The sequence below is a fragment of the Delphinapterus leucas genome, chromosome X (genome assembly GCF_059928025.1).
Source record: "Delphinapterus leucas isolate spDelLeu-1000000601 "Yukka" chromosome X, BTC_Dleu_Yukka2, whole genome shotgun sequence".
In the NCBI taxonomy this organism is placed as follows: Eukaryota; Metazoa; Chordata; class Mammalia; order Artiodactyla; family Monodontidae; genus Delphinapterus; species Delphinapterus leucas.
Genome location: NC_143150.1, coordinates 33,435,838 through 33,580,016, shown reverse-complemented (window position 1 = coordinate 33,580,016; position 144,179 = coordinate 33,435,838). Strand labels below are relative to the sequence as shown.

Sequence of the window (144,179 nt, the reverse complement as noted above, 5' to 3'; positions counted from 1 at the left end):
TGATACAAATAGATGGAGAGATATATCATGTTCTTATATTGGAAGAATCAACATTGTGAAAATGACTCTACTACCCAAAGCAATCTACAGATTCAATGCAATCCATATCAAAGTACCACTGGCATTTTTCACAGAACTAGAACAAAAAATTTCACAATTTGTATGGAAACACAAAAGACCCCGAATAGCCAAAGCAATCTTGAGAACGAAAAACGGAGCTGGAGGAATCAGACTCCCTGACTTCAGACTATACTACAAAGCTACAGTAATCAAGACAGTATGGTACTGGCACAAAAACAGAAAGATAGATCAATGGAACAGGATGGAAAGCCCAGAGATAAACCCATGCACATATGGTCACCTTATCTTTGATAAAGGAGGCAGGAATGTACAGTGGAGAAAGGACAGCCTCTTCAATAAGTGGTGCTGGGAAAACTGGACAGGCACATGTCAAAGTATGAGATTAGATCACTCCCTAACACCATACACAAAAGTAAGCTCAAAATGGATTAAAGACCTAAATGTAAGGCCAGAAACTATCAAACTCTTAGAGGAAAACGTAGGCAGAACACTCTATGTCATAAATCACAGCAAGATCCTTTTTGACCCACCTCCTAGAGAAATGGAAATAAAAACAAAAGTAAACAAATGGGAGCTAATGAAACTTCAAAGCTTTTGCATAGCAAAGGAAACCATAAACAAGACGAAAAGACAACTCTCAGAATGGGAGAAAATATTTGCAAATGAAGCAACTGACAAAGCATTAATCTCCTAAATTTATAAGCAGCTCATGCAGCTCAATAACAAAAAACCAAACAACCCAATCCAAAAATGGGCAGAAGACCTAAATAGACATTTCTCCGAAGAAGATATACAGACTACCAACAAACACATGAAAGAATGCTCAACATCATTAATCATTAGAGAAATGCAAATCAAAACTACAATGAGATATCATCTCACACCAGTCAGAATGGCCATCATCAAAAAATCTACAAACAATAAATGCTGGAGAGGGTGTGGAGAAAAGGGAACCCTCTTGCACTGCTGGTGGGAATGTAAATTGATACAGCCACTGTGGAGAACAGTATGGAGCTTCCTTAAAAAAGTACAAATAGAACTACCATATGACCCAGCAATCCCACTACTGGGCATATACCCTGAGAAAACCATAATTCAAAAAGAGTCATGTGCCAAAATGTTCATTGCAGCTCTATTTACAATAGCCAGCATATGGAAACAACCTAAGTGTCCATCATCGGATGAATGGATAAAGATGATGTGGCACATATATACAATGGAATATTACTCAGCCAAAAAAAGAAACGAAATTGAGCTATTTGTAATGAGGTGGATAGACCTAGAGTCTGTCATACAGAGTGAAGTAAGTCAGAAAGAGAAAGACAAATACCGTATGCTAACACATATATATGGAATTTAAGAAAAAAAATGTCATGAAGAACCTAAGGGTGAGACAGGAATAAAGACACAGACCTACTAGAGAATGGACTTGAGGATATGGGGAGGGGGAAGGGTAAGGTGTGACAAAGCGAGAGAGAGGCATGGACATATATACACTACCAAACGTAAGGTAGATAGCTAGTGGGAAGCAGCCGCATAGCACAGGGAGATCAGCTACGTGCTTTGTGACCGCCTGGAGGGGTGGGATAGGGAGGGTGGGAGGGAGGGAGATGCAAGAGGGAAGAGATATGGGAACATATGTATATGTATAACTGATTCACTTTGTTATAAAGCAGAAACCAACACACCATTGTAAAGCAATTATACTCCAATAAAGATGTAAAAAAAACCCCAAAAAACCCTGTAACATTTATCGTATGTTCATTGAAATAATTTGTTTGAACAACTGGAGGAAACTGTCAGCATTCCAAAGGCAAAACACACTAAAAGGCATTTATTTTAATTTTCAGGACATAGTTAATATTTTTCTCCTCTTTTTCTTTTTTTCGTTTTTCATGATACTAAGCTTCCAAAGTAGTTTATATTTGAAAAATAGTATAGACACATCAGAGCTGTACATGACTTTAAATTTTATATTTATTTTTACATGTAAGTTTCATAAGAAACCATTGAGATAGGAAGAACAGGAAGTATTCACCCCATTTTCTAGATGAGGAAAATAGTGCATTTTCCAAAATCACATAACAAAAAATTGTCTATCCGTTAACAGAGATCAGGCTGCCTTTTAATGTTGTCTTATTCCTATATTCTTCTATTTCCATTTAGCAGATATTAATTGAGCACCTAGCACCTAGCACTAAAAAACCAAGAGCTGCGTACTCTAGATACAAACATAAGACAATTTCTCTCCCCTCAAGGAAATTAGTATTTAGTATAGAAAACAGACATGTAAATAAATATTGTTAATACAGTAAGAGGTCTCCAAACTTTGTAGATAATAAAATTCACTGTTTTATTTTGAACACATCCTCTCAGTAGATGTATGTTCATTTATAAATTATACACCTACAGTGTCTTAATTAGCTAATATCTTAAGGCAAAAAGCATTTTCAAGGTGAAGTTCACTATTACTATACAGGATATAAATTCATATATCAAAGTCTTGTTAACTTTGAACACTCTAGGCCAACATTTTAGCAGGTCTTATTAGATCATGTTTTTAGGATTTCTTTTGTATTTAAACTAATAATGTAGTTTGCAAAGAATGCTGTCAGTTTCTTATTCAGTCATTCTTACATTATTAGTAATATCATCAATATTCTTTGCAGGAATCTTTTAGAGTCATTTTGTGAGGGTTAGTTTAAAATTTGATGATGTGATTCAGAAATTTAACTGGGAACATGTAAACTGCAATATCTTACACTATGGTGAAATTTAATAAGTGAGTGTTTTGGTCCATTCCTCTACACTTTTGCTCTGGGATACCTCAGAGATATTATATGACATCACATGTGACCCTCTGTTATCAAACAGACTAAGTGATGACAACATTGTTTATATATATATATGCAATTATATATAATATTTTGTTATTATATATAATAAAAGATTCATTATTTATTAAAATAAATATAAATAGACATTCTTACATGTATACTCAACAACAATATCCACCTAAAACAACCCCTAGAGTATATTTCTCTAGCTTGACATACCACTGCACCAGTCCATGTGATGGTCAGAAAATGAATTTATAAATTTTGAAGTATTTTCCAACAAGGACTAAAAATGTTTTCTGTTGCTTTCTAATCCCTAACCAGAAAATTGTCTAGCCATGGTGTCTCAAATTCAATCCCCATGCCTTCTAGCTGAGCTTTTACTATATTTACTCTATAATTTTAAAGAACACTTAGGAAGAAAGAGTGTAAGAGATGGTCGTAAACTGGTTACCAGACTAATTAAATGGTTCTATTAATAGGCTAAGATTATCTCATGTGTTATTACTTTATTTAGAGACTACGTTCCAAGTGATTGTACTTTGCTTTGAATCATATTATATTCTCAAGATTATAAATCTAAACAACAAACATGGTGTATTAAGCCAAACGTATTTAAGGCAGCATGATGTAATGGAAAGAGTTCTGAAGTCAGAGAGGCTTGAATTTAAATTCCAGCTCAGGGGCTTCCCTGGTGGCACAGTGGTTGAGAGTCTGCCTGCTGATGCAGGGGACACGGGTTCGTGCCCCGGTCTGGGAAGATCCCACATGCCGCGGAGCGGCTGGGCCCGTGAGCCATGGCCGCTGAGCCTGCGCGTCCGGAGCCTGTGCTCCGCAACGGGAGAGGCCACAACAGTGAGAGGCCCGCGTACGGCAAAAAAAAAAAAAAAAAAAAAAAATCCAGCTCAGCCATTTAGGAGTTATGTGGCCTTGGGAAAGCAGCTTAATTCTCTGAACCTGTTTCCTCAGGTGTCAAATGGAAGTAGTATCATCTCCCTCATCAGGTTTTTTTGTGAGTAAAACATGTCATTCAGTTAAGTGCTCAATAACTGAATATCAATTATCACTTAAAATAAATGAAATTATGTGCAAATGGTGCAAAATTTTCAGCTTACTGTTGCATGGTAATTATACCTTCTGGGAAAGTTTTCATGAATGGGCTAGTGTAGTGGCTCATTCATTCAACTAATATTTATTGAGTACCAACTCTATGCTCAGCACTGTGCCACACTTTGTGGGGAATACAGCGCTCTCCTACTACAACATAGTAGGGTAGGTTAGACTCCTGTTAACAAATAAACACAAATATGCAATTGCTCAAATGCAACAAAGGCTTAATTCTTGTTCACTTAACAATCCAGAGTGGGTATTCAAGTCACCAGGTAATCTTTCTACTTTCAACATATGGTTTCCAATGTTGCTTTGGTTGCCATCATTCCTTTCCATGGAAAGGCAAATAAAACTTGGAAGTGCACATATGGAGGTTCTATGGGCACGTCCTGGAATTGACATATGTAACCTCTGCTCCCATTCCATTGGAGAGAACTTAGTCAGATGGCCTAACCTAACTGCAAGGGAAGCTGGGAAATGTAGTCTAGCTGGGTGCACAGGAAGTAGGGCAGAACAGACTTTGGTAGACAGTTATCAGTCTGTAGTTGATTTCTGAACAGACATAAGAAAGACAACAATGTCTGTATGTATAGGAAATCAGAGTTTATAGAAAGGATGGGGAAACACACCACTGCTGTTGGAGAAAAGATTCACAACCAAATCACTGTGTTTACATACCTTCCAATTTATTATACAAGCATACCTTGGAGATATTGCAGGTTTGGTTCCAGACCACCACAGTAAAGCAAATATTGCTTTAAAGCAAGTCACACAAATCTTTTAAATTTCCCAGTGCATACAGAAGTTACATTTACACTGTAGTTTATCAAGTGTGAGATAGCATTATGTCTAAAAAAACAATATACATACCTTAATTTAAAAAATACTTTATTTGCTAAAATGCTAGCCATCAACTCAGCTTTCAGCAAGTCACAATCTTTTTGCTGGTGGAGGGTCTTGCCTTGATGTTGATGGCTGCTGATTGATCAGGGTGGCGACTGCTGAAGGCTGGGGTGGCTGTGGCAGCTTCTTAAAATAAGACAACAATGAAGTTTGCCGCGTTGACTAACTCTTCCTTTCACGAACAATTTCTCTGTAGCATGCAATGCTGTTTGATAGCATCTTACCACAGTAGAACTGCTTTCAAAATTGGAGTCAATCCTCTCAAACCCTGACACTGCTTTATCAACTAAGTTCATGTAATATTCTAAATCCTTTGCTGTCATTTCAACAATCTTCACAGCATCTTCACCAGGAGTAGACTCCATCTCAAGAAACAACTTTCTTGCTCATCCATAAGAAGGAACTCCTCATCTATTAAAGTTTTATCATGAAATTGCTGCAATTCACTCACCTGGCACGTCTAATGCTAAGTCTCTTGCTATTTTCACCACATCTGCAGTTACTTCCCCCACTGAAGTCTTGAACCTCTAAAAGTCATCCATGAGGGTTGGAATCAACTTTACCCAAACTCCTGTTTATGTTGATATTTTGACCTCTTCCCATGACAAGAATGTTCCTATTTTTTTTTTTTTTTTTTTTTTTTGCGGTACGTGGGCCTCTCACTGTTGTGGTCTCTCCCGTTGCGAAGCACAGGCCCAGCAGCCATGGCTCACAGGCCCAGCCGCTCCGCGGCATGTGGGATCCTCCCGGACTGGGGCACAAACCCACGTCCCCTGCATCAGCAGGCAGACTCTCAACCACTGCGCCACCAGGGAAGCCCAGGAATGTTCTTAATGGCATCTAGAATGGTGAATCTTGTCCAGAAGGCTTTCAGTTGACTTTGCCCATATCCAACAGAGGGATCATTATGGTAACTATAGATTTACAAAATGTATTTCTTAAATCAGAAGACTTGAAAGTGAAAATGACTCCTTGTTCCATGGGTTGCAGAATGGTTGTTATGTTAACAGGCATGAAAACAACATTAATCTTACTGTACATCTCCATCAGAGCTTCTGGGTGACCAGGTGTATTTTCAATGAGCTGGAATATTTTGAAAGCAATCTTTTTTCTTAGCAGTAGGTCTCAACAGTGGGCTTAAAATATTCAGTAAACCATGTTGTAAACATGATGTGCTGTCATGCAGGCTTTGCCATTCCATTTATAGAGCACAGACAGACTAGATTTAGCATAATTCTTAAGGGCCCTAGGATTTTCAGAATGGTAAATGAGCACTAGCTTCAATTTAAAGTCACCAGCTGCACTGGCTCCTAACAAGACAGTCAGCCCGTCCTTTGAAGGCAAGCATTGACTTCTCTCTGGCTATGAAAGTCCAAGATGGCATCATCTTCCAATAGAAGGCTGCTTCCTCTACATTGAAAATCTATTGTTTAGTTGAGCCACCTTCATTAATTATTTTAGCTAGATGGTCTGGATAACTTGCTTCAGCTTCTACATCAGTATTTGCTGCTTCACCTTGCACTTTAATGTTATAGAGATGGCTTCTTTCCTTAAGCCTCATGAACCAATCTCTGCTAACTTCAAACTTTTCTTCTGGAGCTTCCTCATCTCTCTCAGCCTTCAGAGAATTGAAGGGAGTTAGACCCTTGCTCTGGATTAGGTTTTGGCTTAACAGAATGTTGTGACTGGTTTGATCATCTATCCAGCCACTAAAACTTTCTCCATATCAGCAATAAAGCTGTTTTGCTTTCTTATCACTCATGTGCTCACTGGAGTAGCACTTTCAATTTCCTTCAAGACCTTTTCATTTGCATTCACAACTTGACTGGTGCAGGAGGCCTAGCATTTGGCCTATCTTGGCTTTCAACACACACCTTCCTCACTAAGCTTAATCATTTCTAGCTTTTGATTTAAAGTAAGAGAAATGTGGTGGTCCAGTGGCTAGGACTCTGCACTTTCATTGCCGAGGGCCCAAGTTCGATCCCTGGTCAGGGAACTAAGATCCCACAAACCACGGAGCCAGCAATCAATCAATCAATCAAGTGAGAGAAATGTGACTTCCTTTCACTTGAACACTTAGAGGCCACTGTAGGGTTTTCAATTAGCCTAATTTCAATATTGTTATAGAGAGGAATAGGGAGGCCTGAGGAGAGGCAGAGTAATGGGGGGAATGGCTGGCCAGTGGAGCGGTCAGAACACACACAATGATTATCAAATAAGTTCACCATCTTATATGGGTAAGGTTCATGGCGTCCCCAAACAACTGCAATAGTAACATTAAAGATTACTGATCACAAACCACCATAACAAATGTAATAATAATAAAAAAGTTTGAAATATTGTAAGGATTACCAAAATGTGACACAGAGACACAAAGCGAGCAAATGCTGCTTGAAAAATGGTGCTGATAGACTTGCTTGAAGCAGAGTTGCCACCAAGAAAGAAATGTATGAAAAACACAGTATCAGCAAAATATAGTAAAACGAGTATGTCTGTAGTCCCATCTGTACCTTTATTCATTCAAACTGTCTCTTCCTCTTTTCCACAGGGATCGTAGAAGAACATCATACTAAAACAGATAATTTTCTCATGGTCTGGCAAGGTTTACAATTTTTCTTTTCTTCCCTATTCCATCTTTATGATCAAAGTGGCCTTCAAAAGAATTAAGCCTCTTTTCCCTCCCACATTCCCCAAGGCCATCTTGGCTATGTCCTATGTTCCCTAGAGCAACAGGGAGTAGTTTCTATCCCTGCAAATACATACTGTTCCCATGGAAAAGGAGAGAAAAGCTAATGCAAAGGGAATACAGAAAGCGAGAGAGAGAAAAGGAGAGAGAGAGACACTTGCTAAATAATTTCAGAGTAACTAAAAAAAGCTTATTTTCAAGTCTGTATCACAGATCTGATAGTCATAGTTCACTGGAAAATAATCCAAAAATAATAATAGATACAAGAAGAGTTTCCTGAAATAGATAAAATCCTCTTTCCCTGAATGCAGTTGTCAAGCAGATGTCCCTTGTGAAAGAGGTTCTTATGTTGATTGGAAGAGTCTTCATTCCGCAGACACTGTAATTATAGCTTTCAGTAAAGCTTGCAAACCTGTCCCTCCTGTGTGTGTGTGTGTGTGTGTGTGTGTGTGTACATTTAGGTATTGTCCACTCTCCTCATACACACAACCACCACACTTCACTTTGACTCTCCTGGTGAAAGTAGCAATATCTTCTGGGAATTGAACATGTACAAAACCTAGTGAGACTGGGGTTGCTGGAAGAATGAAGTTCAGGAGGGAAGCAGACATGAAAGTGAGAAGTATGAAAGTTAGGAGCACAAAGTACACCCATATACAATGGTGAAGCAAATTCCATTAAGTCATTAGGAACTCATTATTGGGCCTAGAGAGAATTCTACTCTGTAATAGACTTTTAGTAAAATGCAAATATTTGTGCGAAGGATACTTTTAGATGGGTCCATTATTATCTTAGAGGAAACAGCTGACAAGCTAGCAAAGGGCAAGGCGGTATAGGAAGGAAAATCAAGCTAAGCGGGAAGGGGATGAAAGAGCAAAAGTAGGATGGTGGAAGTGGGGAGAGAGGCTGAACAAGGAGAACAGAAGGTACCAAAGATATGTGCTTGTCTGCTTCATAAATTTGATTAGGTCCATCTCCAGATCTTCTGGTTCCCCCTTTATTTTTCTTTTTCTGCAGATTCCTCATTCTATACTTCATTTCCTAATCACTGTTCTTTAATTCCTAATCCAGAAAGGGTCGATCTAGCAGATTGGAAGATAAAAAATCAGTGTGAAACTTCTGGGCACAAATAGAGGAGGTATACAAGAAGAAAGCCAAGTTATAAACAGGAAAGTATGAAGTACAGGCAAACATGTATTATGGCTTTTTTCCCCATTAGAGTGCTTCAATCTCAGTTTGTTTTCTCACCCCAAGTAACATTCACAATCAAAATTATATTAGACAATCTTTAGACTAGAAAAAACTGGGAGACAGTCCAGAGAAAGATTAAATTAAAATACATCTGGGAAGACTGAGTTATAAACCCTGCACATTACCCAACATAACCTAAATTAAACAAAAAGGAAATTGGCAGTGGAACTTCCAAAAGAAGGAACTTGCTTTGAATTAGAGGGGGAAAAACACCCACGCCTTGAAACTCCTGAGCATCCTAGAAATCTTGAGGTTTTATTTAAAGTTTCATAAATTTATCATTTCCATTTTAAAATGTTTTCAAAATTATCAACCTTTTACAGCTTAAAGATTTCTTATCCTACCTTCCTAGGAATATATGATAAACATTTTTATATACATGTCATGACCTGAAAAATTCCAATAAAAATAGAGATCTTGTTACTAATGTCTTTTCTACCCTTGTTAAAATACTGCACATACTATATTATTCTTGGAAGGCACAGGTCATGACCATAATTAAGGAAATGTTCTTCAGAACCCAGTCTTCTTGGACATTGTTTATTAGTGTGCAGTCAGCTGTGTATGCAGCTCCATGTCATAATGTTGGCTTATTTTCTCTCTTTGTTCATTATTTTTTTCTCCTCTAGGGAATTTATTCTTAGCATCTATTGAAATTAGAGAGTTTAGTGGAATTAAATAATAAATAAAAACAGCTTTGTCAGAAAAACAAAGAAATTCGAGAAAAAAAAAACACTTGATTTATCTTGGTTGGGACTAATATAACAAACCCTTGGCTTCTAAGGAAAAAGGAACATTTTATCTAATTAACCCTTGCAAATCTTTCAAAGTTAAGGGTCAATCTGTGGGTTGATTTTCTCATTCGACTGAGAAATTAAATGGCTCAAGTCACTTCATAAAGCATATCAATGAGTAGGTACACAAATCCTTTGAGAACAGGTCTTCCCTAGAGCTTTAATCCAAGTTTGTTCAGATATAATGACTGCCAATGTATAGCCCAGGAAACAGTTGATTGATTCCTTCCTAGTTATCTTTAGGTCAAAGGACATATTTTGCTTTCTGCATGCCTACTTGGAACTTGTATACATCACTCCAGTTTACTCCCTGTGATCCAAATAGGAATATGGAATAAAATAGAGGAAAAAAGCTTTATAAAAAAGAAGAAAAAATCAACTGAAATTACAACAGAAAATTGTACACTTTAGGTAACTCAAATTCAATATATCTAGAACTTAACTGCCCTATTCCAAATCTGCTTCTCCTACTACCTTCTTTATATTGGTAATGGCATCACCATTAATATGATTCAAGTCAGAAAGCCTAGAATATTCTTGACTTCCCCTCCAATGCCAACATGTAGCCACTCATCAATTTCAGTTGATTTTGCCCCTAAAATATCTCTCATATCAATTCCTTCCTCTCCTACCCACTGCCACTGACCTAGTCTGTGCCTTCATCATTTCTCACAAAAACCTGTCTGTCAGACTTCTGGCCAATCTTCCCTCTTATTCTGCCACACTGCCATCCACACGTCTCTCTAAAAGCCCGATATGAATATTCCTTTTCTTAGAAACCTTCCTTAGCATCATTACTTACAGAATCATGGCTAAATTCCTTAACATGGAGTTCAGGGTTTTTCATAACCTATCCTAGTCTACCTTTCTAACCTTATCTCCCAGTCACTTGTTTCTATGCATCATATATGCTAGCACTCAGGATTTTTTTCTCTTATATGGTTAGTTGAACCATATAATTTCAGGTCTCTATTTTTGTTTTTGTTTTTTCCCCTCATGATTTTTCTCTCAGCCTGGGATGTCCTCACCACTTTCAACCACTAATAAGCCCTAACTCGTCTTGAAAGATCCAACTCTCAAATATCACCTTTGCTCCACAGCTTTCCTTTATTTCCTCCACAACCACCATCCCCACTCTAGGCACACAGAAAAGACTGCTCCCTCGTGTATGTTTCTATAAGCAATTTTCTTACAGTTCTTACCAATTTATACCATATGTGGATTATTTGTGTATACCAGTCATGGCTTATTGCCTGTTTCTCACAACCCTGCTAGGTATATGTCACCATGGTCTATACCAAATGACCCTGTTCACCCTCAAGCTATGGCTGATTAGACCAAAGAGGAAATAGTGCTTTACAATGGACAGATCTGGTGGTCACATTAACCTAGTGGTCAAGCTTGACCTCAACAATAACGGAATGGCTTGACATGATATGTATCCTAATGTGATGCTGTGGGAATTATACACACTCTCATGTTATCTTCTTGCTAGATATGTTTCACCTGAAACTCATCATAAGGAAAACTTCAAATAAATCCAGAATGTGTGACATTCTGCAGAACATCTAGCCTGGACTCTTCAAAAGACTTAATGAAATGAAAAAGAGGTAATGGGAGCCTCACATCTACTCTGAATCTTTAGGGCTATGAGCCAGACCCCTTAGAATTCAAGCCAGATAATAACTCCCTCCCTTGAATCCATCAAAGACTCAAATCCTCTCAGAAGTGCAATGGACCTACACCTGCTTGTCACCATCCACTAAGGGAAAGCTAGGATTACTTATAACTATCAACCAGCTTAATCCACACATCTGTCATCTTTGTATGAATATAAGTTCATTCAGCTGTCCATTCTCCTTCTAACAATTATTTTCCCCTGACTGAATCTACCACTGGTCTCTTTAATCTCTTACCTCTCCTTTTAAACCTCCAAAATATTTTAACAAACTGTGATACAATTTAAGCTCCTTCACTGACTGCAATTTCCTTCTCTAACCTTAATTTAAACAGGTTTATCTCTGGATAATACTTCTCTTGCTATACAGCCAGGTAGAGGCTGCTATTTCTCCCACATTCAATTTAGCTCTGGGTAAGTGATGGGACCAGTGTTCTCTTCATTTCATATTACTTTTAGAGCCTCACACATCTAGTTGCCTGTGAAAACCCTGGTTTATGCCATCTAGCTCTAACCACACCTTCTTTGGTTGTGGAACTACCAATTCCTGCTAATATTCCTCCATTCAATGAAGATTTGACTTATGGTTAGTTCAGAACACTTTTCCGCTTCAAGTCCTGACATTTAGGGTATTTCAAACCTATGTTAATGACATATCCATCATTCTGAACTTTCAGTACCTTAATCTCTACCTCCCATGACTTCTACCCCATTTCAGCCATATACTTCCATGGCAACACTCTGGACCTTGTAGTCACCCAGAACTAATTACTTCTGAAATAAATTTGGTCACCATACCATTTGAGAATATTTTCAGATTCTCACCCTACCAATATCTTTGCTTTTCTTCCCTATCAAATTTAGATTTCATGTTCTATCACTTCAACCTTCTGTTGTCAGTATCCTCAACTCCCATGTTTTGTGGCCTTACACTTGCTTGGTGCACCATTCTATATAAAAGTGATTTTAATCAGATATGTTAATTGTGCTGTCAAAATTTTCTCTATTCTTTAGTCATTTTTGAGGGGTCTTCTTAATGAATCAAACACTAAGAAATATATTAAAATATCTACGATGGTAGATTTATTAATTTTAAAATTTTCTATCTAGAGATTTTGCTTTATATATATTAAGGCTAAGATACTGGGTACACACAAATTTGTACTTACTATACCTTCATGATAAGTTGAGACTTTTTTTTTTTTTTTGCCGTATGCGGGCCTCTCACTGTTGTGGCCTTTCCCGCAGCGGAGCGCAGGCTCAGCGGCCATGGCTCACGGGCCTGGCCGCTCCGCGGCACGTGGGATCCTCCCGGACTGGGGCACGAACCCGTGTCCCCTGCATTGGCAGGCGAACTCTCAACCACTGCGCCACCAGGGAAGCCCCAAGTTGAGACTTTTATAATGTGTTAACTGTTGCTAGGATTGTGTCATACTTATTGTCTATTTTGCCTCAGTATAATACATAAGCTCTATATTGTTAAAATTTGCCTGCTAACTTTACCATGATTTTATGACCTCAGTGTTCAACATCAGTGTATCTTTCTTTTTTGGGGGGGGGTGGCGTGCCGTGCAGCCTGTGGGATCTTAGTTCCCCGATGAACCCGGGCCCTCAGCAGTGAAAGCTCAGAGTCCTAACCACTGGACCACTGGGGATTTCCCTCTCAGTGTATCTTACAGACAGCACATAATTGTCTATCTTTTTTCTTTTATATATTGATTCAATCTGACAATCTGTGCCTTTAACTGGAAATATAGCTTCGTTTACATTTATTGTCTAAAATTATTTTCTACTTTTTGTCTTGCTTTTCTCCATATTTTATCTTTTAAAATAACAGCATTATTGAGATATAATCACACATGATAAAATCCACCCTTTTAAAGTGTACAGTTTAATAGATTTTAATATAGATACAGAGTTGTGCAGCCATCAATACCATGAATTTTAGAATATATTCATCGCCACAAAAAGAAACCCCCATATGCATTAGTATGTACACCCAACCCCCTTTTTCACCCTGTCAGTCCTACGAAACCACTAACCTATGTTCCATAGGTTTGTCTATCCTGGACATTTCATGTAATTGGAATCATATAATGTATGGTCTTTAGTGACTGCCTTCCTGGCATTTTTTCAAGGTTTATCCATGCTGTGGCCTGAATCAGTTCATCATTCCTTTTCACTGCCTAATAACATTACATTGTATGAATATACAACATTTTGCTTATTCATTCATTATTTAATAGGCATCTGGGTTGTTTCTGCTTTTTGGTTATTATAAATAACGCTACTATAAACATCCATGTACAAGGTTTTGTTGTGGACATGTTTTCATTTCTCTTGGGCATATACTTAGAAATAGAATTGCTGGGTAATATAGTAATTCTATGTTTAGCCATTTGAGAAACTGTCAGACTATTTTCCAAAGTATCTGCAATATTTTATGTTCCTGTCAGCAATATACGATGGTTCCAATTTCTCCACACCTGCACCAACACGTGTTATTATCTGTCCTCTTGATTATAGCTATCCTAGTGGGTGTGAAGTGGTACCTTATTATGGTTTTGTATTTATAAATGTAAATGTAAATGCAATGTTTTCTATATATCTTACGTCTTTTTGGTTCCTCTATTCCTCAATTACTGTCTTCTTTTCTCTTAAATAGATATTTTGTAGTATACCATTTCATTCCCTTGTTTCTTTTAATCTCTTTTTAGTTATTTTCTTAGTGATGGTCATGAGAGTTACAATTAATATCTAACATTAAACCAATATAGTTCAGATGAGTACCAACTTAACTTCAGTAGTATTCAAACACTTTGCTCCAATATTTCTCTGCCCCTCCCCCATCTTTTCTTCTATCATTGTCATACAAATTACATCTTTATACATTATAAGCACACGAGTGCAGTTTTCTAATTACTGTTTTACACAGAAGTCTTTTATGTCAGATAGAAGAAAAGAGTTACAAACAAAATTGCATTTACACTGACTTCTATATTTATCTATGTACTTACCTTTAGGGTGCTCTTTATCTCATGTGGATTCAAGCTCCTATCTAGTGTCCTTTCACTTCAGGTTTTAGTATTTCTTGTAGGGCAGGTCAGCTAGTGATAAATTCTGTGTTTTTAATCTCAGATTATCTTAATTTCTCCTTCACTTTGGAAGAATAATTTTGCTAGTTATAGAATTTTTAATTGAATCTTTCTTTTAGCACTTCATCATCTCACTGCCTTCTGGCTTCCACTCTTTCTGATGAGAAATCAGCTGTGAATCTTATTAAGCATCCCTTGTACATAATCAGTCACTTTTTTCTTGCTGTGTTCTTTTTTCTTTTTTATGGTCAGACCAATTGGTCTGACTTTATATAAACTATTTAATAAAATGAACAATTAAAAAATGAAGCATATGATTCATTCCTTTATAGTTGTTCTTTAGTAAAACAGGCATGTGATATGCTCCCTGGACCTAGAGCCATACAGATACTCCTTGGGACCACAAAAGAAGAAATCCTAAAATGCGACTGTGGTCCTTGCTCATAGAATTGCCTGTGTCACTAATAGAAGGCTGGAGAACCAGGATTCCCTTCAGGTCTCCAGGGCAACAGTCCAGGTGACCAATCAACTCCTAGGCCTAGGCTCATTGTTGGAGGTGTAAATGTTGCTATGACTACTGAAACCTTGGTGACTGAACTAAACAAAAAGTAGAGCCTGCTCAGTCTCCTAAGACTACAACAAGCAAGTTTGTAGACATGTCTGTGGGTTAAAGATGGTAAAAGTAGAAGAGGTATGCGGAGTTGGAAAGGGGCTGGGTTGGGTGTGCTTCCCTGGATGAGATTTCCAGATCAATTTACCAGAAATGGACAGTTTCCTGAGAGAGGCCCTTGAAGTAACAGAAGGGTAGTAGCAGGAGTGGGAGATTATGTCTGGCACATAGTAGGTATTCAAATTTTGTTGCATACTAACCCCTGAATGTTTCCTTTGATCCATTCTGAAAGGAGTAGGACCTTCTCCCCACCTCGCCTAGGAAACTGGCCACTCCCTGTGTCTAAAGAGAAAGGTCTATGTGTCTCCCACTGTGTTAGGTACTGAGTGAGGTACTGGAGATCAAGGCAGATTAACAGAACTCCCGTTTCTTGCAGAGTTTTCAAAGGGCCCTGGGACTTAAGAAGATGGTGTACAGGTTATCTCTGTTTCTATCCCTTCCCTTAGCCTTCCGCTTGACCTTTTCACCCTCCTGTTCTCCTGAAGTCACCTCTGAGATCTGCTCCATCTTGTTAGGGGCTCCACAAGAATGCAAACAGGCATGGAGGGAGCAAGAAGCAGCCCTTGTTCTCACAAGCAGAGATCAGCCTCCTAGTGCCCCTCTTGCTATTTTCAAGTTTCCCTCATTGTCTTTTGACAGTTTGACCATGATTTGTCTTGGAGTAGATCTCTTTGAGTTTATCCTACTTAGACTTTGTTAAGCTTCTTGGGTGTGTAGATCAAAGTTTTTGTCAAATTTGGGAAGTTTTATGTGTAAGTAAGTGTGTTTGACGGTGTCCCACAGGTTTCTATTCATTTTTTTCATCTTTTTTTTTTTCCTGTTCCTCACACTGGATAATCCCAATTGTCCAATCTTCAAGAATTCTGATTATTTTTTCTGCTAGCTCAAGTCTGCTTTTGAGCCTGACCCTAATGAAATGCACTTTCCAACTGTGAAATTTCTATTTGGTTCTGCCTTATAAATTCTATCTCTTTATTGATATTCTCTATTTGGTGAACACCATTCTCATACTTCAACTCTTGAGACATGGTTTCCTTTAATTCTTTGAACATATTTATAATTGCTTATTTATATTCATTGAGTAGTATATCAAAATTCAGGGCTTCCTCAGGGATAATTTCTATTGACTACAGTTTTTATGTATATGCACCATACTTTCCTGTTTGTGTGTCTTCTAATTTTTTGTTATTGAAAATTGGATGTTTTAAATAATATAATGTGGCAACTCTGGAAATCAGATCTTCCTTCCCCAGGGTTTCTTGTTGTTGATTATTGTTTAGTGACTTCCCTAACTAACTCTAACTAATTCTTTAGAGTCTATATTCTTTGGCTTTTGTGGCCATTGAAGTCTCTGTTCAGATAGCTGAATGGTTAGCTAATGATTGAACAGAGATTACCTCCATCACCTCAAACTAGTAAGCTTCCCACCCTTTGCTGAGGTGCTGTTTGTTGAAAAATACCTTCAATACTGGCAGTTTACAACCCCGCCTTAGCCTTTATTTCCTGTTTTCTACAGAGCTTCAAGGTCAGTCAGATAAGAGATTAGGGTCTTCTCAGTTCTTGCTTGGGTATTTGCTCAGATGTGCACATGTTCATGGCCACCTAGATCCTCAGGGATATGTCAGAACTTTTCAAAGATCCCTATGGACATTTCATTCCCCAGATTTTTAAGGTTTTTGGCCTGCTGTCTGTTTGCCCCAACTATTAATGGTCCCCTCAGGAGACTGTGATATTAAACAATTGCCTCTAATTTTTTTTTTTAATGAGAAATGTCCTAAGGATAAGGTTTTCCTCATCGAGCAAGCCAACAGTTGGGTCAAACAAAAGCCAGTCCTGATAATGAGGATTTCCCAGGGAACTGCCAAAAAGGTCAAATGCTGACATTTCTCTGGGTATGAGGCTCTTTGGGGAGCTCGAAATCCAATCTTCCCCCTTCTGTGTCTGCTAGGCTACAGTTATTCACAGCTACACATGGTCCTGAGACTGTTGGTTTTTAAGGCTACCCCAGAACTCAGGAAAGGAGGATGGGAATAGGGCAAGTCAAAACTTTATAATGTTGTTTTACTGAGATTCAGCTGTTTTTTAAAAAATAAATGCTCCTTGGATTTTTACAAGCCTTTGGTAAACTTTCAGAGCTGTGGAAAAGCTAATTTTGACAGTTTCTGCTGTGTTCTTATTTCTTCTGTGAAGGAATGGATTTTCAGAGGTCCTCACTCCACCAATGTGGAAGTGCTTCTCTCATCATCCTTCCATTTTGATTGACTTTCTTTCTCATACAACTTCCTCCTCTTATTTTAGAATATTTTTCTTTAATCTTTTAGCTTTTACTCTAGGCATTTTCTCATGCATGCTTAAAGTCTAAAGTTAAAAAAAAAAACTTACCTTTTCCTGAAAAGACAAGCATCACAGAACATTAGCTCAAATCACACCTCCCTCTCAAGGTATGTTAAGTATGGTCTGGTATTTTAATTTTATCCTATATAGTCTTTAAATTAGCCATTGTTGTTATCATTTAATAGAGTCAATGTTAGTTTTGATTTACCCATATATTCACCTTTACTCTTATCATTTGTTCTTGAATCTCAGATGATCTTGGGTCATTTTCCTTCTGCCCAAAGTGCTTCCTTTAAAGTTTTCATTAATGTGATTCTATGGGTGGTAAACAATATTAGTTGTTACACGTCTATAAATATTATTTTGTTCTAGTTTTTAAAAAATGGTCTCACTGACTATACAAATCTAGGTTGATAATGATTTTCTATCAGATACTCAGGATATTATTCTACTGTCTTCTAGCTTTTATTGCTATTTTAGAGAAATAAGCAATCAGCATAGTCACTGATGCTTCGTAGCTCTTTTCACTCTAGGTGCTTCATCTTTTGCTTTCCCTCTGGTATTCTGTATTTTATCACAAGATTTGTATGAGTGGATCTCTATTTACTTTGCTTGAGATTTGCTGGGCTCTTTAATCTAAGAATTGTTGTCTTTTATCCATTTCGGAAAATTTCAGGTTTCATCTACTCAAATGTTCCCTCTCATCCATTTTCTTTCACCACTCCTTTTGGAAACCCCATTACATAGAGCTTAGATCTTTCCCCTTTTATCTTCCATGTCTAAATTTCTCTTTTTCTCACTATGATGAATTCCAGGTAATTTCTTCTTCATTCTCTCTTCAGCTACTTCCAATATGCTCAAAATCTGTTCACTGAGTTTTTAAATTCAGTGATAACTTTATTTCTAGATCATTTTGATACTTTTTGAAAAATCTGCTTGGCCCATTTTATAGTCTTTGGTACTTTACTCATACTGTCAATTTCCGTTTTTAATTTCTTCAAACATTTTCAAAAATCTTATTTTATATTCCATGTCCAATAATTCCAATATCTAAAGTATTTTCATGTCTTAGTCTGTTTTCTATTATCTCTGCTGAACCCTTGTTTTCTTGCGGGTTGTTTTTGAAATCTGATTGTGAGCTCATATGCTATAGATCCCTATCTGTGGGAATTTGAGATTGAAGATACACTCCTCTAGAAAAGATACTCTTTTGCTTTGTTCAGTTACCCGGAAACACCAACAATCAGAGTATAATTTAATTAAATTCTATGCTTGAGGTTTTGGGAATATACACAAAAAAATGTGCAATAAGTCACAAGCCCATGCTGGAGATGGTTAATTTGAGGTTATTAATACTTATGAGAGTTTTTTTTTTTTTTCTTTTCCACTCAATGTCAAAGTCAAGCCAGGAAAGTTTCCTCTTCCTTTTTTGTACATCAGACAACCCTTTGAAGACTAAGCCTCATGCCACATTCTCCTTTTGCTGGCTTTTGGAATGCCAACTTTGAAAAATGGCAAATTTTATCTCCTATCCTTAAGTCCCATGCAACTGTCAAAACAGAAATTTTGTCAGAAACCATCAGGCTGATCTGCACTTACGGATGCCTTATTCTCAGCTCAGCAAAGTCTTCAGCAATATATATTTTATTTTATTTTTTGTAGTATGATCCCTTTATAACTTTATTTTGGAGGATGGCTACTTTACCACTTTTTGTTATATATATATATTTAATCCAGAACTTTTAGGGAGGTGGATGGTTCTAATGTTATTTCTCTTATAATAACATAGGAAACAGATATCTTGAAGTACTGTTCTAAACATCCAAATATCATTAAAAATTTTGAATTGCACTGATACCAATATTCCAGACAAAATTCTGATTGTTCTATTTTTGCTTAACAATTTTTTTTCATACATAATTGAAATGAATTAAGCTAAGCAAAAGTAGCCTTTCATGGCATACCTAAAATACATGGAAAGTACTTACAAGCACCCTAAAACACTTTAGAAAACACCTACTTACCATTATCTAGATGATTTTAAATCAATCATATCTGTATATCAAGCATTCCTCCACATTTTCATCATAACCAGGAGCCTAGAAACATGCAGGTAAATAGATGGAAAGAAGTGAATGAGAATTACAAAGTATTTTGGTCTAATTTGTCAGTCTGTCTATGTTGAAGACTTGGCAGAAACCAAGCTGGTCCAAAATAGTGCTCATTATTAATATCATTGTTACCAAAAATTGTACCTTCAGTGTTTTCAGGATGCTGGGCAATGTACAGAGAGACTAGCAGGCAGCTTCTCGTGGCAGTTTATAGAGCAAATTTAATGTCTTGTCTTTTTATTGGTCTTACCAGGTAGGCAAGTCAGGGAAAACCTTATTCTTTTTTTTTTTTTTTCCATACGTGGGCCTCTCACTGCTGTGGCCTCTCCCGTTGCGGAGCACAGGCTCCAGACGCGCAGGCTCAGCGGCCATGGCTCATGGGCCCAGCTGCTCCACAGCATGTGGGATCTTCCCGGACCGGGGCACGAACCCGTGTCCCCTGCATCGGCAGGCGGACTCTCAACCACTGCGCCGCCAGGGAAGCCCCCTTATTCTTAATGTATCTTATTCCTGAAAAAGTTATTTATAAAACTGCTCATGATTATTTTATTTGTGATTAAGAAATGTGCCTAGATGCTCGCTACTCAAAGTCTGTTCCATGGACCATCAGCAACCACCTCACATAAAAGCTTGTTATAAATGCAAAATCTCAGGCTTTTCCACAAACCAACTAAATCAGAATCTTCATTTTAACAAGATTCCCAGGTAATTTTTATGCACATTAATGTTTGAGAAGCAGTGGCCTAGATGATTCTGGTAGGTTCATAGCTGGTTGACAAACAATACTCATAGTGTTGATTGCTATCAATAGTGAATAAGGTCTCAAGCAGAACACCACATTGATAAAAATGCTGAACACCACAATGTATAAAGACTTAGATGAAGACATAAATGGTGTGCTTATAAAATTTGGAGGTGATAATTGTTAACCTGTAGATGGCAGAATCAAGACTCAAAAATATTTTGGAAAGGTCTGACAACTAACAAATAAAATATAAAATATATTGAGAAGAAATGTAAAGGTTCAAAAACTAAATTGGACAAATACAGAAGAGGGGACTCTGGTTTAATACTAGTTCATATATAAAATACATAAGCAAGACTTCCAAATATCATGTCAACGACGGAAAACGAGCACAATTACTACCTTTCTTCCCAAAATTAATTTTAGAGAAGCTATACAGGTAAACACAGACCCCCCAAAACTAATTTTGAAAATCCTTGAAAATGCCCTGTGAATATGTGAAAGGGACCGAAGTCTGGTACAAAAGTTAGTTGGAGGCAGCAGTGAGGGGAACAGTAAGGAAAAGAAGAGACTTCTGTTTTTAGTATTACAGATCTTTGCTATCATTTCTTTCATTTCTTTTTCATTTATTTATGAGCTTTTTTATTAACATGTTATTTGTAGTCTAATTGCTATACAATGGTGTGTCAGTTTCTGCTTTAGAACAAAGTGAATCAGCTATATATATACATATATCCCCATATCTCCTCCCTCTTGTGTCTCCCTCCCATCCTCCCTATCCCACCTCTCTAGGTGGGCACAAAGCACCAAGGTGATCTCCCTGTGCTATGCGGCTGCTTCCCACTAGCTATCGATTTTACATTTGGTAGTGTATACATGTCCATGCCACTCTCTCACATAGTCCCAGCTTACACTTCCCCCTCCCTGTGTCCTCAACTCCATTCTCTACGTCTGCGTCTTTATTCCTGTCCTGCTCCTATGTTCTTCAGAAACTTTTTTTTTTTAAGATTCCATATATATGTGTTAGCGTATGGCATTTGTTTTTTTCTTTCTTACTTCACTCTATATGACAGACTCTAGGTCCATCCACCTCACTACAAATAACTCAATTGTTTCTTTTTATGGCTCAGTAATATTATATATATATATATATATATATATATATATATATATGCCACATCTTCTTTATCTATTCATCTGTTGAGGGACGCTTAGGTTGCTTCCATATCCTGGCTATTGTAAATAGAGCTGCAATGAACATTGTGGTACATGACTCTTTTTGAATTATGGTTTTCTCAGGGTATATGGCCAGCAGTGGGATTGCTGGTTCCTATGGTAGTTCTATTTTTAGGTTGTAAGGAACCTCCATACTGTTCTCCATAGTGGCGGTATCAATTTATATTCCCACCAACAGTGCAAGAGGGTTCCCTTTTCTCCACACCCTCTCCAGCATTTATTGTTTGTAGATTTTTTTGATGATGGCCATTCTGACTGGTGTGAGGTGATACCTCATTGTAGCTTTGATTTGCATTTCTCTAATGATTAGTGACATTGAGCATCCTTTCATGTGTTTGTAGCCAATCTGTCTGTCTTCTTTGGAGAAATGTCCATTTAGGTCTTCTGCCCATTTTTGGATTGGGTTGTTGGTTTTTCTGATATTGAGCTGCTTGTAAATTTTGGAGATTAATCCTTTGTCAGTTGCTTCATTTGCAAATATTTTCTCCCATTCTGAGGGTTGTCTTTTCGTCTTGTTTATGGTTTCCTTTGCTGTGCAAAAGCTTTTAAGTTTCATTAGGTCCCATTTGTTTATTTTTGTTTTTATTTCCATTTCTCCAGGAGGTGGGCCGAAAAGGATCTTGCTGTGATTTATGTCATAGAGTGTTCTGCCTAGGCTTTCCTCTAAGAGTTTTATAGTGTTTGGCCTTACATTTAGGACTTTAATCCATTTTGAGTTTATTTTTGTGTATGGTGTTAGGGAGTGTTCCAGTTTCATTCTTTTGCATGTAGCTGTCCAGTTTTCCCAGCACCACTTATTGAAGAGGCTGCCTTTTCCCCATTGTATATTCTTGCCTCCTTTATCAAAAATAAGGTGACCATATGTGTGTGGGTATATCTCAGGGCTTTCTATCCTGTTCCATTTATCTATATTTCTTTTTTTGTGCCAGTACCATACTGTCTTGACTACTGTAGCTTTGTAATATAGTCTGAAGTCAGGGGGCCTGATTCCTTCAGCTCTGCTTTTCTTCCCCAAGATTGCTTTGGCTATGAGGGTTTTTTTGTGTTTCCATATAAATTGTGAAATTTTTCGTTCTAGTTTTGTGAAAAGTGCCATTGGTAGCTTGAAAGGGATTGCACTGAACCCATAGATTGCTTTGGGTAGTACAGGCATTTTCAAAATGTTGATTCTTCCAACCCAAGAACATGGTATATCTCTGCATCTGTTTGTGTCATCTTTGATTTCTTTCATCACTGTCTTACAGTTTTCTGAGTACAGGTCTTTTAACCTCCATATGTAGGTTTATTTCTAGGTATTTTATTCTTTTTATTGCAATGGTGAATGGGACTGTTTCCTTAATTTCTCTTTCTGATCTTTCATTGTTAGTGTATAGGAATGCAAGCGATTTCTGTGCATTCATTTTGTATTCTGCTACTTTACCAAATTCATTGATTAGCTCTAGTAGTTTTCTGGTAGCATCTTTAGGATTCTCCATGTACAGTATCCTGTCATCTGCAAACAGTAACAGTTTTACTTCTTCTTCTATGATTTGGATTCCTTTTATTTCTTTTTCATCTCTGATTGCTGTGGCTATAACTTCCAAAACTATGCTGAATAGTAGTGCTGAGAGTGGGCAACCTTGTCTTATTCCTGATCTTAGTAGAAATGGTTTCAGTTTTTCACCATTGAGAACGATGTTGGCTGTGGGTTTGTCATATATGGCCTTTATTATGTTGAGGTTAAGTTCCCTCTATACCTACTTTCTGGTGGGTTTTTACCATCAATGGCTGTTGAATTTTGTCAAAATCTTTCTGAAGATGTTGAGATTATCATATGCTTTTATCTTTCAATTTGTTAATATGGTGTATCACACTGATTGATTTATTTATATTGAAGAATCCTTGCATTCCTGGGATAAACCCCACTTGATCGTGGTGCATGATCCTTTGGATGTGCTGTGTCTATGTTCATCAGTGATATTGGCCTGTGGTTTTCTTTTCTTGTGACATCTTTGTCTGGTTTTGGCATCAGGGTGATGGAGGCCTCATAGAATGAGTTTGGGAGTGTTCCTCCCTCTGTTGTATTTTGGAAGAGTTTGAGAAGGATAGGTGTTAGCTCTTCTCTAAATGTTTGACAGATTTTGCCTGTGTAGCCACCTGGTCCTGGGCTTTTGTTTGTTGGAAGATTTTTAATCACAGTTTCAATTTCAGTGCTTGTGATTGGTCTATTTGTATTTTCTATTTCTTCCTGGTTCAATCTCGGAAGGTTCTGCTATTCTATGAATTTGCCCATTTCTTCCAGGTCATCCATTTTATTGGCATATAGTTGCATGTAGTAATCTCTCATGATCCTTTGTATTTCTGCAGTGTCAGTTGTTACTTCTCCTTTTTCATTTCTAATACTATTCATTTGAGCCTTCTCCCTTTTTTTCTTGCAGTCTGGCTGATGGTTTATCAATTTTGTTTATCTTCTAAAAGAACCAGCTTTTAGTTTTATTGATCTTTTCTATTGTTTCCTTCATCTCTTTTGCATTTATTTCTGATCTGATCTTTATGATTTCTTTCCTTCTGCTAACTTTGGGGGTTTTTTGTTCTTTCTCTAATTGATTTAGGTGTAGGGTTAGGTTGTTTATTTGTGATGTTTCTTGTTTCTTGAGGTAGGATTGTATTGCTATAAACTTCCCTCTTAGAACTACTTTTGCTGCATCCCATAGGTTTTGGACTGTCATGTTTTCATTGTCATTTGTTTCTAGGTATTTTTTGAGTTCCTCTTTGATTTCCTCAGTGATCTCTTGGTTATTTAGTAGCGTATTGTTTACCCTCCATGTGTTTGTATTTTTTACATTTCTTTTTCCTGTAATTGACATTTAGTCTCATAGCATTGTGGTCGGAAAAGATACCTGATATGATTTAAATTTTCTGAAAGTTACCAAGGCTTGATTTGTGACTCAAGATATGATCTATCCTGGAGAATGTTCCATCAGCACTTGAGAAGAAAGTGTATTCTGTTGTTTTTGGATGGAATGTCCTATAAATATCAATTAAGTCCATCTTGTTTAATGTATCATTTAAAGCTTGAGTTTCCTTATTTATTTTAATTTTGGTTGATCTGTCCATTGGTGAAAGAGGGGTGTTAAAGTCCCCTACTATGATTGTGTTACTGTTGATTTCCCCTTTTATGTCTGTTAGCATTTGCCTTATGTATTGAGGTGCTCCTATGTTGGGTGCATAAATATTTACAATTGTTATATCTTCTTCTTGGATCGATCCCTTGATCATTATGTAGTGTCCTTCTTTGTCTCTTGTAATAGTCTTTGTTTTAAAGTCTATTTTGTCTGATATGAGAATTGCTACTCCAGCTTTCTTCTGATTTCTATTTGCATGGAATATCTTTTCCATACCCTCACTGTCCGTCTGTATGTGTCCCTAGGTCTGAAGTGGGTCTCTTGTAGACAACATATATACGGGTCTTGTTTTTGTATCCATTCAGCCAGTCTATGTCTTTTGGTGGGAGCATTTAGTCCATTTACATTTAAGGTAATTATCGATATGTATGTTCCTATTACCATTTCCTTAATTGATTTGGGTTTGTTATTGTAGGTCTTTTCCTTATGTTTCCTGCCTAGAAAAGTGTCTTTAGCATTTGTCGTAAAGCTGGTTTGGTGGTGCTGAATTCTCTTAGCTTTTGCTTGTCCATAAAGGTTTTAATTTCTCCGTGAAATCTGAATGAGATCCTTGCTGGGTAGAGTAATCTTGGTTGTAGGCTTTTCCCTTTCATCACTTTAACCATGTCCTGCCAATCCCTTCTGGCTTGCATAGTTTCTGCTGAAAGATCAGGTGTTAACCTTATGGGGATTCCCCTGTATGTTATTTGTTGCTTTCCCCTTGCTGCTTTGAAATTTTTTTCTTTGATAGTTTGATTAGTATGTGTCTTGGTGTGTTTCTCCTTGGATTTATCATGAATGGGATTCTCTATGCTTCCTGGACTTGATTAACTATTTTCTGTCCCATATTAGGGAAGTTTTCAACTATAATCTCTTCAAAGATTTTCTCAGTCCCTTTCTTTTTCTCTTCTTCTTCTGGAACCCCTATAATTCGAATGTTGGTGCCTTTAATGTTGTCCCAGAGGTCTCTGAGACTGTCCTCAATTCTTTTCATTCTTTTTTCTTTATTCTGCTCTGCAGTAGTTATTTCCACTATTTTACCTTCCAGGTCACTTATCCATTCTTCTGCCTCAGTTATTCTGCTATTGATTCCTTCTAGAGAATTTTTAATTTTGTCTACTGTGTTGTTCATCATTTCTTTTTGCTCTTTAGTTCTTCTAGGTCCTTGTTAAACGTTTCTTGTATTTTTTCCATTCTATTTCCAAGATTTGGGATCATCTTTACTATCATTACTCTGAATTCTTTTTCAGGTAGACTGCCTATTTCCTCTTCACTTGTTTGGTCTGGTTGGTTTTTACCTTGCTCCCTCATCTGCTGTGTGTTTCTCTATCTTCTCATTTTGCTTCACTTACTGTGTTTGGGTTCTCCTTTTCACAGGCTGCAGGTTTGTAGTTCCCGTTGTTTTTGTTGTCTGCCCCCAGTGGGTAAGGTTGGTTCAGTCGGTTGTGTAAGCTTCTTGGTGGAGGCGACTGGTGCCTGTGTTCTGGTGGATGAGGCTGGATCTTGTCTTTCTGGTGGGCAGGACCATGTCTGGTGGCGTGTTTTGGGGTGTCTGTGTCCTTATTATGATTTTAGGCAGCCTCTCTGCTAATGGGTGGGGTTGTGTTCCTGTCTTGCTAGTTGTTTGTCATGAGTTGTCCAGCTCTGGAGCTTTTTGGTCATTGAGTGGAGCTGGGTCTTAGCGTTGAGACAGAGACCTCTGGGAAAGCTCTCACCAATTGATATTACATGGGGCCAGGAGGTCTCTGGTGGTCCAATGTCCTGAACTCGGCTCTCCCACTCAGAGGCCCAGGCCTGACACACAGCCAGAGCACCAAGACCCTGTCAGCCACACAGCTCAGAAGAAACGGGAGGAAAAAAAGAAAGAAAGAAAAAATAGTACAATAAAATAGTTATTAAAATAAATAATAAAAAAAAACGAGCAACCAAACCATTAAACAAATCCAATGATAATAAGCGCTAAAATCTAAACTAAGATCATCATATAAATCAGAAACTAGTCAGTGGCATACAGCAAACCCCAAGTCTACAGTTGCTGACAACGTCCACCACCTCAATTTTGGGATGATTCATTGTCTATTCAGATGCAGGGTACATCAAGTTGATTGTGGAGTTTTAATCCACTGCTTCTGAGGCTGCATGGAGAAATTTCCCTTTCTCTTCTTTGTTTGCACAGCTCCTGGGGTTCACTTTGGTTTTGGCCCCGCCTCTGCATGTAGGTCACCCTCTGGCATCTTTTCTTCACCCAGACAGGAGGGGGTTAAAGGAGCAGCTGATTAGGGAACTCTGGATCACTCAGGCTGGTGGGGAGGAAGGGGTATGGAATGTGGGGCAAGCCTGCAGTCGCAAAGGCCGGCATGACACTGCAACAGCCTCAGGCATTCCATGTGTTCTCCCAGGGAAGTTGTCCCTGGATCACGGGACCCTGGCAGTGGTGGGTTGCACAGGCTCCCGGGAGGGGAGGTGTGGATAGTAACCTGTGCTTGCACACAGGATTCTTGGTGGCTGCAGCAGCAGCGTTAGCATTTTATGCCTGTCTCTGATGTCCATGCTGATAGCTACGGCTCACGCCCTTCTCTGCAGCCCGTTTAGGTGGTACTCTGAATCCCCTCTCCTCGCGCACCCCCAAAACAATGGTCTCTTGACTCCTAGGCAGTTCCAGACTTTTTCCCGGATTCCCTCCCGGTTAGCTGTGGTGCACTAGCCCCGTTCAGGCTGTGATCATGCAGCCAACCCCAGTCCTCTCCCTGGGATCTGACCTCTGACGTCTGATTGTCAGCTCCCAGCCCCCACCCAGACCAACGGGTGAGCAGACAAGGCTCTCAGGCTGGTGAGTGCTGGTTGGCACCGATCCTCTGTGTGGGAATCTCTCCACTTTGCCCTCTGCACCCCTGTTCCTGTGTTCTCCTCCATGGCTCTGAAGCTTCCCCCTGCCCACCCCGTCTCTGCCAGTGAAGGGGCTTCCTAGTGTGTGGAAACTTTTCCTCTTTCACAGCTCCCTCCCAGACGTGCAGGTCCCATCCCTATTCTTTTGTCTCTGTTTTTTCTTTTTTCTTTTGCCCTACCCAGGTACATGGGGAGTTTCTTGCCTTTTGGGAGGTCTGAGGTCTTCTGCCAGCATTCAGTAGGTGCTCTGTAGGAGTTGTTCCAAATGTAGATGTGTTTTTGATGTATGTGTGGGGAGGAAGGTGATCTCCACGTCTTATTCCTCCACCATCTTGAAGGTCCTCCTGTAATTAATCTTCAAACCACCTAGCCATTGGTAGAAAATTTTTCTACCACATTCTGCAAATGATAGAAAATTATTCTAAGCAAGTGCTCCACAGAACATTTGCACATTTAATTTATAGGAAAGGTTAATTGCATTGCTCTGTTAGCATGGCCTGCTTGAGTGCTGAATCCAGGGGGCATAAATGATTTTTAAGTACCTATTTTTACTTTTAAAAAACTAATATTGTTTCAACAAATAGGCCTATAGAACAAAATAGAGAGCCCAGAGATAGATACACATATATATGAGAATTTGAAATATGATAAAAGTGGTACCACAAATCAAAGGAAAAATTATGGATTATTTAGAAGGTGGTGTTGAGAAAACATACGCTCAATATGAAGAAAAAATATGACTATTGCCATTGTGTTGCAATCTTAAAGTCTCTGCCTCTCAAGTATGTCCCTGTAGTCAAAACAGATCTACTCTGACCAATAATCTTTCCTTTTCTACAGAAATTGTCTTTATAAAAACATAATAATAATAATAATATGTCCCCAATCACAACACATTTAAAAAGCATGTTAAATATAAGGCATTTTAAACATAACTACAGTACAAGGCCAAGTAATATTTCTGCTTTGGCACCACTACGTGCAATAAGCAAATCAGCCCCCTTATAATCTCACAACTTTTATTACAGCACCTGCAAGCTCTATGTACTACCATCCGTTAATATTTTTGAATAGAGTATTGTCAATTGCTTGTAGAGTATATTATTTTAACGAAGAGAAGTGAACAAAATACTTCTTTGATGCCTTACCAAGCTTCCAAATTAAAAAAAACCCAAACATGTAGATGCATGCTCGATCATATATATCTAATCACAACTTAATCTTGTCATATGATGGATAATCTGTCAGATAGGTCAAGATAGGAGCTCACTCACATTTTTAATCAAATGACAAAAATTATTAGTAATTATTCCTTTTCTATTTATCATTACTGTGATTACATTTCCCTTGATCTCATTCAGTGAGAGACACCAGTGCCTAATGGAGACTGGGAGCTATTTCTCCTAGGTTTATAAGCCCTATGTTTTAGATTCCAGAATTATCTCTATGAGAAAACTAATCATTCTACCAGTTACAGTTCATTTTATTAACTACTTTAAGTTTAAAGTTGAAATCCTTTAAAACTTTGTGCTAAAGTTTAAAAACCCTAGGAAGATCTGTCATAAGAATTATTTGAATCATTGGAAATTCCAATCTTCGGAAAACATTTTACTCTAAATTCTCAGACATAATTTAGGCAGGATGGGATCAAAGTACCGTTTATCCCATTTCTTAAAGCCTTCTCTCTCCAAGATTACAATTCATCAATTTTCTAAATATCTCCTCAAAATTGTCCTCTCCTCCTCCCTCCTTTCTCTCCCCATCTCTCAAAAATGCTCTTTAAAAAACACAAATGGCCTCCTTTTAACTATTACTTAACTCCCTATTTTCACACAATTGAGAACTACATAAGAATTTTACATAATTTAATGAAAAACTTTTGACCTGTGAATATATAGATTGAAGCCATCTATGAACTATGCTATATGATCTAGATATAGTTCCCAGGATTTAATATTTCTTCACAGCCTTTATTCTAAAACTATCTTGAAATTGGAATAGGTAAGAATGACCCCATCTCTAAGTAATTTGATGTAGTCTTAGATTATTTTGATATATAATTCATTGACTGAACAAATACTAGGGAAATAATTTTTAACATCATGTATGAGAATGTGTAAAAAAGGAGCTTAAACTAATGGGGGAGGGGGCAGTTGACAAAGGGAGCCTTAAGAAATCCTGCACCTAAATGATGACTTGGGATTTGTCAAGTTCAGTGAGTACGGAGGAGAGGTTCACGGAGTCATTTCATTTAGTTATCTGGGGATATTAATTAAATTGATTTATTCATAACTCAAGTTTATACTGAGTTCCTACTAGGTGCCAGGCACTGTGTTACCAGCTAAAGATACAGTAATGAACAAGACATATCAAATAGATCTCTGCCTTAATGAATCTTACAGTCTTATAGGGAAGTATTATTAACACATAAAATAAAATGTCACATTGAGAAGTACTATGAAAGAAATAAACAGCGTGTTATGTTATAAAATAATAAGGGAGAACTTTCTGAGGAGGAGACTTTCAAGCTGAATAATAAGAAGCAGCCATGGGGAAATTGCATTTCAGGCAGCATACAAAGGCCTGGATACACTGATGAGATAAATAAACAGAAAGGAGACCCATGTGGCTGGAGCATGGGGAGTTGTAAGAAGAGAGGTAGTGGAGTTGATGTTGGAGAGGTAACCCAGGGTTTATTATAAGTGAGATGTTTTAAGTACGGGGATGACATGATAATTTATGGCTTTAATGGGTCACTTGAGTTTGCAATATGGAGTATGAACTAGAGAAGCAAGTGTGGAAGCCAATTAGGAGTCTATTGCAGCAGTCCAGACAAGGGATGATGGTGGCTTGGGCTACAGTTCTGGCAGTGTAGATAGAAAGCATGAGACAAAGCTGATATGTATTCTGGAAAGTAAAAGTGACAAGTCTTATTAATGACTTGAACCTGAAAAATAAAGTTAAAAAAATTGACAATGACTCCCTCTTTCTTGTCATAAGCAACTGAATCAATGATATTAACATTTATACTTCTATGGGTATGAATGTGTTTGAGGCCAGGGTGCAGAATAAATAGTTCTTTATTGGTCATTCTAGGATTGAGACATCTGAGATACAGTTAAGTAGGCAATTGAATACATACATATGAAACTCTGTGGAAAGGGTTGAGCTAAAGATAAAAGTTATACATCTGTAGAACAGTGGTTCTCAACCCTGGCTACAAATGGGAATAACGTGGGAAGCTTTTAAAGATACTAAAGCCCAGGTTCCATCTCCAGAATTTCTGATTTAATTGGTCTGGAATGGGCATTAACATTTTTCAAAAGCTCCCTAGGTGATTCTTTATGCAGTTAAGGCTGAGAAGCATTGACATATAGATAGGAATGGATTAGCTCTCCAAAGGAGAAAGTATAGACAGAAGGGAGGCACAGGAATGAGACCTAAGGAGCAAAGGTTTTCAAAATTGAGATTCATGAGCCATCTACATCATAACCTTTTGGGGTACTGGTTAAAGCTATAGATTCTGGGCCTTCCCTGGTGGCGCAGTGGTTGAGAGTCCGCCTGCCGATGCAGGGGACACAGGTTCATGCCCCGGTCCGGGAAGATCCCACATGCCGCGGAGCAGCTGGGCCCGTGAGCCATGGCCGCTGAGCCTGTGCATCCGGAGCCTGTGCTCTGCAACGGGAGAGGCCACAACAGTGAGAGGCCCGCGTACCGCAAAAAAAAAAAAAAAAATCTACAGATTCTTAGGCTTAATTCAGAGGTGTTAAAAAAGAACTTGGGAGAATGAAGTCCAAGAATCTGCATTTTAACAAGCTTTCAAAGCTATTTTAAAGTACACTAAAGTTTGAGAACCATTCGTTTGGAAGTAGGGCTGGAGTAGCCAGGAGGATAGAAGGCAAACTGGAAGAATATAATGTTATAAAGAGGTGAGAGAGGACAATGTTTCAAGGAGGGAGGGGCCAACTATGATGAAAGCAGGTGAAAGATCAAAAGAGATGGGAACAAAGAACTGACGTTATCTTGCAATATGGAAATCATGGTAATTTTGATAAGAGCAATCAACGTCAGTGAAGAGATCAGGTAAGAAGCTAGAACAGGGTGGACTGAAGAATGAGTGAAAGGTGAGGAAGTGGAGACAGCATAGAGTACTCTTCTAAGAGATCTGGGTTTTTAGCCAAGCAGAAAAAAGGTCAGTTGCTGGGAGTATTGTGGGAGTTTTATGGTTGTTTTCAAATGAAACTAGCATATGCTTTTATGTCGATGGTAACAATCAAGGTAGAGAGGCAGAAATCAAAAATGCACAAAGAATTATCAACCAAAAAAGTGAAGTACAAAAGAGGGTTTTTTATCCCAGAGAATATGTGGCCTTTGATAAGTAGAAAGACACATCTTCCACTGTAACAGTATTGAATAATCTAATAGGTGTAAGGGCAGCTAAGATGACAAGTGGAAAGATTATAGAGTCCCCAGTTGATGGTTTCTATTTTCTCAATGAAGTATTAAAACAGATTAATCAACTGAGAGACTGTGGGAATAAATGTGAAGAAAGGATATAAATTACTTCTGGTTGGCTCACTGAGATAGCATTCCAGCTCAAAACTCAAGTGATCTGTAGGAACTGTATTAAACTCAATTTGTTGCTATGGAAGATAATTAGTAACTCCTGGCTTAAAGCCATCTCTTCTGCTTTATGACGGGTATCTGGAATTTCAACTGAGCAATTGTTAGACTTTCAAATAGATGATACTCATTCATAAAGGAATTTTGGTACCTACCTACAGGTAATCCTGTGGCCAACCAATATAAGGTTTCCATCTGAATTAGGATATAATAATTTTCACAACAAAATCTTTATCTACATGTTTAATATCCAAATGGAGGAAACCTACTTCGCATGAGGTGCTGTGGTAGGCAATCTACACAATTCTCATTTCATCTACTCAACTCTATGCAGTAGCCACACAGACAAGTGAAGTTAGCACATACAAAGTTCCACAGCTACTAAAGGAATTGGGAATTAAACGGTCTGTCCTGCAAAGCCTGTGCTCAATACATAACAGAGATTACTACACTTAAGGTTCAGTGAATGCAGTGTTGACTGATCTCCAAAGCCTAAGGAAACAACATTCTTGATATATTCATGTATTTTCTTATCTGGCAGGAGGCTCAGAGCTAAGTTTTGAATAAAACTGTAGTAACTGACTTCAGTCTGGATTTTCTATCTATAATTGTTCTACCATCCTATTCATTACTTGGCTCTTATTCTCTATTAACTGGATACATGACAGTTTTTATTGATTACTTTTATTGCAAACCGTCATATTATTTTTAAGAGTAGGCTGAGGTATAAATCAAATAGTAAGTGATAAACTCTGTCTTTATATTTCTAAGAGTCACAGAAGGCTTAGAAAACAGAACTCTTAAGGCACTCTATATAGAATACTGCGATTGTGAGCCCCTTCAAGGTATAGGTATCTGTCTTATTCATCAGTGCATACCTGGCACCCAGGACACAATGCTTGGCAAGTAACAGATACTGAGTATTTCCTGAGTGATTTAAAACTCAAGTGTTGAGACATGCCACGGTGCCTGTTATTATTTCAAATTTCTCATTAAATTTCTCCAATACAAGAAAAATAATTAAAATTCAAACATGTATATGGACTCATATTTTGTGTAGGCCTATACAGAAAATAGATATATACATATACCACAGAAAAAATATAGTCTAAACTACAAAAATAAGCAAGTGAAGGATTCATAACAATTAATTCCTTAGGAGGACTAAAGAACTTTATTTCCTGCAGGTGATGTGGTAAAATAAAGTTTCTTTGATGTTGGATAGAATTAGAATCCTAGATTTTCCACCTATGAAATGGGTAAACTTGGGTAAATCACTTAACCTCTGGTCTAATTTTCCTCATCTGTAAAACTAGGATAATTACAGTACCCATCTCATAGGGTTATTCTGAGAATTACATTACATAATGCTTGAAAACATTCAGTACAATGCTATGCACATAGTTAAGAACTCACTAAATATTAGATCTTACTATTTAGAGTCCTACCTTATCCCTTTATCAACAAAACCGTATTTTATCAAGTCTGGCTAGAAAACACGTGGGTCTAGGCCTAAGGGCAAAACAGGGTCATTTGTGGTAGTCTCTTCTTTCATTCCTGTAGATTAACCAGGCTGAAAGTACAGAAGCAATTTTAAAGAGGCACCTTGGTTTAAGAAAAGATCTAGCAGAAAGAAAACCATTTCCATTTGCATTTATCACTTGCAACTTTGCCATAGAAAGAAAGAGAAAACAATTTGGAAATAACTGACAAGTCAAATAAATAAAAGATCAGTTAAAGAATTAGATCCCTACTGATATAAATATTACCAATAAGATTTTCAAATAATATCAGAAGCACCTAGAAATGAGTATAGAAAACAGTGAAAAATTTCCTAGTACTTTATAATTTGTTTAAAAAAATACTTTTAACATTTCCATAGGCCAAAATTACCAGAACTTGAGTTATATTAATGTTATATCTACAATAGAACCATAAACATAAAAACATTACATTTAAACTAACATGAATTATTCTAAAACTTAACACAGAGAAAGATTTCAAAGCTAATTGCTTTAGAAATAAATTATTCCAGAAAAAATATAAAATTTTAGGAAATACACCATTTTCTACATAGACTATTTTACAAATCTGTGGAATGGATATATTAACTTCCTCCATGCAAATGTGATGTACAATCATTCAAAATAAACAGAATTACTTTTCAAAGAAACATGATTGTTGGGACCAACTAGCAGAAATGAATATTCAATGACAAATGTAGTACTGAGAGGTAAATTTTAAAAATTAGCTTGCAAAATATGAGCAGGAAAAATGATAAATTTTAATAGGTGGTAACCTCACTGACATCAGCCTTAGCGATGTTTTTGTGGATGTGACTCCAGGTAAGGGAAACAAAAGCAAAAATAAACAAATGAGACTACATCAAACTAAAAAGCTTCCACACAGCAAAGGAAACCATAATCAAAACAAAATGGCAACCTGCTGAATGGGAGAAGATATTTGCAAATCACAAATCTGATAAGGGGTTAATATCCAAAATATATAAAGAGCTCATATAACTCAACAACAATAACAAAAACAAAACTGAATTAAAAATGTGCAGAGGATCTAAATAGACATTTTTCCAAAGGAGACATACAAATGGCCAACAAGTACATGAAAAAATGTTCAACATCACTAATTATTAGGGAAATGCATATCAAAACCACAATGAGATATCACCTGCCTGTTAGAATGGCTATTATTGAAAAGACAAGAAATAACAAGTATTGGTGAGGATGTGGAGAAAAGGGAATCCTTGTACACTGTTGGTGGGATAGTACATTGATGCAGCCACTATGGAAACAGTATGGAGATTCCTCAAAAAATTAAGAAAAGAACTACCATATGACCCAGCTATTCCACTTCTGGGTATGTATCTAAAGAACACAAAAACACTAACTTGAAAATATATATGCACCCGTATGTTCATTGCAACATTATTTACAGTAGCCAATATAAGGAAATAACCTAAGCACCCATGATGGATGAATGGATAAAGAAGATATGGTTTATATACACAATGAAATACTACTCAGGCATAAAAGAGAATGAAATTCTGCCATTTGCAACAACATGGATGGACCTTGAAGGTATTATGCTAAGTGAAATCTAAAAAACAAACAAACAAACAAAGAAAATAAAACAAAAACAAACTGACAGATACAGAGATCAGACTAGTGGTTACCAGAGGGGAAGGGGGTTGGGGAAGGGCAAAACAGGTGAAGAGGGTAAACTGTATGGTGATGGATGGTAACTAGGCTTGTGGTGGTGACCACTTTGTAGTGTATATATATATAGATGTCGAATTATAATGCTGTATACCTGAAACTTATATAATAAAAGAAAAGAATCACTGCCCTAAGGTATAATTTTAATTACTACTTTATAAATTATACAGCATTACTTTGTATTTCTTTGCAATAGAAGTGACTGAGATATCTGAACAACAAAGTTCTAGAAAATTCAATTTGCTAACTGAAAAATCTATTTCTCTTTATGTACATACCTAATGCATTTCTCATCTACTTAGGTAGCTGCTTGATGCATATTAATGGGGCACAGTAAAAATCAATCTATTCCTAACTTTAAATGACAGGAAATGCAGAGACTCCATACAGGATTAACCCAAGGAGGAACACACCGAGACACAAAGTAATCAAATTGACAAGAATTAAAGATAGAGAAAAAACATGAAAAGTAACAAGGGAAAAGCAACAAATAACATACAAGGGAATCCCCATAAGGTTATCAGCTGATTTTTCAGCAGAAACTCTGCAGGCCAGAAGGGAGTGTCCTACCTTTTATTTTATGTAAAGGTTTATCTGACATTTATGTTATATCCAGTCTATCTTAAGGTTATAGAATGATATCCAGTCTATCATTTTGTGAAGATATCTGAGGAAATCATTGTTTTTTTAAAGAAAACATTGTCTACTAAAAATATCATGATGTAAAGAAAATCTAGACTCAACTTACTTTGAATATCCTCTTGAAGTCTATTTTTCCATACTAGAGAACATAGACACAAGCTATCAAATACCTACAAAAAATGAATGCTGTGATGTTAAGAGAAGAGGTAGAAAGGGAGAAAAGAAATCTCAGACTTTAATTTTTTTGTTCAACTTTATCCACAGTTTGCATCAGTAATATACATTTAGTGTTCCATTTATTTTTAAATGCATCAGAAAATCAATCATAATAGATCTGTGACCAATACAAACATTTCTGAATTCTTCAAAAAATTCAGTTAGAAAAGTCAATAAACTAGCATTCTGTAAAGATAATTATGAAACAAATGGTAATGTATTTTTACTCCTTATTTCAATTCTAACATATCTGACATCACCTCTTTCTTGTGCGATACAGGAATAAAATTTAGCAGAAGCAGCTATCTACTGCATGTTTTAGGTCCTAATAAAATATTTTAGTTTGATTATTTAACCTTCTTCAAATCACAAATCCAATTCAAATAATGATAATTATTCTTAATTCAATAACTGATGAAGTAAATATATAATAACCATAAAGACCATTTAGAATAACTTTACACTTACTCAAAAATACTAAAAGAAATACATCAGAGCCTTGGTATAATGTGTGCTTGGGGACTATGCTGTGAAACTGCCATAGAGGTGATGTTGCCTTTTGCCACTGCATTAAATAAACTGCCATGATATGGACCTCAGATAGACCCATCTTAAATGGAATTCTGCTTTGCAGTAAAGAATGCTACAAAGGTTCTGGTGTATTTTCTCTTTAAGGTAATAACTAACTGACAAGTAAGTGAAATGCAATAAGGAAATGGCCTATAATTTCACTAATATTTCAATGATATGAAACATGAAGATACTTGTAAAATAATTAACATCTAGATTATTAACAAGAGGAATTCTACAGCACGATAACTATGAAAGCAGTATGAATGATTGCTGTAGCTTTTAATGATCGCTTTATTTGTAACATTGTCAAATTTTTACATTAAAAACTAACAACTAAGGTATTTGTCATTTCTTACCTTTATTACCCAAGTTTTCACTAGAGAGATTGATTATGTCAATGCCGTTTTTTAAGATCCAACTGAAAAATAATAACTAATTAGCTCAAATATTTAAAGTAATAAATTACTAATAATTTAATTTTTAAACCTTTTAGTCATAAGAAGCTTTAATTCTTTAAAAGCTTCAATTTGACCCTTGGGGAATGTAAAGAACACATCTGTATCCTAAAGCCAAAACTTAATTATATGGCTTCATGCCGATTGATCAAAAAAGTAGAGTTGTTCCTAAACCAACCCTTACTATACCATTTGGCACAATGGTTTTTACCTTTTATATATACCTTTGAAATACCCAGGCCAACATTTTTAGTAAGTTGCATCCATATTAAGAGGTAACAAGTGCAAATAATCACATATTTAAGATATGATACTTGCTTGACTACTACAAAAGTAATTATAATTATACTAAGGTTTTTCTACAGCAAACTGAGTTATTCATCACAGTAATGGTTTTGAAAAATTCCTGCACTACTACCAATGCAAATTTATCCATCTCTAAATTAAACAAGGACTTTATGTAACAGTATACTTAAGAAAAGATTTATAGAATGGTTTGTGTTTATTTCAACATCATGTTGAGGATCAATTAAGATTTACAGGTTCCACAAATGGACATATTTTCTAATAAAAACCTATTCCTCAATTGCTGCTCTCTGAAGCTGAATGTAACCAAAGGCAGCACACTGATGTAATAACGTTCCTGAAAGTCAAGATATAAATCCAAACTTTGGCAGTTTTATCAAAATGTCCTTGACAATTAATTACTCTGCTAATTTGCAAAAACCTTACTGCTTTGTGTAACATTTTCAATACAGAAATAAAATACTCTTCAAATAATACATTTTAAAAGATGATTAAGTTTTGCAAAATTAAATAGCATAAATTAAGCATATTAACATTGTTTTTCTGACAACATGAAATAACCAATTTACGAAAACTGCAATGGACTAAATAAAAAAACACAAATGTCACAATGTGAGGCACATTTATCCTCACATATTACTGAACTTACAAAATCTACTAAAATATTTTAAAATTCCATTGATTCCATTAATACATAAAAAGAAATTGCAAAAATGCTTAAGACTATATAAGAGTCATCAATTACACAGGCACTTCACATGTAAACAATCTACAGTACAACTGAAAATATTTTGGCACCAACCTATAATACTAAAAGAATGTAATATAAAGCCAGAGTTCTATAATTTCTACTCACTTTTTTCTAGAAAACTAAGACCAAAGATTGAAGAAATTATATATAAACTAGAATTACAAGCATATTAAATAACTCAAATATAGAATTGTTTTAAATTGGTAAAAAATGATTACCTTATCCACATGTTCACCAGTATGCTATGATAAAAAAAAATTAAACCTAATGTGATTATTGAATTGAAACCACATTTTAAATTTAGTATTAATCTGATTATTGAAAAATAATCAAGGTTATCAGCTGACTTAGTAAAAAGAGAATTTGAATTTATCAAAAACTCTTAAGTTGATCCAGTTTTCCCCCAAAAGAAGTTTGGGCAATGCAAAATTGAATTTTAATGTTTTAACATAATATTTCTTAAACCTAAGGCTTGATGTAATAAAATTATTTTTGATTAGACATCCTTATTCATAAATTTGAGATATTTGAAATCACTTCAAATGAAACTAGACACTTATGATTTTTAAATGTTATATCAAGCCGTAGAAAGCTGAGATGCCTTGGTTGTAGGTAATTCAAGAAGAGCCTGAACTGTGACACCAACTTTCACAAGACCTCTTTCTTCCAAAATATGATGAGGCAAACAGAGTCTTTCCTGAAAAAAAAAAACAAATGATATCTGAACATTTGCTTTTTAATAGTGTAGCAAAACCTGAAAAAGTCAGAACTGGGTGTTTAAAACATGCTTTTTATGAAACTTCAAGTTAAAAGTACACAATTCTAATTAGATTAAAATCTAATTTTAAAATGTCTGTTTCAATACTTTTTTATGGTATGGAATTCTATTTTACAGGTTGTATTTTGACCTGAAGTTGATCTGATACACACAATAAGCAAATATTTTAAAGTGAGACAGTGGTGCTAAATGTTCCCTAAGCTTTCATGCTACAGCAGAAAGAGCACTACATTTCCAGCCAAGGGATCTAAGGGCCATATGAAGTACTAAAGGTACTAAAATTCCCTGAGACTCTGTTTTTTCAACCTGAAAATGGAACTATGTGAGAAACAAACACAGCAGTCTATGTACGGAACCACTTTGTAAACTGTTCAGTCCTATACAAAACTAGCCACTCTGGTTCTTTCTATCAGTTCTGAGGTTCCATGGTCTGTGATGTATACAGCACTTCAGTACTTTTTTTTTGTCTTAAGGTTACTTCCCTCCAGCTTCTAGTGATGTGTTGCTTCTTAGTTCCAATAGTCTAGAATTTAATAAATAACAACTGCCTTCTCTTCTAAGTCATCACGTGTGTCATTTGATATTCACAACTCTATGAGAAAGAGGGTTCAGAGACAACTTTGCATTAGGTTTCATTAGCCTTCACTGATCCTCTTCTAACAATCTTAATGTTTCCAACGGTTCTGTCTTCACCCTCTTCTCTTTTCAAACTATATCCTCTCCTTGGTATTCTCAAAGCCTCATCAAAACTACAAGGGTTTTAACTGAAGGTCTGCATGCATGTGCACAACAAATAAATTTGGTAGCATTTTTGAAGAAACAATGAATTCTACTGCTTCAGGTGGGACACTCGCTCATCTCAGGAAAATAAGAATGGATACATTGGGTGGCAAACAGACCATCTACAGGTCCCATCTGGTCCATAATTTGTTTTAGTTAGCTACCACAGTGTTTTAAAAATCTAGAAACATTACTTTTTTTTTTTTTTTTTTTTCTTTTTTGCAGTACGCGGGCCTCTCACTGTTGTGGCCTCTCCCGTTGCGGAGCACAGGCTCCGGACGCGCAGGCTCAGCGGCCATGGCTCACGGGCCTAGCCACTCTGCGGCATATGGGATCTTCCCAGACCGGGACACGAACCCGTGTCCCCTGCATCGGCAGGCGGACTCTCAACCACTGCGTCACCAGGGAAGCCCACTTTTTTTTTTTTAATTCAGTGGTTCTAGAAACATTGGAAGCCTTGGCAAGACAGGGCCCTTATTCCCAAATAGTAACAACTATATTTTCCATCCTGATAACTTTCAAATCTTTATTTCCTGCCAAGATCTCTCTATTGAGCTCCAGATACAAATGTCAACTTGATACAGCCAAATGGATATCCAACAGACATATCAAAATCAATATGTCCACAACAGAACTACTTCTTACTAAATTAACTTCTCCTCTGTATTCTATACCTCGGTGAGTAATACACTATTCAATCTCTCCCAACATAAACCTGGGAATCATAGTAGTCTCTTTCCTCCTTACTCCCATAAGTCAATCACCAAATACTACTGATAATATCTCATTTATCAAGAGTTCTCAAAAACTATCTTCTCACTCCATTTTCACTGCAACATTTGTTGCCCTCCTAATATTTTGCTTATTTATTCAAAAAAACCACTAAAATATATATTAGAAAAGAAAAACAGGTTTCATATCAATGACCTCAACTCTCATCTTAGAAACTAGAAAAAGAAAAGCAAATTAAACCAATGGTAAGCATAAAGAAGGAAATAATGAAGATGAGAGAGGAAAACAATAAAATTAAAAAACAGAAAATAATAGCAAAAAAAAAAATCAATGAAACCAAACATTAGTTCACTGAGAAAATGTTTTTAAATTCATAAATCCCTAGCTAGATTAATCACAAAAAAGAGAGAAAATACAAGAATTACCAATATCAGGAATAAAAGAAGTGACACCACGAGAGTCTACAAATACTAAAATGATAATAAGGGGGACATTATAAACAACATTATAACAATAAGTTTGACAAACTACATGAAATGGACAAATTCTTTGAAAGATACAGTATACCAAAGCTCATACAAGAACAAACAGAAAAACAGAATAGCCCTATATCTAATAAAGAAATTGAATTGTAATTAAATACTTTCCCACAAAGAAAACCCCTTGCCTAGATGGCTTCAAGGTTCAATAATGAATTTGACTAAATATTTAATAAAGAAATAATAGCAATTCTACCCCAAATCTTCAAGAAAAGTGAACAGCAGGGAATACTTCCTAACATGTTCCATGAGGTCAGCATTACTGGACACCAAAACCAGGCAAAACCATTAAAAGAAAGAAAACAGAAGACTAATAACCCCACTAACATAGATGCAAAAGGGCTAAACAAAATTTTAGCAAACTGAATCCAACAATATAAAAATAACAACAACAAAATCCATCATGACCAAGTGGGGTTTATCCCAGCAGTCCAGGTTTGAGTTAATATCTGAAAATCAACCAATGTAATTCACAATGCTGTGAAAGAAAAAATATGTTAACTCAGCAGATGTAGAAAAAGCACTTGACAAAATTCAACATCCATTTGTGGTAAGAACTCTCAGAAAACTAGAATCATATTTCTCATAAGGAACCTGTATCTGGAATATATACAGAAGTTAATAATAAAAAGGAGACTAATTCAATTAACAAATGAGCACAGAATTTGAAAAGACATTTCTCCAAAGAATATATACAAATAGTCAATAGGCACACAAAAAGATACCCAACATCATTAATCATTAAGGAAATGCTAATCAAAACCACAATGGGGCTTCCCTGGTAGTCCAGTGGTTAATACTCCGTGCTCCCAATACAGGGGGCCCGGGTTCGATCCCCGGTCAGGGAACTAGATCCTGCATGCCGCAACTAAGACCCGGTGCAGCCAAATAAATAAATAAATATTTAAAAAAAAAACCCACAATGAGACCACTTCAGACCCACTAGTATGACTAGAATCAAAAAGGTAGACAAGGGCTTCCCTGGTGGCGCAGTGGTTGCGAGTCCGCCTGCCAATGCAGGGGACACGGGTTCGTGCCCCGGTCCGGGAAGATCCCACATGCCGCGGAGCGGCTGGGGCCGTGAGCCATGGCCGCTGAACCTGCGCGTCCAGAGCCTGTGCTCCGCCACGGGAGAGACCACAACAGTGAGAGGCCCGTGTACCGCAAAAAAAAAAAAAAAAAGAAAAAAAGGTAGACAATAATAATTGTTGGTGAGGATTCAGAGAAATTAGAACCCTCATACATTGCTGCTGGTAATGTAAATCAGAAAATAACTTAGCAGTTCCTCAGAAAGGTAAACATAGAGCTACCATATAAACTACCATATAACCTAGTTAACTAAGAGAATTAAAACATTTTCAAACAAAAACATGTTCATGAATGTGCATAGCAGCATTATTCATAATAAACAATGAGTGGAAACAGCCCTAATATCCATCAACTGATGAATGGTAAACAAACTGTGGTATATACATAGAGCCCTAAAAAATGAGGTAGAGCCATATTTCAGAGATAGAGACTCCAGTTCTAGATCACCAAAATAAAGCAAATATTACAATAAAGTAAGTCACATGAACTTTTGTTTCCTAGTGAATACAAAAGTTATGTTTACATTATACTGCAATCTATTAGTGTGCAATAACACTGTCTTAAAACAAACCTTAATTATAAAATACTTTCTTGCTAAAAAATTCTAATCATCATCTGACAATGCAGGGTTGCCACAAACCTTCAATTCGTAAAAAATGCAGTATCTGTGAAGCACAATGAAGTGAAGTGCAATAAAACTGGGTATGTCTGTACTGCTTTATGCTACAACATGGATGAACCTTGAGAGTATTATGCTAAATGAAAGAAGCCAGACACAAAAGACCCCATAACATATGATGTCATTAATATGTGATGTCCAAAACAGGAAAATTCAAAGAGATAGAACAGGAGAGGGACTGTTAACAGGTAAGAGGTTTCTTTCTGGGGTGATAAAAATATTCTACACTTAGGGAATGTGAATTGGTACAGCCACTATGGAGAACAGTATGGAGGTTCCTTAAAAAACTACAAATAGAACTACCATATGACCCAGCAATCCCACTACTGGGCATATACCCTGAGAAAACCAAAATTCAAAAAGAGTCATGTACCAAAATGTTCATTGCAGCTCTATTTACAATAGCCAGGACATGGAAGCAACCTAAGTGTCCATCATCGGATGAATGGATAAAGAAGATGTGGCACATATATACAATGGAATATTACTCAGCCATAAAAAGGAACAAAACTGGTTTATTTGTAGTGGGGTGGATGGACCTAGAGACTGTTATACAGAGTGAAAAGTCAGAAAGAGAAAAACAAATACCATATGCTAACACATATATATGGTATCTCAAAAAAAATGGTCATGAAGAACCTAGAGGCAAGATGGGAATAAAGACACAGACCTACTAGAGAATGGACTTGAGGACATGGGGAGGGGGAAGGGTAAGCTGTGACAAAGTGAGAGAGTGGCATGGACATATATACACTACCAAGCGTAAAATAGATAGCTAGTGGGAAGCAGCCACATAGCACAGGGAGATCAGCTCGGTGCTTTGTGACCACCTAGAGGGGTGGGATAGGAAGGGTGGGAGGGAGGGAGACACAAGAGGGAAGATATTTGGAACATACGTATATGTATAACTGATTCGTTTTGTTATAAAGCAGGAACTAACACACCATTGTAAAGCAATTATACTCCAATAAAGATGTTAAACAAAAAAATGAGCTTGTGAAAAAACTAGAACTCAGGCCCACCAGACCTACTGAATCACAATCTGCACTTTTACAATCTCCCCAGTGTACCTGTGTACCCATGAATAGTTGAAAGGTACATTTCTACCTCCACATGTCTTTTCTGTCTGAGAAATAAACACATTTTATCCAGTTTCATATAAATAAAACACTCAAAAATGCAAAAAACAAAAAAATATTCTACACTTAGACTGCTGCCCAACTCTGTGACTATACTAAAAATCATTGAATTATACACTTTAAATGGGTGAATTTTAGGGTATGTTAATTATATCTCAATAATAATGTTTAAAAAAAATGTGTGTAACCAATCCCAGGCCTAAAAAAAGATAACTTCAATCCATACTTTTCAACACATATAAAAATTCACTGGACCTGCACAGAAGGGGAGAGGTGGCACATCCAGACAGGGGCCTCAGGAGTGTGGAGTTCTGGAGTTTCGTGCCATGTTGATGACAGGCTCTTAGTGCCCCAGCCAGGCATCAGGGCTGTGCCTCTGAGGTGGGAGAGCCAAGTTCAGGACACTGGTCTACCAGAGACCTCCCAGCTCCACATAATATCAAACGGCGAAAATCTCCCAGAGATCTCCATCTCAACACCAGCACCCAGCTTCACTCAACAACCAGCAAGCTACAGTGCTGGACATCCTATGCCAAACAACTAGCAAGACAGGAACACAACCCCACCCATTAGCAGAGAGGCTGCCTAAAATCATAATAAGGCCACAGACACCCCAAAACACACCACCAGACATGGACCTGCCCACCAGAAAGACAAGATCCAGCCTCATCCACCAGAACAGAGGCACTAGTCCCCTCCACCAGGAAGCCTACACAACCCACTGAACCAACCTTAGCCACTGGGGACAGACACCAAAAAAAACGGGAACTATGAACCTGCAGCCTGCAAAAAGGAGACCCCCAAACACAGTAAGATAAGCAAACGAGAAGACAGAAAAACACACAGCACATGAAGGAGCAAGATAAAAACCCAACAGACCAAACAAATGAAGAGGAAATAGGCAGTCTACCTGAAAAAGAATTCAGAATAATGATAGTAAAGATGATCCAAAATCTTGGAAATAGAATGGAGAAAATACAAGAAACGTTTAACAAGGACCTAGAAGAACTAAAGAGCAAACAAACAGTGATGGAAAACACAATAAATGAAATTAAAAATTCCCTAGAAGGGATCAACAGCAGAATAACTGAGGCAGAAGAATGGATAAGTGACCTGGAAGATAAAACAGTGGAAATAACTACTACAGAGCAAAATAAAGAAAAAAGAACGAAAGGAATTGAGGACAGTCTCAGAGACCTCTGGGATAACATTATAGGCACCAACATTCGAATTACAGGCGTCCCAGAAGAAGAAGAGAAAAAGAAAGGGACTGAGAAAATCTTTGAAGAGATTATAGTTGAAAACTTCCTTAATATGGGAAAAGAAATAGTTAATCAAGTCGAGGAAGCACAGAGTCCCATTCAGGAAAAATCCAAGGAGAAACACACCAAGACACATATTAATCAAACTATCAAAAATTAAATACAAAGAAAAAATATTAAAAGCAGCAACAGAAAAACAACAAATAACACACAAGAGCATCCCCATAAGGTTAACAGCTGATCTTTCAGCAGAAACTCTGCAAGCCAGAAGGGAGTGGCAGGACATATTTAAAGTGATGAAGGAGGAAAATCTAGAACCAAGATTACTCTACACAGCAAGGATCTCATTCAGATTTGATGGAGAAATTAAAACCTTTACAGACAAGCAAAAGCTAAGAGAATTCAGCACCACCAAACCAGCTTTACAACAAATGCTAGAGGAACTTCTCTAGGCAGGAAACACAAGAGAAAGAAAAGACTTACAATAACGAACCCAAAACAATTAAGAAAATGGTAATAGGAACATACATATCGATAATTACCTTAAATGTAAATGGACTAAATGCTCCCACCAAAAGACATAGACTGGCTGAATGGATACAAAAACAAGACCCGTATATATGTTGTCTACAAGAGACCCACTTCAGACCTAGGGACACATACGGACGGACAGTGAGGGTATGGAAAAGATATTCCATGCAAATAGAAATCAGAAGAAAGCTGGAGTAGCAATTCTCATATCAGACAAAATAGACTTTAAAACAAAGACTATTACAAGAGACAAAGAAGGACACTACATAATGATCAAGGGATCGATCCAAGAAGAAGATATAACAATTGTAAATATTTATGCACCCAACATAGGAGCACCTCAATACATAAGGCAAATGCTAACAGACATAAAAGGGGAAATCGATAGTAACACAATCATAGTGGGGGACTTTAACACCCCACTTTCACCAATGGACAGATCATCCAAAATGAAAATAAATAAGGAAACACAAGCTTTATTTGGTACATTAAACAAGATGGACTTAATTGATATTTATAGGACATTCCATCCAAAAACAACAAAATACACACTCTTTTCAAGTGCTCATAGAACATTCTCCAGGATAGATCATATCTTGGGTCACAAATCAAGCCTTGGTAAATTTAAGAAAATTGAAATCGTGTCAAGTATCTTTTCTGACCACAACGCTATGAGACTAGATATCAATTACAGGAAAAAATCTGTAAAAAATAGAAACACTTGGAGGCTAAACAATACACTACTTAATAACCAAGAGATCACTGAAGAAATCAAAGAGGAACTCAAAAAACACCTAGAAACAAATGACAATGGAAACACAACCACCCAACACCTATGGGATGCAGCAAAAGCAGTTGTAAGAGGGAAGTTTAGGGTAATACAATCCTACCTTAAGAAACAAGAAATATCTCAAATAAACAAACTAACCTTACACCTAAAGCAATTACGGAAATAAGAACAAAAAACCCCAAAGTTAGCAGAAGGAAAGAAATCATAAAAATCAGATCAGAAATAAATGAAAAAGAAATGAAGGAAACGATACCAAAGATCAATAAAACTAAAAGCTGATTCTTTGAGAAGACAAACAAAATTGATAAACCATTAGCCAGACTCATCAAGAAAAAAAGGGAGAAGACTCAAATCAATAGAATTAGAAATGAAAAAGGGGAAGTAAAAACTGACACTGCAGAAATACAAAGGATCATGAGAGATTACTATAAGCAACTATATGCCAATAAAATGGACAACCTGGAAGAAATGGACAAATTCTTAGAAATGCACAACCTGCCAAGACTGAACCAGGAAGAAATAGAAAATATGAACAGACCAATCACAAGCACTGAAATTGAAACTGTGATTAAAAATCTTCCAACAGGGCTTCCCTGGTGGCACAGTGGTTGAGAGTCTGCCTGCCGATGCAGGGGACACGGGTTCGTGCCCCGGTCTGGGAAGATCCCACGTGCCGTGGAGCGGCTAGGCCCGTGAGCCATGGCCGCTGAGCCTGCGCGTCCGGAGCCTGTGCTCCGCAACGGGAGAGGCCACAACAGTGAGAGGCCTGCGTACCACAAAAAAAAAAAAAAATCTTCCAACAAACAAAAGCCCAGGACCAGATGGCTTCACAGGCGAATTCTATCAAACATTTAGAGAAGAGCTAACACCTATCCTTCTCAAACTCTTCCAAAATATAGCAGAGGGAGGAACACTCCCAAACTCATTCTACGAGGCCACCATCACCCTGATACCAAAACCAGACAAAGATGTCACAAAGAAAGAAAACTACAGGCCAATATCACTGATGAACATAGATGCAAAAATCCTCCACAAAATACTAGCAAACTGAATGCAACAGCACATTAAAAGGATCATACACCATGATCAAGTGGGGTTTATCCCAGGAATGCGAGGATTCTTCAATATACGCAAATCAATCAACGTGATACACCATTATTAACAAATTGAAGGAGAAAAACTATATGATCATCTCAATAGATGGAGAGAAAGCTTTCGACAAAATTCAACACCCATTTATGATAAAAACCCTGCAGAAAGTAGGCACAGAGGGAACTTTCCTCAACATAATAAAGGCCATATATGACAAAGCCACAGCCAACATCACCCTCAATGGAAAAACTGAAACTATTTCTACAATTACTTTAAAAGCAGCTTAAAATCATTCATTAGATAGCTGTTACAGTTGAAGCTGGGACTCAGTAGAAGGTACCAAGGGAAGGTATTCATTTTCATGTTCAGAAAGCATTACTCATTCCTACTGTGAAGAAGAATCCAGTTTGCATGCAATAGATTAATAATTAAATGATCATTTTGTTAGAAAAATAATTACCTGTGAGACACCCAGCTTTTTACAAGCATCAAGAAAATTTTCTACATTTCTTCGACATTTTGCCATGCTAAGTTTAGGCTGTAAAGTAAGAAAAAAAGGTATATTTTCAGGTATATTTATACAAAATTAATAAAAACTGAAAATTAAATTTATTGAAGTATATTATTTAAAGATTGTTTCAAGAAGCTCTATCTTCCTTTAGAGAACTAACAAATTGCAGACAAAACTTACCACTGCTGGTGATGGCACATGAATACTAGCTACAGAGCGTGGCCTTATGTGATTGGCTAAATGGCAAAGAACAACCCCATCCATCAGTGCAGCTCCAATGTCATCAGGCAAAATTACTTTTAACCTGGATTCGAGATTCTACAAAAAAAACGGGTATAAATCACAGATATTCTATCTAAACATATATGTTATATATTTATACAACTAATCATTATGTAATCTAAAATTTTAAAGAGTACTGAAAATAAAATATACCTTGTTAATTTTCCACGTTAAACCCATTTCTATAAAGGAGACCTGAAAGGTCAATATGACTTACATTGCGAAGTTGTCGTATTTGCTCTCGTTCTTCCCGTAGATGTTCCATCTTTCTTCTCATTGTAAAACCTGGATCTGCTGCCCCATATTCCTGACGAGATGAGCGGCTAAAAGCTATAAAACAGAAATTTCCTAGCTTATTACAAAGCTAACAGGAAGGATCAACCATCGGTGGGGAAAGAGACATGATAAAAAGAACCAGAACAAAATGACATAAAACACTATTATTATTAATAAATTCTAAATATTTTTTACAGAATATAACTGAAATCTGCTTATTTGCATAATTGAAAGTAACAGGGAAGACAAGTGTAACAATTTCTACCACCTATACATGTTCTTACTTAAACATATATTATTAGAAACTTATGATCCAGGTTAAGAATTATTACTGAACACAAATCAGCCTTTATTATCTTTAAAGAAAAAGGAAATTATTCTTGAAGGTCAATACAGTTATTCACGAATAAAAACTATAATTCAATACCTTGCCAAGTAACATGGATCCATTTTCTTTTGGGCTTGCCAAATGCGAAAAGATCCCTTTTTAAAACCACAATATAATGGAGTGCTATAATTTCAAACAGTGTTTGGTCTGCTGGCAGAGTGGTCATTCTAATAGCAGTCACAGTAGAGTAGAAATAAGACTGCAGTATATCTAAGGCAAAAAGCTGAGGTTTCAGGAGCTTGAAAGTAAAGAGGAAGAAAGAAATGGGGAATGGGAATTGGAAAGACAAATAAGGTTAAGAGAAAATTACTTTTAGGAGAGGGGAAAGAATCTATGTGTACTTAAAACTATGGAATCAATCCCATTTAAGCTGAGAAACTCGTTTCATATATAGCCAATAAATTTTATTTGCAGAATATATATTTACCTGATCTAGGCTTCAAGCCAAAGGGACCATGTGAAAAAGCATCAGTTCTATCATACTCCTAAAAACAAAAAACAAATAAAACCTCTTTTCTTTCAAAATAATCAAGGTAGTTATTCATACCCATTCCAATTTTGAGGAGTATTTTTTTCCATGATTAGTGTAGTAGAGAAAGGTAAACTGCATTTCAATTCAAATTGATATATTTCACTTTTAAAAGGTCTATAAATATTTGCTAATTGACTTCTCCCTCATAGTATAAGGAAAATGAAAATTATTGAAGCATATAAAATAGATATCTTTTGAATGAAGAACCAGATTAAAGTCTCTCCCAAAATGAAAAAAAGCTTCAATGAAAAGATAAGTGAAATTAGTAAAACTTACTCAGTACCTACTATGGACTTGACCCTTAGTGGATAATCTGAGGCAAATATACACATTCATACTAATAGGGGCTGCAGAGTGATAGATAATAAAGTATTATTTCTTCTATCTGAATGCACATTGTTTCAAAGTGCTTTCACACAGTAGTGTGCTTTGGAAAGAACCGTGGTATATTTTAAAAATCTGAACTTAGAGTCAGAAAGTTTAGGCTAAGCCTTGAGCAAAACATTTAATTTCTCTGTAACTGTTCCTTCACCTTTAAAATGGGATGTTGTAAAGATTAAGTGAGATAACTAAAAGAAAACACTTTGTAAATTATAAGATGGAAAGATAATGTAATTTTAGCAGCATCTTATTTAATCTGTACAACAACTGAAGTAGCCAGAGTTTGGGCTTCAGTCACTTCTCTACCATTTATCGACTGGAGTCTTTAGGAAAAGTTATCAGTCTCTGCAGCTGTAAAATGATGAGGATACTACCCAGCTCATGGGACTGCTCTTAGGTTTAAATGTATAGGCAAGCACTTTGTTAATAGTAAAGCACTATACTAATTGTTTTTATCATTTTCCTTTCACAGATGAAACTAAAACAATCAGAATTCTGTTGACTCTCTTAATTTTCTGATTAACATATGATAAGCAATTCAAGTTGAAAGTCAGTTGAGCTACTAAAATACATGCTCACCACCCTATCCCTCTACAAGCCTCAGTGTGTCTTGATTACTTCGGTTAAATGTTATGAATTTCCAGACAAAATTTTCACTTATCCAAATGTAAGGAAAAATGTATTATAAAAGCAATATAATTTATTTGAGAAAACTGGCACTGATACTCTCCCCATGAGCACAGATCATAAAATCATAAAGTACCTAGTTAAATAAGGCAGCACTTACATTTGTTATAACTGAAAGTAAAAAAAGGATTTACAAAAGCATGTGACAAAGACTAATTTTAGGATATCCTAATTTAAATTATTTTCTAAAAGAATGCAAACCATTTTCCTGCCATATAAATAATTTAGAAACATATTTATAAAATTAATGTCCACGTCCATTTAACAGTTTTATAATGCAACTCACCCAAAACAATAGACAAAGAATCCTGGCTTTTTAAAAAATTAACACCACCTATATAAGATGAAATACTGGCTAATTAACCAAAGTTATATGGTGAATTTGGATCATCCAAACGTTTAGACAAAGTTCTGAATTCACCAAATGAACACATAATCATCTATTTACTAATGCCAATACACTTTTAGAATACTAAAGTAATCTGAAGTAGAAGAGATACTGTTTAGAATTTTTTTAATTTATCTCTTATTGTGAAGCAATAGGTTTAACTAAATTAGAAGAGTTAATCATTCAAACCACCAAAGTACTTGGTTGAGATCTCAGAAACTCTAACTTTCATCTACCCCTTCTCCCCATGCTCCTCCTTAGGTCTAAGATGCTAGGAAAGGTGTACCCTCCTGTCGATAGGAACAACCCACTACAGGGATGTTTCTCGTGGAAAAAGGAAGTTTTTCTTGCATTGCTTTCAGACCTAACTGGTTATGAGAAAAACCAAAGGCCATTGCACAATGCTGAAGTACTTTTTTCAAATTTAAAATCTGAAAGCTGTTCTTATCATTGATTTCAAAATATGGATGAATTATAAAACATAAAAAATGTATAAAGTGAATTATTTTCTGTGATCTATAGGCATTTTTCAATAACTAATTTAAGTGATATTGATTATGAATATTTGTTCAAAAATATGGTGTTCTTAGAATTTTTTTATAGGCTAGGTTTGTATAAATTAACCTACTATGGATTTTTAAATATGGGTGAATAAATTACACTTAAAAAAAAGAAAGATGAGGTTAGAGAGAAGAGACAAAGAAACCTATGTAAACACATTTAAAAACAGAACTTGTACCTCAGATGATACTGGAGATTGTGGTGACATATTAGCATTATCACTGTCTTGCTAAAATATAAAAACAAGAAGATGAAAGATGAAATTAAAATATGAATGATGATTTAGACATATAAAAGGAAAACTAAAAATTTTTTGATTAACTACTAAAGGAAGAATCTGGAAAATGCCATCTACCACCTTGCCAAAGTGTGGTCTGTGGACCAGTAGCATCAGCATCCTCTGGGAGCTTGTTAGAAATGCAGAATCTCAGGCCCCACCCAAGACCTACTGAATCAGAATCTGTATTTCAGGTGATTCATAAGCCCTTTAAAGTTTTAGAAGTAGTATCTACTTACATCAAATATTTTCTTATAAATGTATTTCCTTTAAATATCACAAATGAAAAACCTTTCTATATTTCTTAGAAAATAGCCATGTGTTAAGATTAATTCCTGATGGGAAATGGCAACAATATGTTACAATCTGAGACAGGTACTTGGAAGCATGCAAAAATTCCATCACGCCAAATAATAACATTTACCTGGAAAATTATGTGTATCTAACATAGGCTTAGAAATAATGACAAAGAATTAATTGAATTGCATAAAATACTACTAAATGGTTGTTTTTTCAACCACTACTACTAAACAAATACAAAATTCTTAACATTTAATCTTGAATATGCATACCAAAGAGGACATGTATTCATCATCAACAAATGATTACTATCTACTATATGTCAGACACTGGTGCTAGACACTGGGAACACTGAAATTTAGTAAAATATCATCCACTCAAGGATCTCTCAGTCTAGGGTGAAAACAGATTCATTTACATGGGTAGTACAATCTTTTCAGTATAAGGATAGAGCTATGCATGATATATTATGAGGCACAGATAAGGGGCACTTGGGGAAACAGCGGGGGTGGTGGATAAAATCAAGTTTCCTGAGAAACTAAAAAACTGAGTAGATGTTTAACAATATTCCAAGATGAGAGGACAACAAGGACAAAGGCACAGAAGTAATAACAGCCAGGACATGGAAGCAACCTAAATGTCCATTGACAGATGAATGGATAAAGAAGATGTGGCACATATATACAATGGAATATTACTCAGCCATAAAAAGAAATGAAATTGAGTTATCTGTACTGAGGTGGATGGACCCAGAGTCTGTCATACAGAGTAAAGTAAGTCAGAAAGAGAAAGACAAATACCGTATGCTAACACATATATATGGAATATAAGAAAAATAATGTCATGAGGAACACTCTTGCACTGTTGGTGGGAATGTAAATTGATACAGCCACTGTGGAGAACAGTATGGAGGTTCCTTAAAAAACTACAAATAGAACTACCATATGACCCAGCAATCCCACTACTGGGCATATACCCTGAGAAAACCAAAATTCAAAGAGAGTCATGTACCAAAATGTTCACTGCAGCTCTATTTACTATAGCCAGGACATGGAAACAACCTAAGTGTCCATCGACAGATGAATGGATAAAGAAGATGTGGCACATATATACAATGGAATATTACTCAGCCATAAAAAGAAACGAAATTGAGCTATTTGTAGTGAGGTGGCTGGACCTAGAGACTGTCATACAGAGTGAAGTAAGTCTGAAAGAGAAAACAAATGCCGTATGCTAACACATATATATGGAATAAAAAAAATGTTTCTTTAGAACCTAGAGGCAGGACAGGAATAAAGACGCAGATGTAGAGAATGGACTTGAGGACATAGGGAAGGGGAAGGGGAGGCTGGGATGAAGTGAGAGAGTAGCACTGACATATATACACTACCAAATGTAAAATGGATAGCTAGTGAGAAGCTGCTGTATAGCACAGGGAGATCAGCTTGGTGCTTTGTGCCCACCTAGAGGGGTGGGATAGGGAGGGTGGGAGGGAGGCTCAAGAGGGAGGGGATATGGGGATATATGTATATGTATAGCTGATTCACTTTGTTGTACAGCAGAAATTAACACAACATTGTAAAGCAATTATACTCCAATAAAAATGTTTTAAAAAAAGAAGCAATAAATGTAAGGATGAGTGCAGAAAACCTTGTAATTCCACATTTTTGGACAGTATGGTGAAAGGAAGGCAAATCGTGAGTTGAGGCTGATGTGGTAAGCAGGAGCTTAATGAAGGAGGACCTTGAATTTACCTTCTAAGTGATGAGGAGACAGTGAAGTTTTCTAAGCAAGGGAATGGCCTGATCATATTTGTGTTCTTTGTAACAATCATTTGCAGCAGAGAGGTGAATGGACTGGAGAAAGGGAGAAGATCAAGGATGCTATTGCAGTAATACAGGCAAGAAATGAGGAGGGCCTGTGCCAGAGCAGAAATGCAGGTGGGGAATGTATTCAGAATATTTCTGTATCAAAAAAAAAAAAAAAGGTTTTGGTAACTGATTAGATATTGAAGCAGGCAGGATCAAAGTGGATATAATATATAAAGGGACAGGGAAAATATCCAAGCTGAACTTCTAGCTCAGGTACAACAAACGTTTTTTTGGTGATTCCATTTCCTAAAATTAAAGGAGTTTTCAGAAACCCTGCCAAGTATCCAACATCAGATGAATTACCAATCCTTCCAAACAAAAATACACAAAGCTTAAGTATTCATGGTGATGAGACTGTATCATTTCAAAAATGCCAGGCTGCTGTACAGCTTAAAATGATGACGTAGAAAAATTTATAGTAATGCACAAACTGTAGAAATCTAATTTTAAGTGTTGAAATAGTATACAGAGCTGTGAAAAGAGATTAACAAATTCCAAAGGAAAAATCTCAATTGACCACCAGGTTGATTTAAGAAGATAAAATATAGGAAAATGTAAAAATTTTAAATTAATTAGTTTCAAGATGAATGTTAATAAAATTCTAAAGCTGAACTACAAAGGACAGATGGAAATTACATGATTAAATTAATAATTGTCTAACGATGCTCAGTTTTTATTATTGGAGAAAACTTGTGCATTAAATCAATAACAAACTGAAAGATGAATTACATTTTACTCTGACTGAGCCAACTACATGTGAAAGTAAATATTTTAAACAATTGCTAGTATTACCCTGTTTTCTCACCTCATCGTTTTCATTGCCACTTGAACTCTTCCTTGATGATTTATACTGAAAAATATTTAAACCACATTATTTTATTTTTCCTTGAACAAATAAATTCTCTAACTAGTAAATTATATATGAGGTTTATTCACATTTTGGTACTTTTATTAAATTACCTAAATTATATATAAAATGTAAATTATATATAAAGATAAATAAACTGTGTAATTACATAACCAGTTTAAACAGTCCTACTACTTACCAATAGCTAACACAAAACAGTACTTTCTATGTGCAAGGCATTGTTCTAAGTACATACATCAAGTAACATTTCCTTCCTAAACCAATCCATTTCCCATTCATTCAGGTTTGCTATCTGAGTGCTGTCTTAAATCCTCCTTTTTCTTAATCCACTATTTACAAAACACCAAGAAGTCAATTCTTTCTGTGATCTCCCTCAGACTTACTTCTTCTGAATTCTCTCAAATATTATTCTATTCTAGGCCCCACTATCTCACGCCTAGCCTGTAATCTCACCATTCAAAAATGTCATCCATTTTTAAGAAACCTACTGATTTTAGGTTAAAAAAATACTACATTAAATGTATATATTGACTATACAATAACAGTAACAGTGATAATAACACTTATACCAGTGCTTACTATACACCGCGCACTGATTGAAGTGTGTTACATGTATGAACCCATTTAATATTCTTAACAACCCTGAGGTAAATAGTATTGGGTTGGCCAAAAGGTTCATTCAGTTTTTTCTGCAAGGTGGCTCTAGCAGCACTTAGTTGTCTTTAACTTCATTCAAAACAATTTTGTTAGATTGTATGTGACAGCTGTCATATCAGCTTGCATTTTAAAAAAGACATCAAAATTGGTAAATTTTTGTATAGCCATTTTAATATTAAAGATGGAACAGGGCTTCCCTGGTGGCACAGTGGTTGAGAGTCCGCCTGCCGATGCAGGGGACACGGGTTCGTGCCCCGGTCCGGGAAGATCCCACATGCCACGGAGCGGCTGGGCCCGTGAGCCATGGCCGCTGAGCCTGTGCGTCCGGAGCCTGTGCTCCGCAACGGGAGAGGCCACAACAGTGAGAGGCCCGTATACCGCAAAAAAAAAAAAAAAAAAAAAAAAAAAAAAGATGGAACAAAAGAGCAACATTTTCAGCATATTATGCTTTGTTATTTCAAGAAAGGTAAAAACGCAACCAAAATGCATAAAAAGGTTTGTGCAGTGTATGGACAAGGTGCTGTGACTGATCGAACGTGTCAAAAGTGGTTTGCGAAGTTTTGTGCTGGAGATTTCTTGCTGGACGATGCTCCACAGTCGGGTAGGCCAATTGGAGTTGATAGCGATCAAATTGAGACATTAACTGAGAACACTCAACGTTATACCATGCAGGAGATAGCTGACATACTCAAAATATCCAAATCAAGTGTTGAAAATCATTTCCACCAACTTGGTTATGTTAATCGCTTTGATGTTTGGGTTCCACGTAACTTAAGTGAAAAAAACCTTCTTGACCGTATTTCTGCATGCGATTCTCTACTTAAACGTAACGAAAACGTTTTGTTTTTAAAACAAATTGTGACAGGAGATAAAAAGTGGATACTGTATAATAATGTGGAATGGAAGAGATCGTGGGGCAAGCAAAATGAAACACCACCAACCATGCCAAAGGCTGGTCTTCAACCAAAGAAGGTGATGTTGTGTATATGGCGGGATTGGAAGGGAGTCCTCTATTATGAGCTCCTTCCGGAAAACCAAACGATTAATTCCAACAAGTACTGCTCCCACTTAGACCAACTGAAAGCAGCACTCAATGAAAAGCGTCCAGAATTAGTCAACAGAAAACGCATAATCTTCCATCAGGATAACGCAAGACCCTATGTTTCTTTGATGACCAGGCGAAAACTGTTACAGCTTGGCTGGGAAGTTCTGATTCATCTGCCATATTCAGACATTGCACCTTTGGGTTTCCATTTATTTAGGTCTTTACAAAATTCTCTTAACGAAAAAAATTTCAATTCCCTGGAAAACTGTAAAAGGCGCCTGGAACAGTTCTTTGCTCAAAAAGACAAAAAGTTTTGGGAAGATGGAATTATGAAGTTGCCTGAAAAGTGGGAAAAAGTAGTGGAACAAAAGAGTGAATATGTTGTTCAATAAAGTTCTTGGTGAAAATGAAAACTGTGTCTTTTTTTTTAATTAAAAACCAAAGGCACTTTTTGGCCAACCCAATATTATCTCCATTTTATACTAAGGCACAGAGGTAATATGCTTAATATCACAAATTCTAGAATGTAAAAACAGTGCTTGTTTTTAGGAGCAGGAAATCAAGGAAATACAGTTATGACAACCAGTAAAGTTCTTCTGATTCCTCCTCGCCGGTAATTATCCTGCAAATCAGTGGCAGATTGACCTTTTCAAAATACTACGTGCAACTCATGACTCTTCTGTTGAAAAAACCTAACTTTCAGATTATGTCCAAATTTCTCTGCCTGGCATTCAAGGTTCTAGTTAATAGCCTCTTTTACTTATGCAGCATTATCTTCCATAACTCTTGGAAAAATAGATAACCTACCTGATAGCTCAACCACAAACTGGAGGATGAGCAGCATTAGGGATGACAAATACAAGACCTAAATTCCTCCACTGTCTCTCCTATGACTTATGACAACTATCACTAATCTACCAAGGTGCTCTTTCCAGCTGATTCCAGACATAGCCTCAATATACTTTCAATCCAATGTTCCAGGTAGCCACTGAATAGAGTTGGCATGTGTGAATAAACCTATTTGCCATCCTTAGGCACAATGTCACTGACAACACTTGTTCTTGTTCTACTTCAACAAAAAAGTGACATTTAGACAGTTGGACACCAGGACCCCAAGATGGCATCAGGCATACTAGTGAAGGCGAAGAAACTCATGGATGTCAAAACAGGGGAGCTGCCCAAGCTTGATACTGATGCAGGATTTCACCCCTAAAGGCACTGCTGGAGAGTTTCAAAGAGGTTACTATGAGTATTACAAGTATTTCACCGGACTTTCCAGGCTTACGTGCTTTTCAACTACCGCCTTTCTTACAAGGAGCTCAAACATGAGCAGTTATGCAAGTACCACTGAAAAGGAGGACGCAGTCTGCATTCCTGACCATGACCTTCTTTGCCCAGCAGCCCTGATCTTTGCTGAGTCCTTTCATATCCTAATTGAGAATTAACATCTGAAAAAAGATGACTGGTAGGGACTTCCCTGGTGGTGCAGTGGTTAAGAATTCGCCTGCCAGTGCAGGGGACACAGGTTCGAGCCCTGGTCCGGGAAGATCCCACATGCCACGGAGCAACTAAGCCCGTGTGCCACAACCACTGAGCCTACACTCTAGAGCCCACGAGCCACAACTACTGAGCCCATGTGCCACAACTACTGAAGCCCAGGCACCAATAGCTCATGTTCCGCGATGAGAAGCCACCTCAGTGAGTAGCCCCCACTCGCCACAACTAGAGAAAGCCCGTGCATAGCAACGAAGACCCAACACAGCCAAAAATAAATAAATAAAATAAATAAATTTATTTAAAAAAAGATGACTGGTAGAAAAACAAAAAACAAAAGAATGACATTTTAGTGAATAATAAGCTAATATTTATTAGTGTATACTCTGTGGCAAGTGCTGTTCTAAGCACTTTATATTATTAAATAATTCAGTAGTTATAATAATCCTATGAAGGAAGATACTATTAGAGTCATCTGAAGATAAAAAAAAATAATAACAAGCTCAGCAAGATTAGATAATTTGCCAAAGTCACTCAGTTAGTAGATATCTAAGTAAGGACTGGAACCAAAGTGGTTTGATTTCTGAGGTCAAAGCTCTTAACCACTATGCTATACTCTCATCCCTAAATCTTAAATGATTAGTAGGGATTTTTCAGGAATAAAAGAATGGGCATGCTCAGAAGAAGGAAAGCACAAAGGAATAAAAAAGCTCAGCCTATGTAAAAAAGAGTAGCTAGTAACGAGTGAATTGTGGCAGGTAATAAAACTTAAAGAAGTAGGTAAGGATGGCCGTGAAGTTTTTTAAAAGTCCAAATTTTATGTAATTTATAATGGGGAGCCAATAAAGAATTTTAAGCCAGGGATTTCTCTAAGGACTGTGAAACTAGAGAAAGGGGGACCATTAAGAAGTTATTACAATTGCCCAGACAAGAAAGAATGAGGGTTCCAACAAAAGCAAGGGCAGTAGATATGAAGAAGAGGTAATGAATTGGAGAAAGATGCATAATTAGCATCCTGATGACCAATAAGGTAAGAAGAAAGAAAGAAAGCAAAATCAAGGAGGATTGAGGTATAGAGCTTAGAGAACTGGGTGGGTAATACTACTACTAACTAAAATAAAGAACAGAGAGGAGGAGCAAGTTCCATGGTGGTGCGGCAGGAGGGGGAGACATATTGATTTGAAAAACATGGCATCCAGACAATTAGAAACACAGGTACAGAGAACAGGAAAAAAAAGTTATGAGGTGTAACTTTAGACCCAGGAGAACATGAGACATCTGGAATCATAAAAGCTTCAGAGAGAGTAACAAAAGATGAGACCCCTAAAAACAAGCAGAAGAAAAATCAGAAGAAAAGTTAGCCAGGAGCATCAAAAAGAAAAAAGAAGAATCAGGGAAGGAAAATGAGGCAGAAACCAAGCAAGGAGTTTTGAGAAGAAAGATGTGGTCATCACTGTCAAATGCTACACTAGATTTTGCCATTAGTAGGTACCGTTAGGCTCTAGTGAGGGGCTATTTCCATGGAGAAATGGAGGTAAAAGACAGACTGCAGTGGGTTAAGGAGTGATCGGAAACTGCAGATCTAGAAATGGCAAGTTTGGCCCTAGAAGAAAACAAAGAGATAAGGCAACAGCTGAAAGGGGAATCAGGGATAATGGTAGAGGTCTGAGCACATTTGTAAGATGGAAGGTAAAGAGAAAGGACATAGAAGACTGAACGGATAATTGATAAAGGAAAGAAACAGAGGATGATACAGTCGAGAACTTAGATAATGAGACTTGTATTATTATTACTCAACTGCTATTCTAATTTAAAATATCCATTATACATGAAAACTTAGGAAGATACTTAGTTTTGCATTACTGCACATATTTAAAGGTCCTAAAATCCAAATCAGAATATATACACAGATTTTTAAATATTCTATAAGTCCAACTTCTTACTAATTCAACTCAGCTGTCAGTTAACATTAGTTGGAATAACTGAAGTTTTATTATATCTAAATTCAAATACTACAATAAAGGCCTGTTCAGAAACACAAAGATCAGTTCATCTCTGAAGCTTATATTAATTTCACAGAAGGGACAGTACTTGTGCACAAACTCTGACTCAGAACAAATCAGGTTATTTCAGAAGCCCAGTTGGCTTCCCTATTCCGGTATAAAATTAACCATGGTCAGAGAAAATATACAAAAATATTTTCCTTGGGGTTAGCCATTAAGTTAAAATATTGTACTATATTTATGAAATCAGATATGTATTTTAAGAGTCATTATAATGTTTTATCACAAAAGTAGTGAGATACATTTGATGACAAATATATATGGCATTTAAATAAATCAAATAAGCCTTAAAACTAATTTGGTATAGTTATTCTGATGTTTTTTAACTTTATTTAGAAATGAATCATCAAATGCATTTAGAAATTTGTGTTGTCATTCTTACAAGAAATTAAAGCTACTAATTTACATTGAACATTGTCGAAAAAAGGTTAGATTTTCATACTTTGTTGTATATCTTATTCAAATGATATTAATAAATTTCTGTAAAAGATTTTTGTAAGGAACGGCACCAAAAACAGAGGAGAGCTTAAACAAGCTTTATTTGGGAACGCTCCTGGGCGAGGTTCACTGGTCCGAGAGAAAGGGGCCAGAGAAGTCGCGCCCGGGTGCGGGCACGAACAAAATTTATAGGGGCGGACGCAGGGGAGGTGCTTGCTGTGTGAAGCAGCCCTTTTTTGGTAATCTCTCGGGTGTTGTGGCAATGTCAGGTGTCGGTTGCATCAGCCACTTTGGCGGGGGTTCCGTCTGGCTCCCTGGGCCCTTCCCCGGACCTGCTGGCCTTACAATTTTTAATAAAGTAATGTATTTTCTGGAATACCTTCACTCTGAGAAATGCAGTGATTTTACTTCAGCAACAATGACATTAAATTTTATTTACTAGAATAGTAATCTACACAAGAGCAGCTGGGAGTCTAAAAGAGTTAATATAACTCTCCTACAATGATTTACTTATATAATCTGACCTAAATTACCTTCTTACTCACATACTCTGGCCAATTATGTTGAAACTTTTTAAAATTTAGTTTCAGGGGCTTACCTGAAAAACATACCTCCCAAAATCAGTCCTAGCAACTATGAAACTGGAGAGCTAGATTTCACACACACACACACACACACACACACACACACACACACACACACACACACTTTCAATAAATCTTCTAAATAACAGCATCATGAATAATTTACCATGGGACACAAACAAAGAAATCCTGTGGTTCAGTCATTTATATATGTTAGGATAAAGTTGCACAAAAGGTCTGTATGTTTCATAACAAAGCAAAGCTAAAGGAGCCATCACTGAGTGAGCTTAGCGATAATCTGATATATATCTCTAGAGTAGTATACTTTAACTATAAATCCAAATTAAGTTCAATACTATTATCTTATGAATAAGCCTTTTTATTCTTGAGATAAGTGATTAAGAGAAATTTTCTTTTTGAAAGAAAGACACTTCATAGATAATATTTTAATCATGAAAATACTGGCAAATCTGAATAACCATTTTGACTTCACTTAGAGAGCAGTATCTCAGTTTTATAATTTTTTTTTAACACCTCTGGAAAAATCTGTTGACTTTATTTTTTTACAGTGTCCTAACACTGACATCTTCTGACTATTGAGGAGAACTACATGTCTCCTTAAAACATTCCCAGTTACTGAAGCTTATCTTTGCACCTACTTTATTAACTATAGTAGAAATTAACATTTGTTGAATGATGATTATGGACTCTTCAAATATTATCTCCTTTGATCTCTTAGCAACTTAAAAAATAGCAATATTATGGAAGGTATACTTAAGCCATAAAAAATAAAATATTTATCAACAAATGATACTATTAAATCAAATAACTATTTTTTAAAGGTTCACTGAGGCTTCTATTAAGACTTTACTGAGAAGTTTACTTGAGTTACAATAAAATATTTAAAAGACAATAAAACTGTATTTATCTGAAAGTGTGTTCATTTGCTATTAGGCTATCCACAGCAGATCAACAGGCAGCATAGCATAGGTTCTCGGTTCAAGTCTTGACTCAGCTGCTTATTAGCTAAGTGGCTTGAAACATTTTACTTAGCCTCTTTGTGCCTTAATTTCCCCATCTATAAAATAGGAATGACAATAAATGCACTTACTTCTTACTAAGTGCCATGTAAGTATTTTGAAAAACAGTCAGAATTTGTATGCTTTTACTATACTAATAGATCAAATAAATATCAAATCTCTTTTATTAGTTAGAAATACTAAAATTTCTACCACATCATCAGTTATTCATCAAGTTTTATCTGTTAACAAATTTTCTTTAGTGAGTTTGTTCAAGTGCCATAAACTAAAAGAGGGGACTTACAAATTAATAAATGCCAGAATGCAAATATAACTGAAGATTTGTAAAGGGTACTGACCAGGGTTCTGCTAAGAATGTCCTTCCTTTTTGCCCTATGTCTTTTATTTCTTCATTATCTCTCATATTGACCAGGTAACATAAGGCTCATTAAAAGGATTCAGTAATTATTTGTTGAAGGAGTAAACTTATCACAGACTAAGACATATAACATTTTTGCTTTGGTCATATGATACTACTTCCAAATGTATGTTACACTCCCATAATAAGGAAACTGATCAATGTGCATAGAGACCCACTTTTACCAAACTGAGAAAAGCATGAAATATGATCGTATTTATTAGTGATATAAACTTCAAATTGCCTATAATTTAACCTAGAACTATGTATTTAGATATGTATTTATTATTAGATAAAAATTAGGTTTTGGGAAATAGAAAAGGTCCACAAAAACAATAAAATTTGCTATGCATAGAGCAGGAGCTTGGTTGCACTGAGTCAGAAATTCCAATAACAAATTCTAACTAGTATTGAAGATTACTCCAGTTCTAATGACTGGCCACTACAAATACAGCAGACCTTAATCACAAATTAGACAATATTACAATATTTACAAAGGTGTACACAATGAAATTTCATTAAAACCCTTCTAACTAGAAATTTGAGATAATTCAGATGGTCTGAGTTTTTAATTTATCTAAGATAAAATGCCATCCTAAGAAATATATTTAGGTAATAAGAAAAGAAAATGGGGGAAAATGCTTTCAGGCATTTTTAGAATCATGTAAATAGCATTTATTTACATAGAAACAGTTAAATGCTAATTGTAAAAATGTGTCAACTCTTTACTGAAACAGATCCAATGAAAGACCTTTTTTGGGCAATTCTTTTAAAATACTATTACATATTGCTACAACTAGCAGTGTAGCAAACATTTATGTTTCTTGTAAAGTATCTGGCAAATCACAATTCACACTGATCTACTCTTAATTATTTTGAATTACTGAAATTTTATGGAAATAACTGGCTCATATATGTATACCACATACATGTAGGAAATCAAGATAAAATAACACATCTACTATACCTAACTAGAGAGTTATATTCTGTCATATTAATGTAAAACAAAATGGATAAAGTCAAAACTAATAATTACAGAGTAAATTTTAAAACTTAATAAAGTACCTTGAAATATTCTTTTCTAATCTGTTTGCTCCGCCTCCTTTCTTCACTCTGCCAGATTATAGGCTGAGATTCTGGCCACTGTTGTTCATCTATTTGATCCTTTTGACTTTCTAAGGGCTGTAATAAAATAATTTCTTTTAACTAAATAAATGAGAACAAAATATTAGATATAACAGTAATTTAATTTCTTCTTACCTGCCATGTGAGGGGTGATAATGGTGAATTAACTTCATCTGCTGAGACACTAAAAAATTAAAGATGCCTTAATATGTATATCTTAAGACATAGTCAAAACACAGGATATTTATTATATTAAAATAATTACCAAAAACTAAAAGAATAATAATAATTTCTTTAGATGATCTGTATGAAACTTCAAGTGGCCTAATATACATATAATTGGGGTTCCAGGATAATATAACTCAGGTGACAGAAAAGATATTTAAAGATAAATAAAGACCACAAATTTTCAAATTTCATGAAAACAATAAGCCCACAAACTTGAGAAGCTCAATGAACTCCAAGCAAAAGAAATATGAAGAAAACTACAACAATATACATCATAATCAAATTAAAAGCAAATGATAAAGAGAAAATGTAAAAAGCAGCCAGAGAAAAAAGACACAATAGGTCCAGTGAAACGAATACTGACAACAGAGTTCTCACAGGAAACAACGCAATCCAGAAGACAGTAGAAAAACCTCTTTAAGGTACCAAAAGAAAACAAAAGTATCAACCTAGAATTTTATACTAGCAAAGATATCTTTCAAATATGAAGGTGAAATAAAGACTTTTTTTAAAATTTTGGCTGTGCTGCACAGCTTGTGGGATCTGAGTTCTCTGACCAGGGATTGAACCCAGGGCCACAGCAGTGAAAGCGCCAAGTCCTAACCACTGGATCGCCAGGGAACCCCAAAGACTTTTTTAAACATTACAGAAACTGAAAGGATTCAACATCAGACCAGCAGTAAAAGTAATGTTAAAATATCTCTTTCAGGTAGAAGGAAAATGATATACATGGAAATACAGAGCTATACAAAGGAACAAAGGGCACTGGAGATGGTAACTAAAGGGGTAAAGATAAAAGACATTATTCGGATTATTTAAATCTCTTTAAAGAAACAATTGACTATTTAGAGCCAGAATAATAACAATGTAATATGTAACACAGAAGTAAAATGTATGGCAACAATACCACAAAGGCCAGGAGGGAAGAAACAAAAGTATACTCTTGTAAGGTTCTTATAGGACATATAAAATGACATAATAGCACTTGAAGGTAGACTGTGATAAGCTAAATATTATACTTTAAACCCTAAAACAATCACTAACATAACAACAAGTTGTAGCTAAATAAGCCCACAAAGGAGATAAATAGGAATTTTAAAATTTAATTCTAAAGACAGGAGAAAAAGAGGAAAGATGGCTACAAAGAATGGATAAGATAAAAATTAAACACACAATAATACAGTAGATTTAAATCCATGAATGCCAATAGTTCCAATTAAATATTAACAATCTTAACACCACAATTAAAAGTCAGATTGTCAGGTTTGATAGAAAAGGCAGATACTACCATATGCTAACAACAAGAAACCCACTTTCTCCATAAAGACACAAATAGGTTAAAAATATAAGGAAGAAGAAAGATATATCATGTTAACACTAATCAAAAGAAAGCTGAGGTGACTATATAATATCAAAAAAGTACACTTCAGAGCAAAGAATATAACCAAGAATATTTAAAAAGTCATTTTATAATGACAAAGGTATAAATTCACCAAAAGGACATTACAATCCTAAACATTTATGCATCTAATAACAGCTTCAGAATATATGAAGGAAAAATGAAAGAACTTTAAAGAGAAAGACAACCACAATTAGTGTTGGAGATTTCAAATAGTCTTCTCTTAATAACTGATAAAACCAACATTGTAGTGCTCCCAGGTGGTGCTGGGGTGGTAAAGACAAGAAATGAACAAATAAAGAAGTATATATTGAGAATGTCAGATGGTAAAAAAGTATATATTTACAATGTCAGACGGAATTAAGTTCTGTGGAGAAAAATAAAGCAGGGTCTGGGAAAAGGGACAAAGGAGTGGAGGAGACATGCTCTTTTATATAAGTTGTTCAGGTAATCCCTTGCTGATGAAGTGAAATCTGAGCAGAAATGTGAAGACAGGGGAATAAGCCATATGGTTATCTGAGAGGAAATCATTCCAGGCAGAGGCAAAAGCTTTGAAGGGGTGGGAAATGCTTGGAGTATTGGGAGTCAGCAAGGAGGCCAGTATAACTAGAGAAGAGCTAAACAGCAGGAAGAGCGTAGCAAGAGGAATACAGTAGGGAGCCAAATGATGTAGAGGTTCACAAGTCCTTAAAGGACTCTAGTTTTTACTCTGAATGAAATGGGAGGTCATTAAAGAATTCTGAAGAATGACATGATCTGACTTACATTCTTAAAATACCAATCTGATATATTTTTTTGCAAACAGACTAAAGGAAAGCAAGGGCAGAAAGGAGACCTGTTACCAGGCTGTTATAACTGAAGTAAGAGATTGCTAGGGCTAGGGTGGTAGGCATGGAGGTGGTAAGACATGATTAGATTCTGGGCATATTTTGAAGGCAGAGTCAACAAGATTTGCTAAAGGATTAGTTATGGGGTGTGAAAGAAAATTACAAGTTAAGGATGACTCTGAGGTTTTTGAGCTGAGCAACTAGAAAGATGGAGTTGACATTTTCTGAAATGGGGAAAAAGGCAGGAAGAACAAGTTTAGAGGTACAAAGAGAAAGATTAAGAGTGTTATTTTGGAAAGTTAAGTTTCATATGCCTATTATACATCCAAGTGGAGGTGCTGAGTAGGTAACAGGTAATACAACTCTGCAGTGTGTATGTGTATGTACATACATACACACATGTACATGCAAATGTTCATGCACATATATAGAAAATTGGTTTAAAGGGGAAAATACCAAAATATTAAGACTTCTCATCTCTGGGGCGTAGGATAATAGATGATATTTATTTTTTCTTTGTGATAAAATTTTCCTATTGTTTTTAACAATAAAGCTACATTATTCTTATAATCAGGAAAAAACTAAAAGATTTTTCATTTTTTTTAAAGAAGAAATTGGTGATTGTTCTGAAAATGAGAAAAGTGGAAGAAATAATTCTGTAAAAAAAAAAAAAAAAAAAAGGCCAGGATTGAATATCACAGTTTTGAAGTTTGGGTAGCTGGGGCTTCCTCAAGAGAATGTTATAAACCTGGTGAGAAAGCTTAAGACAGAAATGAAAGGAACTGAGAAAGAAGGTAATAACAGAAAGTTCAAGGACAACAAAATATGTAAGATAAAGAATCAGTATTCAAAAAGGGAGAGAGTGGGTTAAATCCAGTTAAATGAAATTTGACAGAGATGAATGTTTCTAGACTTGGGTATGAAAAGTTATCTTATGCCTGAACTGAATTCTAAAAGCCTAAGTGAAAAATGGAAGAAGAAAGGGTAATCCCAGCAGAGATACCAGGATATAGAACACAGAGATGTGAAACTATTTTGTAATAAAGAAAGGAGTACTACTATTCCTAGCCAGAAAAGGTGCCAGTGGAACAGTACATTGGATGAGGCTCTCAAGCTAGGCAGAAATTCACTTCAATCTTGTGGGTTAAGCCAAACATTTTAAGCTTTATCCTAAAAGTTAGAAAGAACTATTAGAAGATAATAAATGGGAGTCACATAGTCAGGCTTGTGTTTTAGAACCATCACTCTTACACCACCAGTACAGAAAACAGATTTAAAGGTAGGCCAAATTCAAGAAAGGAGATATGTCTGGGGCCTGTTGCAGTGATCCAGGTGGAAAAGACGGGGGCTGAACCAACACAACCGTAATAGGAATGGAGAGATTGGGACAGACGCAAATAATGTTAAGACGCTATAGTTTTCTGTGACTGAATGGATTGGGAAGGGTGCATAAGAGAAAGGAATTTCCAATTATTCCAAAGTTGACTATATAAATAGTGGCACATTCACTCAGGCAAACTATACAAGAGAATAAAAAGATTTGGGAAAAGTAAGTTCAGTTTAGACTGTGAGGTAGTTAGGAAAACATATCAGTGAAATGTATGCATCTGGAGCAAGCAAAGTGCTCTTGTTGCCATATATTAAGACTTGGGGTTCTGGAGCCAGACAGCCTGGTTTTAAATCCTCACTGTACCATTTACTAGCTGTGTGACCTTGAACAAGCTAAGGTAATTTCTGAGCCTCAGTTTCTCACCTATAAAATGGGGATGACAATAGTAACAATAACTCATAGAGTTATTTTCTTTCATAGAGTTATTATGAGGATTAAATTACATCATACATCTAAAGCACTAAAAATGGTATACATATTAACAAGCATTCAACAAATGTTAATTCTCTCTGTGTGTTCTTCTGTACCTACGCCCTAGCCTTGGACTTTTTTACTTCCAGAGGAATGACTCAGGAGTTGAGTCTGATGCAAATTTTCAAACCACCAAAAAGAATAAATAGAAACTTTTGATGTCTTCTAGTTCTCTGGAATTCATATATGTGGATTAGACTACATATTCATATAGAAGAATTTAATAAAACCCGACTGAAAGGAAATAAAAATGACCCAAAACCGATGGGATACAACAAAAGCAGTTCTAAGAGGGTAGTTTAGAGCAATACAATCCTACCTCAAGAAACGAGAAAAATCTCAAATAAACAACCTAACCTTACACCAAAAGCAACTATAGAAAGAACAAACAAAATCCAAAGTTAGTAGAAGGAGAGAAATCATAAACATCAGAGGAGAAAAAAATGAAACAGAAATGAAGAAAATAATAGCAAAGATCAATAAAACTAAAAGCTGGTTCTTTGAGCTGGTTCTTCTTTAAACAAAATTGATAAATCTTTAGCCAGATTCATTAAGAAAAAAAGGGAGAGGACTCAAATCAGTAAAAGTGGAAATGAAAACGGAGAAGTTACAACTGACACCACAGAAATACAAATGATCGTAAGAGAGTACTACAAGCAACTATATATGCCAACAAAATGGACAACCTGAAGGAAATGGAAAAATTCTTAGAAAAGTACAACCTTCCAAGACTGAACCAAGAAGAAATAGAAAATATGAACAGACCAATCACAAGTAATGAAATTGAAACTGTGATTATAAACCTTCCAACAAACAAAAGTCCAGGACCATGGTTTCACAGGTGAATTCTATCAAACATCTAGAGAATAGTGAACACCTATCCTTCTCAAACTCTTCCAAAAAACTGCAGAGGGTGGAACACTCCCAAACTCATTCTACAAGGCTACCATCACCCTGATACCAAAACCAGACAAATATATCACACAAGAAAGAAAACTACAGGCCAATATCACTGATGAACACAGGCGCAAAAATCCTCCACAAAACACTTGCAAACAGAATCCAACAACACATTAAAAGGATCATACACCATGATCAAGTGGGATTTATTCCAGGGATGGAAGAATTCTTCAATATATGAAAATCAATCAGTGTGATACACCATATTAAAAAATTAAAGAATAAAACCATATGATCATCTCAATAGATGCAGAAAAAGCTTTTGACAAAATTCAACACCCATTTAAGATAAAAACTCTCCAGAAAGTGGGCATAGCGGGAACCTATCTCAACATAATAAAGGCCATATATGACAAACCCACAGCAAACATTATTCTCAATGGTGAAAAACTGAAAGCATTTCCTCTAAGATCAGGAACAAGGCAAGGATGTCAACTCTTCCCACTATTATTCAACATAGTTTTGGAAGTCCTAGCCATGGCAATCAGAGAAAAAGAAATGAAAGGAATCCAAATTGGAAAAGAAGAAGTAAAACTGTCACTGCAGATGACATAATACCATACATAGAAAATCCTAAAGATGCCACAAGAAAACTAGAGTTAATCAATGAATTTGGTAAAGCTGCAGGATACAAAATTAATAAACAGAAATCTCTTGCATTCCTATACACTAACAACAAAGAACAGAAAGAGAAATTAAGGAAACAATCCCATTTACCACTGCAACAAAAAGAATAAAATACCTAGGAATAAACCTACCTAAGGAGACAAAAGACGTGTATGCAGAAAACTATAAGACTGAAAGAAATCAAAGATGACACAAACAGGTGGAGAGATATACCATGTTCTTGGATTGGAAGAATCAACATTGTGGAAATGACTATAGTGCCCAAATCAATCTACAGATTCAATGCAATCCGTATCAAATTACCAACGGCATTTTTCACAGGACTGGAACAAAAAATTTTACAATTTGTATTGGAGCCACAAAAGACCCCAAACAGCCAAAGCAATATCGAGAAAGAAAAACGGAGCTGCAGGAATCAGGCTCCTGGACTTCAGACTATCCTACAAAGCTACAGTAATTAAGATAGCATGGTACTGGCACAAAAATGGAAATACAGATCAATGGAACAGGATAGAAAGCCCACAGATAAACCCATGCACATAAGGTCACCTTATTTTTGATAAAGGAGGCAAGAATATACAATGGAGAAAAGACAGTCTCTTCAATAAGTGGTGCTGGGAAAACTGGACAGGTACATGTAAAAGAATAAAATTAGAACACTCCCTAACACCATACACAAAAATAAACTCAAAATAGATTAAAGACATAAATGTAAGGCCAGACACTATAAAACTCTTAGAGGAAAACCTAGGCAGAACACTCTATGACATAAATCACAGCACAGCAAGATCCTTTTTGACCCACCTCCTAGAGAAATGGAAATAAGAACAAAAATAAACAAATGGGACCTAAGGAAACTTAAAATCTTTTGCACAGCAAAGGAAACCATAAACAAGACAAAAAGACAACCCTCAGAATGGGAGAAAATATTAGCAAATGAAGCAACTAACAAAGGATTAATCTCCAAAATATACAAGCAGCTCATGCAGCTCAATATCAAAAAAACAAACAACCCAATCCCAAAATGGGCAGAAGACCTAAACAGACATTTCTCCAAGGAAGATATACAGATTGCCAACCAACACATGAAAGGATGCTCAACATCACTAATCATTAGAGAAATGCAAATCAAAACTACAATGAGGTATCACCTCATACCAGTCAGAATGGCCATGATCAAAAAATCTACAGTAAATCCTGGAGAGGGTGTGGAGAAAAGGGAATCCTCTTGCACTGTTGGTGGGAATGTAAATTGTTACAGCCAGCCACTATGGTGAACAGTATGAATGTTCTTTAAAAGACTAAAAATAGAACTACCATATGATCCAGCAATCCCACTCCTGGGCATACCCAGAGAAAACCATAATTCAAAAAGACACATGCACCCCATTGTTCATTGAAACACTATTTACAATAGCCACATCATGGATGCAACTTAAATGCCCATCGACAGATGAATGAATAAAGATGTCATACACATATACAATGGAATATTACTCAGCCATAAAAAGGAATAAAATTGGGTCATTTGTAGAGACATGGATGGACCTAGAGAGTGTCATACAGAGTGAAGCTAGAAAGAGAAAAGCAAAGACAGTATAGCAACGCATATATGTGGCATCTAGAAATATGGTATAGATGACCTTATTTGCAAAGCAGAAATAGAGACACAGTCGTAGGGAACAAATGTATGGATACCCAGGGGGAAAGGGGTGGGGTGGGAGGAATTGGGAGACTGGGATTGACAAATATACATTATTGATACTATGTATAAAATAGACAACTGATGGGAACATACTGTATAGCACAGGGAACTCTACCTAATGCACTGAGGTAACCTAAATGGAAGGGAAGTCCAAAAGGGAGGGGATATCTGTATGTGTATGGCTGATTCATTTTGTTGTGCCTTGGAGGCTAAAACAACAGTGTAAAGCAACCATACTCCAATAAAAATTAATTAAAAAAAGAAAAAAGTGAACAATACATAGAGAATAAACGCAATCAATGATGAAGAAACACATTATTCTTGACAGTAACAGTAATACGATATATGTTTGCTAAATGGATAAATGAATCTGTCATCAAGACAAAATGCAGGTATGAGTACAAAAAGATCAAATCAGCATTTTTGGATTTGTTTAAATCAAAAGTCAATTAAACCTGTGCTGTATAACACATTTCTTTAAAAAAAAAAAGCACATTTCTTCTCTAAATTATCTAGTTATATTAAATTGATATCAATTATTCAATTAAAGCCCACATATAGGAACATTACTGTTAAAGGATCAACTTTCATTATAAAATATTAACTATAAGTACTAAGATATTTTTATACCTCTTTTCGCATTCCACAGTTTGTTTTGGCTTGTTTCTTGTGACAGAAGTTGAATGATTAAGAATCCTAGAAGTAAATCAACACATTAATTCCATAGTATATTAAAGAGAATAGTGTATATACATGATATAAAAGATGTCCATAAATAACTGCATCTGGTCCATGAAGATCTTTGCTAGAAAACAATATTTAAATGTTATTTAGATCAGATGCTCATAAGCGCACTGGCTATTATGAAGGAATGAAGTTCACCAACTCTTCCATGCATCTTCTCTTATAAACCCTTTCTCAAGGCTTGGATATCTTCAAGCCATGCTATTTCCGTGTGCATATCTAACTTTTGGCTGAGACAGAAGATAAAGAGATGCAGATTGTTTAGGTACCATCACAACTGATTTAGTTTTCCCAGGATAGCAAATGACAGGATCATGCTGATGTAATATCATTTTGCCTAATGCCAATAAAACTTAATTCAAAATGCAAAGCCAGTGCTAAAGTTCAATTCTTTAAAAAAAACTCCACAAGTTTATTAAACTTTTAATAACCAAACGAAACAGTATTCGAAGAAAACCAAAAAAAAAAAAGAAAAATAAAGAATGATAAACCACTGTATGAGAGAACTATTTGCCCATAATTGTATGTAATTCTAAGTGTTAATCTCAAAGTCAAAAGTAATGAATTATTAACTATCTTTCTTTAATATAAGTAACATATTTAAGAGTTCTTAATATTTACCCATTTACTATAGATATAAATGTTATCTTAATTTTCAATTTTAAGTTTAGTTTTATAAGGAGTAGAATATCTGCCTTTTATTCAAAATAATATCATCAGATGTCAACTATCAAAAGAATACACAGGAGAAAAGAAATTCCAAATTAAAGCTACATATTAACTATTAAAACACATAATGAAATAAATATAAGTGGGTAATTCCAGAAAGATGGTTAACATAAAGAAACCAATTTCCATTACCCCAGTTTCCTCACTAGCTTAGATCTAGTAGAGCCTCACCAGGAAGAAGTCCCAGTGAGGGGCAAAGGTCAACTATCACAAGCAAAGCAGTGTAGCTTTGCACCAAACAATTTCGAGATTACTGACACCTTTGTGTGGGCAGGCACTAAAATTGTACTGAATCCCCAAATGCAGAAGAATTTAGATAATAAATTATCTAAGACTATGAGGAAAAATTACATCATTAAAGAGTGATTTTTAAAAAAGGAAGTAAACCCTAAGAGTTCTCTTCACAAGGAAAAAATTTTTTTCTATTTCTTTAGTTCTGTATCTATATGAGATGATGGATGTTCACTAAACTGCTTGTGATAATCACTTCATGATGTATGTAAGTCAAATCATTATACCAAACACCTTAAACTTATACAATGCTGTATGTCAACTGTATCTCAATAAAACTGAAAGGGAAAAAAATCTTAATTTAAAAAGGAGATATAGCAGTGTGAAATATCCTGGGGGGCAATGTCAGGATTATTCCCTGGGAAGGGGAGGTCAAACTACAGTGCCCTTCACTGCAGTAAATTCTGAATTCTCCCCATACCATACTCACTAGTGTTGTGATTATTTATGTGTATAAGTCATATTGGAGCAGAAAGAAAAAAAGTTGAGATCTACTTACCTATAAAATATATTTTATGTACTTGAAAATTCTCCTATGAAAAATTTTGTGTATAATTGATATTTAATATTTTACTCTGTGATACTCAAAGTTAAAATGAGTATCTGTTTTATCTAAATACCTCTTCTAGATTATTAAGACACTTCCCCAATCCAGGTACCAGTACTGAGTTTTAAGTAAAAGACTATATAATTCTATATAATTCAGCTGCATCAACCTGGCCCCTTAATACTTAAGGCGTCCACAAACTCTAGATACCTTGATGCACGTCCTGCTGCTCTGGTCCTCTGGAAGAGTTTTTCACTGAATGATGCTCTATAACATAAAGGTCTCCGTCTGTATTCACATTTCACGTACATCAACCAAACCAAAAGATGGAAGAAGTAAGATGTTTTGGGAGAGGATAGGGAAGTCATTAGTAAAGCAAGCAGAAAAGAAAGAATGGATAGATTTTAAGGGTTGAGAGAACTACCTGATTAGTTATAACAAGCTAGAGATTAACATGATGCTCCTCAAATTAGAGTTCACGTGATCAGAAAAAAAAAAAAATCACATGAAAAGGTAATGTACATAATTTCTATAATTCTAAAACAAAATAATAAACTGCTCAAAATCTGATTTTGCTTTCCATGATCCTTAATTAATTATACTTCAATATAACTTTTCATAATTACTTTTTTAAATTTAGCTATATCACATAGCACTCAGAAGCACATGTTTGTACAGTAAGTAAAAATTCTCAGGACACACCTAAAAGCAAATAAAATAATTATTAAAAGTGAAGACGTAATAGAAAATACTATAGAATAAGTTAGAAGGAATGAACATGCAATGGGAACCAGTCAACTGAAGCTATTCATTGCTTGCATGTATTATAATCCTTTCTTTAGGATGATAATCAAACAAATTTTAAGAAGCCAGTTAAACATCTACTTAATCAGCCAGGTAATAAGAAAATCAGTATAAGAAGAGCAGTAGCCACTTCTCTAATGTTAACATACATAAGTAGAGTTGGTGGAAATTTGAAGAATTGGCTAAGTAATTTACAGAGCAACATTATTTTAAAATAATGATTTTTTAAGACAATAGTTTTTTATTTAGCTTCCCAAATTATAGTGAAGATAAAATTATGATTTGTGGAGATAAAATTATGATTTGTGGAACAGCTATTTTAATATAGACAAAGTCATTGATTCAGGGGGACTTCAATACACTCAAATACCAGTAGAAATAATCCAATAGTTTGACAAAGGGGATAAAGATTAGCTTTTAAAAATTTAACAGTAAACTGTCAATACAAAGTAGTTTAATCTATGCATCTCAGACAAAGAAGGGGCAGTCTTCTAAATAACTAGGCTTCAGACTTTGAACACTTATGAGTTATCTACTTGATGGTTTATTTGGTGATCCTTTTCCCCACCCTTTTTGATTATTAATTCTGTGTGATATCTTCTTGTTACTTTCCTAGGACAGTTTCATCCACCGAGTACTAGTATAAACCTTCTTTAAGAATCACAGATATTTTAAAAAACAGTACAAACTAAACAAGTGGCAAAGCTGCTCTAAGAAAATCATCACTAAGCTCAACATAAGCAATTTTTAAATTGCCTCTAATTTTGGAGTACACGCATGGCTTCTTTTAGCTGAGAGTTAACACTGCATTTACCTTTGACTAGTAGCTAGCTAAAGAGCAGTTAAATAGTAAGCATACAGTCAAAGTAGGAGTCTTAAGTGGTACTTCCTGATATACAAAGATAATCTTACCCCAGATAAACTATTTTAAATCAAGACTAACAATAAACAAGCAAAAACATTACAATGATTATGTTAAAACTTAAAAAGCAATTTTACAACTCCTGGTTGACTTGCAATTTTAAATAGCATTTCAGATTCTTCATTAATAAAGTTGGAATCTAAAACAATACAGTGTGAAAGGGAAAAACTACAACCAGAGAAGGTATACAAACTCACATCCTCTAAGGCATATATTCTTATACAAGATTACTTTTGACTTTTTGGACTCACTCAAATTTTAGTATTGTAACAGTAAACAAAAAATTTTAATTATCTACATCTAAGACATATAAGCAATAGCAACATATTTTAGAAGGAAGGATGAGATCATTTAATGGAGAAAATACTAGATTCAGCATAAAAAAATTCTGGGATCTAATTTAAATTGTCTACAGATTACAAATTTTAAAAGTAAAATGTACTCCTTACTTTATGAACAGATATTATAAAATTTCAATGCCTTCAAAAATTAGACATAGTTATAACATTAATGTCACTGCATATTAATATTTAATCCAAAAAGCTCTTATATTTGTATGCACTAACATCTGAAAAGGAGGATGAAGTAGAGAAACAGTTCAGAGAGAGAGGAATTAATTTTGTATAAATCTCAAAAAATAACAGAAATTATGTAGAGAGAACAAATTAACTAAATTAACGGTTCCTATTAGCTTTAAATTTGTTGATCTCATTTTCAAGCAATTATTTAACCAGTAACAGTATTACTGAGTACCTACTATGTACAGTGCTAGGCGCTGTTTTGTTCCGATTACAAAGCTATCACAAAAACAAGACCTATGAAACATCATTTGATGTTGTATCTAGGCTAGAAAGAATAATTTGTCAGAGGGATAGATGAAAAACTAATACAACAATAAGAGAAAATTGAAAATATAGAAATGTTATATGTGGCAATGTTAAAATCTAAAGTTATGCACTCAAATGCTATTCTTAACACAATGAGAGAAATGGATATTGTTGTGGGTTCTTATAAAATCAGTATTCTCTGTCCATAATGATAAATGCAATTTTTTCACCTGCCAGGTAGAGGAGGTAGAAACTGAACTATTTTTTAAGCTACACAGAGCAGGTGGTGGCTTGCTTCATCAAACCTCTTAAACCAATGGGGAGATCAATACTTTAATTATACTGAAGGGGGAAAACACACACAACCTCATAAGTAGCCAATTTTTTAAAAGCCCAGTTAAAAATGAATCATAGGGAAAGATTAGAAGATAAGATTCACAGAAAAGGGTGACAGAAAGTTATGGCAGAAGAAAAATGTCAATTGAGAGTGAGGATACATTAGATATAGATATAGAAGGGATAAAGATGAGTGATATTTTCTAGTATGGTTTTCAATTCTATAAATGCAGTAGCAGTGCAAAAAAAAGATACTGAGTGATTATTTTTTAAAAATAGTGGCCCCTAAAACCCCACATCTGTCATTGAATAAGTTTTAATAGTAATTATTTTTCAAAGCATCTTTGAAATGCCAGTATACTTTTGTAAGCTTCCCAAAACATGGTCATGTGATCCATAAACATTTATTGCTTTGAATAAGTAAAATGCTTAGTAGTTATCCATGTTAAGTGCACCAAAATTATTCTTTTAATTTTCTCAAAACAAAAAAATCTCAGATCTGCTTTATTATTTCAAAACTATAAATGCAGTACTCTCAGTACATGAAGATGGCAATAAAGCTGACCCTCAGCAGCACATAGAACTTTTTCTGTATTAAAAATGGACCTGCACTGATTTTACACTCATTAACACAATGTCCTCCTCATTGCCAATAACACGCATTTGGAGAAAGCCCAGCCAGAGGGAGAAATGCTCCTTGACCAAGAAACAGACTAAAGTGAACCTGTGACTCTCAAATCGTCACACTGATTTAATCAACGATTATATAATTCAGTTCAATTTTAAGGAGTTTACACATATCCCAAGTAACTCAAAATCTGATAAAAAGCACACTATATACTTGTGACACGTACTTGGAAAAAAATGCTCATAACATATTTAATGCTACTGTGAGCTAAGGTGAATATCAACAATTATTATTATTTAGCACCAGGAATAAAAAAGAGATATCAAAGCAATAATTAAATATAATGACTAGATGAGTATAAAGTATTCTGTTAATTGTATATGTAACTTTCTATTTCTCTCCTAAGAATTTCCTATTGTCTTTTAGTAGTTAGTCCCTTGAAATAGATCTTAAGATGGTCCTATTATTTACTGTTTATTTGAAAATCTTTAAATACTCAGATTTAATGATTATAAAAGTTGCCCACTTAAATCTCATTATTGAAAAAGATACCTGTTCTTCTGCTCTTGCTGCAATAACTGAGCAGCTATTTTCCTCAAATCAGTTACTTCTTTCAAACCATCATCTTCTTCCTCGGCAAGTAATTGCTCTTTCCCAAGTCTGAAAGGTGACACGAACATGGTTATCCAAAAAGTAAGGCAGATGATATTTTATGCCAGCTTCCAAATGTAGAAACCATTTTTTATTTTTAATAGCATGTGAAAGCTAAAGCCCTATAACGTCCTTGTATTTAAAATGTTAAAATAAGAAATAAAGAATATTTAAGGAATATAAAAACATATCTATCCTCTCAATAGGCAACGTGGCATACTGGTTATATTAATATAATTAATGGCTAAAAGGTAAACTGCACCACCATTTTGTAATTTCTGAAATGTGTAATGGCCATAGTAATTTAACAATGCATATTTTCCATCTTGAGTGTAATAAGGACCACAGAGCTCTATTTGGCCTATCTTTAGAGATAGAAAATGTTATGAAAATCTCTCATTTTATCAAGCCACTCTACTCTTATCAGTTTATTCATTTTGATTTTCAAAATCTCTATGTAAGATGTTTAAGTAGTAGAAATGCAAAATAGATTGACAGACTGGCAATTTGCCAAAAAACACTCATTAAAATATATAGTTTTATCATTCAAAAAGAACAAAGAAATTTTAAAATTGTCCTCCAAACTCTAGTAATTTTACCCCAAAGGTATTTCATTTAAAAAATGGTACCAAGCCTAAGACTCTGTATCTTTACCATATCTTGCATGCCACTGGAGACTCAAGTATAGGCAACTGTCCTCATGAGATAAGGTGAGAAAGTAAGAGACGAATGAAATATAGAGTACAAGACAAAGCACTGTATCTCCCTATGGGGTACCAGAGATGATTAATTAATGACTGTTAAAAAGTTACCAATGAGTCATTTGGGGGAAGCACAATGCAGAGAAAAGAGAAAAACTTGGGGATCAGAGAGAGAGAGCTAGGTTCACACCCGAGGTTCTAGTGGACACTAGCTAAGTAGTTCTAGACAAGAAACTTCAGTCTCCGAGCTTCACCTTCCTCATCTGTAAAAATGTGGACAATATCGACCCCACAGGATTTAGTGAAGATTAAGTAAGAAACATGGCAAAGCACATAGCACAGATCCTGGTATATGGTAGGTATTCAACAAATGCTCCTTGCTTCCTGCAGCTATGAAGTAACTTGAAGGAGTGACTGAAAAATGTGGTAGGTCATATTCCATCATTTCATAAGATAAATGATACAGAAAAGATCCAAAGTACAATTATTTTAATAAAATAGAGAAGTAAATACCCTTAAAATTACCATAACCAGTCTGATGAAACAGAAAGTGTATTAGCCCAAGAGTCAGAACACCTGAGTTCCAGACATTTGAAACTCCAAGCCTCAGTATCCTTATCGGTTAAATTATGCCAATACCATCTGTTTTAAAGAGTTGTTAGATAGCTCAAATGAGGCAATGTATGGGAAGGTACAGTATTCTTCAGTAATAATAATGGGTGATATTATAATTACACTTATAGGGGAAAACAGAGTATATACTACACTCAACTTATATGTTCAGTATAATTTTCAGTTTAATTGAGGAATGCAGACAGATGAAATATTCACAAATTAACTATCTGAACTTAACAGGTAAATGAACAAAAAATATTCGTTCAAGTAGAAATATCTAAAGAATATTTCAAGTATTAGTAAGTAACATTTCAATTTGAGAATTAGTGTGTGCTTACCTTTTTTCATCTCCCAATTCTTCATTTTTCTGAGATTTTTCAGGGCCTTTTTCTTTTCCCTTATACAAAAGAAAGTTATCATTTTAAAATGTATTGTTCACTTTTGTGAGATTAAGGAGAACATGTTATTAATACTTGTTCAAAGTTTTCTTTACCTTAAGGAAAGTGACAAATGATCCAATAGGTGCATCTCCCTGTTCAGGAACTGCTACATCATCTGTGTTGGGGTCAGTAAAATCATACACCTCCTGGTCTAAGTGGAGATTAATATTTATTAGAAAATATGAATAGTAAACAGTGTTCTCTGACACTGCAGTGCTTAGAAAAAAGTACATTTTCCCAATAAAAGAGCTGGCCAAAGATACTATAATTTTTTAAAGGCCATTTTAAATAAAATATTCATTTTTAATAAGAGCTATGTACATGATATAAAAATAGCAGACACCATATGAATTACCTTTCTGAGAATCATGTTTACTTCCTACTGAGTGACTGTCATTTCTTGATGTCTGCTCTCTATTTGATTCTGAGACTTGAGAATGAAGGCTGATTGTGTCGTCATCTGATGGCTGAACAGCATAAGCAAAAAGTAAAAATGAGGCGTTTTAAACATATGATAAGGATTAAGTTGCTTTAATATCACATCTTAAGTATAGAACATCTGATTTAAATCTCCAGTTTTCAAACCAAAAATTAATATGAGGTTTACTCTTCTGCTTTTTAAAACGTGCATGTCTTTTTTTCATTTGAAGTCATAAAATGCATGATGATCATATTTTTAAGCAAAAGAAATCAAGTGTGTGCAAGTGTCTATTTCAAAGCTCTAATAAAATTTTAAAATAAAACAGTTCAGCAATAGAGAAGACTCACTTCCGTTGTAGACAATCGTTTCTCTCCGTTATCACTTCCAATTCCAGAGTCAGGGCCATGATTTTTATTTGGATAAAAATCTTCCATACTATGGAAATACAAATTCTAAGGGCAGTTAGGGTTTTCTTCTTAAATAGATAATACATAATTGACCTAAAATTTCCCTAGATAATACAGTCTCACACATTTTTGATATGTAGGATCCTTAAAGACATGAGGAGAAAAATATCAGATCATACAAAACACTTTATTCATGTCCCTCATGTAATATTTTTCTTTCATGTGCTCTGTTGTAAAAACTTAACAATAGCTTATTATTTCTCCTGAGAGATTCAGAAAAGCAGACAGCCATGCTAGAAAATCATCTTGATAAAGACCTATTTTTATCAGTTTGACAAATTTCACCACAGAATGCTGAAATGTTTTTTAACTTTAATTCATAGAGTTTTTTCTTCATTATCTTTAAAAATATATTTTAGATTTGTAAATAAGGCCCATTTAGTAATTAAGAAAAGAGAAAAAAGGCAAAAAAAGTCTGTGACTCATTGAATAAGCAATTGTTTTGGTGTGAGGATAGAGCTGTCCTTGCAAATTTCTGAATTACAGTATGCCACCCAGGTTGCAAAATATTTTTCACTTTAATTTGCAAATTTACTATACACTCTACACTGACCACTGATTATGTGCCAAGAATTGGGCTAGGTGCTTTAAAGGTAATACCTTATACATTCCTTGTGAAAACTCTAGCAGGTTAGTGGTGCTTTTTCATTTTATGGAAGAGGAAAGTGAGGCCAGGAGGGGTTGAAAAAATTGCCCAATGACACGCAACTTGCAAATGGCAGTCTAAATTTGCTCCCAAGATTATCTAACACTAAAGTCCCTAATCTTAATCACTATGCTATACTCCCTCCCCAAATACTGATTTTATACTTTTCAAAAGTATATCAACAAACTTAGGGAAGCAATTACCAAGTGTCAAGGCACTATGCTGAACACCCGAGATGAGATGAATTTTAAAATGTTTGGCTTCAAAGGGCTCTCAGCCCAGAGGGGAAGGGAGTATGTTTATATGTTTTGAAGAATATGACAAAGGTAAATATAAAGTGCTGTGAGAAAAGAGAGATTAACTAATTCTCCTTGGTAAGGTTAGGAAAGGCCTCATCCAAGAAAGTGGCATTTGAGATGAATCTTGAAGGATGAAAAGAGGCAACAATTGCTAGCATTTGTTGAGTGTCTACATTGCGTTAGATACTATGCCAGGTACACATCATATTTTATTTATAATCCTTACATTATACAATTTACGCATTATTTCTTTTTACAAATGAAGATAATACAGCTTATAAAAGTTAACTTCCCAAGGGGAAAAATTATGACATTTACTGAATATTGTTCATTGAACTAGTTGCCAAGCACACATTTAATTCTCACAACAAGCTTATGAAGTGTGTATTGCTAACATTTTAAATAAAGAAACAGGCTCAGAGAGATTAAATAATTTACACAGCCCACAGAGGAATTAAGAGAGAGGTTAAACCATGATTAGAACTGAAATCCATCTGACTCCACTGCACAATAATACATCCATGTACTATACTAAAATACATTGGTGTATTCGTAATAGACGATAATGATAATAATAAGCTATTTGTTGAGGAATTATTATGGATCAGACATTGTGTTAAGTACTCTATATACATTATTTCATTTAATCCTGACAGCATCCATATGGTTATTTCCCTTTTCATATATAATAAAGTTGAGAACCAGAGATATCATGACACAAGGACATACAGTTATTAAGGGTCGGAGAAGAGCTTCACAGGCATATTATGTCTGACTCCAAAAGCTGATGATAAGTATAGCTACTGTAATGCCTATGTAAAATAAAGAGTTTACAAAATAGTCAAGGCACAGAAAGTAGTAAGAACCATATAGCCAAGAACATGAGTGTGAAACTCAAAGTACGAGAACTTTCTAAGTAATTCAGTACCAGCTGTGAGTGAGAGATAAGCACACCCAAAAGCCAACTCATAAATAAACTCTATTGACCTGCACTGTCCAATACAGTAGCCACCAGTCATATATGGCTATTGAGCATCTGAAATGTGACTAGTCCAAATTGAGACATGCTATAAATGTAAAATACATACTAGATTTCAAAGATTTAAAAGGAAGAAAAAGAATGTGAAATAACTTACTAATTTTTTACATTTAATTATATGTTGAAATGACATGATATATTGGGTTAAGTAACATACATTATTAAAATTAATTTCACCTGCTTATTCCTTTTTTTAAGTGGGCTACAAGAAAATTTAAAATTACTCACGTGGCTCACATTGCCTTTCTATTGGACGGCACTGCTAGAGAACATCTCCAAAATATATCTCAATTCTGTCCGCTCCTTTTAATCTCTACTGCAATAACCCTATTCAAGACCCCTTGATCTCTTGGCAGTACCACAACAACCTAACTAGTCCCTGTACTTCTACTCTTGTATACTTCCAATGTATTCTCTCTGTAAGAGCCAAAATAGTTTTTTTTTAAACATAATTCAGATCATGTTATTCTCCTGTTTATAACTGTCCAATGACTTCCCACTGTACTTTAAATAAAATTCAAACTCCTTACCACAGCCTCCAAAGCCCCCACATGACTTCAGCCCTGACTACCTCTCCAAAATCAACTTGTACCACAATGCTGGCCTCCTTTCAGCTTTTTAACACAGCAAGTTTCTTCCTAACTTAACGCCTTTGCACATGGCATTATTTCTGCCTGAAATGCTCTTCCCCTCACTCTTGCCACAGCTAGCTTTTCTCCTTCCACGTCTTGACTTAAAACCTCACCTTCTCAGAGACATTCCCTGACCACACTCCTGAAACCTGTTCCTTTCTCTCAAAGCAGTCACCACAGTTTGAAATTATGTGTGTGTGTGTGTGTGTGTGTGTGTGTGTGTGTGTGTTCTTGCTTTATTTACTGACTGACATCCTCCACTAGAATGTGAGCTTCATGAGAGCCAAGGCCAATGTGTATATAATTAAATAAAAGATACCCTGAACCTGCCGGTAGGCATTCAACTGATATTTCTATTTATTTATTTATTTATTTATTTATTATTATTATTATTATTTTTGTGTGTGTGTGGTACGCAGGCCTCTCACTGTTGTGGCCTCTCCCGTTGCGGAGCACAGGCTCCGGACACGCAGGCTCAGCGGTCATGGCTCACGGGCCCAGCCGCTCCGCGGCATGTGGGATCTTCCCAGACCGGAGCACGAACCCGTGTCCCCTGCATCGGCAGGCAGACTCTCAACCACTGCACCACCAGGGAAGCCCCAACTGATATTTTTAAAATAAATAAATGACGAATACAATGAATGCTGTTACTAAAGTAATTTTTAAATAAATATAAAGCATACTAATAGAGATTAGTATATGAATTAATTCTAATTTTTATAGAATTGTTTGGTCTACTATCTTTTATAATATTAAACAAAATCTTTGGGAACTAAATTTAATGTTCTGATATTTAATTCTACTGAGGCAACAAAAATATTCAAGAAAAAGTCCTATTTGTGAATTCAAGAACTTGCACTGTTAACAACAGTATACTCTCATCCAACTCCAAATTATTTTCCATGCTACTAGACGGAATTATGTTTTCATAAAATTGTTCAGACCAATCTACATCTCGAAAGGATGAATTAAAAACAAAATATCAAATCTAACATTTCAAAATCTCATGAGTAGAAAAACACCAATATCATAGAGAACATCAACGGTAACTCAACTTTGATCCAGACATAAAGAATATGAAGGTGAAAGGTATCCCGAAATGTCTTGCTCTTCCGTTAACCTCAGTTCAAAGTCAAATTCTACTTGTTATTTGGCACGTACAACAGAGTGATCACAGGAGTAAATTAACAGTTGTCAAGTGCTGAGAAATTAGTGTTTCTGTACTATGTCAAATCTTTACATTTTACTACTAAAAGCTTTAATAATAAATTTTTGAGAAAATTCCAAATGTATTCTAGTATACCAAAAGTTCATTCTATGATGGTGATATTTCACTTCAGCCAATTATTTAACACTGGGCCAATCAGTCTAAGTATATTCAGTATACTTGAGATTAATAAATATCTTTTATATAGAAAGAAGGCACAATCATCATGAAATGAGACTGTCAGAATATTACATTACCTGTCTGTGAGAGGTTGGGAGGGCATTCTTTTACTCAATGATGGAAGATCCAGAGAATCTGGTTTCTTATCCATTCTGCAACATGCTTGGATATTTAAGTATTTAAATATGTGTACTTTACCTTTTAAACATATCTGTCAGTAAATAATAAAGATTTAATTATATAGGTCCAAATATAAATGTCATCTACCAATTTATTGATAAATTTTAATAATCTCAAATTATTCGGAGACATAACAATCATGAGAGATACTTTGCATATTTAAATAATTTGTACTTCTGACACTAGGTGAAAAAAATCTGACAACACTGATACCAACTAAAATTCTATTGCGGTCTCTGTTCTTATTAGAAAAATAAGTTAATTTTTCTGTATTTCACTGGGTTTTTTTGTTAAAAGCACAATGTACAAACCACTAAACAATATAAAATTTATAATTCATGAAAGTTGCCTTTATTCGAAAAAAATGAAAAGAAATATATTCATTGTAGTGGTAAGAACAGAAAATAATAATCCATGTAATTCTTTAAAGTAATCTCATCAGAATCACTAAGTCATTTGGGCTAAACACTGGAAGAAAGCGAATCAAAAGAATGTAAATATAGGAAAAATGAATTTGTTGAAAGGTGTGACGGTAGGCCAGTTAGAATAAAATAAAGCTTTAAATGGTCAATTCAACTAAGACAATATCCTGAAAAGTTATTTTCATTGGTGATAAAGAAAAGGAATAACGAAGGGAAAAATACTATGTGAAAGAAAATATTCTATATAAAAAAGATAGACAATGCACAGTAGGGAAACAGTAAGTCAGCTTTACAAAGGTTAACTACAGTCACCATAAGTGTTATCGAATAAGTATTTCTCAAAAATTAGAATAAAAAATGTTTTGTTTTATGGGCACACATAACCTAGCAACACACAAAACAATGAACAAAGAAAACAGTAAGAAAAGTACATTAAAATGTAATTATCATTCCACGTAGAAAGGATAAACCTAATAGATACCAGATCTGACCTGACCACTGAAAAACTTCATTTAAGAGGAAAATTTTAAACATCTGAGCTATTAGAATATAAATACATTACCAATTAAAATGTATCCTATTATCTGTCCAAACTATTTTTAAAAATTATCTATTTCCAAATTAAATGATGGCAAATTACTTTCTTTTGTAAATTTAATTTATATCATAATAATTCATGTACATAGTTTTAAAAATCAAAGTGAATTACAAAACTGATAACAAAAACTTAATCCCCCATTCCACCCCTTTCAATCTCTAAGACCCAGTCCCCACATTCAACTCTTTCAGTTGGTTTCTGCTTTTTACCTTCATATTTATAAATAACATGGGTCTAATGCTATTTTTTTATTTTTCAATTATATATTTTATTTATTGAGGTCTTACTAAGGAAGATGAGGACTTAGATTCCTTATGTTACCACTACCACTGAGGCATGAGATAGATGGGCTCCTGGCTGAGCAGCTGGAACCTGTCCCCTGTGGACAGATACTCCAAGATAAAGATAATGGCAGGAGCAAGGAGGAGCTGAGTCCTGCTTGGATGAAAGATAAAGAGACCATGTATTTCTCATTCTTGAGGTCAAGGAGACCTCCCCAACTACACATGCGCAGAAAGGTTCCTCAGAGGTCAGAGAAGGGAGGGGGGCGCCAGACCATAATATGTTTGGTTAACTTCCCAGAAATACTTGCACTGGAATCCATCTGGCTGAAAGAGGCATGCGCACACAGGAGAGGACCCTGAGTTAAACCAAATATGGACTCAGAGCCAGGCAAAGCGAGATGATTGGCCAGAGGAAACCCGGAAGAACTGCCCTATATAAGTGATTTGAATCACCTCTCTGGTGCGCTCCTGCTCATTAAGGAGGACGCCCACACCCTTTCTCTCCAGGTGTGTATCTCAGCTTTGCTTCTGTCTTAACAGTTTCTCTGTGTGCTCTCCCACTTGTGCTGTGTCTCTAAACTTTGTACCTGTTTTTACAGTTTTTGCCTCCTTGAAACATTCTTGCTTTCAAAAGTGGCAAGAGCCAGGGAAACTTTGTTTCTAGCCTCTAGCCCCTGGTGGTCTAGTGGCTAGGATTCCTGGTTTTCACCCAGTCTACCCAGGTTCAATTCCTGGGCAGGGAATTAAGATCTCGCTTCAAGCCATCGCTCACTGCTGTCTCCACAAGATCACCACCACTATCACATATCATCAAACCACCTTCCTCCCATCCCCAATCCCTACCAACTCATATAAACATACTTCCTCCCTCTTCAGAAGCATAACATAGTGGTTAGAGCATGGATTCTGGAGTCAGACTACCTTGGTCTGAAACCAGGCTCCACCATATGCTAGCCGTGTGACCTTGGACAAATCACTAAACATCTATGCCTCTGTTTCCTCCTATATAAAATGAGGTATAATGACAGTGCCTGTTTTATAGGGTTGCTATAAGAAATGAATTAATGCATGTAAAGCATTTTCAACAGTGCCTGGAGCATGGTAAGTGCCATATAAATCTCTGCTATTATTATAACTATGTCACAATTTTTCATTAAATGAAAATCCAGTATGTACAATATTATGACCAAGAAAATATTCACAGATGAGCTACATAGGTTAGTTAGATTACACTTCCTTTCTCCTGTAAGTTTTTTTTTTTCCTAAAATGACTACTTGTCCCATTTTTTTCCTCTGCATAATTTTCTGTATGCCTATTACTAATTCATTCCTGACTCTGACAGAACTGTAAAACTCGCTCCATATTGACAAACACATCAAGTCAGGTATCAATTTCTTTCTTCTTTTTCTATTTTCTTTTTGGAGACAACCCCCCTTTTCCAAACTGACTTGTTGCTCTCTAGGTCTATGCATACCTGTTTATCTTGGACATGAATTCTTTCTTAATTTACTCCCTCATTTTGATATAGTATATCCTCTGCTAGCTTCCTAGTAAAGGGTGCGGGAGAGCTAAAATTTCTGAGATCTTTCATGTTTGAAACTTTTTCCTATCTTACATTTAACTGATAGTTTGACTTTATAAAGTTGGAGATATTTCCTCAGTCTTTGAAGGCATCATTCTAACATCTTCTAGCTTCCCATGCTGCTGCTGAGAAGTCATTCTGATTACCACCGCTATGAATGTGACCCATGTTGTTTCAATGGAAGCCTTTCAGTGTTTTTGGTCTTTCATGTTAGAAATTATTTCTGCAATATCTAGTGATCCATTGCTGTCTGTTCATTTTCAAAGTGAAACAATAAGAAGCCAAATGGAAGCTCTATGTATGAGGGAGAAATTTATCAATGGTGAGCCTCACTGTCTAGATTTCAGACAGTGACTGCACACTTCTTCAGGGGCCTGCCAACGATCAGTATATCTATAGGTCTTTTCTCCTAGTTCAGTCAGTTTACCAAGAGAGAAATCCACCAACTCTGCCTGAGATATATAAGAGAGGCTGCAAGTATTCTGGGAGCCAAGCAAGAGACATCTACTGGAGAGTCCCAGCATTCAGTATGTAAGCATTCACTGTTTCCAGTATGGGGTCTCACCCCTACCCACAGCTGTACCTGGAGCCCCTGACTCTGGTTGAGTCTCTCTATAGCTGTGCTGTCCAATACAGTAGTCACTAGCCACATGTGGCTATTTAAATTTAAATTTAATCTAAATAAAACTAAAAATGTAATTCTTCAGTCACACTATGTACTTTCAAGTGCTCATTAGCCACTTGTGGCTACCACACTGCAGGTTTAGAACATTTCCATCATCACAGAAAGTTCTAATAGACAGTGCTGCTCTAAAGAGTAAACTCCAGGCTTACATTGAGGCAAGGAACTATACTCATTTGGCTGCTGAGCTGAGGAGGAGAATCTGAGAGAATCCACCTACTCCTCAGAGTAAACCCTAGGCTTCTGCTAAGGCAAGGGAGGGGAAGTCATGTAGCTGTGGAGCTAAGGACAAGAATCAGAGTGTCAACCTAGACCTGTAGTATCAAATATGCTAACCACTAGTCATGTAAACCTATTTAAATTTCAATTAATCAAAATGAAATTAAATTGAAAATTTGGTTCCTTAGTCGCACTAGCCATATTTCAAGTACTCAATAGCAAGTGGCTATGGTATTAGACATCACATGTTATAGAACACTCCAATCATTCAGAAAGTTTACTGGATATCAAAGCCTTAGATATTCTACAGACCTTCATGTTTTCAGTCTTTCATACCTATATTTGTAGTTACATGATTCCTTCAATAATCACAAAAGAAACAGTCAAGCCATTCCCAGGTTTAACACAGTAAAATCAACTTGCTTCTTGTTGCCTTCTCCCACAGCAGGCACAGTTTCAGCTTTCCCCAATCTGCTAGGGCAGCTACTACCAGGACCCCAGCCAGCCTAAAAAGGCACCTCCTTTGCAATGAGTGGAATGCACCTTTGTAGGAAGAAAAAGGCAACCTGTCTTCTGGATGTATACAAACCCAGTGCCAGGGCATGTAGCTTAGAAATAGAGTGCAGGCTGGCATTTCACTACCATGTGCCTCCTCAGCCAGATACTCTTGTGCCGTGTAAGTAGAGATCCTAGTTACCACTATTTCACTTATTTTCCATTTTCCAACATTCTGTTGCCATCTCTCCCCTGCTGTCCTCTTCTGTCTCATTCTTTGTCCTCGTGGGTTTACAGCTTAGTGTATTCCTATGCTATAATTTTAGTGGATTCCACGTGGATTTAATTCTCAAACTAAATGTATGAATTAAAACTTTTCCACTTGTATATTTTTCTTTCTGTTATGATTCCACCTACCAGTGCTAAAAATGTATTCCAATCAATCACACAACAAATCTCAAGTAGATATATACCTGAGTAGGACAGAGGTAGAGACTCCATAGTCTATCCTTTTAAAATAACATAGACAACCAGAATTATCAGTTCACAAGCAGAAAGTTGATATCTGGGTGATCCAAATCCTAATCTCTAGAAAGTACGCTAAACCTCCTGCCAAAGTGAAAAAGTCACTTCTCAGAAAAACTCTTTGAGACAATACCTCAAAAACAAATTGACTCTTAATTCTGATGCTTTTTGATTTACCAGTAACAGATATAATTCTTAATAAAAACAGAAGAAACAAGCATCATTTTTTAAAATTACAAACCTGCGCTGGTGGTACTTGCAATGGATTGTTATCCAAAGTTATTACTTGTAAATGATGCAGCTTCCTGTAACAAACTGGAATTTCGGTCACTTTATTACAAGAGAAATCCAGCTTGACTAAGGGAAGATCTCCTAATTCTGTTCAGGAATAAAAAATAATTAAATTAAATTCTACATAGGTACTCTCTTATTCACGTGAGTAAGAACAGTGAGCATCTTACCATCTGGCAATACATGAAGATTATTTCTTCTTATATTTAGCTCTCTAAGTGATTGTAATTTTCCCATTTGTTGGGGAAGAACCTGAATCTCATTGCAGCTAATATCCTAAGGAAAACAAGAAAATAAAATTATAACAAACTAACAGAGAAATAGAGATGTATTTCAACTTTTAAATTAAAGCACATGGCTAATAGCTAGTAAAAGTCACCTCTAATGTCATTTCTCTAAACATTGATTATCAGGCAGATTTCCATTTATATTACATCGAGAAATCAACTCAGCACAGTTAACATACATTTTTCTGTGCAAAAATGTAAGGTTACAACTTAGTACTACATAAGTCAGCCTTTTGAAAATCTCAACTAAAGACCACTCTTGCCAACTAAAAACAGAAGTAAGGATGATCCAGGTGCTCTTAATTCATAGGTAAAAATGAAAGACAACTATCAATCATTGTGATAATTTGTCAATTATAGTAGTTGTTTTGAGATACTTGGTTGGGCAGAAGCTGAGAAAGTCAAGGATTTACAGATGTGAGCTGAAGAACCAAAGACCATGGTCAGAATCGATTTAACTAAACCTATTTCTCAAAGGGATACAAAACATGAGGGATTACAAGCTCAAAATTTTGTGGCTCACCTCATAACCAAAAGGCATAGGAGATCTAATCAGAAATGTCTCAGGGTTAGGTTAAAATGCAAACCCCAATTTAAAGGTAAACAACACCACCTTTCCATAATATGAGGATAAAGGCACAGCTTAAATTATTTACCTGTGGTCCCTCTCCCTCCCCTTTCTTACTATCACATCAAAAAAAAGGGAAGAAAAATCTGCAACAAGATCTCAGGCAGCAGTCATTCCAGACACACTGCAAATGAAATTCATGTTGTACTGCAACTGCCCCCAATTTCCAACTTTCTGGAACTGACATTAGCTCGAAGGGAGAGGAGTGGCACATACATATATTGTTTTATCAAAAGTAAAAAAGGCAGGAGGGTAAATTCAAAAGAAGATAAAGAATATTAAATAATATCTAATCATCTAACCCACAGATGATTTAAAAAATGTATCCTACATAATTCTTTCCAACTATATCTAAGGCATCTTCATTCAACAACAAATATTTATCAAATACAAACTATTTGTTAGGCACTGTTGTAGGTGCTGGGGCCACATCAATGAATAAAACAAAAATTCCTGCCTTCGCAGCTCCTTATGGAACTTGCATTCTAACAAGGGGAGTAGATTATACAATATGCTAGAAGGTGATAAGTGCTATGGAAGAAAGAAACAGAGCAGGGTAAAGGAAAATGGCAGTACTAGTTAATAGTGGGGAGGGATATTAGCAATTTACACTGTTTCATAAAGAAGCTGATATTTGAGCAATATTATCAGAGGTGAGAGTATGAGCCATGCCAATACATAAGAAAGGAATATTCCAGACAGAAGGAACAATAAATGTAAAGGCTCTTAGGCAAAGCATGTGTGACATGTACTAAGAACAGCAAGGAATCCCATGTAGCTAGAGGGAAGTGGGCAAGGGGAAGGCTAGGATGGAGGGAGGGGTAAGACTTCGGCTTTTACTCAGAGACATGGGCAGGTACCAGAAACTTTTAAACAGAGGTATGACATGATCTCACTTATGTTTTGACAGGATCACCTTAGCTGTTGTGTTGAAGATAGGCTATTGTCCAAATGATGGATAATAAAATTTTGGGAAAATGCCCATTAAAGCAAATACTGTGGCTTCCTCCTGAAGATGCCTAATACTGAAGATTTCCATACAAAAAAAATCCATAAGAATTTGATAGGTAGCTGCCACTTCCCAGAAGAAATAAACCCAGGCACAGGATACTGACCCACTCACCAATGGGTACTCTACAAAATACTCTGCTGGGGACTGAAGGCCTGAGAGTATTTCCTAGATCTAATGACAGAACTTCACTATAGCTGGCTACCACACTCTTATGGAATAGTGTCCTGGGAAAACATTCCAATGACAGGTAATACCCACAAATTCACTGTGTGATTTAAAACTGTCAATTAGCCAGCCTAATGCAACCTACCCACCATTACTAATTTTGAGAGTTTAAAGCACAATAATTTTATAGTGCCTACTAAAATAATGGTTAATATTTTTTCACATTCTATTTAAATAAAAATACTACACTAAATCTAAAAATCCTAAATATTTTTGAAATTTCATTTATCCAAAAACTATCTCATGTAATACAATTTAGAACATAGGGCCAAAAACTGAATGAAAAAGAAATTACAGAGCCACAGAATCTTTAAGTAGAATATATATATAAAATCTTTAAAAACGTTAACAGTGTGCAGGGCAAAGAAAGTAATGGGTCCCTTGTAATATGAATTTGTTAGATCACAAGTTAGAGCACATCTTCTGTTCATTTGTGAGTGTAACATTAAAAGAGACCTTAATAAAAGGGAGCATTATCAGTATAGACATAGCTAAAGATAAAAAGTAATAAAGAATAGAAATATAGAAAATATGAAAAGGAATAAAATAAAGATGTTTAAGCTACAGAAAAACAGGTCTTAGAGTTTGGTAAAATGGAGAGCAGACATACAACAGACTACAAATATCCGAAGGGAAGAAAAGTTGTCATTATCTATATACTTCTTCACATGGTAGTCCCAGGACCAATGGATAAAAGTGATAGGGGCATGTATCTTAATTCAAAATAAGCAAGATAACAAAGTTCTGCAAAAGAGAATTAGGGCTGCCTCAGATACACACACGCGAAGATTTGTCCACCATTGAAAATATACAACTAGATGTGTCAGGGATTCCTGTGTTAGGAAGTGGTTATATCTGATCACTTATAAGATCTCTTACAATATTAAAATTCTGTGGTTCTACAACATAACAAGACTAAGTTCAAGGAAGTTTCTTTGCATTACAATTGCACGTGTAGGTATTCTCTAATGAATTAAAAAAAAAAGACATTCCTGAAATTTCTGTTCCTTACATTCTATTTGCACATTAATTTCCCATTATAAAACTGTATATAAATTCCTCAAGAAAACTTTTGGCCCTCCACACATTAAAAAGTCATATTTATGAACACTTTTTAAAAGAATCTATGTATTGGGAAAGCATTACTCAAGATAAAACAGAAAATAAAAATAAACAGCATGGTATATTGTATGAGGTAGAAGTAACAGAAAAATGTGAAAACAGCTCAGTGCTTTGAAGATTTGATTACGTTTCTCTCAGAGTTCAATGTCCTTTAATACCTACAATGGTATGTTCAAAGTAATTACTTTAAATTATTCCTATATTTCTATAATCAATTATATCAATTTCTATAATCAATTATATAAATGTCCTCTTTCCATTTATCTTGGTTCCATTTATCTTGGTGTCATAAAATCACACAAGGATATAGGAGAGGAAGGTCATTTTATTAATTCTACTGTTTGTAGGCACTGTACTCTCCTCTCTCTGACGCTTTCACAGAAGCCCTGTAAAACCTTAAAAAAAAAAACCCACCTTATCTCTTCCTGGTCTAAGACCTTTACTGTCCACAAGATGGATAGACAAATGCTTATTTGTTTGAAAGCATTTAAGACTTGTAATCAAGCCTTCTAACCTCACTAGGACTGAGGAACAACCAGGCTTTTATTGTAGCTGTGAGCTAAAATCAGACATAAGCAATGGTATCTCAAAATTTCACTAAAGTGAACTTAGGCATATACCAAGTTATTTTTTTTAATTACAGTGAAATTCCATAAAGGAATTAATCTTCAGAAATATAAAGGTATGTATTATGCATATTATATACAATCGATGCAACTATTTTACTCACCAATTCCATTAAATCTTTTAACTTCCCGATTTCTTCTGGAATGGATACCAGTTTATTATTACTGAGGACCAAAACTTTAAGGGGAAGATCAAATAGGTATTTTGGCAATGTTGATAAAAGATTTCGACTGAAAAGAATAAGAAAGTCTCATTATGAGAAATATGTCTGAAACTTGACATGTTATGTTGAAAAAGAACAGATCACCTCAAAAGTAAATTTTCACTAAATAGTAACTATCATTTAATGAGTGCTTACTTTGTAACAGGCTAAAATCTTTACATGCACTATCTCACTTAATCCTCATAGTAACCCCACAAGACTATTATCTCCATTATACAAGTAAAAATAAAGGTTAAAATTGCTTAAGTGACTTGCCCAGGCACAACAGACTGCAAAGCCTGTGCTGTTACCTATGATATTGTCCTACACACCACCAGCCCTCAAAACCTAGAATTATTCTTCTGAGCTAGAAATTGCTAGAACCTTGCTCTCTGGCATAATTTCACTATATTCAATACCTCTACACCCCTAGGGAAAGGCTCCAAGGATAAATTTGCATGTGCTGTGTTCAAATTTATGAAAGAATGAATAGAATTATATCTTTAAAAACATGTAGTAACCCAACCCATTCGCTTTTGTTATGGGTTTATGGTAGAACAGTCTACTAGCACCTTTATCTCAGCTCAAAGTTGATAAAACATTCCTGTCTCTGTGCATACATTTAAATATAAGGACAACTAACATTTATTGAGTGCTTACTATGCGGCAGGCCATGTTCAGAGCACCTCACATGAATTAACCTGACTAACCCTCAAAACAACCTACTTTAGGAAGATAGACACTATCATGATGCCCATTTTACAGATGAAGAAAAAGTCTAAAAGAGATTAAGTAAACTGCTCAAAGTCACAGAGCTGGTAAGTGGAAGAGTCAGGATTCAAATCCAGGCAATTTGGCTCTGGGTCCCTTACCCTCAAACTAATTTTGGTCAAATTTACATGCCAATGCAGACTGACCCAAACAATCCCTGCTGTAGACTGTTTGTGTCCTCCCCATTCAAAACTATAATGTTGAAACCTAATCCCCAATGTGATGGTATTTGGAGGTGGGGCCTTAGGGAGGTGGATCAGTGGCCTTAAAAAGAGATCCCAGAGAGCTCCCTTGCTCTTTACGCCATGTGAGGACTCAGCTAGAAGCCAGCCATCTATATGAACCAGGAAGCAAGTCTTCTCCAGACACGAATCTGCTGGCACTTTGAACTTGAACTTCCCAGCCCCCAGAACTGTGAAAAATAAATTTCTGTTGTTTATAAGCCACCCAGTCTATGGTATTCTGTTACAGCACCACGAGAACAGACTAAGACAATCCTACTACCAAAATATATAAAGTGCATCATTATATTTACATACTACCAAGCATTCATTAGCAATTTGCTATTATTTTTCCTGCTTTTCAAAGTGATATTTATAGACTTGTACCTAGCATTTTGTGTAACATGCAGAGCAACAAAAGCCCAATGTTACCCCATTGGGGGGACTTCAAGACCTTTCACCTCATTTTATGCCCACAGAGGATGTCCAGAAACACTAGACTAGCTTCAATCACATGGCACAGACTTTAATAAAAAAGGATAATGCCCCAAGACCAGCAATCCTAGCCGGACTGGTGGAATGTCAAATGTGCCAGGTGCTTGTCACAACCCTTGCACTTTAAGGATCAAGTAGGATGCTTGGGAAAGTGGTCTGTCTAGAGCACACAGGGATCTTCCTGAGGATTCCACTGAAAAGGAGAGTAGAATCCAGGAAGAAAGAAAGAGCTAAAAAATTATCTTACAAGTTTCTCAAGATCTTCTCACCAAAATAAAAACTAAACAGGAAAAAGAATGGCACATACAAACTCATTCCAATCTCCCTCACACCAAGAAAGTTTAAAAACTGGCTTCTTTTCTTCCCTTAAGAAGCAGGTTTATCGAGTTAGCAGTCAGCTTTCCATTTCTTTATACACAGCTAATAAGTCATCAATCTTCACTTTTTTGCCACACGTTTTAGAGATAGTCAAAGGAAGTCAGTCACTAGAACAAATGTTATTTTAATACAGTGTATTCAAAAATTTCTCCGACTGTAAACAAAAACCAGGAGTCAACTTTTAGAGATCAAAACAGGAAAGAATCACAGAAAGTTTTAGCAGAACTATTCTAAGATCTACCATACATGTTAATATAGAAATGCAATTCAATTTTGACAAATCACTTTTTCCATAAAAGAACAAAATAAAAAAAAGACAAAAAACTTAAAAATACCTCACTTTCCTCAAACCTTTCCCAAGCGAGGCCAAGGAGATTATGTACCCAATTAGAGAAAGGAACAACCCAAATGACCAACCTCTATGAAAGGAAATTCCTCTCACACATTTTAAGGTGTAAAATGGTTTCAGTTAAAGTATTATATTCAGTTATAGTATGTACTGACAGGTTACACCACTGGGGGAGACATAAATAATATATCACGGAGAGAAAGAAATGCTATTATTTATGTATATTAATTATATTTACTATTTCCCTATATGAGAATTTAGACAAGTAACTTTGTTAAGGAAGGGGGAAGAAGTTATTCCTTATAACTGGAAACATAAAAGAAAAATAAGAAAAAGATTCTAAAGTGAAGTCACAATATACCAGTTTCCATTCAATGTCACTCATTTGATAGGGCAAGTTTTTCTTATACTTATTCAATGTTCACTCTATTATAAATATAGGGTAATAGCTAAGAATGAGAGTTCTATAGCCATACTGCTGCTTTGATTTGAATCTTGGCTCTACCACTTGCGATATATATAATTTTGGGCCAATAGTTAACCTCTCTCTGTGCTTCAGTTTCCTCATCTGCAGTGCAGGGATAATTAACCACGTATCTCAAAATGCTGTTGTGAAGATGTGATGAGGTAATATGGGTAAAGTATTTGTAACACTGCTGGCACACAGTAAGCACTTATTATTAACATCAATTACCCGCTTCCTAACCTTCCAATACTCCCATGCCAATCTATCCATCCTTGAAGTAGCAACAAGAAGTCACGAAAGTGAAAAATATAAATCAAGAACTGTTTCTTTATAATGTTCCACTTTAACTGAGGATGCATATAAATAAATCTGTGTTGTGGTGCTATGATTTCAGTAAAATATTTCTGATCTAAAGCCTTGGTACTCAAAGTGATCTAAGGACCAGCAGGGATGGGCATTACCAGGGAGCTGTTAGAAATGCTGGCCCCACTGCAGACCTATGGAATCAGAATCTGCATCTGATTCCTGTGCACAGTAAAGTTTGAGAAGCACTGCTGTCAAGAACAAGACCAAAAGCCTATAATGTGGATATATAAAAAATACAAATAAGATACTCCTGAGATATAGGCTACATAGCCAAACCAAATACATTCCTTTTCAACTAAAAAGAATCAGAACTGTAATAAAAAACAAAATCTACCCCCCCAAAATTGTTTCCTTACCTAATATTAAGGTATGTTAACATCTGTAGGTTTTTAATGGCTTCAGGAATGGTTTTGATGCAATTATGATATAAATTTAACGTTTCAAGAGGTGCAAATAACCAGACATCAGAAGGAATTTCTGTAAAACGATTTCTTGAAAGATCTGAAAAATAAAAGTAATGTTTGAGTGTCAAACATACACCTGTATTTATGGAATTAACAGAACTATTTTCACACTTGCTGAATCACTTAGAATCCAAGCAACTATTTTAAATATTGACCTCATGGAAAGTCTGTTCATTAACAAACCGTACTTTATATACTTCACTATCTTTAAACATTATCTTTTAAAGTATCAGTGAGGAATTCTCTCTGATATTTAAAAACACGAAAAAACCCTCCCCTGATCCCACATCAGCCTCCATCTACCTCTGCCTCCTTTATAGCCAAATTTACATAAATCTACAACATAACTGTCTAACTTACCATGGACTTCTCAACCCACTGTAATTTGCTTTCTATTCATTCTCATGCCCACCAAGGTCACCAACAGCCTCCATTATCAACCACCAGTCAGCCATCTGGAAATATTTCTCTTCCCTTGGCTTGGAAGACTACATTTCTGGATCATTTCCTATTATCTCCCTGGCTACTTCTTAGTCTCTTGCTAGATTCTTCTCTACCCATACTGTGAATATTAGTGTTCCTAAGGGCTGTGACATAAGGTACTCTTTCCTTAAGATATATACTCTATTAGGTGATTTTATCCAAAACCAGGGTTAGTATTCATATATTGACAAATTTCAAATTAAATATATGTTTGAACACCTATGTTCTAGTCTTTAGGACTTCCTCTGGATATCTCTCAGGCACCTCAAACTCTCCAAGTGTAAAATCGGAACTGAAGATCTTCCACATATCTCTTTCTCTCATCTTAGACAATGTCACCAACATCCTGCTCACGAGCTGCTCAAACCACAAACTTGTTCGCCCTTGATTCCCTCCTCTCCTAAATTATTCCAGGTACACACAAATATACTTCTATTCATTTAAGTTTTCATAAAAATAAAATCATGGAATTATTATAACTATTATACCTCTATTGACAGTTTATTTGTTAAATGAAATTTTGAAAAATATTTAGGATATCATGTGGAAGGTTGAAAAAAAATACCCTAAGAGCGTTTCTCAACCAAAGTACGATTGACCTTTTGGGCTGTATAACTATTTGTTGTATGAGGCTATCCTGGGCATGGTAGGGTATTTAGCAGCATCCCTGACAACTACCTACTAGATGCTAGTAACACCCTCTAGTCATGAAAGCCAAAAAATGTCCCCTGGAGTACAAACCCTCCTACCCCTGTTGAGGACCACTGCCTGAACAACTATCAAATTAGCTATCTTACAGTAGGAATATACTTTGCTTACACAACTTCATTATACTTATTTGGTTAAAAACATAAGACTATCATTCACCTCTGTCAAGAAGAACATCTATAGTGTATTTTAGCCCACTGTACCTCACTTAGCATCTGGTATGCCCTCATAAGAACAGCTTCCTACCAACACTCAACTTCCTCACTCTGAGGGATGAGACCTACATATTTAGCAGTATAATAAATTCCCTATTCAGAATATTAATATACATGTATTAATATGTTTTTATGTATGTGTGTATACACACACACTCACCTAATGCAAAATTTCATAATTGGCGAAAGAAAACTTTAGTTATGATTATATAATATAAAGATTAATTTGGATTCTTCTTCCTCCCACCATAAGATTCTGAATAACTAAATAAAAGGATAGACAGAATTATTAGAAACCGAATTCTGAACTTTCATTTTCCTGGCTCACCTCCTCTGAGCACCCAAGCATCGTGCAGTTCTATTTAGGGGGGAAAATTAAGTCTTTTTTTTTCTTTTTAGTTTAGAATGTTTCTTTTACAGTTGACTTTTACCTCTTATTCTTGTAACTTCAGAATCCTGGGAGTTGGGCTTCCCTGGTGGTGCAGTGGTTAAGAATCCGCCTGCCAATGCAGGGGGCACAGGTTCGAGCCCTGGTCCGGGAAGATCCCACATGCTGTGGAGCAACTAAGCCTGTGTGCCACAACTATTGAGCCTGCACTCTATAGCCCACAAGCCACGACTACTGAGCCCACACACCACAACTACTGAAGCCCGCACACCTAGAGCCCGTGCTCCACAATAAGAGAAGCCAACGCAATAAGCCTGTGCACTGCAACAAAGAGTAGCACCCACTCACTGCAATGAGAGAAAGCCCATGTGCAGCAATGAAGACCAAACACAGCCAAAAAAAAAAAAGAAAACCAAAAGAATCCTGGGAGTTGGGAGTTGAAAATTACTGATTACAGTTAATTTGAAACACTAAAAACAAAATTATGCCCAGTTTGTTATTCTGTATATCTAGTAAGTACTCATAAATAATACACTGGCCCCAGAAACAGATGATGGTAGCTTGCATTGAGACTCCAAGAATAGGGATTTAAAAAAGTAGATAGAATTTGAAATATATTTGATATTAGTACTTCCAAGAATTGGGCAAGTGATTGTTTATGTGGGATAAATAAGAGGTAGTAATCGAGGATGGCACCCAGAATTCTGGCCTAGGCAACTAAATGATGCTACTTAATAGATGAGTGAGAGTGGAACAGGATTTTTGTTCTTGTTTTTGCTCGTAGGGTTTTGTTTTGTTTTTTGAAACAGAGGTTAGAATCAAGGGTTCAATTTTATATTTGTACAAACTGAGATAACTGAAAGATATCCCACAGGGGACTGTGAAATGGGCAGTTAATCAGATCATTCTGGATCTCAGGCATGAGGTCTGGGATGGATATAGTAAACTGAAAGTTGTGGGAATATGGTTAGCACTCTAAAATCATAGAAATGGAAAACATCACCTAAAATCAGAGTATTGAGTCAGAAAGAAAGTTCAAGACTGGGCCATCCAGAAGACCAAGATTTACAAGTTGAGCAGTAAAAACACAACAAGCAGAGAAGACTGAAAATAATAGTCAAGAGAAAACACAAAAATCACAATAAAGAGAGTGTTCGAAGAAGTAACCAGAGAAAAAGACAAAATATCAGTATTAATAATTAAAATAATATCAGGATATTATTTTAATAATTTATATATTATTGTATGATGCTTCATGTTCTTTCCCCTCCAAAAGCAAGATTATTTAGTTAAATTACAACATAGCTACAATCCTGAAGCCTGTGGAACAAAAACCACATTCACAGAAAGATAGACAAGATGAAAAGGCAGAGGGCTATGTACCAGATGAAGGAACAAGATAAAACCCCAGAAAAACAACTAAATGAAGTGGAGATAGGCAACCTTCCAGAAAAAGAATTCAGAATAATGATAGTGAAGATGACCCAGGACCTCAGAAAAAGAATGAAGGCAAAGATCGAGAAGATGCAAGAAATGTTTAACAAAGACCTACAAGAATTAAAGAACAAACAAACAGAGATGAACAATAAAATAACTGAAATGAAAACTACACTAGAAGGAATCAATAGCAGAATAACTGAGGCAGAAGAACGGAAAAGTGACCTAGAAGACACAATGGTAGAATTCACTGCCATGGAACAGAATAAAGAAAAAACAATGAAAAGAACTGAAGACAGCCTAAGAGACCTCTAGGACAACATTAAACGCAGCAACATTTGCACTACAGGGGTCCCAGAAGGAGAAGAGAGAGAGAAAGGACCCAAGAAAATATTTGAAGAGTTTATACTCAACAACTTCCCTAACATGGGAAAGGAAATAGCCACCTAATTCCAGGAAGTGCAGAGAGACCCGTACAGGATAAACCCAAGGAGAAACACACCGAGACACACAGTAATCAAATTGGCAAAAATTAAAGACAAAGAAAAATTATTGAAAGCAGCAAGGGAAAAATGACAAATAACATACAAGGGAACTCCCATAAGGTTAATAGCTGACTTCTCAGCAGAAACTCTACAAGCCGGAAGGGAGTGGCATGATATACTTAAAGTGATGAAAGGGAAGAACCTACAACCAAGATTACTCTACCTAGCAAGGATCTCATTCACATTCGATAGAGAAAACAAAAGCTTTCCAGATAAGCAAAAGCTAAGAGAATTCAACACCACCAAACCAGCTCTACAACAAATGCTAAAGGAACTTCTCTAAGTGCGAAACACAAGAGAAGAAAGGGACCTACAAAAACAAACCCAAAACAATTAAGAAAATGGTAATAGGAACATACATATCGATAATTACCTTAAACGTGAATGGGTTAAATGCTCCAACCAAAAGACACAGGCTTGCTGAATGGATACAAAAACAAGACCCATATATATGCTGTCTACAAGAGACCCACTTCAGACATAAGGACACATACAGAGTGAAAGTGAGGGGAATGGAAAAAGATATTCCATGCAAATGGAAATCAAAAGAAAGCTGGAGTAGCAATACTCATATCAGATAAAATAGACTTACAAATAAAGAATGTTACAAGAGACAAGGAAGGACACTATATAACAACCAAAGGACCAATCCAAGAAGAAGATATAACAATTATAAATATATATGCACCCAACAAAGGAGCATCTCAGGGCTTCCCTGGTGGCGCAGTGGTTGAGAGTCTGCCTGGCGATGCAGGGGAGATGGGTTCGTGCCCCAGTCCAGGAAGATCCCACATGCCGCGAAGCGGCTGGGCCCGTGAGCCATGGCCGCTGAAACTGCGCGTCCAGAGTCTGCACGTCTGGAGCCTGTGCTCCACAACGGGAGAGGCCACAACAGTGAGAGGTCCGCGTACCACAAAAAAAAAAAAAGGAGCATCTCAATATGTAAGGCAACTGCTAACAGCTATAAAAGAGGAAATCGACAGTAACACAACAATAGTGGGGGACTTTAACACCTCACTTACACCAAAGGACAGATCATCCAAACAGAAAATTAATAAGGAAACACAAGCTTTAAATGACACAATAGACCAGATAGATTTAATTAATATTTTTAGGACATTCCATCCAAAAATAGCAGATTACACTTTCTTCTGAAGTGCACACAGAACATTCTCCAGGACAGATCACATCTTGGGTCACAAATCAAGCCTTAGTAAATTTAAGAAAACTGAAATCATATCAAGCATCTTTTCTGACCACAATGTTATGAGATTAGAGATCAATTACAGGGGAAAAAAATGTAAAAAACGCAAACACACGGAAGCTAAACAATATGTTACTAAATAACCAAGAGATCACTGAAGAAATCAAAGAGGAAATCAAAGAATATCTAGAGACAAATGACAATGAAAACATGACAGTCCAAAACCTATGGGATGCAGCAAAAGCAGTTCTAAGAGGGAAGTTTATAGCAATACAATCCTACCTCAAGAAACAAGAAAAATCTCAAATAAACAATCTAACCTTACACCTAAAGGAACTAGAGAAAGAAAAACAAAAAAACCCAAAGTTAGTAGAAGGAAAGAAATCATAAAGATCAGAGCAGAAATAAATGAAACAGAAACAAAGAAAACAATAGCAAAGATCAATAAAACCAAAAGCTGGTCCATTGAGAAGATTAAAAAAATTGATAAACCATTAGCCAGGCTCATCAAGAAAAAGGAGAGGACGCAAATCAATAAAATTAGAGCTGAAAAAGGAGAAGTTACAACAGATAACACAGAAATACAAAGCATCCTAAGAGACTACTACAAGCAACTCTATGCCAATAAAATTGACAACCTGGAAGAAATGGACAAATTCTTAGAAAGGTATAGCCTTCCAAGACTGAACCAGGAAGAAATAGAAAATATGAATGGACCAATCACAAGTAATGAAATTGAAACTGTGATTACGAATCTTCCAACAAACAAAAGTCCAGGACGAGATGGCATCACAGGTGAATTCTATCAAACATTTAGAGGAGAGTTAACACCCGTCCTTCTCAAACTCTTCCAAAAAACTGCAGAGGAAGGAACACTCCCAAACTCATTTTATGAAGCCACCATCACCCTGATACCAAAACCAGACAAAGATACTACAAAAAAAGAAAATTACAGACCAATATCACTCATGAATATAGATGCAAAAATACCCAACAAAATACTAGCAAACAGAATCCAACAACACATTGAAAGGATCATACACCATGATCAAATGGGATTTATCCCAGGGATGCAAGGATTCTTCAATATACGCAAATCAATCAATGTGACACACCATATTAACAAATTGAAGAAGAAAAACCATATGATCATCTCAATAGATGCAGAAAAAGCTTTTCACAAAATTCAACACTCATTTATGATAAAAACTCTTCAGAAAGTAGGCATAGAGGGAATTTTCCTCAACATAATAAAGGCCATATACGACAAACCCACAGCAAACATTATTCTCAATGGTGAAAAACTGAAAGCATTTCCTCTAAGATCAGGAACAAGGCAAGGATGCCCACTCTCACCACTATTATTCAACATAGTTTTGGAAGTCCTAGCCAAGGCAATCAGAGAAGAAAATGAAATAAAAGGAATACAAATTGGAAAAGAAAAAGTAAAACTGTCACTGTTTGCAGATGACATGATACTATACATAGGGAATCCTAACGATGTCCCCAGAACACTACTAGAGCTAATCAATGAATTTGGTAAAGTTGCAGGATACAAAATTAATAAACAGAAATCTCTTGCATTCCTATACACTAATGATGAAAAATCTGAAACAGAAATTAAGGAAACACTCCCATTTACCACTGCAACAAAAAGAATAAAATACCTAGGAATAAACCTACCTAGGGAGACAAAAGATCTGTATGCAGAAAACTATAAGACACTGATGAAAGAAATTAAAGATGATACAAACAAATGGAGAGATAAACCATGTTCTTGGATTGGAAGAATCAATATTGTGAAAATGAGTATACTACCCCAAACAATCTACAGATTCAGTGCAATCCCTATCAAATTACCAATAGCATTTTTTACAGAACTAGAACAAAAAATCTTAAAATCTGTATGGCGGCACAAAAGACCCCAAATAGCCAAAGCAGTCTTGAGGGAAAAAAACGGAGCTGGAGGAATCAGACTCCCTGACTTCAGACTACACTACAAAGCTATAGTAATCAAGATAATATGGTACTGGCACAAAAACAGAAACATAGATCAATGGAACAGGATAGAAAGCCCAGAGATAAAGCCACGCACCTATGGTCAAATAATCTATAACAAAGGAGGCAAGGATATACAAAGGAGAAAAGACAGTCTCTTCAATAAGAGGTGCTGGGAAAACTGGACAGCTACATGTAAAAGAATGAAATTAGAACATTCCCTAGCACCATACACAAAAATAAACTCAAAATTGCTTAGAGACCTAAATGTAAGACCGGACACTATAAAACTCTTAGAGGAAAACATAGGAAGAACACTCTTTGACATAAATCACAGCAAGATCTTTTTTGATCCACCTCCTAGAGTAATGGAAATAAAAACAAAAATAAACAAATGGGACCTAATGAAACTTCAAAGCTTTTGCAGAGCAAAGGAAACTACAAACCAGACGAAAAGACAACCCTCCAAATGGGAGAAAATATTTGCAAACGAACCAACGGACAAAGGATTAATCTCCAAAGTATATAAACAGCTCATGCAGCTCAATATTAAAAAAACAAACAACCCAATCCAAAAATGGGCAGAAGACCTAAATAGACATTTCTCCAAAGAAGACATACAGATGGCCAAGAAGCACATGAAAAGCTGCTCAACATAACTAATCATTAGAGAAATGCAAATCAAAACTACAATGAGATATCACCTCACACCAGTTAGAATGGGTATCCTTAGAAAATCTACAAACAACAAATGCTGGAGAGGGTCTGGAGAAAAGGGAAACCTCTTGCACTGTTGGTGGGAATGTAAATTGATACAGCCACTATGGAGAACAGTATGGAGGTTCCTTAAAAAGCTAAAAATAGAATTATCATATGACCCAGCAATCCCACTACTGGGCATATACCCAGGGAAAACCATAATTCAAAAAGACATATACACACCAATATTCATTGCAGCACTATTTACAATAGCCAGGACATGGAAGCAATCTAAATGCCCATCGACAGACAAATGGATGAAGAAGATGTGGTACATATATACAATGGAATATTACTCAGCCATAAAAAGGAACGAAATTGGGTCATTTGTAGAGATGTGGATGAATCTGGAGACTGTCATACAGAGCGAAGTAAGTCAGAAAGAGAAAAACAAGTATCGTATATTAATGCATATATGTGGAACCTAGAAAATGGTACAGATGAACCGGTTTGCAAGCCAGAAATAGAGACACAGTTGTAGAGAACAAACGTATGGACACCAAGGGAGGAAAGTGGCGGGGGGTGGGGTGGGGTGGGCTGATGAATTGGGAGATTGGGATTGACATGTATACAGTGATGTGTATAAAATAGATAACTAATAAGAACCTACTGTATAAAAAATAATAATAATATTATGAGTTCCCTTAGGGAATTTAATTAAATTCATAAACTATTTTCTGAATGAGGTAGTATATTTATTTAGTAAATACCACTTAAAATTACAATTAATTATTATTCTAATTTAATTGAGTAAAGCATAATAAAGTTAAAATTAAAACTGAAGCCATTACAAAGCCTCTAATTAAGGAAATCTTGTTCTAGGCTTTTTCAGATTTTAAATATGTATAAACATCTTTTCTAAGAATTGGGTAAACAGAGAAAGAGTGGCAAAAGAAAAATACAACCATAGAGGCAAAGACAGGCAATAACACAAAACTGTATTTTAATTTCTTGATCTCACACTAACAGCATCTCATATTTTCCTTCAAAAAAGTGAAAATTAACGTTTACATAGATATAATGGATAAAATTTAACTCTGATTTAAGTTTGTATCTTGTGATGTACAATTAAACCATAAGGAAGTTTTTATAACATTAAAAATCATTTAATGAACACATGCACTGGGGCAACTAGAATAACATGACTAAAAAAGAACATATTCATACTCAAGAAGTACATGCAAAATTGGTATTTTATTTAATATAGTTCCATCTAAAGATGGAAAACAAACTGTTAATTTACTCCTTATGGGGAGATTCATTTCACAACAGCTTTAAAGTCTGCCTTCTTAGGGGACAAGTAGGACTTGGGAAAAGAAATTTATAAAGATGTTTCACCTTTCCCACACACACAAAAAAGGAAATTAAAATTTGCTCCTTATCTTCCTGCAGTAAGCTGAATGGTGCCCCTCAAAGATATCAGGTCCTAATTCCTGGAACCTGTGAATGTTGGCTTATAGGGTAAAAATTTTTGCAGATATAATTAAGTATCCTGCAATGGAGATTATCCTGCATCACCCAGCTGGGCCCTAAATGCCATCACATGTATCTTTATAGGAGGAAGACAGAGGGAAATGAGACAGACACATTGAGGAAAAGGCCATGTGAAGATGGAGGCAGGCATTGGAGTGATGTGGCTTAGGAATGCCAGCAGTCACCAGAAGCTGGAAGAGGCAAGGAATGGATTCTCTGCTAGAGCCTCCAGAGGATTTACGGTCCTGCTGAAACCTTGATTTTAGCTTCAAAAGACTTATTTTGGACTTCTGGTCTCAAGAACTATAAGAGAATAAATTTCTGTTGTTTCAAACCACCAAGTTTGTAGTCACTAGTTACAGCAGCCACAGAAAATAAACAGATTCCTCAAAAATCAGAATTAATGAGAGAATACCTGCAAAAAATTTTTTAATTAAATAGTTGTACATTTTTTTTCTTAAACAGTAAGGTGATATCTCAGTATCCTTGAGGATAAGTGCCTTTATAACCACTGAACTATTTTTCTTTTGTCTTGGTTTTTATTATAAAATCGTATCAAGCAGTATTGGCAATAACTCAACAGTAGACAGACTGCTGTGTACTGTTTCCTGCCTCCTTCAAATCGCTCCTTGTAAAACTGCTGGGAGCCTGTTAGACATTAATAGATCATTTTAAATAATCTGATCTAAATTATGTTCTGTATCACTCTTGAGCTTCAGAGGTCAAAGAAGCTAGAGAAGGGAAGAGAGGAGTCAGATGGAATGGAAATCTGTTTGCTGCCTCCCAAGCTGCAGCCACAAGAGCCACAGACGGGTCCATCTGTCACCCAGTGCATTTCTTGGCCCACCAGCTAGCATTTCTGCCAAAATATAGAAAATGACTTTCAGAAAGTATACTATTATACTGTACTAATTATAGTTTTATTTTACTCAGTGTTCAAAAGGCTGTATGACTTCTGTCACACATTGTTAAAACGAACTAAGATACATGAGGCTTCTCTGGGTGATAATAATATAGATTGCTATAGTCCCTCTTATTTTTAAAAAATGCCAGATTATGTTTGAAAATCTGTCACATTTTCACCTATGGAAAAACTTCTAACAATGATGTGTGTTTTAGAAAACACTCATCAGTAACAGAGATAGAGAATTTTCTGCTTAAAGAAACATGACAGTTAAGGAGAGAAATAATTTGAAATCAGAACTTTAAATTCACATCAACAATAACCTAAGTGGAACTGAAGCAACTGTCTCATGTGTGCGCGTGTGCGCGCGCACACGCACCCTCCACATATGCTAGGTCAGAAGGCTATGGGCTTTGCATAATCATTTCTAATCCTCATAACAACCTTATGAGGTAGCCACTATTCCTCATTATACATACGAATCAAAGACATATTGAATGGCATGACTATAATGTTAAAAAACTAGTAATAACTGACAGCAGAGGGGTTCCAAACTCAGATATGACTTCTAAGTCCATGTTCTGTGTGTGCTTTTCCACTCCTCCAACACACTATTGTGACTTCCTGTCCCAGATTCCAAATATTCTGTTCCACTGGAACCACAAAGCAGGGTCAGAGAAATTCTAAATCTCCTAACTACATTCATATCCTAGATTTCTTCTTGCAATAAGAAGCAGAACATATATCTTACTTCAAGCCCCAATTTTTAGTTAAGAAAATAATGAACACCATTATAAAGCTCTCAGCTGTTCCCAATTTACCATTTCAGGACTGTTTAGTCTGAGCCAAAACATAGCTTTCTTGGCTCCTTAAAGAATGGACCCTTATTAATTTTTCAATATTTTAACCAACTCAATAAACAAAGATTAAAAAGAAAATTAAAAAGTAAAGGAGTTTCTTCAAAAGATTTGTAACATTTTATAGGCTGAGTACCTGTCAAGAACTCTAAAGGATCTGAGACTTTAGCCTACTTGTCAGCCAACAAGCTAGCCTACCACAGTTGAATGGAGGCTGGCAGAAGGCACGAGACTCCTGCGTGTCAGAGGACTTTATTACTCACAGCACAGCAAGTGGCATGAGCAGCAAGTCTGTATCAGTTCCTCTTGCCCCCCCAAATCTCACAGGGGCAACATATATGGGTATAGATGGATTCCTGCACATACAATACATCACATTAAAGGAGAGGAAGTCTAAGCTGAGGGAACCCAAATCTTTTATAATAGACAGTACACATGCCTGCACTTTGTTCGAAGGGAGACATTATTTTACTGGATAATAAGCATGATTGTCCTTTCTTCCAAAAGATAGTCCTGAACAAAGGGCAGTTAGTGCCTCACTCCCAAGATATGCAGTAACATGAGACCCACGGAAAATTATCTCCCAAGGTGTACATTCCTTATTGACCAAGGATCAGAAGTTGCAGCCTCACCACAGAAAATACACAAAGTAAAATAATTAAATATCATAAGCATCAAATTATCTGTGGTTCTGCCCTTAGAGTCTGGGACAAAGGCAGGCAAATTCTGATTCTCACCATCCAAGTCTCATTCTTATTTCCCAGGCAGCATTCTGACTTGACTCATAGGCTGTGCCACTCATTCAAAATTCCATTAAGCACCATGAATTAGGTACTACGTGTTAGGGTAGCTTAAAAGCCAGTCAGATACCAAGTCTAAGCAATCCCAATTATTGTTCCACCCTAGCACCAAATATTATCGGCTCAGATAATAACACTTCAGTGAAAGGAACTATGAAAAAAAAAAAAATCACCCCCACTTAGTTCAACTAAAAGTGTGATTTTTTACAAAGCTGTTGTGATGGGACCAATATTTCATAATCCTTGGGGTGTATCTCACAGTTTACAGAAGTCCTACAGGCTGAAAAATGAGGTATAACTGTTATTTAGTAGATGAGCACTAGACTGTATCTGAATTACATTCTAATTCTACTGATGATTACCTATAAAAGATCGCCAAAATCACTTAATTACTACTACTCATTATCTCAGAGCTACTGAAAATGAGTAAACATTCTGTAACAACCTAAAATCCTTAGAGGAAGTAAGCAAAAGAAACGACAGGAAAATTATCAATTTGTACCTAATGATATATAATGTTCATAAAGATCTAAAATAAAATGATGGAAATTGACAATTATATTCAGTTCTTATTACATGGAAAATATATGCTAGAATTATGTCTTTAGGAGAGTGCATAAAATCAACTAACTAAAATACTTATTTCCTAACATGAAAATGAAAAAAATTTTCTGTGCTCTTCAGTAACTGATATTACTCAAATGTGAGCAGTTACAGCACGTAAAATCTGATTAATACGCTCTCAAATACTAATGCTCCCTTACCTACTTTTCCATCTACAAGAAGTGTTAGGACTAGAAACAAAAGCAACAAGAAAACAGGAGGCACCACAGCTGTCTGTCAATGCAAGAATGGAGAGTGTCTTTGAAGTATTAGACTCTGATGTTGGAACCTGATGGGAAATGACAACCCCATGGCTCTGGCATCTGCTTTCAACAGATGCCCTCAGCAAAGACAGGTGATTTCTTGATTCAGTATTCCCTAGAAGGGTATTGTGCTGTCATTCAGGAAAAGATAATGAAAAGTCAGTCTATAACATTAAAGCCTTGTTGAATGAGTAAGATGTACAGCTCAAGAATTTCTAAGCTACTCCATGACGTTAAAATATTAACCATAAGTACAGTGGAGAGGAAAAAAAGGTATGAAGTAGATATTAGAAAAAGTGAAGAAAAAAATGCTTTAAAGCCAACAGTTATGAGAAACAATAACAAGCAGACCTTAGTGACCTGCAGCAACCAATAATGGAAGGCTCCTTTTGAGCACAGGCACTTTGAGAAGCAAGGGGGCAAACAAAAACAGATGCTGCAAGGAGAAACCACAGCTGCTAACCAGAGAGTAGATTATATGCATGCTCAGTGAGAAAAGGACTGTGAGTCATACAACTATTAAGCCACGTGGAAGGACAAGACTTTATTTTTTTTTAAGGGGGGAGGGGCAGCTCTATGCACAGTTGTCTGTAGGAAATTCTACAAAGTGTTTCAATTTCACCAAGAAATAATGCAGTATAATGACATTCAAACATCAAAGTGATATTTGAGAATGACACTATACTTCAACCCCTATAAAATTTATTAGACTATAAATTTGGCATTTTGAATTCATGTAGTATTATTAAGTGGTTCTTGAAAAACTTTTATTTTCAAAAGACAAATGTTAGAGCCTCATCACATAACTTTCACTAAAATAAATTCCAGATGGAAGAAAAAGATAAACATAAAAAATGAATCATAAAAAACTAGCAAAACATTCTAGTGAATAGTCACTCAATTCTAGAATGAGGGATGGACTTTCAAAGCATCAAATAAAGAAATAATTCACAAATGAAAAGATTTCTAGATTTAGCTACATAAAAAGGAAAACTGCAGTCTATCAAAAAGCAAAATGATAACAACAACTCATAGATAAAGCCTGGCCCAAGGACATAAACAGATTCAAAAATGAAAATCATCAATGACCAAGATGTATATGAAAATATATTCAACCTCACTGTTAATCAAAAGAAATGTAAAGAATAAGACACTATAATTCACCCATCAAATTTAAAAGTTTTCAAAGATATTACCCAATGTTGGCAAGGCTAGTTTGAATTGGGCACTTCCCCATATACCGCTGATGGAAATTCAAAATGAGGTAACCTGTCTAGAAGGAAATTTGCCAATATGAATCAAGAGCCTTAAAAATGTTCATACCCATTGATCCAAGAATTCAATCTCTAGCAATTTTTAAAACCAAATAAAGATGCATAAAAAATGATGTACATTTCAGTTATTTAATAGAGTAGAATATGAGAAACAACTTCAATGTCCAACAATAGGTAAAGGCTAAATAAAATACAGTATACCCTCAAAGTGAAATATCCCGCAACCTTTAAAAATAATATTATAGACTTGATTCCTTAATATGGAAATAAGAATGCTCAGAGGGTAAAAACTAGAACACTCAAAATATTAAACTATATACACAGTATGAGCCAATTGTTTCATTTTAAAATGTACATTTTATACACTCAGTATATACACATACAAAGACCGACAGGTATGTATGTACAAGGTGATGAGTGTGGGGGTATGAAGGAAATACACCAAAATGTTAATGTTTACTCAAGGTTGGTAGAATAAGGAGCGTTTTGTATTTTCTTCTTTATGCTTTTAATATTCTAAATTTTCTACAATAAGCAAGCATGCTTCTGTTATAAGGAAACACTATTAATATTATACTACTTTAAAAGTATTATATTTCAGAATGTAAACTGAATTCTAACCATATATATTTCATTCATAAGAATGATGTATCCAGACAGCTATAGGCTAATTATAAGTCGGTATTATATACAATTATTTTGTTTTTATGGGGCACAACTTGGCCCGCTACCAAACATCACCACTGTGCTGTGATGTTTTATTGCTAATCCAATATTATATGTCATAATTTTTAAAATGCAAATTACTATGAAAGTATGCAAGTTTTAATGTCAAAAATCATGCTTTCATGTAAATTATTTTCATAAAGCAAACCCCCAAAACTATACAATTTGAATTGTTATAATTAGTCTGATAATGAAGTAAGTGATAACAAAACATGTCACCTTGACCATCTCTAAGATATCTGAACTGATGCATGATTAATCTAACGTTGATGTACTTTCTGCCTAGGTCAATGTCAACTAGTCACTGAAAATCAAATGGATCTGTTTATACAGTAGCCCCTCCTTATCTACAGATGGGGAACCCACAGATATGGAGGGCCAATTGTACTAGGCCATTTTACATAAGGGACTTGAGCATCTGTGGATTTTGGTATTCACTGGGGTCCTAGAACCAATCCCCCATGGATACTGAGGGACAAGCACACAGTATACTTTTTATTTGCATTAATTATGATACCTTAGTACATTTCTACTGCATGAGAAAGGAAAGTCTAATGTAACATAAGAACAGTCTATGTCAAACTGACTTCCCAATATAACTCTAGTAGGCTTTGGATTCCAAAACAAAAGCAGTCCTGGAGGAGGGTTAAAAACAAAACAAAACAAAACAAAAAAACCCAAGTGCAAGCTACTATGCTAAACAAAACTAACTGCTTCATCTTTGATGTATCCAGATTAAGACAAATTTTACAGCCGGTGTACTGTGCCCCTTAAAAAAATACTGTATTGGGCTTCCCTGGTGGCGCAGTGGTTGAGAGTCCGCCTGTCGATGCAGGGGACAGGGGTTCATGCCCTGGTCCGGGAGGATCCCACATGCCGCGGAGCGGCTGGGCCCGTGAGCCATGGCCGCTGAGCCTGCGCGTCCGGAGCCTGTGCTCCGCAACGGTAGAGGCCACAGCAGTGAGAGGCCTGCGTACCGAAAAAAAAAAAAAAACTGTATTTACGAAGCAAGGATCATCCTTACTTGAGCTATTTAACAAGGCACTAAATATTGGATGCTGAAATTAAAAGCAAGTTACAGTAAACTAATTACAAAGAAATGACAAATTCCACAAACCAGGCCAAAGAAAACCCCATTAGTATATCTTAAATGTTCAAGTGGCTCCTACACAGCAGCACACTGGCAGCTACCAATAAGACCAAATGGATTCAGACAGTTTATTACTAACACAGAGAAAGCATGATCTGTATGGTGTCACTTCCCCATGTCCCTAGTCCCACAGGACAAAACCAAACTGGAGGGAAGGACCAAATAACAGACAACATGCACAGAGGGTTGCTCTGTCATGGAGGAGCCAACTCTAGACTGCTGCTTTGCAATTTTATACTCACAACTGTATCTGAAAGAATGTCCCATGTCTCACCAGAATTAGGGAAGGAGATAATAAACTGCCTTGAGGCAGCCTCCCACAAGATAGGGAGGTGGACACAAAATGACCTTATGTCATCTATCTTGCCATGTACCAGGGAGGATCAGAGAGTCTTTCCCCAAGATTTGAGTCAGACTGTGGTTCAGCCTTGCCTATGTGGAGATGTGCAAGATCACCAAGATACCATGGCAAAGCCATTCCTCTAGTTTATAGTCACACAAATAGAATAAGAAGTCAGTACATAAAATTATCATGTTCCTTCCCATAATTTTAAGTTTAGAAATTTGACAAGCATTTACTATCAACTGTTGCAGAGAGACACTGCAGTCAACCAAACACTATAGGGTATTTTTGTATAGAAAGTGTTATCTGCCCTCAAAGAGTTTAAACTCCTCTTGAGGGAAGCAATGTAAAGCTAAGAGCACAACTGCACCTGGCTATGTACTGATATTAAATAGTAACTTAAACAACTAACAATAGAGGAATGATTAAATAAAATATGGTGCATACATACAATAGACTATTAGGCAGTCATTAAAAATCATGTTATAAAGCATTTTTCTTCAGTGGAACAGTGGCATAAACAAAACTCTCAGAAAGAACAATTTGAAAGAAAAGTATACAACAGACTATAATGGAAAGACTTTTAAGGCAACAACATTACATAAATTAATGTTGAGAAAACATTCAGTCATGAGTTGATGAGGTTTTTTACAAGAGAAGCAGTGAAAATATATACAGCAATTATTTCTGAGAGTTTATGGCAAATGGAGGACAGTAGACCAATGTAAGAAGAGAAAACTAGACCAAGACACATGAAAATAATTTTAAACAATTTAGAGCTATACTACTGGAAAATCTGCTAAACCCAAGCCAAAATAGGCATTCATCTCACAGTTTTTCCTGGACTTCATCTACAAATATGATTTTCAAGATGGGATTAGTTAAAACAACAGATTAATCCTCAAAACATTTTATAATAATTTTAATGCCAAACATGTTATTTAATGTCATAAACATTACTTACAAATCAATTTTATTAGTTAACCTAAATATTTAAAAGCAGTCAACTATTCTAAAATAAAAACATATTCAGTGATACAATATAACAATATATAAAAACTATAGCTAATTTGCAACTGTTAAAGTTTAATAATCATATCTCTGCTTATGAAGCAATTAATAAGCTGTTATTTCTTTTTGCTTTCTGATAGCTTTTCTTTTTTTAAATAATATAACAAAACAATAAAAACAAAAATCAGAGAGACAGTAAGCAGTCCAATCAGACTGAAGAACAGGTACATACATGAGAAGTATTTGGAAAACATAGTGGAAAAGGAAAGAGACAACCTGTGGAGGGACCTGAAAAGGCACCCGGGGTTAAGAAGCAGGCTAAATTGAACAAATGTGCTAAACATCTACTGTGTACCACACACTATACTAAATGTTGGAATGGCAACAAAGCAACTATACTCAAAAACCTCCAAAATCAATAAAAAGAGAAATGTAAACAAATACCATATTTCTTTGATCTTACAATGCACATTTTCGTCTAATGTTAACATTTCTAAAATCCATGTATGTGCTTATTGTGGTAGTGTTTCTCTTTTTCTGGAAAAGTTATTAAATTGATAATGAATGTTATAATAGGGGAAATATATTAATTGCAATAAAGGATCACAGCAGCTACATTAGAGGGATAGAGTAATCCCTATATGTAGAGGATGCAGGAAAGGGAAAAGGTAATAAAGAAAGGCCTGATCTTGGGTACAAAAGATCAACAGGAGTTCACAAGGCAGAAAAGAGGGAGAAGAAGGACATCAACAGTAAGGGCAAAAATAACATGAAAACATGGAATAGCATGATACTTTCAAGGAACAGCATGGAATTTGGCAGGCTGGAATGTAGAGTTTTGGGACACTATGAGACTAAACTGAAAAGCAGGTAGGCCAGGAATGCAAGAAGGATATAACAGCTAAAAGCCTATCAATGTAATATACCATATTAATGCAATAAAAGACAAAAAACTAGATATAAAAAGGAATTTCTTCAACCTGAAAAAGGGCATCTATGAAAAAAACCAGAGCTAATATCATATTTAATGGTGAAAGACTGAATGCATTCCTCCTAAATTCAGGAATAAGACAAGAACGTCCACTCTCACCATATCCACTCAACACTGTACTAGAAGTTCTAGCCAGGATGATTAGGCAAGAAACTGAAATAAAAGGCATCCAGATTCGAAAGGAAGAAGTATAACTATCTCTATTTGCAGATGACATGATCATACATACAGAAAATGCTAATGAATCCATTAAAAAACTATTAGAATGAAGAAACAAGTTCAGCAAGGTTGCAAGATAAAAGACCACTATGTAAAAGTCAATTATAGGGACTTCCCTGGTGGTCCAGTGGTAAAGAATCCGCCTTCCAATGCAGGGGACGCAGGTTCAATCCCTGGTCGGGGAACTAAGATCCCACATGCTGTGGGGCAACTAAGCCTGTGTGCCACAACTACTGAGCTTGCATGCCTCAACTAAAAAGCCTGCATGCCGCAAAGTACAGAGCCCATGCATTCTGGAGCCCACGACACAGCTAGAGAAGAGGAAACCCACATGCCACAACTAGAGAGAAGCCTGTGTGCTGCAACAAAGAGCCTGTGCACCGCAACAAGCACTGCAATGAAAGATCCCACGTGCCACAATGAAGATCCCACATGCCACAACAAACACCTGACACAGCCCACTAAATAAATAGATAAATAAATAAATAAATACTAAAAATAATAATAATAAATAAAGTCTACTAAAAAAAAAGTCAAGTATATTTGGGTCCAGTGGTTAGGACTCCATACTTTCACTGCCTAGGGCCCAGGTTCAATTCCTGGTCGGGGAACTAAGATTCCACAAGCCACGTGGTGCAGCCACAAAAAAAAAAAACAACATATTTCAATAAACTAGCAATGAATATCCCAAAAATGAAATTAAGAAAAAATTCTATTTTTTTCTATATGATAGTATGTCAGAAAATAAAGACTGAGGAAAACAACAAAATATTATTGAAAGAAACTAAAGATACAAATAAATCAAAAGACATCCCATATTCATGGACTGGAAAACTTAATATTGTTAAGATGGTAAAATTTCCCCAAATTGACCTACAGATTCAACACGACCCCTATCAAAATCCCAAACTGCACTTTCTGAAGAAATTGACAAGCTGATCCTAAAATTCATATTGGTCTCGAAACAGTCAAAGCAATCTTGAAAAAGAACAATGTTGGAAGAAGATTCACACCTCCTGATTACAAAACTTAATACAGAGCTACAGAAATCAAGATAGAGTGGTACCAGGATAAGAACAGATATACAGGGCTTCCCTGGTGGCGCAGTGGTTGAGGGTCTGCCTGCCGATGCAGGGGACACGGGTTCGTGCCCCGGTCCGGGAAGATCCCACATGCCACGGAGCAGCTAGGCCCGTGAGCCATGGCCACTGAGCCTGCGCGTCTGGAGCCTGTGCTCCACAACAGGAAAGGCCACAACAGTGAGAGGCCCACGTACCGCAAAAAAAAAAAAAAAAAAAAAAAAAGAACAGATACACAGATCAATGGAATAGAATTGAGAGTCCAGAAATAAACGTTCACATTTATGGTCAGTTGATTTTCGACAAGGGTAACAAGAAAACTGGATGAGGAAAGAAAGGTATTTTCCGGAAATGGTGCTGGGACAACTAGATATACATATGCAAAAGAACAAAGTTGGACCCTGATCTCACACCATACACAAAGAACTCAAGATGGACAGATAGCCAAGAGGCATATGAAAAGATGTTCAACATCACTAATTATTAGAGAAATGCAAATCAAAACTATAATGAGGTATCGCCTCACACCAGTCAAAATGGCCATCATCAAAAAATCTATAAACAACAAATGCTGGAGAGGGTGTGGAGAAAAGGGAACCCTCTTGCACTGTTGGTGGGAATGTAAATTGGCAAAGCCACTATGGATAACAGTATGGAGGTTCCTTAAAAAACTAAAAATAGAACTACCATACGACCCAGCAATCCCACTCCTGTGCATATATCCAGAGAAAACCGTAATTCGAAAGGATACATGCATCCCAATGTTCATTGCAGCACTACTTGCAATAGCCAGGACATGGAAGCAACCTAAATGTCCATCAATGGAGGAATGGATAAAGAAGATGTGGTATATATATACCATGGGATATTATTCAGCCATAAAAAAGAATGAAATAATGCCATCTGTAGCAACATAGAGGGACCTAGAGATTGTTATACTGAGTGAACTAAGTCAGACAGAGAAAGACAAATATCATATGATATCGCTTATATGTGGAATCTAAAAAAATGATACAAATGAAACTATTTACAAAACAGAAAGAGTCACAGATGTAGAAAACCAACTTATGGTTACCAAGGGGAAAGGGGGGAGATAAACTGGGGGATTGGGATTGACATATACACACTACTACATATAAAAGATAACTAATAAGAACCTACTGTATAGCACAGGGAACTCTATTAGGTGCTCTGTAATGACCTATATGGGAATGGAGTCTAGAAGAGAGTGGATATATGTATATGCATGGCTGATTCAGTTTGCTGTACAGCAGAAACTAACACAACGTTGTAAATCAACTATACTCCAATAAAAAAATTAATTTAAAAAATAAGTACTGGGCTTCCCTGGTGGTGCAGTGGTTAAGAGTTGGCCTGCTGATGCAGGGGACGTGGGTTCGTGCCCCAGTCCAGGAAGATCCCACATGACGCGGAGCGGCTGGGCCCGTGAGCCATGGCCGCTGAGCCTGCGCATCCGGAGCCTGTGCTCCGCAACGGGAGAGGCCACAACAGTGAGAGGCCCGTGTACGGAAAAACAAAAAAGTACCAACACACCTGAGGGGTAAAATACAGTATTTACTGGTAAGAAAAAAGTTATAATTGAAAAACAAACAAACAAACAAAAGAACTCAAGATGGATAATATGTCTAATGTAAGTGCTAAAACTATAAAACCAAAAGAAAACAAAAGAGTAAATCTTCATAACCCTGGATTAGGCAATGGCTCCTTAGATATGACACAGAAAGCACAAGCAACATAAGAAAAAAAAAGATAAAACGGGCTTCATCAAAATTTTCAAATTTTGTGTTTCAAAGCAGACGACCCACAGACTAGGAAAGAAACATCTGCAAGCTATATACTTGGGTAAGGGTTTTATGTATAGAAGAAAAAGAAAAAAAAAACTCTTATAACTCAGTAATAAGGAAAAGACAACCCAATTAGAAAGTGGACAGAATCTAAACAGACATTTCCTTAGGAAGATATATAAATGGACAATAAACACATGAAAGGAGGTCAACATCATTAGTCATTCGCAAAATGCAAATCAAAACCATAATGAGATTATACTTCACACTTACTAGGATGACTGTAAACAAAAATACAGATAGCAACAAGTGTTGTTGAAGATATGAAGAAACTGGAATCCTCATACACTGCTACTGGAAATGTAATATGGTGCAGCCACTTTGGAAAACAATTTAGCATTTCCTCAAAATGTCAAACATAGAATTAACATATGATCCAAGACGCAAGAGGGAAGAGATATGGGAACATATGTATATGTATAACTGATTCACTTTGTTATAAAGCAGAAACTAACACACCATTGTAAAGCAATTATACCCCAATAAAGATGTTTAAAAAAAAAAACATATGATCCAGCAATTCTACATGTATAAGAGAAATGAAAACATACATCTACCCAACTTTTACATAATATTCATAGCAATATCATTTATAACAGCCAAAGAATGGAAACAACCCAACTGTCCATCAACTGATGAATGGACAAACAAAATGTACAATAGAATATTATTCAGATATAAAACGGAATGAAGTACTGATATATGCTACAACATAAATGAACTTTAAAACATGATAAACGAAAGAAGACTATCACAAAGGGCCACATACTGTAAGAATCTATTTATATAAAATGTTCAGAATCAACAAATCTATAAATACAAAAAGTAAGTTAGAGGTTGCCTAGGTCTAGATTGGTGGCGGGGTGGGGGGATATGCTAATGGGTATAGGGTTTCTTTTTGAAGTGATAAAAATATCCCAAAATTAGACTGCAGTGATGAGTGTACAACTAACAACCAATAAACTATATACTTTAAATGAGTGAATTTTTGGCATGTGAATTATATCTCAGTAAAATGTTAAAAAGAAAAGAAGTAGGCAGGGATATATCTGGAAAAAGATGGTCCATGTACTAAAATACAAAATAGGACCTCTACCTCACACTATACATAAAAATCAACTCCACATTGATGAGGAACTGAAACACCCAAAACAAACCTTTAAAACCTTTAGTAAAAAACATACATGAATATATTTTACACATTCTTAAACAAGACACAAAAAATAGTGACTATAAAAGACTGATAAATTTGACTGTATTAAAATGTAGAACATTTGTTCAGCAAATGACTCCTTAAAAAGCAAAAAAGACAAGTTACAAACTAGGAGAAAATACAATATACAAAACTGACAAGTGATTAGTATAGTATTAGTATTTGGGGCAAAATAAATTATTTCACAGTACAGGAAACATATATGGCCAAGTAGGTAAGACATTTGAAGATATGTTAATGAAACTGGTGATCAGGGAAATATAAACCAAGAAAGGTATCACCTCGAACCAGTCAGAATGGCCACCATCAAAAAGTCTACAAGCAATAAATGCTGGAGAGGGTGTGGAGAAAATGGAGCCCTCTTGCACTGTTGGTGGGAATGTAAATTGATACAGCCACTATGGAGAACAGTATGGAGGTTCCTTAAGAAACTAAAAACAGAACTACCATATGACCCAGCAATCCTGCTACTGGGCATATACCCTAAGAAAACCATAATTCAAAAAGAGTCATGTACCACAATGTTCACTGCAGCTCTGTTTACAGTAGCCAGGACATGGAAGCAACCTAAGTGTCCATCAACAGATGAATGGATAAAGATGTATATACAATGGAATATTACTCAGTCTTAAAAAAGAATGAAATAATGCCATTTGCAGCCACATGGATGGATCTAGATTATCATACTAAATGAAGTAAATTAGACAGAGAAAGACAAATGTTATATGATATCACTTATATGTGGAATCTTTAAAAAACGACACAAATGACCTTATTTACAAAACAGAAACAGACTCACAGATATAGAAGACAAACTTATGGTTACCAAAGGAGAAAGGAGCGGGGAGGGATAAATTAGGAGTTTGGGATTAACAGATACTATATATAAAATAGATAAACAACAAGGACTTACTGTATAGCACCGGGAACTATATTCAATATCTTGTAATAACCTATAATGGAAAAGAATCTGAAAAAAAATATATATACACACACATACACACATATATATAAATAACTGAGTCACTTTGCTGTACACCTGAAACTAACACAGCATTGTAAATCAACTACACTTCAATTAAAAAAAATAGTTTCATACTACAAAAAAAAAAGACGTCATTGAACTACCATTTTAAACTCGTTTGGGGGAATTCCCTAGCAGTCCAGTGGTTAGGATTCCGCGCTTCCACTGCAGGGGGTGCGGGTTCAATTCCTGGTCGGTCAACTAAGATCTCGCATGCCTCAGTGCAGCCAAAAAAATTAAAAATAATAAACTCGTTTGGCCAAAATGTTTAAATCTGACAATACTATGTGTTGGAGGAGATACGAATTCATAGGATCTCTTACAGAGGTTGATGGAAAGGTAAACTGTAAACCAGTTGGCATTATCTCCTTAATTTGAACATTAACATACCATACAATCCAGCTATTCCACTCCCAAGAATAAACACAAGAGAAATTCTTGCACGTGCACAACAGAAGACATGTATAATAACGCTTATAGCAGCACTGCTCACAAGAGCAAAAATATGTTAACAACCCAAATGGCCAGGAGTGAGACAGTGGATAAACTATACTATAGTCACACAATGAAAGATAATGGAGCCACCAAAAAGAATGAACTACAGGGACTTCCCTGGAGGCGCAGTGGTTAAGAATCCGCCTGCCAATGCAGGGGACACAGGTTCAAGCCCTGGTCCGGGAAGATGCCACATGCCGTGGAGCAACTTAAGCCCGTGCACCACAACTACTGAAGCCTGCACACCTAGAGACCGTGCTCCACAACAAGAGAAGCCACCGCAATGAGAAGCCCGCAGACCGCAACGAAGAGTAGCCCCCACTCGCCACAACCAGAGAAAAGCCTGTGTGCGGCAACAAAGACCCAACGCAGCCATAAATAAAATAAATAAATATATAATTTTTAAAAAAATAGAATGAACTACAGCTTCATACAACAATTTGGATGAATCTGAACAACTTAATATTAAGTAATATAATATAAAAATTACCAGCTATATAAAGCAGAGTTATGTATTAGCTTTTTCACATTTTTGTAAAGTTCAAAACAAGGAATTAGCAATGTATTATTAAGGAGCTGGCTTACTGGATCGAAGGTGTTTTAGTAGCAACAAGTGACAATCAGATTTGCATATTAGAGTGCTCCAGCTACAGTGTGAAAGACTAATTGGACTTGAAGCAAACTGAACATGAGGCAGAGAGATCATTTGGGAAAACTGTTGATAGGTCCAGTTAAAGGTGAGGAGAGGAGGACCTGAACAACAACAATGGCAGTGAGAACAGACAGGAAGGAAACAGATCTGAAAGCTATTCAAACAGTTATGATCAAGAGGCCTTAGGTCCTAACCAGATATAGAGGGTGAGGGCCAGTGAAGAGTCAAGAATAATTCCCAACTTTCTGGTCTGGGAGATCAGGGGGCCTAGGGTCAATAACAAAAGTTGATCTTTTTTTGACATTTTGAGTTTGAAGAGACTCTAGGATGTCAATATTCATATAGTATCCTCTTTTTATGATTAAGTATAAAATCTGATCCTTCCCCCTTCAAAGCCCATCCTCCATCTCCATTATAAAGCCCCCTCTGATGTTCTACCAACACAATCATGTCACCGCTCCCTCTTCAAACTTGCACATCACTCTGTTTTCACTTAAGACATTTATCTTACTCTAGCCCAGCAATGCTCAATCTCAATCACCACTGACATTTTGGACCAGGTAATTCTTTGTTGTGTGGGCAGTCTTGTTCATTGTAGGATGCTTAGCAGCATCCCTGGCTTCTACCCACTAGATATCAGTAATATCCCCAAGTTGTGACAGTCAAAAATGTCCCCGGACATTACCAAGTATCTCCTGGGGGCAAGTTCCCCCACTCCTTGAAACCTTGATCTAGCCTATATAATAGATACATGAGTACTTATTTTATACCACTAGGAAATCATAAGCTCCTTAAAGGCAGCAACTTTATCACCCTGTCCATTTACATAAAATAGATATGACAAATCCATTCTTACATACTAATCAAGGTAAATTAAGGAGATGGCTATGTTCAATTTACTATTTTTAATGTATAAATATCTTTAAAAGTAATTGATTTCTCATTGACACAGACATCCCCAACCAATTAGCTCAAAGTATTAAGGATTTATATATTGTAATTACTTTTTTAAGAGGGGAAAATTTCTATGCTGCACATTCTAGAGTCTCTCAGGGACATAATAATGTAGAGAAGTCATTTTTGAATGAAATCCAGATACACAAATGCTCTAGAATTGGTTAGTCTCAATAGAGTTCAAATAAAATTTTATGGCACAGTTATTTTATTTCTGTTTCTTGTCACCTTGAATCCCTAATATTATATATAAAATTCCACTGAAAGGAACTTAAACAATTAAAAGTGACAACAATCTCTGTCACAAATTATAAGAGTACACAGATTAACAACGTCCACAAATAGGGAAGAACTTACTTTCTTATTTGGAAAAAAACTTTAAAAAAATTTTGCGGTCAAAATATATATGAAACAATATCCATTGTTTAATTATCCATTACAGTCCATTGACTAGTATTCTGTAAGTGGAATGCTATCAATTTATAATTTATTTGAAACAGGAGAAATGTAAAGATTAAAAGTTAGACCTTTAGCAGACTGAATACACTAGCTTAAAGTGAGACTAAACACAAATTTAAATTATTGTTATAAAACTCACTTGTACAGTTTTCTTTTATTACATTAAATGGTTCCCTGGAGTATAAGGTATTTTTTCCTATAAAAGGGAAGCAGAGAAAACTTTCTGAAACTTTTCAGAAAACTGATTATAAGAGTGTTACAATGCTTCAAGAACTACCTAAATACACACAACGTGTAGAGAAAAGAAAAAGGTTTCCCCTTCTACATCATGAGGATGAACAGCCTCTGTACGATGGGGGTGAGCATCATACAGTTTAAGTATCCCTTAGAGTGTACTGCTGGGATAGACTAGGAGAGTGATATGCCCTTTTGCAAAGTTTCTCTGTATGCCTTGGAACTTAAATATCACCTCCCAGGAAATCAATATGCTCTAAGTATTCAATTATTTTTATTTGTGAAGTGTCCCTAACATCATCTCTCATGCTGTCAATGAGGTTCTGGATCTTGTACATCTTCATGCTTTTGATGATAAATAAATGCTTCAGAGTTTATGTTACAAATAATCAAAATATTAAATTTTAAACTTAATCAAGTGTCACTATAACCCCGATTCAAAAGTATCCCAATCAACCATTTCTGTTCTTTTACCTGTCATGCAGTATATACAATTTTTTTCAGAAAACATCGTAAGCTCATATTGTTCAAAAGCAACTAATTTAGCTGCTTAACACAGTCCTAATTCTAAACTATGGCTTACTCTCCATAATGACTCCTTAAAGCATTTTGCTCTATTGAGTACTTATTCCTATGCTTGTAACTTTGTTCTCCCAGATGACACTGCCTCACTTAAGATTAAAATTTAAGACAATAATGTCCCCAGACATCTACCTTCCCCTTCACCTTAGCAAAAGTCAGGTAACTCCTCCCTTCCATTGCTAACAACTTTCCACCCACTCCATGAAGATCCCCCCTCCCCCTCTTGCATCTTAACACTGAACTCTCTACTAGTTCCCTCCTTTCAGCCTCCAAGTATGTTTGAGAAAATATAGAGTGAACCTGCAGTTAACATCTGCCCTTAACACGCAATGTCATTCTCAACTCCGTATCAGTGCAATTTCTCCCCTGACAGTCTGCAACTGTCCCTCCTGCTTAATCATAACTTGATGCCATACTGATCATTTACCTCAAGATTCAGCTATATCTAACTCTATAGGAAACTTTCTCAAACTAACTTAACCCCCAATAAAATTAAGCCTTATGCCCCAGTTCCATATCACTTAATTGTACAGTTTATTAAAACATACAATTTTGAACATTATATATTATAACTCTTTTCTAATTGTTACATATATTACTGTACACATTCACCTAGTTTGTAAACCCTTCGAGGATCATGTTTCCAAAGTTAGAGTTCAATAAAAGCTTGCTTAATGAATCTATTCTAAAACCAACAGAGGGGCATGAAGACAAGCTATGCAAATACCATGCACAAAACAAAACACACTGCACCACAAACAAAAACTATATAATCTATGAAACTAAATAAGCATTCATCTTTCAGATTAAATAACCTATTTATTAGCACAGTGTTTATTTTAATAGTAGCTTTGTTATAAGAAGAGAAAGTGTTGCAATGGAAATAACACTGGAATAGTGCTAGAGTTGGAAAACCTAGCCTCTGATCCACACTCTGCCATACACTAGCCATTTAACTTCCGGCAAATCACTTAACCTCTCTCAACAACAAAGAGTAATTACTATGCACTCTACAAAGCTCAAAGGGTTATTATTAGGATACAATAGGGTAATATATATTAAAGTGCTCAGAATTTATAAAGAGCTGTATAAATGGTATTATTTTAATGATAAACGTACCCTCCAATTTAAGATAACATTTTATTTTAAAGTGTGAACTTGCAAAAGAAATTAAGGGGCAACTATTTATGCTATAGAAGAATTCATCACTGAATAAAATAAATCACTGCAAGGTTCAGCAATTCAAATTCAATCTGAAGCAATTAAAATATGAGTCAACCGTCAAAAGTGTCCTTCACATTCAACTTTTCAGTAAGATATTTATTACATAAAGCAAGGCAGATATTTGAATCAGGCCACAAAATCACAGGGTTATTCCACCGAATGCGCTAAGATGGCCTTCACCTATGTTACAAAATCAGATGCTGCACAGTTTAACTGGCTCCATTTTACAAGCCGATACAATGCACCATGCCCCACAGTTGAAGAGGTGAACCAGCACATGTAGGAAATACTAGAGTTGACTCCAGGTTTACAGGAAAACACGTGATTAACCAGGACACAGCACAATCTGATGTATGTAAAGAATTCCTAAATCTGTTTCACAGACCTATTGTTTATGGACATAAAGAAGTATGAAGAAGCAGAGGGAGCAGCTGCAAGTAGACTGAGACTTATTTGTAGCACTGGTGACAAAGTCAAATATGAAAAGTTTCAGGATTTGTTTGGTTAGCCATTAAAATCACTTCCAAGCTCTCTTAAAGTCAACAAATTATCACAGTATCCAGACAGACTTTTTAAAGTTCTAGGCAATTTCCCTTTGTCTTGCCAAACCTACCCACAGACCAGCAAAGATAAGACATTACAACCAGAGTTAGCTACTTTCCTGAAATGGGTAACCAACTTTCTGATCCCTATTTTTATGTTTTTATATGGGTGAGTATTTTAATCAAGAAGTATCTGGAGGGACTTCCCTGGCCGTCCAGTGGTTAAGACTCCACGGGAACTAAGATCCCACATGCCGCGTGGCCAAAAAAAAAAAAAAAAGTATCTGCAAGGCATATCAATTCAAAAAAGGTCGCGAGCACAAACCACCAAATGGAGATTCAAGTAAATTGGCAAACTCTCCCTTTTAAATGTTAATTGCCTGGAAAGGCTGCCATAATTATTTAGCGTTGAGCTCCATCCCAGCAAAGGAAGAGGAGTGAAGCTGAAGACGGAAAAAGAAATAAGGAGGGCGGCAGGAGAGAGGGGACAGGTGAAGAAGAACAGACACCAGAAATGCAAAGAGAAATAAAAAGGTACCAAAGATAAACTTTGCCATCAACAACCTATTATCCACTTTTCCTCACAGGAAGACTATTAATAGACAAAACAAGATTTTGCTGCTACATATTCTAGGGGCATTATTTTCTTAACGCAAATTTATCCAACAGTAGGGAACTGGAGAAATTATAGTTTCCTGGTAAGTTTCTAGTCACTACAGACATAATATGATGAAAAAAATGGGTCTGCTTTACTCAAGTCTATCAAAAAGAATACTGAACTAGAACTTGAACACTTGGTTCCTAGCTTTGGTTTTGACCCTCTTGACAAGTAGCTTTAGGTTAGTCACCAAACTTTTATCAATGTTCTCATTCACTCAAACAATAAATATATCTTGAGTGCCTAAAAATGAGCTATTTTAGAGTTTCCCAACCCTGACTGCACATTAGAATCACCTGGGAATTCTTAAAAAACAAAACAAACCAACAAACAAAAAAACCCTCTCTTTGCCCCTGAGACTGATTAAATTGGTCTAGGGTGGGGCCCAGGCATAGGTTTAAAAAATAAAACACACTCCCTTGTGATTTTAACATGCAGGCAAAGTGGTAAACCACAGGTCTATTTCATCTTATGTATATGTAAGGAACAGCAAAGTAATGTGAAAAGCCCTCTCCCTTCCTCTGAAATTTATCAATTTCCCCTTCTAATCCAATTTTGTTTCAACCTAGGTTCTCACCACCTCACACCTAGATTAACAAATAGCTTTCTACCTATTTTCCCTTCTTCCAATCTCTCCCCAACCCAATAAACCACTGCTGTCTAATCAATTTGGTACTGAAACAGTATCCCACTGAGTCATTTTAAGTATAACAATATCAACAGAACTGTTTTCATCAAGCAGAGAATATACTGTATATACATATTTGTATGTCTGTATGTATATGTGTATGTATGTACGGCATGTATGTATAATCTCAAACGTGCTCTGTTTGTCTTCAGTTCCATTTATATATAATGAATACTAGTCTCTTTACATATAAGATTATTGTCCCTAATTAGTTCATGGCTGAATTTGGTCAAAAATGAATGGCAAATGAGTCACCCACAGATTTCTCCTTTAAATTTTGAAGTGTTCCCACAAGGAACATATATTCAATTTTTAAAAAAGTAAAATGTGGTGGAATTATCTCAAAAAGTCCTCTGTTACTGTAGGCACTGATAAAGTTTATGATGAATGAATTTTACCAAGAACAAATATGGTTCTGGTTTGTGTTAAAACTTGCCTCAGGAAACAAACTGAAGCCTTAAAAGCCAGTGGTTATAACCACATAAGATGATATTCATATTTATGAAAAATATTATTAAGTACAATATAAGCAATATATAATGAGAAAACTGAACAAGTATATGACTCTTTCCCTGCCTTTAAGGAGCTCTCCATCTTCTCAGGGAAAGCAAAACATAAAAAGAAAATAAAGCCAGCACTAGCAGGTAAGTGGTAAAGACTATAAGTACCACAGGAATTCAAAGAAACAGGAGACTGCTGTGGACTAAGGGAGTTGGAGACAGCATCTTGGAAAAGCTGGAGCTTGAACAACATTAAATAGGTGGAGAAAAGAAGGAAATCTCGTGCATGTGGATGACCTTCTACAAAGATAAGGCAAAAATTCATAAACTATATTTGAGGGACAGAGAGCTGACCTAGTTGGAACAGAGGGTTCTATGTAGGAGCATTTGAAGAGTTAAGGTGGCAATAATAAATTGGAGCCAGGCAGTGAAAGCCCTGAATGCCAAGAGAGGATGCTTCAACTTTGTCCTATAGATAAAGAAATCTTTTATAGGTAACAAGTAAAACAACATATCTCTATAATGATGCAGTCTGAAACCATTTTTCTTCATGCCTTTGAAGAACATACCAAGTAGTATAATATCTTGCCAATGTATCATGAATATGTGAACATACTGTTTGTTCAGAGTGAAGGAGTAAATACTCAAACATGCTTTCCAAAATACAAAATCACTGATCAATTACACATTTCTAGTTCTTAGGATAATTCCTAAGAGAATAATTGGGTAGAAGGCTTCAATTTTAGGTTTTCCTCCTCTCCCCACCCTCACCCAAACACACACCTTGATTTAATATCTAGAAACGTAATACAATGAAACAGTGTTATTCTGAAAATAAGAGGTCTTTTATTGCTTCTCATTATGAGTGAATTTACTTACTATATTGCTTCAAAATCACTAAATCTATTAAAATCAATCTGTCCATGATTTCTTTCAGCAAAGCAAATAAAAACAGACACATAAATAACAAATTTAAAGATTACGAAAAGTAAAAAATCCTTCATCAAACCAAAACACACCTAAAATAATCGGCATTGGCTTATAAGGCAGAGGGGAAAGAGAGTGTGTTCATAACAAAAAATGCCATCCACAACAAAGAGTACCAGAGAGTATATGAAGAACATTACAATAGCCAATTTCTTGTCCAAAATGATGAACCATTAACCCACAACTCCAAGAAGAATGGAGTTAATTTTGTTTCTCAAAAATGCCCTTAAAATTTCTGGTTATATCTGCAATAAAAATTAAGACTCCAACATAACTCAGAACAAGGACTCTTTCCCCTAGTAAACCAGACACATAAGTGATTGATGATTTAATTTTCCACTGCAGCAAATACTAATTTAACCACCACTATCTCAACACCAGGAAAATGACAAATCTCAGTCTTTAAAGGCATATCTGACAAGAAGGCAAGAATACTCTAGGATGATTAAAACACACACAAAATAAAAACACAGAAAAACCGTGGCAATACTGCTGCTGTACTAGGAAAAGGGATATACCATTCTTGCAGGCACGTATGGCTTTAAAGAATATGTATAGATTATGATGTTATGTATTGCCTTTTTTTCCTCCGGGAAAGATGGGAACATCCACGAGAGTTAGCAGTGCATTCAGGAAGGTGTCAATACCTCCCTTACTGGGGAAACTCGCTTTAACAATAATGCTCTTTCACCCCTCACATCCCACCCGATTTCCATACACCCTTCAGTCAGCATTCCCGCCCCCGCCCCCACCTTTCCCTGCTCTTCCCCTCACATTCAGAACTGGCTGCTCTGACTTTGTCAGTCTCGCCGCCCCCGCGCACCCGCCCAGACCAGCAGAGTCCAACAACGCAGCCACGCAGCCACCCACTCCCCCCACCTCCTCCTTCTCAGCCCAGCTTCCCCTCCCCCTCCCCGTCCTGTCACCTGCTTGGGTGGTGTCCGTCAGGTCGTAGCCGCTGCCCGGGAAGTCTCGGAGTTTCCTACCACTGAGGCTCAGGATGCCGGAGTTGCCCGCCTCCTCCAGGGCCCGGTCCAGGCTCCTCACGGTGTGTTGAGGCTGTAGGCTCCCCGGGTTCCACTGCGGCCCGTTGGGGAACGGCTGACCGAAAAGAGTCGGTACCGGGATGGGCACCACCAGGGTCCCGCCGCCGCCGCCGCCGCCTCCCACTCCGGCTCCGCCACCTCCCCCTCCGGCCGCGCCACAGCCACCGCTACTTCCACCTCCACCACAACCGCCGCCCCCACTGTTACCACCACCTCCCTGACTCGCCGCCATGTTCCTGGGAGAGAGAATAGCCCCCGACAATACTCTCAGCTTGTGCCGCGAGTGTAGGGGGTTCTTAGGACGCATGCGCAGGCTGGGGGCGGGGTGGGGGGGCGAGGTAGAGGGTGGGAAGGAACTAGGGGGCGGGCTGGGAGGAGGTGTTGGGGATGAAGAGGCGCTGTTCAAACGCGCAGAATGCTTGCTTTAAGAAACGTGTGATCAGAGGAAGGATGCTGAATCCCGGTTCCGCTGCTTTGGGTACCAAAATCTTGCGAAGCGACACCAGCTTTACTGTAAGTCATTTGGCGATATGCCCCCAAATCTCCGTGTTGCTTCACCTTTTGCGTCTGCAAACCAAAGATAAATATATTAGATAGAGATGAAAGGGATTCATTTCAGAATATTTTGAAACAGCGTTTAGAAGGACTATCAGGGACCTGACTGAAATGCTTACGGCAAATGCCTCAGGAATCCTTTAGCAGTGTTAACACGGAGAGAAACTTTGGGGAGGAAAATGGGTGCAGAATTGAGTTTTAAGCCTATATGAATTTTGCCATAATTCAGAATTCCAAAATAGGAAAAGACTTTTAAAGTGTTTTCAAGGAAGCCTCTCGTTTCAGTGCGTGTGGGTCTCAGCCAAACTGCTGCCTTCCAAAACTTGGAAAAGTTCTCGGCATTCTGTCCTCTAAGTCTTTGAAGTTGTGCCAAGATCTCCAAAATATCTCGAGTTTCTTCTCATCATGTCAGCATGGCTGATGTAAAACTCTTTGATCATCAAACAACCTTAAAGTTTATTTTTGAAATACAGGTTTTGGTTTTAGGTAGAATTCTGAAGATTTAACACTGTGGATATGAAGCTAATCAATCTTGGATTTTAGGAGTTCATTCTTAGAACATGAACGCAACCACACAGGCCACTGCCATCCCTCCACTCCCACTCAGAGTTATTCAAATGTTTTTCACTAATAGAAAAGTTACACAAGAAAACTATCAGAATGCTTGATCATATTCAGTTATCATTAATTTGAATATCCTGCGCATCTCTTTTACATCCATTTCAGTTTAAGCAATCTGCTGTCAACAGTCTCATTTTCTTGGAGAAAGCTCCACAAAAATTTCTGCTTTGGAAAAAAAGTACGGGAAAGAATTACAACTTGTCTAAAATGCTTTGTGGCCATATAGGTTAACTAAGATAATTATGTTGCAAGAAATTACATTTGCCAGATGCATGACCCACAGATGGAACAGAACTGAGAATCAGACCTCCACAATGAATCAGCAAGTGAAATCAAATTATTTAAACTCACTGGTGTCAGAAGAGAAAGTTGTACCTTATATCTCATCTTTCTTACATCGCAAATCAAATCAGGTATTAATTGAGAACTTCCAGAAGTTCTCAATTCAAGAGAGGTGGAAAGGGAAACTAAATTCATTAGGTAGAGAAAAGATTAGGAAAAGAATGTTTAATAACTAGCCAGTAAAAAATTTAGTAATTATTTAAAACAACGTATTGGACTCCAGGAAAAGTATGTCCTCTGGATCAGGACACCTGTCAAGTGAAAAAGGCCATGTACAACCAAATTTAAGAAGGAAAGTAATCTTTCAAAGAATTTAAAAGATAATCTAAGTAGGAAAAATAGGAAGCCTACAAAATAGGCTAGATATACATGAAAATCTGACAAAATAACACATTCTAGAGCTCTTTGACAAGAACACCAAGGCTATAAGGAGTGTTAAAAGATAAACTGAGGCATATTAAAATTTTAAGAGTTTGAGCATTTATCTATTGGAATTGGGCAGTACCACACAGGAAGTGGTTAAGAGTACTCACTAACAGGAGCCAAGGGAAAGACTTATATAAAGAAAGTGAGGAAGCAAAAAAAAGAAATTATTTGATTGGCTGTAGCTTAAAGCCTAGTTGGCTGTTTGTGATTGGTTATCCTTAGAATTTTGATTTCCTAACCTTGAGGCTTTTATAGGCTTAGATTTTGGTTTGCTTATGTAGGCCACCATGGCATTAGAGCCATCTCAGTCTAATGGTCTTCTTGTTTAATTAATTTAGCAGGAGGTAAAAGGTTTAGAAGAAAGAGCATGAAATTTAGAAATTTGTTCCAACCCTTTAACTGCCAGTGTAATACTCAGAAAAGTGACCTAAAATCTCTGTACTTCAGTTTCCTCATAGGGAACACTGGAAAATAACAAACATACTTATAATAATAATAATAATAATATATAAATAGTGCTTACTATTTACCAGGAACTGTTCTAATTGCTTTATATAAAGTCATTCAATCTTCATAACAATCCTGTAAAATAGGTACTATTATTCTTCCATTTTATGGATGAAGAAAAATAGCATATACCTCACATAGGATTGTTGTAAGAATAAATAAGATCACATACGTAAAGTGACACTGCAATACCTGGCATTCATTCATTTAGTAAACATTTATTGAGTGATTACTCTGTGTAAGGAACTATTCTCTGTGCAAGTAACAGTATAGAATTAGGTGCTCAATAAATGTTAATTTCTCTACTACACCCGTGAATCCCTCATGAAAGAAAATAAAATAATAAAAAATATACAAAATGGAGAAAGCCAAGGAAGAAATCAGTTAATTCCTTGATAATTGTGGGCAAAAAGATATTTGACATATTGCATAAATTTTTTGTTTCAGTCTATATGAGAGGATATTTTTACAGTGATTACCACTTTGATGTTATTCTCGATGTGAACACATTGGTAATTGGTTAAATTACAGACAATACTCAGAATTATCCAAGCCAAACTTAAAAATTGAATGTTGACAAATCACCAGGACTAGATGACATGTATCAAAGATTATAGAAGGGAAACAAGGGGTTTTGAACAAAATATTCAGCCTCTATTAAATAAAGCACTGGCCAACTTCAAACATGATTTGTATTCAAGAGAACTCCAGAGGGGACTTCTGAAATTCCAGGTCAGTTTATAGTCAGCGCTATCCCAAGCAAATTGGTAGTTACTCAACATTTTTTTTTTTTTTTTTTGCGGTACGCGGGCCTCTCACTGTTGTGGCTTCTCCCGTTGCGGAGCGCAGGCTCAGCGGCCATGGCTCACGGGCCTAGCCGCCCCGCGGCATGCGGGATCTTCCCGGACCGGGGCACGAACCCACGTCCCCTGCATTGGCAGGTGGACTCGCAACCACTGCGCCACCAGGGAAGCCCCTACTCAACATTTTTAAATAATATAGAGAAGTAAAGTCACAGTCCAAAGCTCCAAATTCTTCTATTAGAGGTCAAGATTATTGGGATAGACTACAGGATGTTCTTGCCAGCCTATAAATAAATCAAAAGTGAGATATGTTTTATCTCGGAATCTAGAACAAGGCAACGAACTTGGGGATTAACTAGATCAAACTATAATATGATTTTTTTTTTAAATCCTGAGCAGGATCCAGGAAAAAAGCCATGGGAGTCTCTGCAGTTTGTTTCCTGAAAACATCAGTATTTCACATCAGTTAAATACTAACCTCGGGGGTTGTGGAGGTGGGGGACAATGAAATGTTGAGTATCATCAAGACATATACCAGAAACCCTGAAAAATATTAATTTACATCTTACTGAACTATTCCACAGCTGCTGCTGGAATGTGATGTGAAGTTCTGCTCACTCCACTCTCAGCACAAGTCCTGAATTAGAGAAAGCCCTAAGAAGTACACCTAAAATGATTAGAGAAATGATGGAAGGAGAAATTTACTTGGCCTTCATCTCTCTGGTAACTTGATCTTCAGTCCCTTCCAAAATCCCTGTTCTGGCATGGAACCTTCAGAGTAGTATATATTAACTTATTTTAGCATAATTTATAGCACACTATATATGACATCCCTGATCCTCCTTCCCCTGTCTTTTTTTTTCTTTTTTCTTTTTTTAGGCCACACCCAGTGATCAAACCCAGGCCCCGGCAGTGGAAGCATGGAGTCCTAACTATTGGACCACCAGGGAATTCCCCCTTTGCATTGCTTTAACCAATCCTAACAAACTCATTAATCCCAAAGTTAATATTTATTAACTCAAGAGGGGTTTGGACAAATGTATGAATGATAACTATTACTTAAAAGAAGCTATTACATGCCTAATCTTCAATGTTGATGACAATAAGCACTATTATGTTCTCTCTTGGTTAGAATCCCTGCTATGATACTTACAAGATGCAAGATAGACAGGTCGTTAAAGCTCTCAAACTCTCAGATTTCTCATCTATAAACAAGGGATCATAACATTATTAGCTATCTCATAAGATTGTAGTGAGGATTACGTGAGATATTTACATAAAACACATAGTATATTATAACAGTTTGTTTTTTCTGGGTTCACTTTACCGATAGAACACTGAGCTGAGTGAACCATGAATTATCAGCGTAGCAGTTCTTAAATTCCTCTGTACTATTGTGCTACCAGCACTAATAGACATTTTCCTCTGTGCTGCTCTTGAAGTTACATCCTTATTGACTCACCCCATGTTTCTGCCTCTCCTAACTCTTGTGTTTTCACTATATGATCCAGTAACTTGATTCCAATTCTTGCTTACTGTCTCTAATGCAATCCCAGCTTTTGACCTCTGTGTTTCTAGTATGTTTACCTGATATCATGAAATCCATTTAAATATCTGTTCCAAATCCTTCTTAAAAAATATATCTTAGATGTTTTGCTTTGTGTAAGCAACACAGGTCTGTTAAAAGTCCTGAAGAGTTTTATTACAGTAGTATGTAAAAGATACAGATTGCTGAATTTTGCTTAGTTTACCTTGGCCAAAGGAAAGTAAATAAAACATGACATTAAATTATTAAACCTGTTACGTCCAGTTAGAAAATATAAGGTTGAGGAAGAGTTTTTAGTCTTCTTTAGTATTACATTGGAAAGTCTCCTCTTTATAGGTAAACATGGAAACATGCCATATGCCTTTTGGGCAAGCTTGTCTTACAATAATTATTTTCCTCTTCTTGCAGTATGTGAGAGAAAATGATCAAATAGGGCCTTTTCAAGCAAAATCCAAATTCCTAAAAGGAAAACCTAGGCAACTATCGTGTTACCTCTAAGCAGGCTGTACCTGTGAGAGAAAAAAAAAATCCAATGTTAATGGCATTTCAGTAAAGCCTGTTAAAGGAATTACAGTATCAAGATAGATTAAAACCCCAGGAGAAAAGATAAATCCCAAAACGGTTTAGATTCTGTATTTCCTTAAACAGAATGAAATAGAAACATTTGGACCAAAATCTGTGTCTAAAACGGAGGTTGGAATGAAGTGATAAAGAATCAAGTTGGGCATCTACCAAAGTCTATATTTGTTTTCCTTAATTTTTGCTTAAATTTTGCTTCAAATCTTCATCACTATATATGGCAAAGTGTGGTTGTTACAGGTTTATGGGTTTTTGTTTCTCTCAATCAAATAAACGTATGACGTAAATCTCTGTGGGACTGTGATTGAAATGACTCTGAGCCTGGTGGCAGTGTACCCAGATTATAAGGTTTTTTATTGATTGATGATGAAATTTCTTTTAAAGACTGAATCTGTAAACCTGAAGCTCTCAAGTGATAACTGGATCACATGTGACCCTAAAATCCAATGCTTCTCTCTGTGTGGCAACAAGACTATTTCTTCTTAACCATGGTCATGATCATGACCCCAGTTAGCCTATTTGTGAGTTGTCAGAAGGAAGGGTCAAAGCTCTGTTCCCTAAACAAGAGAATGTGATCAAATATTGCAGGATATTTTAGATGTGTTTTGCTTTGGTGAGGCAGTCAGAAATTTCAACATCCACTTACATTATAAGTTTAGGTTGGCAATGCTGACCCTCAAGAAGATATTTACATCTGCTTAAGTACTTTGTCTACAATTATGGTATGATTCCACAAAGTAGGAGAAAATATATTGGCTGAGATGACCTCATGTTTCACACTTCCAGGCATTAACAGGCATATTAATGTAGGAAACTAACATACTTTGCCACTCTTTTGTGGTTTTAAAAGTCTCTTTATTAAAACAGCTAACCAGGGCTTCCCTGGTGGCGCAGTGGTTGAGGGTCCGCCTGCCGATGCAGGGGACATGGGTTCGTGCCCCGGTCCGGGAAGATCCCACATGCCGCAGAGCGGCTGGGCCTGTGAGCCATGGCCGCTGAGCCTGTGCGTCCGGAGCCTGTGCTCCGCAACAGGAGAGGCCACAACAGTGAGAGGCCTGCGTACCGCAAAAAAAAAAAAAAAAAAAACAGCTAACCATAGTCATTAAATAATGGAGTAGATAATTCTAAGGTACTAATTAGTAAACAATTAGGTTATCCTTGATAACTTCATCCAGTTCTTCCATTTTGTATTTCTTAAACACTCCTTAATAAAATCATCTTAAATACGTACCTCTACTTAGAATAAATCCTTTTTTTCCAGGACACATACATAAAACTCCAGAGAACTTTAAAATTTCCTTAGCTGGCTATGACTTCTCCTACTGGTCTTAGGCAGTAGACTTTTGATAAGTTGCCAAAACCAAAGATATAAACACACCGTACTGTTTGACTACTAGCATCGTCTCCACTGCCATAACCTTAAGTCACTATTTTCTCTGGACTACTACAGTAGCCTCCTAACTGGATTTTCTGCTTCCACCCCTCTACCACTTAATAATTATGTGGCCTTAGGCAAGTACCTTAGCTTCTTTGTGCCTCCATTTTCTCATCTGAAAAATAGGGATAATACTACCTACCTTATAGGGATATTGTGAGGATTAGAATTACTTAATACATGTCTAGTACATAGTAAGAACTTAAAGAACTTTAGCTAGTATCATTGTCATTATCGTTATCATTAACATACTCCACTGGCTAATAATATCTAGCAGTGAAAGGTAAATTATCTCTCTTAATTGCACGAGAGTCCTGTGCAGCGGACATTATTATTATCCCCATTTTATATGTGAGGAAACTATGGTCCAGAGAAATTAAGTAACTTGTTCAAGGTCTCAGTTGAGAAGTGGCACAGTAAAAATTTGAATAGAAGTATGCCTGAGTGCTAAACCAAGGCTCTTAATCACTGTAACTTCTGGCAGTAATCTATCTGACTTAGTATCTTTTCTCAGTCCAAAAATTCTTAGCTGCTAACTCCCTCTAAACTATCTCCATAAAACAGTGATTACCAGTTGCTAAGTGCTGCCTGTTTAGCTTACATAAAATCATTAAATTTATTCATTAACACCTTTCATCGACTTTCAAATCAACCTACTTTTTTTTTTAATTGGAGTATAGTTGATTTACAATGTTTCAGGTGTACAGCAAAGTGATTGAGTTTTATACATATACATACATATGTATATATATATATTCTTTTTCAGACACTTTTCCATTATACAAGATATTGAATATAGTTCCCTGTGCTATACAGTAGGTCCTTACTGTTTAACTATTTTGTATATACTAGTGTGTATCTGTTAATCCCAAACTCCTAATTTATCCATCCCCCTTCCCTTTCCCCTTTGGTAACCATAAAGTTGTTTTCTATGCCTGTGAGTCTATTTCTGTTTTGTAAATAACTTCATTTGTATCATTTTTTTAGATTCCGCATACAAGTGATATCATATCATATTTGTCTTTCTCTGACTTACTTCACTTAGTATGATAGTTTCTAAGTTCACCCATGTTGCTGCAAATGTCATTATTTCATTCTTTTTTATGGTGGAGTAATATTCCATCATATATATATATATATATATATATATATATATACCACATCTTCTTTATTCATCTGTCGATGGACATTTACATTTCTTCCATGTTTTGGCTATTGTAAATAGTGCTTCTATGAACATTGGGGTGTATGTATCTTTTCCAATTATAGTTTTGTCCAGATATATGCCCAGGAGTGGGATTGCTGGATCATATGAACTCTATTTTTGGTTTCTTAAGGAACATCCATACTGTTTTCTATAGTGACTGCACCAATTTACATTCCTACCAACAGCGTAGGAGGGTTCCCTTTTCTCCACACCCTCTCCAGCATTTATTATTTGTAGACTTTTTGATGATGGCCTATTTTCTTATATGGACTTATATTTACTGGCTTCTTTTTCAAAATACCATAAACCCAAATTATTACAATGGCATTTTTAAAGGTTTTTTTCTCATTATGAAAATTTACCCATAGTCCCAATTCACAAAGACAGCCAAAGGGATGTATTTAGTGATAAGATTTTTACGTATTTGTTTCCAGGCTTTCCTACTAGCACAAATTTTTATTTTATTCATTATTTATTTCATTTATAAATATTTATAACATTTATTTATTTTATAAAATCATATAAGCATTTTTATCATTACATACTCTTTACAGATATTATAACTGTATACTATATATTATATAGTACTCTATATTATATAACCACATACTACTTGATATGTACATCTGTTATGGGATAATTAGATTCTTACCAATATTCCTTTATTATACATAAGCTTTCTATTAATATTATTATTAATAAAACATTTTTCTTATTTCCTTATATTAAATTCCAAGAAATTCATGTATTCCATCATAGGGTAGAAATATCTTAATTCTCTTAATAAACATTGCCAATTGCTTCCCAAAAGGTTTGTACTAATTTACATTGTCAGTAATAATATAAGTAAGAACTTTTTTTTTGGCTGCACCACAAAGCTTGTGGAATCTTAGTTCCCAGACCAGCGATTGAACCCGCACCCTCAACAGTGAAAGCACAGAGTCCTAATCACGGGATCACCAGGGAATTACTTAAGTAAGAATATTTTTGCCAGTATTAAGGACGTTCAGTTTTTAAATATCATTACTATATTATATATGACACAAAAGAGAATGTTGGTTCTTCTACTTTAGGCCAACGTGGCCTGAAGGAACCAGACTTACCCTCCCACCTGAAACAACCAAAAATTTGGACAATGTATATAGAACTATGGCTTTCAAAACACTGAATATCAGTCAACAAAACCAGTAATAACTGGGGTATGAGACACAAAAGAAGTAAGACCTGCAAATGCCCAATCTTAGTGCTTTGAGAGAGTTTCCAGAAACTTCTTCAGCTGGAAAAAAGAGTATCTATGAAACACCTACAGCTAACAATAATCCTGATGGTGGAGGACTGAATGCTTTCTCTCTAAGATCAGGAGCAAGACAAGGGTGTCCACTCTCACTAATTCATTGAACATTTTACTAAAGTTTCCAGACAAAATAAGAAGGAAAGAGAGAAAGAAAGAAAGGAAGGAAGGAAGAAAGAAAGAGAGAGAAAGGAGAGAAAAGAGGGAAGGGGGAGGTAGGAGGGTGGGAGGGAAGTGGGGAAGGAAGGAAGGAAGGGAAGCAGGCAGGCAGGCAAGGATCCAGAATGGAAAGGAGCCTTTATTCACAGATATGATCATCTATGTAGAAAATAAATAGAATCTATAATAACACTACAAGAACAAATAAGTGAGTTTGGCAGAGTTGCAGGATAGAAAATCTGATAAAGATGTGAAGACCTGTACACTGAAAACTACAGACCATTGCTAAAAGAAATTAAATAAGACATAAATAAATGGAGAGATATATCATCTTCATGGGCTAGAAGACAATATCGTTATGATGCCAGTTTTCCCCAAAGCCTCAGCAGGTCTTTTTTGGAGAAATTGACAAGCTAATTTTTTTTTTGCATGTGAAAATGCAAAAAATCTAGAATAGTGGAAAAAAGTTGGAAAAAGAAAACAAAGTTGGAAGACTAAGACTATGAAAACTCAAGACTTACTACAAAGCTACACTAATCAAGACAGTGTGGTACTGGTGTGAAGATAGAGAAATAGGTCAATAGCACAGAATAGAAAGTCCAGAAATAAACTCCTACTTATGGACAAATGACTTTTGACAAAGGTGTAAAGACAAGTCAGTAGAAAAAAGACAATTTCAACAAATACTGCTAGCACAATTGAATATCCATATGCAAAAATACAAAGTTGGATCCATACCTCACATCACATATAAAAATTTACCAGTAGTATATCATAGACTTATGCAAAACCTAAAACTTAAAACATAGGAGGAAATATTTCTGGCTTTGATTTAGACAAAGATTTCTCAAATATGACACCAATAGCACAATCCATAAAAGAAAAAATTGATAAATTGGACTTCATCAAAATTATAAACCTCTGCTCTTTGAAAGACACTGTTAATGGAATGAAAAGACAAACCACAGAATGAGAGAAAATATTTGCAAACCATATGTAAGATAAAGACTTGCGTTTACGCTATGTATATAACTCTCCAGGGTAATAAGAGTCATAAGTAATAAAAAGAAAGCAAACATCCAAAAAAAATGAGCAAAAGATTTGAACACTTCACCAAAGAAAATATCTGGATGGCCGACAAGCACATGAAAAGATGTTCAACATCATTAGTCATTACTGAATGAAAAATAAAACTACGAGACACTACTACACATCTATTAGAATTGTTAATATTAAAAAAAATTAACCATACCAAGTGTTGACAAGGATGTGGAAAAACTGGAACCCTCATACTCTGCTGTTGGAAATGTAAAAATGGTAAAACCACTTTGGAAACAGTATGGCAATTTCTTAAAATGTTCAACATACACCTACCATATGATTCAGCTATTCCACTCCTAGGTATTTACTCAAGAGAAAAGAAAGCTCATGTACGTACAAAGACTTACACATGAATGTTAATAGAATATTTATTTGGAGTAGCCAAAAACTGAAAACAACCCAAATGTCCATCAATAGGAGAATGGACAAACAAATTGGATTATGTCCATACAATGGAATACCTTTTAGTTATAAACAGAATGAACTATTGATACAACATAACAATGTGGATGAATCTCAGAATAAATATGCTGAATGAAAAAAGCCAGAAAAAAAAGAGTACATAATGTATGATTCCATTTACATAAAACTCAAAAAGTGCAAACTAATCTATATGGACAGAAACCAGATTAGTGGTTTCCTGGGGGCATGTAGAGGTTGGGAGCATGGGGAGAGAAATCACGAAGGGGCACAAGAAAACTCTTGGGGGTGATAGGTGTATTCACTATCTTAATCGTGGTGATGGTTGCAACCATATGTGCAGTTTTTTGTAGGTCAATTAAACCTCTATAAAAATGTTAAAATTGACAAATTATTCATTGTAAAATGAACATGGAAAAGATTTTTTAAGATTAAAATTTCAGTAAAATAAAAATTAATACAAAAAATATTTAAAGGCTTTGATAGCAGTTAATATAAATTGATCAAAGACGTAAATTGGATGAGCTGAGTTTACTCTTAATATGCTTTCTTGACAAAAATAGTGGAATGTAATTCTGAATCAAATATTTGTACAGGGCTTCCCTGGTGGCGCAGTGGTTGAGAATCTGCCTGCTAATGCAGGGCACACGGGTTTGGGACCTAGTCTGGGAGGATCCCACATGCCGCGGAGCAACTAGGCCCGTGAGCCACAGCTGCTGAGCCTGCGCATCTGGAGCCTGTGCTCCGCAACAAGAGAGGCCGCGATAGTGAGAGGCCCGCGCATCGCGATGAAGAGTGGCCCCCGCTTGCCACAACTGGGGAGAGCCCTCGCACAGAAGCGAAGACCCAACACAGCAAAAATAAATAAATTAATTAATAAAAGGCTGCATTATAGTCCATCTTGTGGAAGAACTAGTTTATAAAAATATATATATGTGTACATAATTAGGAAATCAACATGTCCTTAGAGTCCAAATATCTACTGTATCAAAATGGCCCAAAATGTTAGAAAAAAAGTGGCCTAGCCCCAATGATAATTGAGGTAATTGTGAATTATATCCCCTCGATGGGTTTGCAATGTAGTTGTAGAAGAAAGACTTGCATATAATAAGCAGTTAAATAATAATTAACTTAGAGAATATGTGATCCCATTTATACTTGTACGGGGAAATCAGAGAATAGAGTTAAGGAAATCTTTATGGAGGGGTTGGAACTTGATCTGAGCCTTGAAGAATGATGACCTAGACAGAGCAGAGGGATAAGACATCTCAGGAAGGGACAAACACAGAAATGAGCACATGGTGTTTTAGGAACAGTATTCAGCGTGGCCTGACCAGAGCAAAGGGGGCATGTTGGGGAGAATAGAAAATAAGCTTGCATAGGTAAGATGGAACTGGGTTATGGTTGGTCTTGAAGTCAGAAAGAAGTAATTAGATTGGATTCATTAGATGAATTTCTCAAAGAGGATCTGGCATCATCATATATTCCATGAGTTTAAGCAGAGGGCAACTGGAGTGGGGGAGATTAACTGTTACGTTAGACTAAAGTAGAGGTATTAGAAATGTTTAGGAGACAAATTTAAGAGAGATTTTATAGGAGGACTCAACAGGACTTGGAGACATATTAGACCTTTATTCCCTCACATCACTAGTTCTATTCCTTGACATCTGATTGATATCTAGAGTTAATTTAACATTTACATCTCCTTTCACAACTATATTCAAGAATAATTACATAGTCACATTTATGTAATCTAAGCCTGGGATCTTTTCTCTTCTTATTCAAGCATAATATATCATCTAATTCTTCTGGACTAATTTATTCAGTATTAATAATTCTGAGTTCACTTTCATTAATGTGTAATTGTGTTCTATCATAACCTTATTTCATAATCTGATACACAGTTTATTCTGATTTTCTTTGTACACAAGATTCATTTTTAAATGGATATATCAATCCTTATCTTTATAAAGTTTGTTTAGTATTTTAAACTTAATTCTCTGTGATTCAGCATTATGCACTAATAATTTACTATTTATTCTAGTTATTTCTTCTTACTGTTCTTGTACACTTCTGAACTGAATATTACCATCAGTTGCATTCCATATGGTCTTCTGGACTCTTCCTTTGCAAAATAAACATTTCTGGCACAGAAAGCTTCTTTTTTTGTGAGATTGCTTAGAGGGTATTTGTGCTTTGGGAGAGAGGAAAAAGAGACAGCTGGCAGAGCCTCTCTCCCTCATTCTGACCCTAACTTTCTTTATTCCCACTGCACAATTTAGCCTAGAGCAGGATAAACCACATGAGTTATTAACCCCCAACAGGCTAAGCATCCAATCTCCAGCAAATGGTTACCTTGAAAGTTGAGCAGAAAAGAGTATTTTTTGAAAATAACACTTTCAGAAGAAATTTTCAACAAATATCTTATCTGAAATAAACTTTAATGATGCTGCATCACACCATCCCATTACCCTCTTTCTACTACCACCACATCAACCACTTTGACCTCAAGGTCAAACTCAGTCTTGGATCAAAACAAAACAAGAACAACAACAAAACTCTCCTTCGACAGTCTCAAACTCAAGCCCATCTCTTTCCTGCAATCCCCGATGCATCCCCTTTGTTCAGACCCTAGTCATCTCTCTCTTGGACTGTTACAACAGCTTCCTAACTAGTCTCCCTGCTTCTGGTCTGGCCTCTGGTCCTTTCTATTCTCCACACTGCTGCCAGAGTGACTTATCAAAAATGGTCACTTACGGGCTTCCCTGGTGGCACAGTGGTTAAGAATCCACCTGCCAATGCAGGGGACACGGGTTCAAGCCCTGGTCCGGGAAGATCTCACACGCTGCGGAGCAACTAAGCCCGTGCGCCACAACTACTGAGCCTGTGCTCTAGAGCCCGCGAGCCACAACTACTGAGCCCATGTGCCACAACTACTGAAGCCCACGCACCTAGAGCCCGAGCTCCGCAACAGAAGAAGCCACCACAATGAGAAGCCCGCGCACCACAATGAGTAGCCCCTGATTGCCGCAACTAGAGAAAGGCCACGCGCAGCAACAAAGACCCAACGCAGC

General features: G+C 36.1%; 1 protein-coding gene, 1 non-coding gene and 1 pseudogene across 6 annotated transcripts; 1 reads left to right on the top strand and 2 right to left on the bottom strand.

Moving 5' to 3' along the window:
- Nucleotides 1-38,886: 38,886 nt before the first annotated feature.
- LRCH2 (leucine rich repeats and calponin homology domain containing 2) lies at nucleotides 38,887-130,420 on the bottom strand. Of its 5 annotated transcripts, none has more exons than XM_089904158.1 (22): nucleotides 129,994-130,420; nucleotides 97,453-97,597; nucleotides 93,952-94,078; nucleotides 90,118-90,223; nucleotides 89,898-90,034; nucleotides 84,746-84,879; nucleotides 80,546-80,633; nucleotides 80,133-80,244; nucleotides 79,831-79,928; nucleotides 79,676-79,734; nucleotides 77,923-78,030; nucleotides 74,064-74,153; nucleotides 72,173-72,238; nucleotides 64,071-64,119; nucleotides 63,876-63,992; nucleotides 55,030-55,074; nucleotides 51,955-52,005; nucleotides 49,655-49,709; nucleotides 48,781-48,893; nucleotides 48,462-48,599; nucleotides 48,231-48,308; nucleotides 38,887-39,056 (listed from the first exon to the last, which is right to left on the bottom strand). In XM_089904158.1, the coding sequence occupies exons 1-22, from the start codon at nucleotides 130,418-130,420 to the stop codon at nucleotides 38,937-38,939; spliced, it is 2,463 nt and encodes an 820-aa protein (XP_089760284.1). In that variant the 3' UTR covers nucleotides 38,887-38,936. The 5 variants fall into 5 exon arrangements, with proteins under 5 accessions (XP_089760284.1, XP_089760285.1, XP_089760286.1 ...); XM_089904159.1 differs by having other exon boundaries at nucleotides 49,655-49,712; nucleotides 74,064-74,141; XM_089904160.1 differs by lacking the exon at nucleotides 74,064-74,153 and adding an exon at nucleotides 52,433-52,477 and having other exon boundaries at nucleotides 49,655-49,712.
- LOC115801579 (small nucleolar RNA SNORA35) lies at nucleotides 51,494-51,622 on the bottom strand. Its single transcript, XR_004021887.1, has one exon. It is a non-coding gene; the product is annotated as a small nucleolar RNA SNORA35 (small nucleolar RNA).
- On the top strand, nucleotides 57,912-58,145 carry LOC111165766 (ATP synthase F(0) complex subunit f, mitochondrial pseudogene; annotated as a pseudogene).
- Nucleotides 130,421-144,179: the final 13,759 nt, after the last annotated feature.

Excerpts from the sequence above, each read along its gene's own strand:
- LRCH2 (XM_089904158.1), bottom strand. The coding sequence starts at position 130,420 with ATGCGTCCTAAGAACCCCCTACACTCGCGGCACAAGCTGAGAGTATTG. Across the intron at positions 80,245-80,545 it reads AACGATTGTCTACAACGGAA|CCATCAGATGACGACACAAT; the intron begins GTGAGTCTTCTC and ends TATGCTGTTCAG. Across the intron at positions 48,309-48,461 it reads ATGTGCCATCACCAGCAGTG|CCTAAACTTAGCATGGCAAA; the intron begins GTAAGTTTTGTC and ends CTTACTTTACAG.